Below are 143272 nucleotides of genomic sequence, written 5' to 3' on the forward strand. Positions count from 1 at the left end.
TGGATTCTAAGAAGAAATTGAGCATCTTTGGAGTTATTCCAATTGTGGTGAGACAGCAACTAGGCAGAATTGCCTCTTTCCATCTACAGACAAATTACTGTCCAGAAAAGGACACACTTGCAGAATAGTTGTCTGATTATATCTGCCAAGACAGAGTGATCAGCCCTTAATAATTCTGCATCACTAGGTCTGTCAGATGATCCTGAACCAGAAGGCTGAAGATCGGATGCTCCAACGTTTTGTAGTATAGGGACTGTCCAGGTGTTCAGGGGTCTCTCTAAATTGGCTAAGTTTTAGAAGCTATGCTTTGTGCTTCCCATAATTTCAGTTAACTCAGTCATTCTGGATTTCTGACGGGGTTGAAAACTTATAGTCTCATAGCCAATCCCAGCTATTTACTTTGAGAGAAAAGACTTGAGAGGATGGTTTTCAGCTGACATTCATTCTAAAGCCAAGAAAAAAAGCCAGGTTCAGAACTAAGTCTCTTAGTTAGGAGAGATGACAGAGGTTCTGCTTAGTCAACAAAATGATGGTCTGGGTAATAGTTCTATCTTGCATCTTACTGACACAAATTGGTATAGTTATGCTCTAATGGTATTTTGAGAGAAAAGTTTTATTTTAACAGGAAGGGTGATATGTAGGAGGAGCTAAGGTGGAAGGAGTACAGAGAGGAAGAGGAAGAGGAGAAGAAGAGGAGGATCTAGGTGATGAGAAAGAGAAAAGGTGAGGGGACATAGAGGCAGATGTTCACATGTCTCTGCCAGTCAAAGATAGTTGATATATCTAGGTTGGGTATTGGGTTACACTTTTGATTGATATTGAGCATTACCAAACTTATAAAGCCTTTGGTTAACATTTAAAAAAAAATTGTATAAAAGCAAAAAGGGAAAGGGGGCATGAGATAGGGGTTTTCTAGGGAGGGGAAATGGGGAAAGGGGATGGCATCTGAAATGTAAATAAAATATCCAATAAAAAACAATAATTTAAAAATAAAAAAAGAAGTATGACCTCTGGCTCTCTTTGGGGTGTCCAGACTCAAGGTGGGGGTATTGCTCCATGATGCTTTGGTCTGCCTGTGTCACATTCACTGGTCAGAAAAGATCCAGTATTCTAGCAGGGCATCTGGCTAAGCATCCCCTTTACTGGCCTTTGCAGTGAACATGACTGTCTAATCCAGCTAGTGAAAGGAAACAATCACTTTACCAGTGGCAGCCAGAGATACCCCAGGAGGGCTTTCAAGGGGGCAGGGGTATGCTCAGGGAACAGGAAGAAGCCAAAAAGTGCCCCCCTCTAGTGCTGCCACATGCCCCCATAGAGGGGAGAACTGTGCACGGTGATTTCTCTGACAGGTGTGGAAGGTTTTTGGCATCTTCTCAAAGGCAGGGCAGGGAGGCAGATGTGTTGAAGGGAACTGACTTACCTTTCACTGTTTCTCCTGTAACCTGAAGCTAACAATCCCTGCACTGTTTTTCTTGTCTGATGGCGTGATTGTCTGCAGAGGGTGCAGCCAAACCATCGATGGACGAGTGCTCTCTAATCCTGCCTACCTTCATTTCTTAGGAAATGGCAAAATGCACGACCCAAACACCTTGAGCATTCCAGAGTTTCAGCAGCACCTTGTGGTTAGTTCCCAGCTGAGGTTTTCAGGGTGACTGACTGCATGCCAAGTTCACCATCTCCTAGACAACTTCCCAGTGAGTTCTGTTGGAATTTCCAAAAGCTGGCTAAGCATGATCTGCTTGACCTTGACCTCAGTGAGCTTTAGAACATCCAACGACTCTCAGGCTCATGTGCGTACATATGTGTGTGTGTGTATGCAAGTGTGGTGAGTGTGTGTGTGGATATGTGTGCATGTGCTTGACCTCAGTGAGCTTTAGAACATCCAACGACTCTCAGGCTCATGTGCGTACATATGTGTGTGTGTGTATGCAAGTGTGGTGAGTGTGTGTGTGGATATGTGTGCATGTGCAGTGTGTGTGTGTGATTTGCATGGAAACCAGAGAATGATGTCCAGTGTCCTACTCACTCTCCACCATTGAGTTGGAAAATCTTACTAAACCTGAAATTCATGGCTTTCAGCTAGACTGGCTGGCCAGTGATATACAGAGACTCACATCCCCCACCTCTCCAGTGCTAGAATTACAGAATGCACCCCCCAGCCTTTACAGAGGTGCTGGGAACCCAAAGCCTGGCCTTCGTGCTTGTTACCACCGCTGTGCCCCAGTCATCACCTTTCCTCACTTTTCTAAATTGTTGTAAAGTTTTATAATGTGGATGCTAGAGTGTCTGCATGTGTGTATGTGTACTAGTGTCTGCATGTGTGTGTGTGTGTACTAGAGTGTCTGCATGTGTGTATGTGTACTAGTGTCTGCATGTGTGTGTGTGTGTACTAGAGTGTCTGCATGTGTGTATGTGTACTAGTGTCTGCATGTGTGTGTGTGTGTACTAGAGTGTCTGCATGTGTGTGTGTGTACTAGTGTCTGCATGTGTGTGTGTGTACTAGAGTGTCTGCATGTGTGTGTGTGTACTAGAGTGTCTGCATGTGTGTGTGTGTACTAGTGTCTGCATGTGTGTGTGTGTACTAGTGTCTGCATGTGTGTGTGTGTACTAGTGTCTGCATGTGTGTGTGTGTACTAGAGTGTCTGCACGCATGTATGTATGTATGTGTACCTCTGGAACTGGAGTTGTAGGTGGTTTTAAGCCTCCATGTGAGTAGTGGGAACCAAACCTGGATCCTCTGCAAGAACAGGAAGTGCTCTTAATCCCTCAGCCATCTCTCCAGACCCGATCTTCTTCATTTCTTGTATTCTTCAACCTCCTGTTACTAATGCTTCTTTGTCTTAGAATTCCTTCCTCCGCTGTTGGAATCACTGCGTGGGTTCCTCTGATGCTCACACTCTCACACACGCAGGCTTCCAGGATGCTTCAGACAGCTCTTCGCCTCCACCTCCATGTGCCTTCCTCCACAAATTCTCAGAGCATCTTTAGTCATTTCCTCTCTTGAATATCCTTGTATCAGCAGGGTTGGGTTTAAAAAGCAGAATTCACTCCAAGTGTTTCAAGTTAGAAGAGATTTAACACAGGGATATTCATGCTGAAGTCCTGGCTTCTCCGTAGCTGTGTAGCTATGGCCAGGCCACTGAGCCCCTCCGTAACAGTTTCTAACTCTACAGACAATGATAGTGCCTAACTTATAGGCTGTTCTGAGACTTCAGTGCAGTGCACCATGAGAAATCTCCAGCACATAGTTTAGTGCCCACTAACCACAAGCTATCGCTATGGTTACCATTACAACCCTCTAAACCTCTCCAGCATGGCAGAGCTAGGTACCTCAAAGTCACTGAGTCCATAGCTGAGGCAAAGAGGAGAGTGGGGCCTGGGGGTGCTGCTTCAACAGGAAGATGTCATCTCTGACTGAAGGACAGACCTTGAATGATATGCAGGTCCCACAGGACGACATGCTTCTAAGATGGCAGCCTGTCCTTCAGGTCAGGCATCCTAACCTCCTCACCTGCACCAAGCAGATCTTTCTCCTCTGAGCGCACTTTGAAATTTTAATTAAAATATAACACAGGCACATGTTTTAAAAGTCAGAATACAAATGGCATAGTTAATAAGAAAATAAGTCCTCCTACCATCCCCAAGTCTGGTCCCTCAGCTCTTTCACCTCAGAGCCATCATGAAGCAGTTGCTCTGGGGTTTTTTTCAGACATGTTCTAGACATGTGTGACGAACTCAATGGATTTTCATATTTCACGGCATATAGATAGGTAGCTGTTTTTGCTTTTCTGAATCATCCTTCTTTGAAAACAGCTATTTGTTTAAATGCAGCTGCCTTCTTTTCTTACATGCCATTCTTTAGAATACTGCTTTGTTCTGTTTTGTTATGCTTGAGAGAGTATCTTATTATGTAGCTTTTCTTATTATGTGGTCCTGAATTCTCAGTGGTCCTGCCACATCCTCCAAACTGCCAAGATGGCAGGCCTGCACCCCAGAACAGGGCTCTGGTTAGCAGCTTTGGTACGGATGCAACACAGGCTATTTAATCAGAGCTGTCTGATTCTTGCTGTTACAAATAAGGTTATAAGAATCCTCTATGATACACCAGTTTTTTTTTTCTTTTATGATGCAGAAAGCATTGTCTTGGAATTGGAGTCTCCAAAGACCACCTTTATGTCTTATAGCAAAAACAGAGGTGAGGAATAAAAACCTGCATTCCAACCCAGACTCAAATTGCCCCTCTGCTCTGCATGCCCAGCTTCCCTGCATAGTAGGCAGTGGTGATCACACCTACTTTGCATTGCCTTGCAGGGCATCCTGGGAATTGGATGGTCATGAAATCTCAAGAGTTCTGTCTTCAAACGTTGAATTCTGAACCAAACCGGCAATTGCCACATGTTTTCTGATGTGTCCTCCGCCATCAATATGCTGCTTGCCCTGTCCCTTCAAAGAGCCACCAGCCCACCTGTAGGTCACGCTGCTTGGCAACTAAGGCTGCTATGCTCTGCACGCCCTTCAGGTTTCACACCACAGATGGGATAGGGAGGGGCCCAGTGACCACAATGACTGGGTCTGCATTTGTACCGACAAGCCAGGTCCTTCTGACTCTCATCCTTGGAATGAGGCAAATCACAAGTGACCAAGGACGAACAAAAAGGCAGAATAGCCATATGGACCATGAAAGACAGCTAGAGGTTGATATTACAAGTAAAGCTAAATTCAGGAAGGAGAAGAAAGCTGCACATCCCAAGGCTGTGACAGAGGTGGGGGGGGAGAGAGAGAGAGAGAGAGAGAGAGAGAGAGAGAGAGAGAGAGAATGAAAATGGCCAAGCCAAGCCGTATTGGCTCACGCCTTTAATCCCAGCATTCTGGAGGCAGAGGCAGGTGGATTTCTGAGTCTGAGGCCAGCCTGGTCTACAGAGTGAGTTCTAGGACAGCCAGGGTTACACAGAGAAACCCGGTCTCAAACAATAAATATGAAGCAATATTGGGATGAGAAGATTACATAGGAGAAATCCCCTCAAATCAGCCAGGTCTTAGCAACAGTGAAGCACAGCAGGGGTCTTGGCATGAAGAAAGCCAGCCCCTGGGCCTGTGTCCCAGAACTGCCTTGAGTCCAGAGCTACCCCTGTGAAACCAGGCCATCCCAAGTCCCTGCTGTTGGGCCCCTATGTGGTGTTGACTCTTTTCTTGTGTGGCCTTACTGAGAGCCCCCTCCCACCCCACACCCACCCCCTGGTCCTTCTGGACTCAGAGGAAGAGACAAGAGTGACTCCCATGGCGCCGTGACTCTCAAAACTACCCACAGTTTATGAGACCCATTTCTCCACCTTCAGGACAGTCCGTAAAGGGCAGGCGGTGGCAGATGTGTCCTGTTTAATGAGTTAATGCAACTCTACAGAGGGCAATCTTCTTGAGCAAGAACAGACGGGCAGGGAGAGAAAATGGACGATTATCCAGTGGGTGTTTCCCCAGATTCATCCCTTGCTCTTATTCAAATCCCATACACCTGACATCAGTCTTCCATGAAGCCAAATCCAGCTCCTCTGATTACACCCTCACTCCCCACTGACCCCTCCAATATAGTTGCCTGCCCCCAGATTCAAGCCCTGCATTCCTACCTTCCATCCCTTCTTTGAAGTTCTGCCAACTAACAATGTAGTTCCCCACCCTTGAACCTGGCTTCAGCCAACAGTGTAAGACGGAAGTCATGGGGTCCACATTCTAAAAGCCCCTTGTGTTCCTTTCATTGCCACGCAGAATTTTCCCAGGCTAGCCCACAGATCTCAAGAAGGATGGAGACACACATGATATGAAGCTGAGTCACGTCCTCAGAAGAGTCAGGTAGCCTCTAGATATCTCAACAGTTCAGCACAGAGAATTATAGATATTTGATATATGGCTGATAACAGCCACCAGCACTTCTGTATGTTTCTGTGTGGTGGTTTATGAAGATTATTTGGCCATGTGATTGTTTATTTGGGCAGGCTCTCCTACTTAAGACTTCTAGAGTTAACAAATAGTACAGGGTATTTGGGGTCATTCAAAGACTAAACCACTAACCAAAGAGCATACAGAGGCTGGACCTAGCCACCAGCCCACACAAATATGTAGCAGATGTGCAGCTCAGTCTTCATGTGGGTCCCCCAACAACTGGAACGGGGGCTATGCCTAAAGCTGTTGCCTGTCTGTGGAATACATTCCCCTAACTGGGCTGCCTTGTCTGGCCTCAGTGGGAGAGGATGCACCTAGCCTTGTAAAGACTTGGTTTGCCATGGGAGGGATATGCCCAAGGGGGCCTCCACATAGGAGAAGGAGAGGGGCAGGGGCAGCAATCAGGATATAAACACACACGTCACACTTTACACATATGCATACACAAAAAGGAAATTATTTACAGACTTTAATTTATGCACCATGTGTCTGTGGGTTTGCTGGTGTTCACGGAGGCCAGAAGAAGGCATCAGAATCTTAGAAACTGAAGTTTCAGGCAGGTATGAGCTGCCTGACAAGAGTGCTGGGGACTAAGTTCAGGTCCTCTGAACTTGCATAAGCAGCAAACAGTCAAACAGTCTTAACAAGAGGGCAACCTCTCCAGCTCCAAAAGAGTAGATCTTAATTCTATTTCACTCCATAGCAAAGCACCATCATCAACACCACCACCACCACCATCATCAACACCACCACCACCACCACCATCATCAACACCACCACCACCATCATCACCACCACCACCATCATCACCATCATCACCACCACCATCATCATCACCATCATCATCATCACCATCATCATCATTACACTAAGCACGGTGGCAATCATTTGCTTAGTCCCATAGGGAATACACCATTTCCTTTTGCTGTTGGTACTGTACTGTAGCAAGGTGTCTGTCCCACTTTTCCCATCCATAAATGAGAGCACTAAGCATCAGATTCATAGAACTGATAATAACCAAGCTGGGATTCAAATACAGCACTTTCTCCTTCCACAGTGTGACCCTGACTCCATTTATTGAAAGTATCTGGTTAAAGTTTTTCTAAAACCAAAGATGACACAGTATGCTTCCGGCTTCCCAGCATCTCGATCTCCTCCACTGCCCATTCCCACTGGGATGGGTGGGTCAGGTCAGACTCCCACCCTGGTGACAGGGTTTCATGGATTGGGTGGTCAAACAACTGATGTTTATATTCAGTGTTCTGAAGACTAGACAATAGGATCAAAGCATTACAGGCTCAGTTGTTTAAAACACAAAGACAGAGGCTCTGATCCAGCCTGTGGTCATTCACTGTGCACTCAGAGTGACTGGGCCAACCCTAGAATGCCTCATCAGCTGGTTGGGGGTCATTTATAGGTGTGTTTCTGAGGGTGTTTTTAGAAGACATTAACCTTGAAGGAAATGGAATAAGAAAAGCAGACTGACAGCCCAGTGTGAGTGGACCTCATGCAATCCACCCAAGTCCTCAATAAACCAAGATGGAAGGGAGAATGTCGATTGCTACAGTAGTGGGCTCCTGGGTCTCAGCCCTGGGGCGAGGGCTGACATCATTGTTCTAGGACTGACCAGTAGTTACAGCACCAGCTCCTGGGTTTTCAGCGTGCAGACAGGAGACTGTGAGTTTTTCCACCTCTATAATCTCTTGAGCTGGTCCTCACGTTTCTTTCCGATGCCACCTGCTGGTCTGTTTCTCCAGGGAACCAGCCCAATGTTTCTGTCTTGCTCTGTGTCTGCACTGTCTTCCCTCTGGTCTCATCACTGTCCTCTGCTAGAGAGGTTAGTCACACTGGATTCGGATGCTGTAGTGACATTTCAAGTCAGTAATTTCCATGGAGATCCCACCTCCAAATAAAGTCACATTCTGAGGCACTGGGGTTAGGACTCCATCTTAGACAAACTCCCCCCAACATAAACTCTTTTTAAAGGAGAACCCAAGGGAACGAATTCATCCCACTGTCTTCCGGCACCTTGAGGAGGCATTCCGGTTTTCACACTAGCCCTATGGGTAAGAAAGCCCCAACCTCCACTGAGGGTTTTTTTTTCTATTATTATTATTACGTATATTTATTTAGGTTTTTTTTTTTTTTTTTTTTTTTTTTTTTTTTTTTTTTTTTTTTTTTTTGAGACAGGGTTTCTCTGAGTAGCCCTGGCTGTCCTGGAACTCACTCTGTAGACCAGGCTGGTCTCGAACTCAGAAATCCGCCTGCCTCTGCCTCCCAAGTGCTGGGATTAAAGGCATGTGCCACCACCGCCCGGCTATTTATTTGGGTGTACGTGGTGTAACACATACACCACAGCACACATGTGGGGAATTGGTTCTCTTTGTCTACCATGTAGGTCTCAGGGGTGAAATTTGTGTTATCAGACTTGCCAGCAGACAACCATACTGCCTGAACTGTGTTGCTGTCCTCCTCCTTCTGTCCTCACCAAGACTCCTCAAAGGTGTCACAGCCTCTACCAAAAGTGCCCTGGCAACTGGAATGTGGCTATTATGAGGGTAGGGGATTATGATGGTGGTCAGAACCTGGTGAAGCCAAATGGTATTGTTTCAAAAGATGTCCTGTGGCCCTGGTTGGCAGCAGTGTGGCTATCTGGATGGCAGCAGAGGACAGGGAGGTGATGGAAGCCCGAGGGGCAGGAGAAAGCTGCCCTGCCCTCTCCAAGGTGGCACCTGCTGACGGCATGCCCGAGGGGAAACCAAAGGCTTCTTTGGTAAGAGGACCCCTCTCATGATTTGCCCTAGCCATCCTATTCGGAAAGCGGGGGTGGACGGTTCTAAGCCTTAGAGCCTACGGGCATGTGCTAGGGCATTCAGTTGCCAAGAAGAACAGTGTCCGGTCCCCATAACTGGTCCCTAGCTGCCACAAGGAACACAAGCAGCAACTCTTTACAGGATTGTAAGGTTGCATGAAACTTTGTCTCTCTATTTGAGGCCCTTTCTTCCCTCTGTGAGTAGGGCATACACACATACACGTGTTGGTTGGTTCTTTCAACACAGACCCTGGGCTTGTTCCTCACTCTGGAACCCCTGAAAGACTTGTTGTCTGACAGTTAGGTGAAACGTGAGGAACGGGAAAATGACCTCCACCGTGATAAAGAGCCATTACCTGAGAAAACACCTACCTCACCTTCCAGTGCCTCACGACCTTAGGGCATCTGCCTTTCGTGGCCGATTGCCTTCTGTTATACAATCTCTGTGTGCACTTCTAGAAGACACCTCATCTAGGTAGTCTTTGCAATGCACCCCAGGCTCCTGAAGCTCGGAGCCGAGGGCGCGCAGTTGTAGGGAGTCCAATACTGACCCCCACCATTACCCACTCCTTCTTCCCTATCCCAGGATGCAGAACCCCCCAAACTAGAACTGCCTACCCTGGAAGAGAATGGAATCTGTGAGGACAGAGATTGCCCAGGGCCCCCTAAGTCACTGTCTCCGAAGTCTGCCCCAACCACCAAGGGTCAGGCTGGTGATGGACCTGGACTGGAACCCACAGAGGTGCCCCTGCCCCTGGAGACAGAACACCACAACGCGATGGAGCTGGAGAAGGTGCGCATGGAGTTTGAACTGACACGCCTCAAGTACCTGCACCAGGAGAACGAGCGGCAGCGGCAGCACGAGGAAGTGATGGAGCAACTGCAGCAGCAGCAGCAGCAGCAGGCTTTGCCTCGCCAGGTAGCGGAGTGGGGCTCTGGGCTGCGGCTATACCGGCGTGGCTATGCACCTGATCTGCTGGTCCCAGGTCTGGCTGAGAGGTGGTGAGCATCATGTAGCTGCCTCTACCCGCTGGTGCTTAGGTCGGTTTGCAGGATGGCCTGAGACCACTGCTCATGTGATTAGCTCCCCTGTTGTGTTAGATTCAAGCCTCTAAAGAGAATTGAGAGTAGGAGATATCCTGAAACCACATCTTCTACCCAGAATCCCTTTTGATGGTCTCTTCGTGTTCAATACTCATACCACGTCAGGTTTTCCACCACTTTTTTTCTTATTTTAAGATTTGTTTATTACGTATACAGTGTTCTGCCTGCATGTATGTCCACATGCCAGAAGAGGGCATCAGATCTCATTGTAGACGGTTAGAGCCACCATGTGGTTGCTGGGAATTGAACTGACCTGTGGAAGGTCAGCCAGCCGCTCTTAACCTTTGAGCCATCTCTCCAGCCTCTTCCCAGTACTTCTATTTCTCATAAGATGTGCTAGCAGTCCCTGTCACCTGACTGACAATGACAACAGAAATGTCACCTTCCTTTCAGGACTGAGTTTTCTCTGTTGAACACACTGCCTTATAACCAACCAAAGCAACGTTCTTTTCACAAGAAATATGTACCCACCCCCTACCTTGCTAAGTGAGGACAAGAGTGTTCGTCTGAGGGGTGGAATGCAGCTCAGTTGGCAGAGAACTTGACCAGCATGCATGAATCCCTGGGTTCCGTCTCCAGCACCAAATAAACGATGCATGGAGGCAGAATGATCAGTTCAAGGTGACATACTTAAGTTTGAGGTTAACCTGGGCTATGTGAGGGAGACATTGTTTCAAAAGAAAAATTGAGATGGAATGCCACCTGAGGTACTTAACATTCTGGTCAGACCATTCTAAACACACTGTGATGAAAGATGTCACCACTTCAAAGTAGTGCCTCCTGGTCTCTGAAATCACAGGTTCTAGGTAAAAACTCAGGTTCTACGTTTTTGTTTTTAAACCAGTTAACCTTGAACACATTACTAATCTCCCTTGAGCTTTGGTTTGTTCATCACTAAAGTAGAGCCCGTCTCAGGGGTCATCGTAAAGAGTGAGTGAGAGAGAGCATGGGCTCTGCTTTGCAGTGGACCAGCACATTAGGTAAGTGCTCAGTAACTGTTAGCTATTACCGTTTTTTCTGAACTCATACAGTTCACTCTTGACCCGAACGCAGTAAGTTCCATTCATCACTTCTCGGGTGTGATGGATCAGCTCCACTTCCCAGCTGAGTCATCCTTGATTCTGAGAAGCTTGTCATGATCTAAGCTAAGAATGGGACCTAAAGTAAATCCCATTGCAAGACCTCACTGCAGGTTACCCAAGGCTCCACTCATCAATGCCACGCTGATACATTGTCCTGCTCACAGTTCTGCAGCTTGCCCAAGAAACCTGTCCTGTGTCAGGAAGCTTCCCAGAATAAGGCATTGCTTACCTGAATCATTGTCTCATTGGCTGGTCAATTCTTCAAAGAGAAGATAGGTTTGTTTGACAGGACTTGTCCTCAGTGAACACATGCTGGCTTACTAATTATTTTTTTTCATAAGAAAAATTAGTTTTTCATAAGAAAAGCACAGATACCTGCTTACTATGCATTAAGGAATATTACTGAGCTAAGCCAAGCTTATTGGATTGGGACATCTGACATACATTTTCCCTCTTCTAATATCTAGAAAATATTCGACTTTCTCTAGAACACTCCCACATTCCCTGATAATTTTCAATTCTTGTAAGTTCCTAGGTTTTTCTCAGCGTCCAAGGATCAAAATCTGCTACAGAATTTGAGCCATAAACTATTTAAGTCAGGTATGGTGTTTGCATTAGTTTGGTTGCTGCAACAGAGTCCCTGACACACACGGCTTAAGGAAGAGTCTGTTTGGCTCTTGTCTCATGGCTCCAGGGAACAGTTATCACAATGGCAGGAGCTGCAGGTAGTGGGTCACACTGCTTCAGTCACAGGTGCTCAGATAATTCAGTCCAGAACCCCACCAACCCATGGTGCCCACCCACAGTTAGGGGTGTCTGTCTATCTCAGGTAACCTAACCTAACCTAACCTAGACAACCTCATAGGCACGCCTAGAGGATTGTCCCCTAAGTGACTCTAGGTCCTGTCAGGTTGACAGGGAAAATTAGTGATCACAGCATTGTAAGGTTCACATCTCCCAACATCTCTTCTTAATTTGAAAAATAGTTCTCTTTGCTGGATGAGAGGAAAATCCCTAGCATTAAATCCTCTGCCTTTTTAAAGATAGACTATGAGAACTGTTTTGAAAAAGTCTACAAACCTATTTGTGTGTGTGTGTTCATATAATACACACACACTCACATACACACGTGCACACACACACCACACACACTACACACATGCCACACACACCACACACATAACACACACACACCACACACACACATAACACACCACACCACACACACACACACACATAACACACCACACCACACACACACACATAACACACACACACACACACACACACACACACACACACACACACACTGTGATGGCCTCCCTTCCGAATTCAGGCTAACAGCATGCAGGCTGCAGAGTGTGGCGGAAGTCAACACAGAGCCCTGGTCACAGCGTGCTGCCCTATGTAGAGGAGTCTCCCTCCAGTCTTCCACTGGGTGTCTTCCTTGCTGTCACCCTAGAGGCCACATAGCTGGAATCACGTTCCCCCTTTAGCTTGACTTCTTGACATAGTTGCCTTCTTATTTTCTGTATCCCTTTTCAGCAATGATGCGTCCAAGGCCTGCACCCTTGGGAAGAGTTTACAAAAGTGTTTTATGTGCAGCTCATTTACTAAAAAGGGGGTGAAACTGGGGATGTGGCTTGACTATTGAGCCTTCCATGTATCTTGTTTTCTTAGTGGTTGGAGGGGAAGGGGAGGTAAAGGAGGGATGAATGGATGAATAGATTTAACTATACTGAATAGACCTAAACTAGTATTTCTCACTAGTTTGGGCATCTCAGTCCTTGACATTTAGCTGCTAAAAATATGACATTCTTAAAAAAAATATTGTAAAGCAGAAACCATACCAAATTCTTTAGTCCAGACCAAAATGTTTATATCGGCTTTTGCCTCACACACTGATAACAGTTTAAATAGAGCCAGTCTGAGCTCAGCTATTGACTTCAGAAAAGAGCAACTCACATTCAGACCTGTCTGTAAACACAATGCCCTATGAGGTCAGGGAGTCTATAACTCTCACCTCCTGCCCCAGAAAACAGCCTCCACCCAGGGGTGAGGGCTATGGACTAACCATGTGACATATGCCAGGACAAAGGGAGTCTGAGACTTATGCTCAAGGCATGCTCTTTCCTAGTGCCACTGTCAAGAAAACCAGCCTATCAGGAAACATTATCCGAAGAAGACCCAGAGTCCTGGGAACCTTGGCGTCCTTGAGAACTTGCTCACAGGGGTAATCCCCAGGGCAAGACAAAGCAGAGAAAGGACTGCAGTGGCCTAATGCCTGGGGTCACCAGGGAGAATCCTTCTGTGTACCAGTGTGGTCTCACTAGAAATATTTCCCTTTATTTTCTCCTTCCTCACGGTCTTGGAAAGGACTACACAGTGCCTTCTGAGAGGTCACCTCCAGAGTCAGGGCGGGACTGAGTCTATTTGTGGTGTTGCCAGCTCTGCCCTCTTCTTTCCTGCAGTTCTCAGGAGGCCTCCAGGACCTCTTGCTCCCCCAGAACCAATTCGCCATGTTCCTCTACTGCTTCATCTTCATCCACATCATCTACGTTGCCAAGGAGATGGTCTTCTTTCTCTTCTCCAAGCATTACCTGTTCTGCCTTGCGGCCATCTTGCTGTGCTTGATTAAAACCTTGTGGTCCTACTTCCAAGTGCCGTTGCTTCTTCCATTGCTGACAATGCCATTTGTGCGTCGTCATCAAATTCCTCCCCTTCCATCACAACCTGGCTTGATGGCACAGTTGCCAGCTGCGGATACCTGAGCATGGAGATGCACAGCCAGGCCCCTGCCCTGAGAATGTATAACCATGCCTCCTCCCCACAGGGGAACTTCAGAACTTAGCAGGTTTGGGGGAGGTAGATATTCAAGGAGGGTCTAGAAAACCTTTCTAGAATCAGAGTCACATCTGTGACCAAGCTGGCTTGGATCCCAACACATCTCATGTTCACACCATTTTTTCTTTTTTTTTTTAAATTGCAAGGTTGACATCAGCCCCTCCCCCAACAAAATAACTTTGTCCCAATCCCCAGAATCCTGAAAATGTTGCTTTATATGACAAAAGAAACTGTTATTAAAGCTGCCAGTTGAAAGCCTGCGTCCTGGAAGCCTTAACAAACTGGGTTCGACCACCTGTCCTCTTCAGGCCACGTAGACAATAGTGAAAAGCAGAGGGTGGAGCTGTGTTCAGTGTGGCTGCACCAGAAAGAGGGACAATTCTGGGATCCTAACACTAAGGGTAGAGTCCCATCGAGAGCCAGGGCAACACAACAAGGCAGTCTGGGCGCGGCCCTGCCTGTCATCACTGGCTTAGCTAGTCTCTCCTGCAAGGTCTGAAAACTGTATAAAATTCCTCTCCTGAGCTGGGCCCAGGCTTCAGCTCTCCTCTCCCGATCTGAGACTCTTAGGGAAATCCCAACTTCTCGTGTTGTTTCAGGAGTCTGATGGCCTCTAAGTTTAGAATATCTTCATTCCTGCCACTGCAGTTACAGCTCCGAGACGTGGAAAGGGAGGCTGGGTTATCCAGGCATGAGGAGCAATCCCCAGGGTGAGAGCGCTGCAGGCCTCAAGTCAGGGCAGCCAGAGCTTCCTTGGCAAGGCAAGCAGAAAATATAGCCACACCTTCAAGACAGAGAGGAGGAGGGTCCTCAATGTGGCTGAGACCTCAAGTAACTGAGCCTGAAGGAAGTCACTGCTACTTTACTGGAAAAAAATGGGTGGAAGAAAAAAAAAATACCAGACACACACAGCTCAGCACAACACACACACACACACACACACACACACACACACACACACACACTATTTTATTAGCCAAGCACACAAGACTATTATAAATGCAGATACAAGCTAGGCAATGGTGACAACAGCCTTTAGTCCCAGCACTCGGAAGGCAGAGCAGTTGGGTCTCTGAGGTTTGGAGGCCAGCCTGTCTAAAGGGCCAAGGATGGATAGGCAAAGAAACCTCCTCTCAGAGGAGGAGAGGAGGGTGGGTGGAGGGGAGTGGAAGAGAGGTTAGAGAGTGGGATAAAGGGTGGAGAGAGAGGTATATACAAACACACAGACTTACAAAGATCATAGGAAACGATTTCCTGCAGAGGGACAGTCACCAGCCAGCAAGTAAACAAAGGAGGCTCAACCCAGAAGGGAAATTTGCAAGAGTTACACAAAAAAGAAAAGGAGTTTTCAGCTTCTCCAGCAACTCCCCCTTGCTGGCCCCACCCTTCCTCCAACACCTCTCTGTACAGACTGTCAACTGCTCTGTTTCCATCAGCCCGAGCAGCTTTGCCAGCCAGTGCTGGCACTGAGAGTCACACAAAGGGGTAAAGCTCTGAGTGAGCCCACACCGACCTTCCTCTCCCCTGTCACGGGGCTTGGCTGGGTTCTGTGACACTCAGTGAAACAGAGGAGACCATCTTGGGATCACACTGTCAGGACATATTAGCCTGCCATTTAATTCCACAGTGATTTCCCATCTTCTACCCAGTTCAGTGCATCCATCCACACTTAAAGCTGTATGTGATAGGCACTTATAGCTTGCAAATGGTAACGCTGGCATTTCTCATTCAACTTTCAGCGATGGGAATGCTTGCCATGGCTCAAGTCGCAAGATTGTTTATTTGATTCAGGTTTCTGGCATGAGACTGAGACAAAGAAGATTAGGAGAGCAGATTGTTACAGCCCACCTAGTCTCCTGTCACAGACAGAGGTGGGCACCAGGTAAAAACAAAATGTCAAGGCTAGCCTGTCACTCTTGTTGTCTGGTAACGCTGGACCTAAATGTTTTCCTAAGGGGAAGATGAACTCTCTGAAGTCACTGAATTAGCATAGCGCACCCTGGGTGATAGACACAAACTCTCTTTCCCTTTGCCCAGATCTAGTGTCTAAAGACTAATGCCAGGTGTTAGGACCCGAATCTAAGTTGAGAATCTTAGGAAGATCCAGCTCTGCATGATCACCTTCCAACTTAGGACAAGTCTCCTTGTTGAAATGCGAAGCAGAAAATCCGGAAAGACACAGCCACAAAGGACAGGAAAGAGGCACAGCTAAGTGGTAACCAACCTAGCAACAAGTCAACACATTAGCGGCTCCTAAGTGCCTCCGATGCCAAGTGTCCAGTTCAATGCTTAAGGAGCCAGCTTGCCAAGGGAGGCAAAGCATGTATTAAAACCTTCTTGCAGAGAACTTCAGGGTCCAGAGGAGTCGAAGCACACTCTTCCCAGGGTCTCACAATCCTGCCTGGTGAGGCAGCTTTCACACACAAGAACACAAGATAAGTTACATCATCGAGACCTTGGGTATGAAGAGGAGTTGACTGGAGCCAGTGAAGGCTTCTTGCAAGAATAGCCCCTGGAGGATTAGAAAACCTGGGCAGGTAAGAGAGGAGGAGGAGGACTCACACAGGGATCACCATGGGGGTAGAAGACATGGAGAGTTCTTGCTCAGAGGAGTACTGTAAAAGCTAGCAGGCTGGACAACTGGCTCAGCCCAGTTTCATATTCTTGAATGCTGGTCTCAGGAACATGAACTTGATCCTTTGGGAAACTGGGAGCCCTAAAGCTTGTAAAGAAGTCTAATGATGCAAAAGTGGCAAGAGAGAAGCTTCTCCTCCCCCACCCCTCCCAAAAGACTGGAAACCATGCTCACCTTGACCCCCCTCTTCCCATTTCTAGTCTAGATACATTGTTTTAGAGGTTCAGTGTATTACAGTCTGCTGGGTTTTTTTTTTTTTTTTTTTTTTTAAAGCAAAAACAAAAAAAATCTCAGTACTTTTGAAGCCTTAAGCAGAATTGGAATTCTGATAGGTCAAGGGCAAGGGCTAGTAACTGGATACGAACTCGTTGCCCTCCATTCCTGAGTCAGAGCCTTGGCTGGTTGAGACAGGCAGGTGGAACATGGCTGCAGCCAGTGTAGGCGTAGCCCCAGGCTACGTCCACCTGAGGAAGAGTATGTCCACAACCACATACAGTACTGAAAGCTCACAGTTTCATCTGGGTCCACGCATGCCTAGAACTGACCTGACACTGTCTGGGCACTTAGAAGGGTACACAGAGCAGTGTCAAACCTCTTCCAAAACTGGGAGGTGTGTTCAAGGCTAGAGTCTCTCTCCTTCCCCATCACAGATCCCACAGGACACAGCCCACTGTCAGCCAGGGGAGCTATGCCATGGTCCTACACCCAACTGCTAAAGATTACCTCACAAAAGGAACTCATTACCAAGGTCCACTCTGCTTTAGCCCCAATAAACAAAGCCCTAATAGCATTTCAAGTGGCATAAGAGGGGAAAGACACCAGTTTGTCTCCCTCTAAATAGAATATCATAGATTTCCAACCCAAGTCTGAGGATAAGCTAGAGCTAAGAGACTGCTGTCATTTATTGGAGGAAAAGGGCAGCAGGCATAGTTCCCCCATCTTTTTCTGTTGTCACCCCTGTTGAACAGGTGACTACAAGTCCTTTAATCTTCTTGGGTATCATCAAAGTAACATGGAGATTACCTAAAAACTCAGTGAGAAAAAGAAAGTCTTATTAACTAATATAATTAATTAATTAATATATCATCTGGTTTAGTTGACCTGAGATTGTATCTAGAGGTGACTTACAGCATCAGTGGAGCTGGGGGAGCACCATGCAGATGAGGCTTCCTGGGCCCCATCCCAAGCCCAGAGTCAGGAACATTGTGACAGGTAGCACCCCAGCTAGAAACCCACAGCCCAGGCTGAGGCTACATCCTTTTCTCTGACTGTAAGGCCCTGTTGTTGACCTGGAGAATTTTCCAAAGGGACAAAAGGACAAAGATAGAAAATGAGGTGGGAAGAGGGCCTGAGTGTGGGTCCCAGATGTGCTGTGGGGCCTCCATCTACACATGGCATGGGCAAACACCAGCCAGAGTGGTAGCATGACCATAGGACACCACCGTCTGTCCCTCCTCTCTCTGCTCTTTTACCAGTCCTTGCTGTAGGTTTCTGAGGACCCAATCAATTTCAACCAGCACCCCAGGAACCACCAGAAAGTTCTGGAATCCCTCCAGGCCTGTGTCTCCCTCTCCTGTCTTTTATGTCTCCTGTGTGTGGCTTTGGGGGACTCTTGCTCAGATCCACCCATTTATTATTTAAAGCTTGCTGCTGTTCCTTCAGGAAGGTCAAGCATGATTAAAAGATGGGAGTGTTCCATGGGGCCCAGGAAAACAGCAAGGACTCCCACATTTTGAGGCTGTTCTTGGCCAAGCCCTGTTACATAATTTAAAGTCTGTGGCTTATTTACAACTAATTAGCCAAAGGGGCACAGCTGTAAGTTCATTATCAATATTTCCTAAATTTGTGGGATCTAAGACTAAAGCAGGAGTCTTCAGTCTTGCATTGGCTCTGACTTGCAAGTTTCTCACACACTGTGTGTGTGTGTGTGTGTGTGTGTGTGTGTGTGTGTGTGTGTGTGTGTAGGAAAGCATTTTTGTTCCTCAGAAAGCAAAATGGTGGCATCAAAGGCCTCATTGTCCCCATAATGAGATGGCAGCCTCCCTGGTGGACTGTGATTCATTCAATCAGGAGCGGAACTGAGCAGGTAAAAGGTATCAGCCTGAATTTAAGAGCCGAAAGCAGTGGGGAGGATAGGGTTCCAGAATTTGTGAGCTAGGTGTGAAAGGACTGTTGGGCCCATTTTGGCCCTGGTTTGGGCCTTGAGGATAAACTTGAGCCTGGCTTGAGCTTCTGCAGCCTTGTGGGAGACCCTAAGCCTGGCTTGAGTTTCACCGGGGTGTCTCAGCAAGACCTGTTTGGTCCTGCCTCTGCCCTACTGTTGCCGATGTAAAGCTTTGCCATTGGCCCTGTCAGTCACCCCATACACTCTGTCACCCTTCCCCACCTTCTACGGCATCTCACCCCACCAAAGCACCTCTTTTCTATGCTCTGAGTTTATATAAGCAAGAGGCTGATGCAATAAAGTTGAGTTCCTGCTTCAACAAGACTCCCAGCTTGTGTTTCTTTTGGGCCATCAACACTGGCCATCCTGCTCAGCACCGGAGACAGACCCAGGGGGACCGGGACCTCTCTCTTCTTGCCTGGACCTGCTGGCAAGGAGCCAACAAAGGACAACACACAGGGTCTCTTGTTCAAAACCAATGCCAAGGACTTCAGAGAGAGGTCAGTTGGTAAACTGAGTTAACATCTTAGAATTTATGTAAAGAAGCAAGGCTCTCTTGGGGTAGGAATGAATGGGGGAGGCGAGTGCCTCTCTGGTCAGCCAGCTACAGAGAGACTCTGTCTCAAAAAAAAAAAAAACAAAAAAAAAACAGACAAGAGAATGAGAGAGAGAGAGAGAGAGAGAGAGAGGAAGGAGACAAGAAAAACCACAAAGTGGGCAGCACCTGAAGGCTGATGTCTCTGACACCCATGCCCCTACCACACCATGCTCATGTCCACAACAATTAGGACTTCCTGGTACTGACAGAAGAGTACAGGCTCTTCCAATTGTGGCCTGTGGCATGCCCACAAAGCCAGCCCTGGCAGTGAATGAAGATGTCTCTCGGGTCTCTCAGATCCCACCCCAGAGAGGTCATCCTTAGCTTCCTCCTGCAGCAGGGAGGAAGCTGGTTCTGTGCACTGGAGTATACCCAGCTTGGAGGTTCTGAGTCTGGTGCCCAAGGCAAGCCATTATATGCAGGTTCCAGCACTAGGGGCAGACTGGGCATGCAGGAAGCATCTTTTAGTGAGCATGTCATCTTACAGGCCCACGCCATTCATCATCATACTGACAACTCAAGGTCTCCAACTTGGGCACACCTCTCCTCTCCCTCCTGACTTCTGCCTCCTCCTCACCTTATTCCTTCTCTGGGTTAGAAAGCCCCAACTTCACTTTTTATCCTCCTGAGCCTCAGATGACAGACGGTCACTTAGACTTACACTTTTCATCAAAGGGGCCTTTGTTCGGTCCTGGGACAGAAGGAAAGCTTTGGACAGCAGCCACCAGGAAGCCCAGCTGAAAATGCTGAGCCGGGGACCTGGCAGAAGTCATAGGGAGGAGTGTGGGAGCTTTCTCCACCCCCAAACCCTCCCCCACCCTGGATGCCTCCTCTCTGAGCAAGTCTGCCTTGGATCCTGGAGTTACCAGAACCATGAATAGTGAGGCTGCTCATCCCACCCAATGGCTGGGCCCAGCAGCAATTCCGGGGGAAGGAACAAGAGAGAGCAAGGGGAGTCTGGGAACCAGCCTGGGAGCTCACAGACAGTGTGATGGCAGCTTGCGAGGGGGCCTCTTGTCCAAATTCTTCCAGTACATTTGCTCTGTCCAGTGCACTCCTTGAGCAGGTCACCCCATGGCTGCCTAGTCTTAAGCTGTTCAGATGGCCACAACAGGCACAGAAGAAAGCTTAAACACCAGGCATTTCATTCAGTTCTAAAGGTTGGAAGCCTCAAACCAAGGTACTCTTCTCCTTGGCTTACAGATAGCTTTCCTCTATGCAGACACAATCCAGGTATCCAACATATCTTTGTTGTATGGCTTTTTTAAGGAAAGTGTAGAGATTTCTGACCATCCCAAATACTGGAGACCAAAAGAAGAATTCCACTGAAGTTCAGCCTGGTGAATTAGTAAATTTATTAGGATGGTTTGAAGAAGCGAAGTCACAGATGCAGCCCTCAGAAGATCCCTGGGTGATTTATGGGAAGGTAAACCCTTGAGACATCCCACCTCAGTCAAAGTTTCAATTCTTAGATAATCTTAGGGAGGAGCGGAGCCTCCTGAAGGTCTCCCAAAGGTCTCGTGAGCCTCCTGCCTTCCTGCACAGAGTGTGCTCGTAGGTCTGACGTCATGGAGGGCTTGAGTATGTCCTCATAAATGCAGTGCCTTGCTGATGAGGGCCGTGGCTGACTTGGAGGGAATCGCTGTAAGGGCGCCATTCACACAACACCGAGGCCTCGTCTTAATTACATCTTTAAAAGCCCTGACTCCAGGGGCCAGAGATATAGTTTAGTCAGTATAAAATACTTGCCTTACAAGTGCAAGGACCTGAGTTCAGTCCCCAAAACACAGTAACAAAAAGCCAGACATGGTGACACATAATCACAGCGATGGGGAGCCAAAAACATGTCACATACATACATTCCTCAGCACACACACCCAGAACACACTACACACGCCATATGTATAGACATACCACACACACATCAAACATACAGGCATATGCTGCACATACACACACACACACACACATACACACACACACCACCCAAACATACAGACATACATCACACGTACATTCTACTCAATACATGTACCCCACACATGCATACATAACACACAGAATTATACAGACCACACACTATTGTGTGCTACCATACACACATAGACATATCATACATATACCACACAAACATTTCACACACACACTACACATATGCCCCTTATACCACACAGGCATACTATACACACATATCCCATACATGTACACATCATATACACACCTCAATATACTATGAGTTTTACATACTACACATACTACACATGCCATACTACCTTACATATACACTACATATAACATACATATACCACACACTACTACATACTAATGTATACATATAGAACATACATATCACCGTATATATTACACACTTCTCAAGCATACACTATACACACTTACACATATACCACCCACATACTACCACACATGCTTCCTCAATTACACATACCACACAAGTGTTATATAAGCCATATGTATACACAAAACACCACAGCATACATATAACACATATATTCCTCACATATATCACACATTCCACACACTACTATACATAAACCACATATATACTACACAGGCCACACACACATATCACCCATATCACACAGTACCATACACATGTGTACCACCAAACACAACAGATATACATCACACACACATATAACACATGAATACCTCAAATATACCATACATATCAAACACTCACTATTCATATACCACACACTGCTACATACTATTACACACCACACATACACACATCACAGAACCACACACCTCACAAATATGCCATACAAACACACCACACACATATATCACAGAAACACAACACACCGCGCATGTGCATGCACACATGTGCACACACACATGTGCACACGCACACCAGAACAGTTAGGGTAAGCACTCAGACATGTGGATGCCAGGGAACCCAGGTGTGCTGGTGTAGCCAGCAGGAAACCAAGCATGGGAAAGGCAGGCAGCCCTGCTCATCTCCTAGCTGCCCTTTCACTGTGTGGAGATGCACACACCGTGCCCAGCCCAGGGCATCCAGAGCTAACTTTCATCTGAGAACCTGCTGGCTTTCAAATGCTGGTTCAATTTTCTTTGGTCACTCTGTGTCCCTGACAAAAGTCTGTGGGGCCAACAGCTCAGAATCCCTAAACTTGAGACACTTTCTTTTAGGGTAGCCTCTGTCAGAGACAAGGAGGGATTCCTTCAAACAGAAGCACCCTGGTACAGAAATAGGATGTGATTCACCCCTAACAATGTTTAAGCTCAGAGCAGCAGTTACCTCAGCTTGAGGTGTTCCAAGAGGCAGATCTCCTAATGCATTTCAAATCAGGTTAGAGTGGCAAAAATCTAATTTTCATACAACATCCTATAGATGGGAATTTAACTAAAGCCTAGATCAAGATTAAGGAAGGCTCAATTTGGAGGCCTGGGAGAAGGGAGTGAGGTGGAGAAGGTGTTAGAGGCGGGTAAAGAGCAGAGAAGCGGGGGACCCAGGCTGGGACTGGGAGAGGCTGGCAACTGCTCTTTTAAGTTTGTAAGACAAAGACAGGTGGGGCCTGGGGACCAGAGAGAGCCAGAGAGGAGGAGCATCACTAGTTGCCATGGTAATGAAGGAAGCAAGGAAAGGGGAAGGAGAGGTGGGGTGTCTGGAGGAAGAGCTGGTTTGCTACTGCCTACGACGCTCCTCCCTTTGTCTAAGACTCCGTGGCCCTCTGGATTTGCTCGTCTGCAGCACAAAAAGCTGCCTGTGAAATTCAGTCAAAAACACATTAAACACGAACGAGTGGGCACGTGCTTAGTGAATCTTAGTGAATCTCTGAGCCTCCAAAAGACCACTCGGATTCAAAGTGCTCACTTGTGCAGCCACGAAGCCCGGGAGTCCACTATGAAATTCCTGAGACTTCGCTCCAGCTCAAATATAAATCTTCATTAGAAAGCTTAGCATCTCGCTAATCCATCTCTAGGCTCTTGGAAGAAGGTGATCACTGTGTACAAGGACCTCGGCTTAGCATCTCGCTAATCCATCTCTAGGCTCTTGGAAGAAGGTGATCACTGTGTACAAGGACCTCGGTGTCATTTTGGGAATGTCTACATCAGGATTCTGAGTGTGTAAGACACTAGTGGGTGGACTCCAGGCAAGAGTATTGCCTAAAGTGGCACCAGTGACAGCCACTGTCTTACTTGGGGTTTCCATTGCTGTGAAGAGACACCATGACCGAGGCAACTCTTATAAAGGACAGTATTTAATTGGGGCTGGCTTACAGGTTCAGAGGTTCAGTCCATTATCATCAAGGCTGGAACATGGCAGCATCCAGGCAGACATGGAGCTGGAGAAGGAACTGAGAGTTCTGCATCTTGATCCAAAGGCAGACAGGAAAGACTGTCTCCCACATGGCTAGGAGGAGCTCTCAAAGCCCACCCCCACAGTGACACACTTCCTCCAAGGCCACACCTCCTAGTAGTGCCACTCCCTGGGCCATACATATACAAATCATCACAATCCCTAGATGTTCATTCACATTTATTCCCTCTGACTTTCCTTGGACGGACTCCTTCCTCCGTGAAGTCCAGGTGAGCTGACTTGTTAATTACCTTTCTTGTGTCTGTAACCAAGGGACAGGAGTCACCTAAGGGAAAATGTCTTTCAGCTTACATTTCAAAAGATATGGTCTGTCTTGGCAGAGAAAGTATGGTGACTGGAATGGTTTGGAGATAATTACTAATCTTCACTATCAACAGGACTGTTTGACTACCCAGGAGACACACCTCTAGGTGTGTCTTTGAGGGCATTTCCAGATAGGCTTAAATGAGGAGGAACCCCCGATGTGTAGGTAGCATTGTTCATGAGCTGGGGTCACAGACTGAATTAAAACAAAAAAAAAAAGAGGAAACCAAAAAGGGCTGCTGGGCAGCGACCGCAGTCCTCTCTCACTTTCTGACTGGGTACTAAGCTGGGGGAAGAAATGTGCAGAATGCCTGGTAGCTGTCTTGTTTTGCCTTAGGAAAGCTGCCAGATAATGAAATCAATATAAAAAAAGAAAAGAAAAGAAAAAAAAAGCAAAACCTGGAGATAAGAAGATAGAGGGAGAGGAAATGGGAGAGGGGGGAGAGAAAATGTGAGTCCTTGATGGAATAGTTGAGGTCTAGATCCACCAGAAGTAAGCAACATCCCTGAGAGCTCCACTTTCCCAGGTTTCGGTTGGAACTTCATTTTTGTCCCTTGTAATGAAGAACTCTAAGTCATTCAATGGCAGATGCTCTCTCTACGTTACGTGGTATCGCCCGGGCTCTGCAATAACACTGGACATCTCTTCCCAGCCTCCTCTATGCAGAAAGAGGTGGAGATGAACCCAAACAAGGAAGTTTCCAGGTCACAAGGAGAACTCTCAGGGTACCCAGGAGATCATGTGCCCATCTGCAAGGAATAGCCCTGTCTGCTCCATCCTTGGGTTTAAACAGCCTCTGCACTGGCAAGGTAAGGTAGAGAGGGCATTGATCATGGTGCCAAGAGAATCACAGCAGGACCTGGCTGGGAAGACAAGCCCAGTGTGCAATTCAGGGGACTGATGCTGCCGGTGTACAGTGCAACCTAAATGGCCATCATGTGGTAGGTGGGTAGCAAAATGTGGGTCATCCGTATACGATTCCACAAACGTGGGTCATCCGTATACGATTCCACAAACGTGGGTCATCCGTATACGATTCCACAAACGTGGGTCATCCGTATACGATTCCACAAACGTGGGTCATCCGTATACGATTCCACAAACGTGGGTCATCCGTATACGATTCCACAAACGTGGGTCATCCGTATACGATTCCACAAACGTGGGTCATCCGTATACGATTCCACAAACGTGGGTCATCCGTATACGATTCCACAAACGTGGGTCATCCGTATACGATTCCACAAACGTGGGTCATCCGTATACGATTCCACAAACGTGGGTCATCCGTATACGATTCCACAAACGTGGGTCATCCGTATACGATTCCACAAACGTGGGTCATCCGTATACGATTCCACAAACGTGGGTCATCCGTATACGATTCCACAAACGTGGGTCATCCGTATACGATTCCACAATGATGAGAAATAAAGTACTTAATCCTGCTACAGCCTGGATCGGTCCTGAAAACATTTATGGCAAGACAAACCCTGACACAAAAGATTGTATTTGGTCTAAGTCTGTTTATGTGAAATAATCAGAGTAGGAGACTCTAGAGATGGGAAATGCATTTGTAGTTGCCTAAGATTATAGAAACAGGGAAATTATGGGGTGACAGCTAGAGAGTACAGGGTTTCCCTTGGGGTCTTGAAATGTTCTGAAACTGATTATGGTGGTAATTGGCTATGCAGGTCTACAAGTATACCAAATGCATTTGAATTGTACGCTTGTCAAATGTTATGTGAATAAGTCTCTTAAGAAAGCTGTTCCCAAATGAAGAAAAGCAAGTTGAGGTTCCCAGTCTCTGTGTGGCAGGGTGGGGACAGGAAGTAGCCTCAGAAAGCCCTAGGATACATTATGTAGCTGCCACCACTGTAGACTGACTTAGTCACAAGCAACAGAGACATTATTCTAGGCTGGCACACTAACAAACCACTCCAGCCTCAGTTTTTCTTATGGGATGTACCTCACCCAGGCGACAAATCCAACCATACTTTCTTTTTCTGGACCATTCCCTGGGATACATAAGACCGTGGAATTCCCCACTTCAAAGGCCTAGAACCTGTTTCTAAGATCTGCAGGTGCTTCCCCGGGCCCGTCCTCCATGTGGGCAGAATGTAACCAGCTCTCAAAGCTTGAGGCAGAGCTGGTGTTGAGAGAAGAGCCACCTATGGGCAGTGAGTGCAGCTGAGGAGAATTGAGCCCTGAGCCCGGGCTGGGGTCAGCTCACACAGCTAACACTCCCATGGAGCCATCTGAGGAGTACGCAGATTGTAAATTTAACCTTAACCTGTCAGGTCATTATGAGTATGACTTACCAGAATAAGAGGCTAGAACACTGGGCCATGTGTCTGTCCACTTTGTATCCGCATTAATATTAAAAAGCCTGTTTTTGTGGCATTCCATTTGCAAGCTTCTGCTGGCTGTCTATAAAAGTAAGGAACTGAGATCTTTAAAAAGTGTTACACTTGAGAGAGGAATCTCTCCCAGTTTGTCTTCCCAGTGAATCAGGGTGCATGGTTTCCCATGCTATGATTACAGATTTTGAAAACATGGTTCATAGATTCCTTGCTCCAGGCGAAACAGAAAGCTGCCACACAGCCACCTGAAACCTTGAAGTTTCTCTCAACTGGATCTCAGCTGAGCCCATAGAGTTGGGAACGCAACGCACAGACTGAGAGGGGTCTATGAGCTGAGCTAAGGAATCCTTGTCAGTTTAGCTTTCTTGACTTTGCCTTTTAAAGATAAAACAACAGTGTCAAACTGACAGAAACTCAATGGGAACCTTTAAGAGCAAGGCTCTACACACTACTCAGTGCCTTCTGGAGACCTCCCTTAACCTACCCATGCCAACCCACCCTCACCCCTACCCATGCCAACCCACCCTCACCCCTCACCCCTACCCATGCCAACTCACCCTTACCCCTCACCCCTACCCATGCCAACCCACCCTCACCCCTCACCCCTACCCATGCCAACTCACCCTTACCCCTCACCCCTACCCATGCCAACCCACCCTCACCCCTCACCCCTACCCATGCCAACTCACCCTTACCCCTCATCCCTACCCATGCCAACCCACCCTAACTTCTCACCTCTGCCCATACCAAACCACTCTCACCCCTACCCATGACAACCCAACCTTGCCCCTACCCATGCCAAAACCCACCCTCACCTCTCACTCCTGCCCATGCCAACCCACTCTCACCCCACCAATGCCAACCCACCCTCACTCCTCACCCCTGCCCATGCCAACCTACCCTCACCCGTCACCCCTATCAATGCCAACCCACATTTACCCCTACCCATGAGAGGCTAATGGTATATAAAGTTGTCAGAAATGATTTTTAAAATGACAAAAAGAGTGCACAGTCACAAGAAATGTGTTAAACAAACTCATTTCATATGAATGCAGGTACAAAACCAGCCATGCTGGAGTGAGTGAGGCTGTGACAAGATCCGGGAGACTTCCATTCATAAAAGTGTGGGCTAAACCGGGAAGTGGAGTGGAAATGTGTGGCAACAGAGAGAGATGAAATGGCTCCAACGTCTTCATGTATTTTTAAAAGGGATGGTGGTGGGTAGCCAAGCACTGTGGCATTGCATTTAGAAACATCTTTCAGAGTACTGTAACCATTTTATTTTAAAATGTCAATATTTGCAATATACTAGAAAGTGTATTCCATGTAACGATTTAAACTGAGGAGAAATACTTGAATGTTTAAGCCTAAAAATGTACAAGGAGCTGCATGGATTTGTTTCTTTTCTTTCTTTCTTTTTTTTTTTTTTTTTTTTTTTTTTTTTTTTTTGGTTTTGGTTTGTCGAGACAGGGTTTCTCTGTGTAGCCCTGGCTGTCCTGGAACTCACGCTGTAGACCAGGCTGGCCTCGAACTCAGAAATCCACCTGCCTCTGCCTCCTAAGTGCTGGGATTAAAGGCGTGCGCCACCACCGCATGGATTTGTTTCTTAAGAAGTCTAAGAAAATTGTGTGTGTGTGTGTGCATGTGCATTTGTATGTGCTTGTGTGTCTGTGTGGATGTGTGTGCCCGTGTGTGTATATGTATGTATGTATGTGTGTGTGCATGCTGCACGCACGTGTGTGAGTGTGTCTGTGTGTGTATTTATTTATGTATGTGTGTACACAGGCACCCAGGGGTTGGAGCATTTGAAGGCATGATTGCCTGCGATGGAATTGGCATTTGCGTGCAATAGGAAGCTGTCTAGAACGCATGCAAAACCTAGGGCTGTAAATGTTCCCTGGGTCTTTGCCAATCTGTCGCAGGCATTCTAGAGGGAAGTGGAACTGTCATAGACTGGTTAGGTGGCAAGGGCGCGCTCCTTAACTCTATGAATACTCTCCTCTCCTCTCGTGGTCTGTTTATGTGGACGTGGACGACGGTTCTCTCAAAAATGCCCTCTCTGCCTTACAGACCCAGTTCTGTCTGCTGTTCTGCCCTGTCCCATCTTGCCCCTCTCCTTTCTTTCAGAAAGTTCCCGCACCCCAGGAGTCCCAGCCTCAAAGGCCAGGGTGTGGATGGGGGTGCCTAAAGCTGCCTGTCTTGTCCTCACTTCTTGGCTGGAACCTAAAGTTTTCTCATTCTGTTTCCAAGCCTACTTCCAGACAATAAGATGTGGATAATCAGAGTGCAAGGAGAGGAAATGGGCAGATCGTCTGGCACAGACGACTGGCCTGCAGTCGGAGCTGGGCATCCAGCTGCAAGCAGCAAATAGTTGCTAACGAAGCAGCGAAATATCCTTTCCAATCCATCAGAAAAATCGGAGCATCTCCTTCCTCTGCACTCCGGGGACCAAGAAGAGTTCCCAGGGCCTCAAGTCTCCTTTAAGTAACTTGCCAACTTGGGGTGATGCAGCCAACCTTCCCTCCCCTCCTCCCACAGCTCCTGGGCTTTGGCACAGGCCGGGGAGCTATGAGGTCATGCTCATGCCACGTGACCGCTGCTGCATCTGTCAACCGTGATACAATTACCAAGACAGTCAGACAGGGCGTTTATGACATTCAAACCTGCTCTTGCCTCCTCCTTCTCTTCTTCTTCCTCCTCCTCCTCCCCCTTCCACATGCTGGGCCCTTTCACAACCAAGGGACCGTCTCAAAAGTTCAGGAAATCTTAAGTGTATGCCTTCCAGAGGGACAACTTTAAAAAGGGAGGTAGGAGAAGGATGAAAACATCCAAGATTGTAGTTCTGGCTGCTGCAGTTTGAAAAGCACCCTTGAGCCCTGATCTTAAAATCTCTTCTGTTGAAGCAATTTAGCATATGCTTAAGCAGTTTCTTAAAAAATTATGATACTCTTTAATTCCAATAACACAAGTGTAGGGTGGAAATACTTAAAACTGGGACAGAACTTTAGGTACGCAAAAAATCACTGCCTTATTAAGATAAACAGAATATACATTTTATTTAATAAATTAAGGTATATAAAACAACACAGTACTAGGAAGTCACTTTAAATGATGATCTTGGGACTGGAATAATGGCTCCAAAGTTAAGAGCATTGGCTGCTCTTCCAGAGGACCCTGATTTGATTCTCAGCACCTGCGTGGTGACTGACCACTGTCTGAGCAGTTCCAGAGGATCTGACACTCTCTTGTGACCTCTGGGAGTACCAGACACCACCCACATATATGGATTACCATATACATACATGTATATAAATACATAAGACAAAAATTAAGAAAACAATAAAAAAATTCTCTCCAAGAATGCTCCTTGACATGGAACATGCATTTAAGAAAAATAAAAGTGGCTGGTATTTACGGAGGACTTACTGTATGCCAGTTCTGATGAAGCTTTCTATGGAATGACTTACACCTTGACAAGACAAGTACTATAATTATCCTTCTAAAGTGTGACTGGGAGAAGAAAGTTGCCCAAGGTTAAGTAGCTGACTAATGGATGCACACTGAGACTCAGAGTTTAGTCAAAGGATGAAGTGACAGGGTCTGGACTTTGACCTCCTAACCCTCATGCACTTACTGCTGACCACAACAGCAGTGAGTAAAGTAAGTAAATGAATAAGACCATTTTAAGTCACAGTATAACACTGCATATGCACCATTATGCAATGATATGTATGTACATATGTACAAAGGAGCCCCATACACAAAACACTTAGGAAGGGTGCGAGGTGTGGTGGCCCATGCTTGTATTCCCAACATCTGGAAGGCAGAGTCAGGAGCATTAGGATTTGAAGGTCAGCTTTGATTACACAGTGAGTTTGAGACCCACCAATGCTACCAGAATATTCCCGCATCTTTCTCAAAAAGCAGATCTCCATATTTTTTACAATGGTATCTCTCAGTAGCACAGTTCGACATTATACTACGTACAGATCTGTTTTACTTTTTAAAAATGTGTTACAGCATTATTTACAGAAATGAAACTTTGAAAGTAGCTCAGCTGTCAATTTCTGCTGGCATTAAATTATGAAGCATGTTGTTTGCAATAGTTTATGGACAATTGAAATGAACATTACAGCCGGGCAGTGGTGGCACACGCCTTTAATCTCAGCACTCAGAAGGCAGAGGCAAGCAGATCTCTATGAGTTCAAGGCCAGCCTGGTCTACAGAGGAAATTTTGGGACAGCTAGGGCTACACAGAGAAAACTTGTCTTGAAACAAATAAGCAAAGAAAATGAAAATTACAAAGACTCATGATTTCATGTGAAAAACCTGGGTATAAAGTGATAAGTATAATAAATACATTGTGCATAACTAATTGTGCATAACTATTTAAAGATATCATTTTTTTCCCAGCGGGGAAAGTGAACATATGGTAACTTTAAAAGGATAGCCAAATTATAAATTTCAAATACTAAACTTTCAAAGTTTTAAGGCTTTTTAACTGTTCTGGATTTCCATAATGTTTTCTTATTTCTTGTATAATGCAGCCAGAAAAATAATTCCACTGAGTTAAGGTTTGGTATCAAAATTAGCATGGAACATATAGATCTCTCTTTGAATTTTTTCGAGAGCTTTCTATTTTGTTTCATTTCACTCTCAAAACACCCCAATGAGAAGCAGCATTCCTCTCCCATCATACCAAAGGAAAGTTAGGACAGAAAGTGAGTTACTAGGTTACTCCAACAAATGGCTAGCAACTCTGCAAGAAGAACCTCCGTCAGCGATCTCCCACCCAGTGCCCAGCCTCTAATATACTGATTTCTTTATAGCAAGGGCTGCTGGAGAATACAGGCCGCTATTATGAAGACCCCCAAGCTCTAAGATCCTAGTGTGGTGAGCGTTTCCAGTGGGTGAGCCTGCAAGCAGGAAGCATGCCTTAGTCATACTGTCTTGGGACACCTAAGGTCTGAAGCATTTTCCGCCTATTTTCTAACCCCTTAGATACATTGTAACCCTTGTATCCTAAAGCTGGCTTCCTAGGAATATGCCCTGCCCTTTCATAGGAATATGTAGGGAGAAGCTTAGGTACCATCCCCAGCACCACAAAACAACACAAAGTAAAACAAATTACAGCTTGGGGGCCAGTGTTTAGATCATAATTCGGAGTACACTTTTGTGAATGGGATTAGAGAGCCTGAGGGAGTTTGCTGACTGACTGCTCTACCATAGGGAATCTTATAAAAAGCACCATCTGTGATGAGCATCCACCCCTTGACTTTCCAGCTTCCAGACTGTGAACAACAAATTTCTGATGCTTAAAAATGATCGTATCAAGGGCATTCTGATAGCTAAGGCATTCAGACCAAGATAAGAGTGGTCACTTCAGAGCCCCCTCTGCTGAGAACACTTGCTCAACCCCGCCCCCATTCTCTCTGCTCATCTAATATGGCTCCTTTAGCCCCCCATCCCCCCACCCCAGATGCAGGGGACAGTTAGGAGGGCAGTGCCTGAGCTGGGGTTATGGAGAACTTCTTGAACTATAACTCCTTAATACTTTCTCAGACCAACGTCAACCTTTCCAGGTCCATCGATTGGCTACTCTGTTAGCGCCCTGGCTGTTCCTCGTATCCATGCCCTTACTGGCTATATCAGAAGGTTCCTCAAGGCTGGGGCCTTAATTGTCCTGTTCTGTGCACAGGGCACTTAGTAAGGGTGCAATAAATATTTTCAAAATGTGTGAGTAAGATGTCTGTTACTATTCCGTTTCCATTAAGTGAAAAGCCAGGACTCAGATGAAAAAAAAAAAAAGACAAAGACAAAAAATATCTTCAAATATCTCCCACTGCTTTCCTCCTGGCCAATTAAGCCCTCTCCCCATCCTGCTTCCACTCTTCCCTTCTCTCCCTTCCCCATCTCACTCCCTCCCCTCCCATCCATCCCTTCCTCTTCTCCCACCCCTCCTCTCCTGCATGTCTATATTTCTTTTCCTACTCTCCCTGTCTTCCTTTCTTCTTTTTCAGATTCAGTACCCACCTTGGGCCAGGTGCCATGGGTGGAGCGCACCTTCCTGCCCGCTCCGTTCCTTTGGGCACTCAGTCCTTCCCTGGCGCCCTCCACTCTTGTACAAGTACTGCTGGTCTATGGCTCCTCATTGTGACTGACCTGAGCTCAGACACCTTGAGAGTGAAAAAATGGAGGTTTCCCTGCGGTCCATCTATGGCAATGGATACGGTCATATCTGATCCACTGGCCACCAAGGCTCCCAATTCCTACACAGTGTGTTTTATAAAAATGAATGGCAACGTTAGCCTTTTCAGACTTGTTCTCTATCCCAGGAGCCATATCAGCAGGTTATGACCCTGGCAAAACTGCTTGCTTACTCCCTTAGGAACTTCAGGTTCAAGCAGACGTTAGGCTTGCTGGGTGTCCTGGACCTTGGAGCCTCCAGTAACCTCCAGGACAAGTCTGCAAGGGGTTGGGGGCCTCCAGGATGAACCCAGAATCACCGCCCATAGGCTCATTGTCCAATGAAAAAAGGTTCACATTCATCTCTCTCAGGAGATGGCAAAGGATGTGGGCCGGGAGTTAGAAGGCTTGCATCTTAGAGCCTGGGGGGCCCTTTAGCTGTGTCTTCAGGCAGAAGTACCCCATCTTCCCATAAAAGAGGGCCACCCTGCAGGACAAGCCCCATGAGCTATGAGTTTGCTCAAGAAGCTGGGGGTTTCTTTTGCTTTACGACAAAAGCTAGGGGCGGTGATGGGGGAGGGGAAGCTGAGCTGTCTTTCTCCACGCTGTCAGAAGTGAGGGTAACTTCAGAGGAGGGGTCTGAGGTGGAAGGAGTAAAGTATACTGTGGAAAGCATGGGAAAGGTCAAGAGCAATGTCCCCAAGCTGTCAAGCAAGGTGCCACAGTTGCTCTTCAGAGGTACCAGTAGCGCTGTGGTTGAGTCTAGAATAATCTGGCGACCCATTTCTAAGGTCCCTTTGACTTTAGGGTCCAGGCCAGAGCCCTACCTACTGCATCTGCATTGATGCATGTCTGGTCTCCCAGCTTTCTCTGGGACTGGCCTCACATCCATCTATCTCTGTCTGCTGCTCTCAAGGAAGCAGAGCTGAATGTGTTTTCCTCCTCTGCCTCCTGACAGAACTAACTCTTGAAGCACACATCTGTGTGGTGGTGGAGCTGCTGGTCACGGCTGACACTCCCCAGCTCCCTTCCGTGGGAGGAGTCTCCACAGTCTCCATGCCACTCTGCCTCACTGCCAACAGCTTGCCTCACACCTCAGGAGGAGGCGCTAATGAGAGAACATGGGGGAGAGCTGTGCCTGACTGGGTTCTCACAAGAACACACCTTCTTTGGGACAGGATGCGATTGCATGAGCACTTCTGAAGCAAAGACCCTGTGGTAGGGCACAGAGCTGGGAGCTTCATGGTAAAGCAGTCTACCACCACTGTAGAGTTAGTACAGAGGCCATGCAGATTCAAAGGCTAGAATATGCATTCCCCACTGCACTTGTGGAGGACACTGGTCAGGCACAGGCCCTTCAGACAGCCTCAGTCTGTGCACACAGGTGCAAAGCAAGGCTGTGCCCATGGAAGAAAGATGAGCAGAACCCCCCACCCTCAGATGCATCCAAGTGACAAGCAGAGCAGGAGACACGGTCTTCCTTAAGTTCAGCTGCTCTGTTACAGCCCTTCCTTACAGGAACAGTGGTGAAAGTGTTTTGTTTTGTTTTGTTTTGTTTTGTCACGCTCTAATTCTGAAATACCACAGAGATGCCTTTCCCCAGACCCTTGCATCATAGCCCCTTTCTTTCTTATAAGCCAGAACAGGAGATACCCTGGAGTCCCTCATCCAGAATGTTCATGAATCACCCAGAGCCTCCTCTGTCACCCAACGCCAGATGCAAAAGTCACAAGTAGCAGGACAACAGAGAACGAAGAGCATCCCTGCCTGGAAGGCAGTGTGTGGGAGAAGAGACTGGTGGGAAAGGGGTGCCAGCACATAAAGACCATCTTGTGCTGGCCCTTCAAGGAGACACTGCCCTTGTGGCTGGGAAATGGGGAAATGTCAGGGCTTGATTAAACATCCTCCTTTTTGTATTGCTGAGACAACTTGAAGGATTATACTGGAACCTAGGAAAAGGAGGAAGAAGAGAGGGCGGAAGAGGGAGAGGAGGAGGAAGAGGAGAAGGAGCAAGGAGTAATAATGCATAGCATGCGACTCTGTGAGAAAGAGAATTTGCCAAAACATAGAGACACGGAGACACAGAGACAAGGAGACGGGACTAGAAGATAAGAGAGTCAAGTGGCTTCTGAGCCTTAATTCCAGGCCTTTCCAGAGGCCCCATGAGATTTCTGCCTCTGGGTCCTGTGAAGCACCCCAGCTTACTAATAACCTGATCCAGATTGGTGTTTGAGTCTCACAGGGCTTCTATTCAGTACATAGTTCTAACTAGACAGGGCATAAGCATTCACTCTGGAAAGTTGTTTGGGGTTTCTAGTGTTCCAAACCTTTTAATCAATGGCACACACTCACATTCAACCTGAAAGAATGCACACCCACACAGAACTAAATATGGAATTTGTGGGATCCACTGTGAAGTAAGAGTCAAGGATCCTTTGTTTAAAGGCCAGAGAAGAAAGCATGATGCCGTAGGAAGTGCGTTCTTTCCTTACTTTTTCTGCTTTTCATTTACTATTTAAAGTCTTCCCAAATAAAACAAAACCAGCACAGATTTTGCTATTCATTTATGAGTGTTTGCCTTATGTATGTGTGTGCACCACATGTGTGCCTAGTGCCTGCAAAGGCCATAATGAACTGGATCCCCTGGAACTAGAGTTAGAACTAGAGTTAGAAATGGGCAGTTATAAGCCACCATGTGGGTCCTGGGAACTGTACTTGGGTCTTCTGAAAAAAAGCAACAAGTGCTCTTAACCACTGGGCTATCTCTATCTCCAGCCTCACTATTCATTTTACACTACGTAATGTCCACATGTAAACAAACAAACAAACAAAAATGACCACGATCTGTGCTTCTTGGTTTCTCCCAGAAAGTACTTCAAGCTGTTGGGAGAGAGAGCCCAAATCCCACAGGCATCCAACTATCCCAGGGAGTGCTCCAAGCAGGAGTGGGGATTCTTCGCAAGCCACAGGCACATAGCCTCAAACATTCCTTAGGATCAATTCTTGATGCTTGATACTTCGAACTTCTGGCTTCTCTTTCCCATCAGCCTCAAGAACTACACACTGAGCCTGAGCTGAGATCAGTCTACCACTGTAGCCTCTGAATGCCATAGATCATGCACACCTTCCTCTGACCCAGCATGCATATATAGGGTCAGAGAGGTGGCAATGTTAGCTGGTAATGTAGAAGACTGGGCTTCAGAGCACCAGAGAGATCAGAGAGACAGGCCAAGAACAAATTTCAGCTGTATAGGCCGGCTTCTGGAATCAGTAGTGTGCATAAAGGTGGCCTTAAATCCATGGTACATATCCAGTGTCCCATACCCAGTGTACATGACATACCCTATGTCATGTAGCCTCCCCTACATGACATAGCTCCAAAGATATCAACAGGAATCTCAAGGTGGTGGCTATGGGGACATTAAACTGCAGGTGCAGTTTCTGCTTGCCTGGGGCTTTTCTGAGCATGAGCCTGGGGAAGGTATATCAGACATACCCATGATGCTGACCCTCCTTAAATACTATGTCCCAAGTTACCACACATGAAACAAGAGGAAGAAATACACTTCATATTTGAATAAGCTTAGAGCTTCAGACGCCTAAGTCAAAGGTACAAGTCACATCTCACTAAAGGCAAAGCTGACAGACACATCTTCATCCCAGACTTCGAAATGTCCCAGAAACTGTCAAGACAGATGAACTACAATTTGACTTTTGAGCATAATTTGGGATTTATTCCAAAGTTAACAATGTATAATGCTATTCAAAGCTAGGAAATGACTACAGAGGAGAGCAGAGAGGAAGATGACCCCCCCCCGCCCAGTTCCCTTTGTCTGAATGACTTAGACTTTTAAGACTCTGAGTTCAAACCAGGCTTCCCTTCCCAGAGCCTCATGTAAAGAACTTTCTGTTGACATTATCCCCAAACAACATTCTTCGAATCTCTGGCATCTTTTGCATGGCTGCGAGATTCAGTCGACTTTCCAGGGTATTAGAAACCTTTATTTTCTGATCGCTGCTATAGACCTCCACCCCACCAGCAGCATTGGAAGCCAAGAATTCAGTTTGATCAACCTGGACCTCCAAATGCTTCTGGCAGAGCATCATGTACAGAGGGATGGCTCTTAGCACCGCACACTCCACCAGGTGGAGGTCCTGTGGCCTGCAGCGAACAATCATCACAGGCTCCAGCAGCCGGAGCAAGGCTTGGAGCACGAGTTTATCCAGCAGATCCTGGTAGATTTCTTCATCTGACACAATTCTGCTGAGTCTCATCTTCGCGTCTCGAAGCAATTCCAAGATGAGATTGTCCCGGGCTCTGAGGACTGTGATCCGAGCCTGGTTTCTCATGGTGGACAGCTGGATTTTTTTCTGCTGCTCTATCTGTTTCTCCTTCTTCTCAAAATAATCCATGATCTTCAGCCGCTGGGTCTGCACCAGGCGGCCTTTCTCGATGTTGAACTCTTCCTCTGCCTTGGCGTCTATCTCCTCGGCCTTCTCATTGGCTTCCTGCTCAATGAATGCCATCATGTGCTTGATCTGCTTCTGCACATCTATGTCAGTCAGGGCCATGGTTACTCTCAGAAATAGGGACAGTCTTCAGTGCAGAACAAAGTTTCCAGAGTATCACTGATGTCTGCACCCTCCCTGTGCAGAACATAAAGGGGAAATCAGAGTCTGAAGGAAGGAGACCAGAGACTGGCTTGATAGCTCTCTCAGTTTGAAGAAAAGTTAACCGGCGTCCAGAGACCGAAAGTGATTTATAGGAAGCCTGTCCCAAGGAACCCAAGTGGACCTGTGCTGTCCTATCCCTGTTCACTCATTGCCACCCAATAGCAGCAAGTCAGGGCCATTCTAGTCCAGAGATCTCTAGGCAGAGATGACCTAAGACTTAGATACAAAGTCAGATTTGGAGTGGAAACACCAAATCAATACCTAAGCACAAAGAATGTCTCAGCATGGGGCTGGAGAGAAGGCTCAGCCATCAAGACCTGAGTTCAATTCCCAGCATTCACATGGAAGCTCACAACTACCTGTAATTCTAATCCTAGGGGATCTGACACCTTCTTATGATCTCGGCAGGCACTGCACATATGTGGTACACAGACACATACACAAACAAATCCCTCATACATACAAAATTAAAAAAAACAAAGATTAAAAACTATAAATGGACACATTATGGACGGGAAGGACTGAGGAGAATCATGAGAACCTGGTAATGCAGGATTCAACTCAGGAAGGCTGCTCAGAGGCAGAAGGCTTCACAGAACCTGCTATGACATAAAGTATGGCTAAGTGGATACAAGCACTCTGGGGAGAGGTGTGGGGTTGAAGAGACTGGAGGCAGTCTTTCACCAGGAATGGTGTCCAGGCTTTGTTAATATTTCAGTTGCCTGGAAGACCTTTAAGAAGTCCTCATCATACGCACACCCTCCTCCAATGATAACAATGAGGAAGAGGAAGAGGAAGAGGAAGAGGAAGAGGAAGAGGAGGAGGGGAGAAGGAGGAGAAGGAGCAGGAGGAGCAAGAGGAAGAGCAGGAGGAGGAGGAGCAGGAGAAAGAGGGAAGGAGGAAGAGAAAAATCCTCAGACTGGGGTATGATTCAGCGGTAGAACATTTGCCTAACATGCACTTGATCCCGGCTTTCATCCTTGCACGCCAGAAAAATACAAAACAAAACAACAAAAAACAAAGATGAAAACACAAGAAGTAAAAAGATCTTTCGTACTCGGGCCATAAAACGCTGTCCCATGGGCATGACGTGGCTGTGACACTGGAGAGCGTACAACGGCTGAAGTTGTCTGCACACAGCTCACCTAAGACAGAGGAAGGTCAGTGGGGTCTCGCACACCCAGGAAAGCTAATGGAAGCCCTGAACTGCCACTGGTCAGAAAGTCATTTTCTTAGTGACACAGCCTCCCATGAGTGACTCATGCTACAGTACATCACTCCACCTACGCTCACATGAGTGACCTGGTTAAATCCAGTGGTTACAAAGCAAAAAAACAAAACAAAATCAACAAAACAAGAAGTCAAGAAAATGTGATGGAGATTTGGCGAGAGGACAGGAGGTGTGGTGGGGATGTGGGGGAGGGTAAGGAGGGTGAAGGGATGCCTGTGAGAAGAATGTATTACAGACACATATAAAATTATCAAAAAAATTGATTAAAAAAACTTAAAAAGAATCACATCAGGCTCAAGAAAATAGCTAAACAAAATGAGAATACTTAAAATAGAAAAAGAACTAAATAAATTTTAAACCTAAAGAAATAATTGAATTAAAAAGATATTCAAGGCATAAACAGGACTATTAAGATGACTCAGTGGTGGGTAAGTGGATAACAGCACTTGCCACCAAACCTGAAGACCTGAGTTCGATCCCAGGGATGCACATGATAGAAGGAAAGTCCCCAATTCCAGTCAGTTTTCCTTTGAACTTCACGAATGTGCCCTGATACACATTCATGTAATTTTAAATTCTCAAAAAGGCCAGGCGTGGTGGTGCATGCCTCTGATCCCAGCTCTTGGGAGGCAGAGGTAGGCAGAACTCTGTGAATCTGATGCCAGCCTGGTCTATGTAGCAAGTTTCTAAAGAAAATGATTTTTTATCTGAAAAGCATATTGTTCATCTCATGTTATTTGGAAGTATGCTTTTGGAAACTAAGCTTATTTGTCAGCAGAGCAAAAACACTCTCTGCTCCTACACAAGACATGTCAATTATATCAGTTTTAAAAGACTCCCCAAATGACTCTGATGGTCACCAGTTTTTGTAGCCACCATGGATGACAGGGTAAGGGGTGTGAAACGTAGGATACCCTGGGCATGTGTGTGGAGGAACAAACACATCAGGCAAGTCCTTACCGGTACCCTGCCAGGAGCCGCCTTTGGTCTGGCGCCGGGAGTCAACACAGAATGTGGAACTTGGAACGCTCACTGGAACCTGGCACTGCCATATCCTTCTGTACAGATAATTCCAGCCGTCTGACCTGGCAGCTCGAATTCACAGAGCCAGTCTACCCTTTAGGAGGGCTGGCCAATTCTGCCAAGAAGAGTCCAGGAGAGGGTTCTTTGGCACCTGGGCTGTGGCCAGGGTTTGTCCTTGCACACTCAGAATCTCAATTAAGTAGGCACAGAGTTGGCCCCACTCTGGGGTGGGCTTCCCTTAACAGACATGTGTATGGATCCAGGCAGCCAGTTTATTAATTTACTAATGAAAAATACAGCTGCCATGCTGGTGGGTCATGGCCTCTCTTATTGAAGGCAAGTTGCCTGTGGAGCCAAATCTGAAGGCCGTTTAATGAGAAAGCAGTCTAAGGGCAATTCACCAGATGGTCTTTAAGAGAGCCACTCCTACCACAGGGCTGCTGGGCTGCTTTTCATGATGAAGGCACCTTTCCATGCCCAGACAGGGATGGCTTCCACTGTGCAGGCTCCCCAGTAAGGCTGCCCGAATGTCCCGCTCTTCACTGACCATGCACATGATTTGTCTGAAGCAGCTTCGATCCCCTCCCCAGCCGCCTCTGGAGCATAATGGAATGTGACAGTATTAATTTCCACAGACAACCCTGCTTGGATCTGGGTGTGGCTCCTCATCCCAGCCCCTGTTTGAATGTAAAGGACCCAGATCAGATTTGACTCTCACTAGCTTGGTCTCCTTATTAAACTTAGTAGCCCTGTCTGGAGTTTGTGAAGTCTTCCAACATGTCTCTGTGCCCTCATCCCCAGTTCAGACACAGCCAGACCCTCAGAGATAGTGGGTAAAGTTCTGATTCTAAGGCCCTGGTCTTGGGGGGTGAGGGTGGATCATTATATAGCTCATTGCAAGCCCCCTGCCAGATGTTGCAGGCCACAGGTCTTGTGGCTCTCTCTTTGTGCACCAGAGTTCATTGGTACTGGACTTGGAAGCCGTCGTGGGGTGGGCTGGGATGAAATTCAGGGCTGGATGGGCTGGAGCTGGAGCCAATGTGTCTGTAGGAACTTGGTATCCATGTCACGAGTCTGGGCAGATGTAACTTTCCGCCTGTCTGGGATAGAGATTATGAGCTCACAGGGGCCTGTGGTTTAAGCAAAACAGCAAACCAAACTGAGAAAACCTCATGATTGCTTTAGCACAAGGACTTGGATGTGGCATTTGCCCATGTTTGGGGCCGGGGCAGCAGGTCAGGCCTCTAAGGCAGACAGACATACCTCCCAGCATCTACCCGACACAGAGTAGCAGGATATCTTTGCTGCTTCAGACCCCAAACACAAAAGCCCAGGTCTACTTAGCAAAGCTTGTTCACACTGTTCCCTCAAGTAAAATGTCCACTTGGCTAAATCCCACCTTTACTTTCAGACTTTGAGTCACACTGCTTCTTTGGCCTCCGGGCTCCTCCTCAAAATGACACCCACAAATACAAAATCATAAATTCTGAAGTGTGCCCTCCACAGTCACCGTAGGGTTGACTGCAGAACTGGCCTCAACATTCCTTGTTTTTGTTTTTTTTTTATTAACTTATTTTGTGTGGAAGTGTTTGTGTCTCAGGGATTGGGACAATGACAATTCAGAGCTGGGCCCAGGGCCCCGGGACTCCATGGATGCAAATGCATATGGATGCTTCTTCACTGTGATTGGACTTGGTGTCAGGGAAAATGTTCTTTCTCTTTTGTCTTCTTTTTTTTTTTTTTAAAGAATTATTTATTTTATGTGTATGAGTACACTGTAGCTGTCTTCAGACACCCCAGAAGAATGTATGGGATCCCATTACAGATGGTGTGAGCCACCATGTGGTTGCTGGGAATTGAACTCAGGACCTTTGGAAGAGCAATCAGTGCTCTTAACCACTAAGCCATCTCTCCAGCCCCCTCTCTTTTGTCTTCTTACATTGCAAAATACAACATACATTCAGAAGAAGTACACAGAATGCAAATGTGCAGTCTAATGATTTATTACCAGGCAAATACTTGGTAACTATTGCCAGGTAAAGAAAAGAATTGTCAAGGACCTCCAAGATATCTCAGTAGGTAAAGGTGCTTGCCAGCAAACCTGATGACCTGAGTCCAGTCCCTAAGATGCACATGATGGAAGCAGGGAACAGACTCCCACAAGTTGTCCCCTGACCTCAGAAATGTGCGTGGCATGTTCACACCAATATACAAACACTTCCACATAAAAGAAATTAATTTTTAGCAAGGAATGTTGACAGCCCTGCAGATGGCCCTACTGTGACCATGGAGGGGACACTTCAGAACTCATGATTTTGTATTTGTGAGTGTGGGAAAAGTCCTAGGAGGAAGTCTGAGCTTGGAAGTCCCTGTTTCTTCAGGCCTTCACCCATGTGAAGCCGTGTCCATCCTAGAAAAGTGAGGAACTCTACACCCAAGAGGAAGCCAGGAACCTCGCCCAAGTCCTAAAGCAACCGTCCCTCCACTTCAGTTGTGCCAGTAAGCATGCCTGAGGTCAGATGCACGTGGCATGGTCTCTCTACCCTGTCAAAAGGGAAGCAGGACCAGACTACAGCCTCTAGACACTTAGACATTGTCATGTATTAAGAGGAAGGGGGTTTCCAGGGCTTGACACATGGGGTAACATGTAGGGCCCAGGAAGTATGTGAAGAAATTTAGGAAATCTTTTGGGGGTTTTCAGAATTAAATACATGGGAGGGGGCATCCCCTTCTCTGTCTTTCAGCAGTACTGGCTGAGCAGCGTGTGAGGCGCTGTGCAGGTATAAGCAACAGAACATACGAGAACGAAGATGCCAGCTCTGGCTCCAAAGCCTTGGTGTGATGGGAGACTCGAAATGCGTAAACTGGAAATCACAGGCCAGAGGGTTAGGCATCAGCAGTGTCAGTAGAGCTCCATGAATGAAGGGCTCCAGCCTCAGTCCCTTCCCAAGTCCGCCACAGGCTTGGTTACACTGTGCTGCCCAGCAGGCAGACCGCTCAGTCTTGCAAGCACGTGGTTTCAAATGCCTGGATGTTGGCAGTAAGATACAAATGGAGGAGCAATAGGATGAGGGTAAATGGAAGGCTACTCGCAGACATTTAGAGAGGCTCAGACTCTCCCCCAAATGTGGTTTCAGAGGGATCCAGTACAGTGCCTTAATTTAGAGAAGCCACCTGGAAAAGACAGGAGGACATGGGTAGAATTCACAATTGTGAATGTATCCAAACTGGTAGGAATGGTCAAGACTTCATAGAGATCCAATTCTCTCTCTCTCTCTCTCTCTCTCTCTCTCTCTCTCTCTCTCTCTCTCTCTCTCTCTCTCTGTGTGTGTGTGTCTCTCTCTCTGTCTCTCTGTCTCTCTCTCTCTTTCTTGCTCTCTCCCTCTCTCTCCCTCTTTCTCTCTCCCTCCCACCTTCCCCTCCTCTCTCTCTCTCTCTCTCTCTCTCTCTCTCTCTCTCTCTCTTTCTTTCTCTCAGCTTTTTATTGATTCTTAGTGACTTTTACATCATACACCTCAATCCTACTCATCTCTCTGTCCCTCCATATCTGGCCTCCCCTCCCCCCAAAAAAACCACAACGAAATATAAATAATAAAACAACAACAACAAATCTTGTGTGGAAGCTGTGGTGTGCCCCACAGTACATCCTTTTGCTTCACTGCAAATGTTCATTGTAATGAGTCTTTGGTCTGGTTCAAGGCCTCTGCTTTCTGCTGTGCTTCAATGCTGCATCCTCACCGGGACTCCTCTTGGATGTTCTGTTGTTGCCCTGTGTCATGAAGATCCTGAAGCTTTGGATCTGTAGGACCAGTGCTTGCACTTGCTCCAGCAGTTCAAAGATGAGGTAGGTGCTGGGGTGGGCCAACTCAAAGCCCTGGATCTGAATCTGGGTGGTAGCTGAGTTGGTCAGCCCATCAACTCTCTGGCACCCATGGCACCAGGGCCAGCTCTTTTGCACTGCTTAGACATGGGGTAGGGTCAGCTCTGTGAGTCCTGGGACATCAACATGGCCCAGGCAGCAGTTCAGACCAGGGATGTCCACATGGCCTTTAGTGGTGGGTGAAGGGCCACAGACACTGACCCAGACTCTCGCTGCACCTGCAGGGCCACTGATCCAAATATAACCCTAGGCAGCAGCGTGGGTTCGAATGCCACAGCTTCAGGTGACAGCGCAAGCTACTCACATCAGGCTATTCCTCACCACCCTCTTGGAAAACCCAGTTTTTGGGAGTGACCTGAACTGCCAGAAAGGCCTCTGGCTAAGATGTATGGAGAAGTACCTGCCACTCAAGTGAGAAAGGAGAAAGGGAAAGGTGAAGCACAGATGACATAGCTATAGGTTTCAGTTAAGTGACACACCCTGTGGCTTCCAAACAGGTTTGTAATTTACTCAAATACTGGTCTAGGAAGATTCACCAGGTAGTGGCAGAAGGTGGTGAAGCAGTTAGGCCCGGCATGAGAAACAAGCTGTCAGTAATGAAAGGGGAAGCGAGATACAAACTATCAGATTTGACACTTGGATGCCGCCCTCACGGGCCAGTGCAGCTGAGTTGGTGAGACTGCGGGACAGCAGGAACCATATGCCATGGTGTTCTCCCTCAGGAGCAAGCTGGAAAAAGGGAAAGCAGGAAAGACCATTTATTACATCCAGAAGTAAAAGCCCACTCCTGGAGAGAAAAGTGTCTGAAAAGCATAGTTCTTCAGTGCGGACAGTGAGGACAACATACAGTCTGAGAGACTCCATCCCAGTGGCTAAGCAAGTTCTGGCCCAGGCTGCAGGAAGTGGAATGCCTGTAGGGGTCAGGCAGAAAAAGGAAGAGTGAGCCAGCCAAGGACAGGAAACATTTCTTCTAAAGTAATTTGCATTAAGAATCCACAACTGAGCTTCTAAAAACATCTGCAGATCAGGCATTTCAAAGCAGCACTCGCCAGGGGCGGGTAATCCCAGCACTTGGGAGGCAGAGGCAGGCGGATTTCTGAGTTTGAGGCCAGCCTGGTCTACAGAGTGAGTTCCAGGACAGCCAGGGCTACACAGAGAAACCCTGTCTTCAAAACAAAACACTCAAAGCAGCACGCAAAAGAGTCTGGGTTCTCCCCAAGAACAAATTCTTACATCAGGGTGACATAACACAAACCACTTGGAAAAACTAGGGCATCTCCAAGATGCTGGGCTCCCCACTACACCTATGGCTGCACCTTCACCAGTGGCCTTGCCTGGCATCTTCAGGGGACTGTGCTACGTGATAATAAACCTTGGCTTCTCTTCCTAACCCTCCAATCTTGAGGTTCTCACCTCAGCTGAAGCTGCCCCTCTACCTTTCTTGACACCCCAGAATACCATGCCTCAGCCTTGCCCTCATGACCCCTTTAGTCCTGAAACTTTCATGCCAACAATACCAATACTACATGGGATACTTTTACAAGTTCATTTGCCAGCTCAAAACACAGCCTTGGACCCTCTGGACCGCAGCTCTGTGTCCTGATCCTGAGGAAATGCTTCCCAGGTTTCACCTCAGTGATGCTGGTCTCTTCTTAGTCAGTCATAAATTTCCTGGCACTAGCCAACCAGCAATGATTTTCCCAGTAAAGCAAAAAGTTCATTTTCTGGGTGCCTGTCTCTTTTTAATCACACCTGATTCTTCAGTCTAAGTTGACCAAGACCCACAGATTATCAATTCAAAATATCAACAGCCCTAATAGTCTTTGCTTCCCTCTGACAGTTCACAAGCCAGGCTTCCAGCATCTTCTCAGCATTATCTTCTATGCCCCCACAGGCAAGCTCTGAGCACTCGACAATGGCACTTCCAGACAAAACTTACAAATGCTTCAAGAATCCTCCCTTAAACAACGCGGCCTAGTCTGTCACCCTAACAACCCATTCTCTAATACCAGCTTCTAATACCAACTTATTTCCTGTTGATAAGATAAAGCACTGACCAAAAACAGCTTGGGAAGGTTTACTTCCTCCTACAGCTCATAGTCCAGCATGAGGGAAGTCAAGGCAGGAACCTGAAGGCAGGAGCTAAAGCAGAAGACACAGAGAAATTCTGCTCCATGGCTTGTTCAACCTCCTTCCTTATACAACCCTGGACCACCTGTCCTGGGATGGCACCACCCACAGTGGGCTGGGCCCTCCCACTTAACTATTAAACAAGAAATGGTCAATAAGCCAGGCAGTGGTGGTGCATACCTTTAATCCTAGCAGTTATAAGACAGAGGCAGGAAAATCTCTGAGTTCAAGGCCAGCCTGGTCTACAGAGAGAGTTCCAGGACATCCAGGGTTACACAGAGAAACCCTGTTTTGAAAAACAAACAAACAAACAAACAAACAAACACAAACAAACAACAAAAGAAAAAAGAAAGGGTGAGGGAGGAAAGAAAATTAGTTCAACAGATGTGCCCTTAGGCCATCTGCAGATTTGTCATTGAGACTGCCTCTTTCTAGGTGACTCTAGCTTGTGTTGTGGTGACAGCACAGAGTCAGATGGCTTTGACACAGAGAAGTCCCATCTGTAAAAGGAGAGACTCTGATGAGTAGTCTGCCATCCTCACAATAGAACTGAAAAGAACAACAAAGCAAAGGTTGAACAAGCTTTGGAAAGTGCTGGGTGAGTTTGACATTGCAAAGCATAGCTTCCCTGGCCTCAGCTCCAAGGTCTCTCATCTGATCGTCAAAGAACCAGACTCCTCTAACCGCCTGTGGGGAAGTCTCCAGGGCATGTCCGAGCTTCTAGCCTGTCAGCTGAAGAATACAAATGCTCAGACTCAAAGACACGTGACAGTCATGCCTGTTATTAGGCCACAGCTTTCAGTGACATGCCTAGAGCAAGCACTGCTCTGTCACCAAATTCACTCTCCTCATGTGTCTCTTCAAAGACACAGCTCAACCCCTGGCACAGGGAAAGTTCTGGTTTGCAAGGAAGAGAATATAAATGTCTATCCCACATTGTCCCAAGCATGTCCGGGGTCTCCAGGTAGTTCTTTGGGAAGAGAGCTATTTCCCCCTTTCTCTTTGTTTCTTTGTTTCTTCCTTCCTTCCTTTCCTTCTTTCTTTTATTCTTTCTGTCGTTCTTTCCTTCTCTCTTTCTTCCTTTCCTTCTTTCTCTCTGAGATTTATCTATTTATTTTATATATGTACATACACTGTCATTGTCTTCAGACACACCAGAAGAGGGCATCAGATCCCATTACAGATGGTTGTGAGCCACCATGTGCTTGCTGGGAATTGAACTCAGGACCTCTGGAAGAGAAGCCAGTCTTCTTAACCACTGAGCCATCTCTCCAGCCCCCTCCCCTTTTCTTTACTCATCTCTTTGCTTCTCCTGGGGGCCAGCATGATGCAGCAATCTCATCATGGCTACTCACTAAGTCCACACATAAATTACTGGCTGGTGAAGACATAATGCCCCCTCTAAATTGCCAACAACCATGGGGGTTTTCAGCCCTTTGTCAGAATGAGAGAGGACCAAACGCACTATGGAGGTGTTGGGGAGGGGGGACACAGTAGCCTGCCCAAGCGGGGCTCCTCTTACACAGCCTAGGTTGCTGGAGCACAGAGCTCCAAGAGAATTTGTAGCGTATGAGGGAGTTATATGGAGCTGTGTGGAGGCCTAAGACTGTTCTACTCAAAGTGGTAACTGTCATGATTCTAACCTATACTCAAGGATAAGACTAACCAGAGTGGTCCTGCTGGAAATGTGTCCCAAAGCCCCCTGCATAAGACCGCCAGATACTGAATCAGGAGGTCAGAGGGAGCCAAGGACAGGCTTGGGATAACTTCCCTAAGGGAGCTCAAGGTGGAGAGGTTTTACCAAGCAAAGAAAACTTATTTTAGTACTTTTATAACTTGTTTAGTCAGGAAATATGGGATGCTATAAGCCAAAATTTAGCTGTGGATCTATGCAAACTTCTGGAAGTCCCCACACTTAGTTAAAGGGCTGTACTGTAGGACAAAAGTGTTTTGCTTCCCATACTATGTATGTAGCCTAATACCAGCAATACCCATCACCCTCTGACCTGTGGGACCAGGACACCTGGACGTGTGAGAGACAGGATGGTGGAAGGGAAGCAGACAGGACTGAACAGAAGCTGATAGTGTGCTCAGGATGCCCTGCAGGATGTTGCACTGGACATGTTCCTAGTCAGGCATTTGTTTAATTATGTCTTAGGAACCCAGAATCCACTTCCCCCGTTCACCAACCCTCATTCGTTAGGTCCTGAAACACAAAGGTTCTCATGTCCACATCCCCACTCTGTGGACGATAGGCCAGTCATCTTGAATTATCCCTTGTTGTTCTTAGGTGTGACGTGCTATGACATGATTTTGAAGGGTAAAGAACATGCAGCAGGAAGGTCTGTGGGTTCATATACACCCGATTTTTTCCATTCTCTTTTTGCCCTTCTGTTCCCCCAGAGTAGATGCAGTAACACCATTTTGGTAGCAGAGACTGGCCCTTTCCAGATGTAGTAAAGTCTGCCATGTTTTGATCCCGAGCTTCCCAAGATATCCATATGAGTAGTATATGTCTGCTAAGTATAAGTCAGCCAATCTAGCGCCTTTTATTTAAAGATCAGGAATAAAATGTTGGAGACAACACTCAAATCACACTGTACCATCTCAGTTACTTGTCCATTGATGTGATAAAACACTATGACACGGGCAGCTTATAGACAAGAGTGTATATTGGGTTTATGGTACCAGAGGGTTAGGATTCATAGATGGCAGAGTGGAGGAGCAGAAGCTAGAGATGAGCTGAGTAGAAAACAGATTGTTCACTGTGCGTGAAGTCACTGTGGATGAACTCACTGAGTGTGAAGTCACTGCGGTGGAGCAGAGGTTCTTGAAGCCTCAAAGCCCACCCAGGTTACATACCACCTCCAACAAGGCCACACCTCCTAATCCTTCTCAAACAACTCTACCAACTGGGGACCACATATTCAAACATATGAGCCAATGGGGGCCATTCTCATTTAAACTGCCATAATATTACTTAAGGTATGATATCGAATATTTTACAAAAATGTACTTGTTTCTGTTTTTCTGGTAATATGTTATTTTTATTATAATTTTATTTCTGTAGATGTTATAAACCATGCAAAATCTTTTATTTTTGCTTTAGATGGTCAATTATCTTCTAAAATTGTTTTAATGGCATAGAAAAGTGTCATATATTTGTCTAAATATTTTACTGCCTTTGGGCTCTTAATTTCACTGTATTGATCTGACTTTTCATCTGGTATCAATAACTGAAGAATTTTCTTAACATTTCTTGGAGTGGAGATCTTTTTTTTAATTGGATATTTTATTTATTTACATTTCAGATGTGATCCCCTTTCCCCATTTCCCCTCACTAGAACCCCTTATCCCATTCCCCCTCCTTCTTTTTGCTTTTATATCATTTTAGTTACATGCATGTATTAAGGTCAGTTCTAGGTGAGGATCTTATGGTTAAAAAAATTCTTTAAGAGCCCAGAGATACGACTTCGGAGTTTAGACATTGGCTGCCCTTCCAGAGGACCCAGGTTCAATTCCCAGTCCCAGGAGATCTGATGCCTGCTTCTGGCCTCCTTGGGTACCAGATATGAAAGTGGTACACAGACATACATATAGGCAGAACACTCATACACATAAAAAGAAATAAAATAACAAAATTTTAATTAGAAATATTTAAGCCTTTGATATCTGAAAAAACAAGTTACTTTTGCCTTTCATTTTGGAAGATAGTTTTTGCCGACTATAGAATCTAAATTATGATGCTCTCATTTCTTTCTTTTCAACACCATGAAGATTATCTTACAATAAATTCAGATTTGCATTATTCCAGGTACATAATCTCTTTTTTTCTTTTTTGCTCTCACAATTTTTTTCTTTTTGTTACCGATTTTTTCTTTTAATCACCAATTTTTAGTGATTTCATTATGAAGTGCTTTTATGATGTGGTTTACTTTGTGGTTTCCCTTACTTCGCGTACATAGAAATTCTTGATTAATAATTTTCATAAAACTAGAATGACTTGAAATCATTACCTTCCCAGTCCTTTTTAGACTCCAAATTTATGTGCACATAAAATCATTAATGTTGTCATGTGTGAGGTGTTTGTGTACGTGTGTGTGCACATGTGTGCATGCATGTGTGTATACATGCATTTGTAGGTGGGTTTTTTTTTTCTAAAGCTGCATTTGTAGGTGGTTTTTTGTTTTGTTTTGGAGGTTTTTTTTTTTTTTTTTGCCTAGTTTCTCTCTCTGCCTTTTTCCTCTCTGAAGCACCACTGCTGTGCCTGAGGCCTCCTGGACACCTGTTGCTGCTAACACATGTCCTCACTAGAGACTGATACTCTCCTGGAGAGATGCTAGGCTGAAACCCCAAACTCCACCACAAAACCACAAAAGTCCAGTTCTCCAAAAGACCCTGACCAGGGCGTGAGGCTATAAGTTTTCCAGGAACGTGGCTCTGGACTACACACAATTTGGTATTTGGAAAACAGCAGTTTTATGCAATTGGTGCCACTTTCAAATTACTTTCATTAGGAAGAACAGTCCCGTGCTGTTGCTTGCTGTGGTGGAAGTGAACAAGGCTACACAAAGTGCATTTAGTGTACTTCTGCTTGTCCACCCCTTCTCAGGAGGTTGATTGCAAGCCGCAGAACCCATGGCTGATTAAACAGAGAAGGCATGGAGACTCCTGAGAGAGTCAGGGAGAGCATACAGGGCTGCAGAGGGGCTGGAGGAACTGTTGAAGATCAGCATGATGTGCTGCACACACCTCAGAGCTTTTCTGGCCAGAAAACCACTTCCAGCACCATTGCTGTCCCCCAGCTGTCCACAGTCCGTGCCCACACCTGTCACTTTGAACCAGGAACATAATCATACCACACCTACAACCACTGCCTGCTCTGAGGTGCCACTTCCTGTGTCAGGAACTGACTTACCCACCACTAAAGCTGAACTTCCAGAGGGAAGGTGGCTTATAGTTAACTCAAGTTTCACTGACTCATGAATTTGGCAAGGATGGAACGTCTGTAGTGTCTACCTTTACTTTAAGGTTAGCTCTTCTCTTCCCACTGAGACTGAGACTCACATACTAGGCCAGTGGTTCTCAACCTTCCAAATGCTGTGACCCTTTCACACAGCGCCTCATGTTGTGGTGTTTTTGCTATTGTTATGAATCATAATATAAATATCTGATATGCAGGATATCTGAAATTTGACTCCCAAAGGTGTTGCAACCCACCGGTTGAGATCCACTGACCTAGAAGATGCTTAATACTCAAAATGTGTTTCTGATGTTCACTGACCACAATATCCACTGTGTCAGAATAGGGACAAATGAGTTTGGTTGTTGGGTGTCATTGCCACCTCCTATATCTAAACACCTCAAGTATCTGACACTTCTGAGCCAGGAACTCAGTTACAACACTCTCAGTACTGAAGCATGGGATACAATACTGATTTCACTTCTCAGGGAAATCTGTGACCCATCCTTCTTTGAAGTTTATGGAAGGAGACAATTTCCAAATTGTATTTCCAGTGATCTCCAAGGAAGTGGCCACTCGGACAGTTGAGCAGTGGGTGGCTGATAACACGGGTCACAAAGACGGCATATCAGAAGGCAGAAGACTGCAAACTGTCACTGAGGACAAGTGAGCTTGAATCCTCGTGTATGGGGTGTAACCTGAATTTCTGGGAGGTGCCGAACTGGAAAGGGGGATCTAGTTACATTCATTTGGAAGTGAAAGCCAAGTGAGGTAATTTTATTAGACTTGCTTATTAAGGTCCAGTGACTTTTAGGAACTTACCACCGTGTTTAAGACATTAGTGCCTCCATTCAAATTACAGTGCAATATGTTACCAAAAAAAGAGATGCAGACAGGAAGGGTGTGTAGGAAGGGGAAGCATAGGTCTGATACATGGCCAGATGCCACGAAGTCAGTAGAGTCCGGGTGGCAGGAGACTCCTCGGCAGTTATGTGGCTCCATCTGAGGACAGGGACGATGTGTAAGGAGAAGGGGACAATCATTTTATTTCCTTATTGATAATGAGAACGATATTGAGAATGAGTTTCAGAGAGGGAGGGGAGACACACTGAGACTTGGAGTGAGCATGGCTCCTGTATGGACAAAGCAACGTAGTGGAATCAGCAACCAACCGTGGAATTGAGACGGATCCCTCTCACTTTCCTCCCCACCGTGTCACACCCTTCACATCTCCCATTAAACTGTCATTTCCACTGTAACTTTGGGAGACCTGGGAACCCAAGATGCCACAGATGTCCCTGGCTGCCTCTCTGGCAGAGATTCTCCCACATAATTGCTGCCTATCACCTCAGGAGCACAGAATCTAGTCAGAATGAAGCTTGTGCCTTGGTAGTAAGGGCTGGAGAAATCAAATGGTCCCAACCCCTTCTCACAGTGATGGTTTATGGATGGACTGTAGTCCAGGTGTCAGGCAAAAGCCACCTAGCGTTTCACTGGCTATCCTGACTGGCTTAAGGATAAAGTGAGTGTAGATAATTTAAGGAGGAAATCTAAGGCTTTAGTGTAATTAGTCAGTCAAGGAAAACCTGCTGGTCAGAGTGACAAACAGAAGATACCAACCATCCCCAGGCTGTTACCAAACCCCATGGATCCTGTCATGAGCCCCACTCTCTTCTTCATAGTCATGGCGTACATCATCCAATCTTACACAACCCCCTCCTCTGTCTGGCCTTATCTCTATTCTCCAAACCCGAATCCTAGTTTCAGAGTGGTCTCAAATGGCAGGCCTGGATTTGTCATTTTCTTTATCTGCCATCTTTGATGTTTTGCCAGGGAACACACAGCAAGTAGCACGATCTTGGAGGACCACATTTCAAACCCTAGCTCTGCTACTTGACTGTGAGACTGAGCAAGGTTCTCAGCATATTTGTTTATTTCTTACCTCGCCTATAATGTGAACACTGTAAAGTCAGAATTCCTTTGGTTATCAGAGGCTAAAAACTAACTTCAACTCATTAGGCAAAAAGGGGGGCTGAATTAGTTCAATTTGCCTGTCTGAAGGAGCCAGTAAGGCCTTAGAAACAGCAGAGTAATGAACTTAAAATTATTTATATGCACTTTGCACGTATGCATGCTTGTACCTTGAGGGCAGGCAGCGCCTCTCAGCTTCCCTCTCTGGTTTCATTCTCTTGCACTGGCTAGTTCCTGGGTGACCAACAGTTTTCAGACCCACACAGCAAAAGAGCAGAAAATCCTGCTGTGAACCTGAAATTCAAAAATTCCAGAAAGAGTTTTGCTTGTCTTTCTTGCCTTGGATTCAGTACCTGAGGCAGGGGTTGCTGGGTCAGGGCTCAGGCAGGATGTGTAAGATGAAAGCTTCCAGTCAAACCACCTGATGACAGACTTGAAGCCAATGGTGTTGACCTAGGCAGACTAATAGCTGCTGTCTACAAGTCTTATCTTGCACAGTCACTTGAGAGATAAAATAAGATGACCTACATCACTGACCACCGAGTACTCAGAGCCACACAGGTACTGCACACAGCAGGACGCTGCCAGTCTCTCCCTCGTTCACCATGCCCGTTGGCACCTTTGTCTCTTGCTTCGGAGATAAAGATATGCCTCTCTGAATGACGCACCCCAGTGGGAATAAGGTTTGACAAACAACCGTCCACCTCAGATGATTGCGGTTCCCAAGAAGCTCTGTGCTGCTCTCCTTGGCCAGTGTGTGCTGTCTGCCTTTCCCGGGCCTTTTCTTATTGGCTTCAGAGCCCCGGGCCAATAATACCACTTTGCAAATCCTTCCCCATCACACCCTCAGCTATGCACTGCTGCCTTCCCGGTTCTTTATTCCCTCCCACAGTACTGATTACATTATATAGATAGCAGCTATCTGTTTGCCCATCAGTTCCTTTCCGCTCCCCCTCTAGTGACTGTGGTGTGCCAGCTCCAAGTCCCCTGCCCAGGAAGAAAGCCTGGCTTCTAGTCGACCTCAATTCATGCTTGTTAAGTGGGATACTGAACGAGGAGGAGGAAGGAAGGAGGAGAGGAAAAAGAGAAGGCCGCCTAGACGAGTTCGCTGTTCTCACACAGACCTGTGTCTGTTTCAGTGCTCGCAGTTCAAACAAAGGGAAAAGAGCAGAGGCCTCTGGGATGCCTAGAAACAAAGTTGTTTCCTGTACCCCAGTCCTTGACATTTGAGAACTGGTTTTGTTCTGTTTTGCTTGGTTTTGGTTGTGGGTTTTTTTTTCCCCCATGGGAAAGTGAGGGTCTTGCAGAGGTCTAACTATTCCAGCTGAAGGGTGCACGGACTGTCAAGACAGTGTTCTGGATAGCCGTTCTGTCCCCACCCCCCACATCCACCAGGTGTGACTGTCCCCAGAGCTCTAATATTCTTGGCAGTCTGTCTGGCATTACTGTGGGCCAAGGGAATGAGGTCACTGTCGCCAATGAAGTCACCACTGCATGATTCATCCCACTTCAGCCCCCAACTTGGAGTGTGCTCTGAGATCCTCAGAACTTCCCACAAGCCATCCAGAACCTGGGGTCCCTGTGAGATGAGCTCACATTTTTTTTTTTAAAGCAAAAAACCGAGGCCTAGAGAAAGGCAGCCAGCCACACTGCTAACTTGTGGTGCTTGGACCAAATTCAGCTTTCCGGCAGAGCTGGTTCCCACAGCTCTTTAGCCTTTTCCACAGTTCCTCCTTTCAGAAGACTAGTCTTTGCAAACACAGTCGGAGCTAATGGTCATGCAAGCAGCAAACCTTCCTCTCTTCCCCTCCACGGGAGAGTGTCAAGACCTGACTTCAAGACAGTGTGCTGCCTTTCTTAACCTTTCAGAATCTACGAAGTAACTCTCAGATGAGTACCTCCATTCAAATGCAATGAATGGGCAGGGTCTGGAGAGAAGCTTCCCCACGTTCACAAGGAACTTTAAATAATACTCGAAATCTTCCTGGTAGAATTGGAATCAGGACTATGATTTGAAACTTGGCGCCCGGAATTCGCGAAAAGAGAAATGAGGACATCATAGTAAGCATCTCCCCAGGTGGCCCTTAAGTCCTTGAACCCCGGGAGTAACAGGGAGCCTTTTGGTAACCACTTCCCAGGTCCCAGTTTCCCCACCTAAATCCCCGGGGCGAGGGTATGAACGACCCATGCACCTCTCCACGCAGCATTTTCTATCACTATAAACTGGTGAGAGGAAGCGATTTCCTTGTCAGCAAGCTGGGGGTAGGGTGCAGTGTGGGGTCAGCACGGAGTGAGCCTTTGCTCCAGGACCCTACGTTAAAAGCGGCACTAGGCCACACAACTGGCCCTGGCCAGGCAAGTGTTTCCGGACTTGCCAGAGAGAGGCGCAGGGTTGGTCCTGGATCACTGGCCAAATCTCAGAGCATGAGGATACATCATATCTCAAGGATCACAACTGAATACTTTGGGAGAGACACTTGGAAGCAAAAGGAAGCCTCGGACGATGTCGCCTCCAGGGGGAGCACAAATAACATTTGCGGTCTCCTGACAAGGGCTCGCCCCTTTGTGGCTGGTTGGGGGTGCAATATGCTGCATCTCTTAGTCACCAATTTCATAGAAAATGACTCAAGCTCGTGCTGCGAAAGGCGTGGGGTGGCGATGCTGAAGAGGAAGCAATAAGCCAGGAGTCCCAGCTTTCCAGCGCAGAGACCCACCACCCTCCCAGCCTCCGCGCGCCTTTCTAATTATTGTTATTAATTATTTTTATAACCCTCTTGGCCGCTGTTCCTGATTTCTAGTTGCGTGGAGCACTTGCAGGCCGATGCACTTCCAGGCAGAATTTAAATATATACATCTGTATAATTTTGCACAATTGCGTCACCGTTGAAGTCGTCGTGGTTCCCCGAAAGGCCTCCACGTCTCCTCCCAGCACCCGGGCCTGCGGACGCTTCCGGGCTCTGGCCGCACTTTCGCGAGGAGCCCTGGGCTCCTTCCGAGCGGCCGCCCGAGAGCCCCTCCCCCAGCCCCCGTCCTCCCGGCTCCCGGGCGCCTCCTCCTCTGCCTCCGCGCCCGCCTCGCGGGGAGTCAAGCTAGGGTGAGCGGCAGGAGCGCACGGCGGGCGCGGGCGCGGGGCGCGCGGCACCAGGGAGCCGCCGGGACCGCCCTCCCTCCCGCCCCCTCCACGGCCCAGGAGGGCGGGGGCCGGAGCGGCGCGGGGCGGGCAGAGCCGCCTGGCCCCTCCCCTCCGCCGCCCTCCCCAAAGTTGCCGACTCCCCTGGGGCCGGACGGTCTTATGATCCGGCGGATCCTCCTGGGGAGGCCGGGCCGGGGAGCGAGTTCGGGCGCCGAGCGGCGGGGCCAGCAGGCGGGCGCGGCGAGCAGGGCCAGGGCGGGGAGCGGGGCAGCGATCGAAGCGGCGGCGGCTGCGCCCCGGGCCCGCCGCACCTTCCCCCTCCGGTCAGGGGAGCCGCTGCATGGGGCCGGGGGGGCGGCCCTGCTGCGCCGAGCGGCGGCGACGGCGGACCCCCCAGGCGGGCTGGGGCTGAGCCCGGGGCCAGGGCGGGGGCTCCGGGGGGACCATGCCCCGAGGCCGGCCGGCCGCAGCATGGCTCACGGGCCCGGCGCGCTGATGCTCAAGTGCGTGGTGGTCGGTGACGGGGCGGTGGGCAAGACGTGCCTGCTCATGAGCTATGCCAACGACGCCTTCCCCGAGGAGTACGTGCCCACTGTCTTCGACCACTACGCAGGTAAGCCTCTGTCCTGCTGACTAAGGGGCTGATCCCGGGCTGGGAACTTTGGAGCAACTTTGGCTGAGCCCCCTGACTTGCCTCCCCTGAGCGTGCACCCCTCCCCCGCCGTGCCCTCTGTCTGGCGGCTCCACCCCCCCACGGGCTCTGCCTCTGGTCACCCCTCGCAGCAACTCCCACCCATTCCTGTCTTCCCCTTCGCCCCTTTCCCCACACTTCTCAGTCCCCTGAGCGCCCTTCTTGACCTTCCCGCGGTCTCTTCTCTTACTGCCCGAAACCCCTGTAGGGGAAACATCTGGGAACATTAGAGTAGACGTGGCTACAGGGTTTGGGAGGGGGGGGGGTGGATGACAGGGGGCCACATTCCACCTATATCTCATGCCACTTGGCAGTCAACTGGACTCAAAGAAAAAGGGGGATGCTCTCTGCTAGGGAGCACCCACATGCTTCCCAGTGATTTGGGAAAGGAGGGTACTGTGGGGAGCGAAATTGCTAGACCTCAGGTCATTGTGAGCTTCTCTCCCCACCCCCACTTCTGTCCTTGCAGTCAGCGTCACCGTGGGGGGCAAGCAGTACCTCTTGGGACTCTATGACACAGCTGGACAGGTGAGTGTTTTGGCCTTTGGCCGGTTTCCTTAGCCCCCCATCTCTCGCCAATTCTGTGTGGCTGTGGAGGGCCTTTGGAAACTGAGGTATCTAGGTGGGAGGGTGTGTCTTCCAGGGGCTGCCTCAGGATCAGGTTTTTTTCTTAAGTCAGCAAATTGAGGAAACAAACCCAAAAGAAAACGCAGACCAGCGTGAACCCCGCGATGTGAAAGTTTTTGACTGTATGGGTCGTTATGTATGTTGCCTGCTGAGTGGGTCCCAACTCCTGTTGCAAAGTGGCAGCGGCCAATGGTAAAGCGTTCTTATTTTTAGTTGCTGATGACCAGGTTTCCCCCTCACAGCCTCTGTCTGGTCCCTCATTGGTGAGTGGTCTGCCTGCCCGAGGAACCTGATTGGTGGGAAATGGCATCATCTAAGATGATGGGAAGGCATTTGGTCCTGGTTATGTTTATTACAACATCATTGCACTCTGGGACTCCAGTCCCTGAAAACGTAATTTGTGGTGTTAGCCGAGGAGCACAGGGAAAAAGAAAAGAAACAACAACCATCAGCCACTCCCTGGGGTTCGGGGCGGGTAGGGTTAAGAGTTCAGCGGGAGTCTTGGAGGAAGAGCTTTCTTCCCCTTGGAGGGCCAGGTGACTTTGTGTTTTCTTTGGAGAGATTATGTGCAGAAGGGAAAGGAACCCTTTTCTCTGCAACCTCCGGCTAGTGTTTGCAAATCATGGGGGTCAGGTTGTTCTCCTGTAGGGCTAAGGAGTTTTCTGGGTTTCTGTCTCTCTATCCAGCTGGCCTCGCCAGACCCACTTTCTTTCTTCTGGGGCTAAGGTGGTAAAGTTTGGGGGAATTCAGCTCGGCAGTTTGCTCTGAAGTCTCTGGAAGAAGTTTCTGTGTGTTATGCAGACTTGAGAACCCTGAGGATGCCTGAGCCATTCAACGAGTGAGAGGGACTCCAATCATTGAGCTTCTTTATTTGAGAAAAGGGGGATAAATGGGAGTGAAGTGCGGGGGCAGGGGGAGAGAAATACCACCACAGATACTATATGTTAGATATGTGTTTGATTAGATTTGCCTTTTACATCGTGGGCTCCCAGATTCTGTACTGAAGTCTAGAAATATTTTGTGGGTTTTCGGGGATGGGGAGGGGCTCGATTTGGCTGTGATTTCTAAACTGCTAGAGCAGTGGTTCTCAGCCTGTGGGGAAAGGATCACATATCAGCTAGCCTGCACATCAGATATTTACATAAAAATTACAGTTATGAAATAGCAACAAAGTAACTTTATGGTTGGGGGTCAGCAACAGAAGGAATTGTGTTAAAGGGGAACAGAGTGGGAAGGTTGAGGAGCACTGAGTCAGAGGAACATCTGAGGACGAGACCTGCTGGCAGTGCAAAGGGCCAGAGGACACCCCCTTCACTGAAGCTGCCCAGACCAGTGCTGCCGGGGCTGATTCTCGGCTTCTGGGGCCTGTTTTGGTTATTCTTTGGCCCCACCAACACCCCTTTCATCAGTTTTGGAGGGCAAGAAGTAGACTGCAGCCAAGTACTTCCAACTTTCAAGTGGTGCTGTTGGTAGATAGGGAGTTGCCAATAATTGAAAACAGAGATTTTGGAGAAGAAAGTTCCCAATTTTAATTTCTTATCCTACCTCATCTTATTGTTGCAATGGTCGTCTTTTAAGCATGTACTTTATTCAGCGAGCCCAATTAATATTTGCCTTCTGCATAGCAGAGACCAGGGCAACCATGTGCACGTTTGTATACATCTAAGGTCACATGTTTACCAAAGCTTGCTGCTGAGATAAAGGACCCCGTACCACTCCATTGGGGTCCTGGGAAGTCCCGAGGTGTCCCCTGGTTGGTCACATAGTTTGTGTGCAGGTAGTACTTAAAGTTTACAGCCATTCTCCTGGTGGCAGTAATCTGGCTGAGGGTGGGGAGGGCGTGACCGGGGTACCACCGACTAATGCTTAAAATTTGGGGCTAAAGTTATTGATAATTAATTTCATTTGCAATAGCAGACTTAGCCATTATCAGACAAAGTGGTAGGGCTGCTGTCTCGTGCTAAGGAAACATCTGGGGTGTGCAAAAGAAAACATTGAAGTTATGGGGTCACCACTGCCGGTGGGAGTGTATGTAAGAGTCTAGATCAAATAATTGCTTGTGTGTCTTATGCAGGCTTCTATGCTGATTGTTAAGACCCTATTTCCCTATAAGTAGATACCAGATTCCTTTTGTGACAATAACATTGGTAAATGAGTCCATATGCATACGTGCACATGCTCAGATGTCAGGGACTTTTAGGCAGATAGACAAAAGAGGGATGTCTATGGGCTTCGGGACTAAAACATCTTGGGGTCATATCTCCCTATGCTAGGCATGTAATTCTAACTGAATTTACTTACTTTCTCTGTAATAGTAAAATGTAGATGATCAGGGTCTACACTGCAGAGATGTAGGCTGCCGTAAATTCATTAACCTTTGCAAAAACAGTTGGCAGGAACAGTTCTTTGTGTATAGTAGGCGTGCAAATGATAGCACAAGAAATTACTGTGTTCTGCTATGGATGGGGTAATTTTGGGGGTTGTGGGGGGAGGGGCTGGTCGTAAGTGGAGGAAGACGACGTGTCATGCCTCAAGCTGATAGACTCCGCTACCATGCCAGATCCTAGAATTGTTAGCAGAGGTGTGGAGCCAAAGAAATAGTTTCAGGTTCCGTGTAGAAGTTGAGAAGCAAGGGGCATATGTAGGTTTCAGTTGGTTCTTTTTCCAGAGACGGTGGGATGAGGAGGAGGAGGACTGCAGCGCTGGGAAGCACTGGCCTTCTCTCCAAACTGTTTGCTCGTGTGTGTGGGTGCTTGACATGCCTACTCAAGTAAATGCAGCCAAGCCTCTCTCGGGTCAGCACCTCGAGTCCACGTTTTACTCTTGGCCATCTTGATGTCTCCAGGCAAGTCCATAGCCACGAGCGTCACTTGCCCAGTTGACCTGTTCGGAATCTACCCGTCAAGGGAGGATGGTTAGGAGGTAACCTTTGGCCTTCCTGAGCCCCTCCTCATGTCTATATGACCTTTGCTGCTATCAGCAGAGAGACAGAGAGAATGGGGTACAAGAGTGTGTTGGACAGCAGTCCCCGTCATGTGCCTTGTCTAGGGACATCTCTCGATGTTCCACTCACAAGCATTGCTGCTGAAGGCAACCCCCCTCCCCTTTTTGGCTGGACCCTAGATTGGTCCAAGGACAGCGTGCCATTTTCTGCCAAGCGTTTTGGAGTGGAAGTCAACACAGGCACCTTTCTCTACTCTGGGAGTTTTGTTGCAGGGAGGTCTGGCTTTCCGCCTAGGTCTCTGTGGAACTTCTCCTTTTGTGCCTGGCTCTGGGCCTTCAGTGTAGGCTCTGCACTGCCCTCTGCCTGCTCTGGGAGGGGATTAGAAAGGTGGGATTGTCCCTGCCTCTACTCTTGGGAATGAAAGGAAATGGGGCGAACATTCCCTGTGCCCAAACAAGCCAGCAGGAATCTGCTTGGCAGGCTGCTCTCTGCCTGCAGGCTCCAGGCCTGATCTCTTAATCCTTGGCAGGAAGGCAGAACCTGATACTCTGAAGAGGGAAGCACCAAAGTCTAATGTATCCCAGGTCTCAGAATACCAACACTCAGGAGGGTGTGTGGTGGAGTGAGTTTGGGATCCCTAAAGTTCTAGATTTAGCCACTGTCTCTGCGTCCAGGTTCACATGTCTGCTTTAGGCACGTTGTTGCTATATTTGGCAACTTAAGTGTCCCCATCCATGAGAGCTATAAATATGCTTGCTCCGTATCCCCTGGGGTAGCTTTTCAATGGCAAATGAGATTTACTTCACACTTGCCATAGTCCAGCAGCTGTAGCTGCTCCCTTCCCCCCACAACTCTCTGGGTACCCAGGAAGGTACTTCCTCCAACAAATGGAATCTCAACTGGAGGTAGCAGACAGGAGGTTCCTCCCCTCTTCTACATTCTACATTTCATGGAACAGCACCCAAGAACCTAGCATAGTGTGTGTGTGTGTGTGTGTGTGTGTGTGTCTGTCTGTCGGGGGTGGAGGGGGTGGGGGGGCAACAGTACTGCCACCTCATCAAATACCTTTTATCTTTAGGTAGGGTTTGTTCATAACACCTTTCTAACACCTTTCTAGGTAGACTGTTCCCAGAGAGGAAACAGCAAGTGAGTGAGCTGGTGGGAAAGAGCCGGTGAGTGAGTGAGAAAAACGGTTTTCTACTTCAGTGTAGGTGTGCAGTACACAGACATAGGTTGTAGGGCATGGCCACTGGCATCCTACAGGCTTCAGGTGCCCTTAGCCTCTCATTCCATCCTTGAGGGCACCGAGTGTGAGAGGAACCCTGAGCCTCTTTCAGAGGTGAGCTGCAACAGGTGAGGTGTGGTCCTGAGCCTTTGGTCTCCCTTGGTAACACACAGTAGATTTCTTGTCTGAATTTGCTAACCTCTGTAGAATCTATTTACACCCCGGGCTGCACTGTATCACACAGGCATGCTGGGCTTCCTCCTCTGGGTTGAGAAGGTGCGTGGCTTGTCCATTCATAAGCTGTTGCTCTTTAAAATACACTGTGTTTTCCTGGGTGGGACTCTGGTGGTCTGTTTCAGGTCAGGCAGGAACCTTAAGGTGTGTGGAGTGTCTGATTGAGCCTTGTGTGTGTCAACCTTTCTGAGCACTCTGATCAGCTTCTAACATGATTTTCCTGAGGTCTCATAACCTTTCTAGTCCTTAAACTAATGCTTCCTGACTGGTATGCCAAGGATGAATGCTGCAGACATAACAAGGGCTGGTGAGGGCTGGTGAGGGCTGGTGAGGGCTGGTGAGGGCTGGTGAGGGCTGGTGAGGGCTGGTGAGGGCTGGTGAGGGCTGGTGAGGGCTGGTGAGGGCTGGTGGGGGGGGGGCCTGGGGAGCTGAGCATGTATTGCTGTGTATGTGCCATGATATGGCCACAGGGTTTTTTTTTTGGATTTATATGTGAGTACACTGTCGCTCAGACACACCAGAAGAGGGATCCCATTACAGATGGTTGTGAGCTACCATGTGGGTGCTGGGAATTGAACTCAGGACCTCTGGAAGAGCAGTCAGTGCTCTTAACCACTGAACTATCTCTCCAGCACCCCTCTCCTTTTTAAATACTGGGGTTTGAACTTGTAGCCCCAGTCGGCCCCCAACACACGCCCTGGTCAGGGTCTTTTGGATAACTGGACTTTTGTGGTTTTGTGGTGGAGTTTGGGGTTTCAGCCTAGCATCTCTCCAGGAGAGTATCAGTCTCTAGTGAGGACATGTGTTAGCAGCAACAGGTGTCCAGGAGGCCTCAGGCACAGCAGTGGTGCTTCAGAGAGGAAAAAGGCAGAGAGAGAAACTAGGCAAAAACAAAAAAAAAAAAACAAAAAACAAAAAACAAAACAAACAAAAAAAAACCAAAACCAAACAAACAAACAAACAAAAAAACAAAACAAACTCCAAAACAAAACAAAAAACCACCTACAAATGCAGCTTTAGAAAAAAAAACCCACCTACAAATGCAGCTTTAGAAAAAAAAACTGAACTATTTCAGACAGTGACGGGCTGGATTTCCTTTCCCACCCCAGGGGGTTGATTTTGCCCTAATTTGGCCCCTTTGGGTCGGGGAGTGGCTTTCTTTGCCCTCAGCACTTTGCTGTTCCTCTTTCAGTGCCTGTCACAGTTGCTCTGCACCGGGGAAGCCTGCAGGTGGCAGGTGGCCAGCTGCCCCAGCCCTTCATGTGCCCCAGTGAGTGGTGTGGGACCACTGCCTGCCATTGTCTCTGTGGACGCTCTGAGCCTTTGATGAACTCCAGGATGGCAGGGCACTACTCATCCTTCTCCACCGCATCCTAGAGCCTAGCCCAGGCCCTCATGATGCTAGGCACAGATATCTTAAAATGAATTTTTTTTTTCATTTGGCTCTCTACTTGCTCACCTAAAAGCTAACCAGTGGCTAAGAGAACCAGATACAGCCTGTTCTCTGGTGATTCAGCTGTCATCTATAAGAGAACTGTGAAACAAGCATGTGGCTGGCGCATCAAACTACCAATTTTGTCTCTGACCTGGCTCTCTAGGCTTGCCGGTTACCAGGCTCTGGCTTTAGCATCTTCAAAGTCTCCTGACCACAAGGGTAGTTTGGCAGTGGGATGGTGGATTTTGGATTCTGCTGGTGAACACCAAACCTTGTCTGTATTTTTGTGTGGCTAAGATCAGTTCACCAGCCGGCTCCTCCCACAGCCTCTTTCCATTCATATGTGAAGGGAGACAGTGTCTGCCTGCAGATTGGCTGCAAGGGTTGGGAAATACATACAGAATTGCCTCACCTAAGGAGTGCTGTACCTCCTGGGTTCTGGTGATGTTGATTTGGTGCCTACTCTGTGTTCCAGCCTTCTGTGGGGGAAACAAGGTGATGAGACCCTGGGAAGTGCATTGCACAACTGGGAGGCTGAAGGAGAGCAGGCTGCCGGACCCCCTGCGGGTGAGAGTTGCTGCTTTGGAGGATACAGGGAAAAGCAGTAGGCGGAAGAGCACTGTCAGCCATCTCATTGGGCGATGGAGTCCTGGACAGGCCCTGCTGCTTCCCACCAAGAAGCTTCACCTCTCCCAAACTGATGTCCACATTCATATAATGAGGTTATGATTGTACTTTCTGGTTCAGTTGTGGGGCCAAGTCAGAGCTTCCTGTCTCCCAACAGAAGAATTTTTTCTCCTCCTAGGGTGGCCAGGAGGGGCTTGGAACATCCTGGTATTCAGCTTTCCCTTCCAGTTGGTCCTTCGTGCTCCCTTCCAGGTGCTCACCCGTGCTCTCTGGCCCCACCTAGCTTGTGCTGGGCACAGCAGCTCCTTTCCCTCTGTGCCACCAAGTGCAAGTCTGAGAAGCATGGTACTAAAAGAGACAATTCAGCAGAGAGCATGAGAAAACTCACACCCTGGCAGGGGTGCTGGGAAGCAGTGTGGAGAGGCCAGGCACAGGAGGGAGGCAGCCCACGTGTGTCTTTGTGGACCTAGGGTCCCTGCTCTTTCTGCCAGCTTGAGGTGTAGGCTTGATAACTAAATTACAGATTTCCCCCCTTTGATTGACAACTTGGTAATTAGAGAGATATTAATCGGCTGCCTTGTTGCTACTTGCTTTTAGCAGACAAGTAAGTGGAGGAGGTCTTTATTGTTGCTATTTCTTTTGTGGTGACTGGCCAGAGAGGTGAGCCAACCTCCCTTCCAGGTCCCCAGATATATGGAGCCTCAGGGTAGGTTTGGGGGCTCAGCTGTGAATGGTGACTTCCCACAGTGCTGAGCTTGTCACCCTCTTTACTTTCTCATCTCTGTGAGTCATAGAGGCTAAGTGGCATTTGCCTTATTTTGCAGAGTCAGGAAGGTTAAGGGATTTGCTCCAGGCCATGTAGTTGGTGAAAGTTAAAAGATGTATTTCTAGGATAGGACTTGGAATTACAAGTCCTGGATCTTTGTGTTAGCTGACACCAAATCAGCTCTGCCTGTAAGCAAATGCCTTGTTCCCTGACACAAGCTCCAGTGTCGACTATTTCATGTAAAAAAAAAAAAAAAAAAAAAAAAAAAACGCAATCACTTTTCTAGACAGAAGAGTTGGTGGAGTGGTTTCTGGAGGATGTCAGGGTCTGGGGCTGGAACTGTCCCGGCAGATGTTCCTGTGACCCTGAGACAGCTTCATCTTGCTGCCATACATCACTGTACTTCCTTAAAGGGGGCATTCCTGGGGTGCTTGGGCCACACTGCTGATGGGTAAGTGGATGAAGCTGTGTGTCATTTGCCTCATGTCCTGTGTTGAACTGTTATTGAACACCCCTCAAGTCTAAGGGATAATATCCCTCAACGCCCCTTTCTGCTTCTGTGTCTCGTTGTGCTCGCCTGACCTGCTGTTGGTCTGCTGCTTGGAGACTTCCCCACCGTGACCACTTAGGCACTTCTTTTATCCCTCTCGGAGTTTTCTTATTTAGGGGAAGTTGCCTCATCACAAATGTGTATGTCTGGGACGTGGGGTATACACTGTGGTAAAGAACTCGCCTGCTATGTACACCGAAAAGAAAAGAAACTGTCTCTTTCACCGAGATGCATCTTCCCGTGTCTCCATCTGCCACTTGCTGCCTGTATAGTTTACCTGCTTGAGCCATCTGCATGGCCACCGCCATCCGTGGGCTTCCAGATCCTCAAGCTTCCAGCTTTCTGTGGTAGCTGTCTAGATGAGAGCATCCCACTAGTTTCCCCCTCTAGCCAGCCAGTAAGCAGTTCCAGAGAACCACGTCTGGGCCGGGGCCTGCGATGGAAGCACAGCGGGTCTGTTTCTGGGGTGCTTAGGAGGCCAGGGCCTGCCCTTCTGTAATGAATTCCTAGCTAAGTAAGAGCAGGGCTTCCTAGGTGGACAGAGCCAGACTGGATCCCTACATATACTGGCTTCTCAGAATGCACTCCTCAATGCCACAGCCTGCTTGGGAACTTGTTAGGCATCTTGAATCTTAGGATCTACCCTGTCTCCTAAATCACAAGCTTTGGCAGATCACTGTTGGTCCAGACTGGACCAAATAGTCAGAGTTGCACACACACTGTTTGTGAGACCTGGTTTCTCCTCTCAGCAAGCTGCCTTTGTCACCCACGTTACACATTAACATGTCTGGGGAACATGACTGAACTTCATGCTTAATCTTCTCTCCTAAACATTCTTGTGGCCTCCTTCCTCATTTTGAACATGTGTTGGGACTCTCCACACTTGCATAATGAATGGGCCCCTCCCAGCCCGCCTGTGGACACAGGAGAAAAATGGAGGTGAGACGCCATGTGCAAACCTTGGTTCCATGAGTGTGATGTCTGTCCTAACGATGTGGAAATAGTAGACTCCAAGGGTATTTCTTGATAAGGTCTACATGCCAAGCTATGTTCTCTCCTGCCCATTAAGTAGCTCGGCAGATATGGTCTCTTTGGCTGAGGTTCGTTCATGGTATCCAACCCCGTGTCCAGCCAGGATGGTGACTTGGTTTTATGTTATCTTAGTTCCAGAGTAGTAGATGGGCAGTGCCCCAGGCAGGTCACAGTGGCTGGAGGCAGAGGAAGTACTGTGTTGCTCAACGCCCACCTTGGCAGTGATCGCTCTTTCCATGGCTGACCTCAGTGTTCTGTGGAGTGGCCTCTCTCTCCACTCCTCTGCTCCTTTCCTTTCAAATGTTATCTTTTTGTTTCCCTGATTTTTTTGTTCCGGTCCAGAAGCACCATCCTTTGAATAGTGTGATGGTCAGTACTGCAGTGAGCTGGCTCTGTGCCACTTGAGAGTTCAGAGAGTTAAAACACACTCTCCAGCTCCAGCTAGCACAGTGCAAGCTACCCTAGACCTGGCTGCAGGCAACGCTCATCGGAGACCCGCATTTGGATTCCTGTGTGCATTTGAGTTGTTACTGAGGATTTCTGGATCTCTAACCTGGGAAGTTTGAGTGTGTAGAAAGGAGTTTCTTTTATTGATGCGGCAAACTCCTGAGTTGCAGATTTGAGAAGTGAATTTAGTTCAGCGTTGTCAAACTGATGAGGTTCTGATTAGGCCAGAAGGGGTGAGTACAGAAGTCTGTCTGGAGCTAACTGGAAGATGTCTCAAGCTCAGCATGGCCAACACTGACCTCTAGTTTCCTCCCTAATGGTTTGCTCAGTCAAGTGTTCCTCTGCTCTGTAAACCCAACCAGCCACCTTTCTAGAAGTGCTACTGAGAATCCATGTCTAACCTATCTCCCAACCTAAGGTGCCTTTTGACTGGATTGAGAAGCCACCAGTTCTCTGGGCCCCAGCCATTTCTGCTTGATCCAGGCCACCGTCTTTGCCCTCCAGCATCCAGTAACGACCATCTTGGGTCCCTGTTCACCTCCGGGTTTTAGAAAAGTCCAATTCTGTGATCCCCCTGCCTTTAGTGATTCAAGCTGCCTGCCTAGCTCTCTGTGCCCATGGCCTTTCCGGAGGCATCTGTGACCATCAGGCCTTGGGGCTGGCCTCTAACCTCAGACCTCAGGCTGTCCTTGTCAGAATCCATCTTTCCTTTTAAACCCTTTCCTAGTTCCTGGGCCTTTCCCTTCCCAGCACTGACCCCAGTCTGTGCTTTGCATCATTCTTGGGACAACTTCTCTCAACAACAAGCTTCATCAGACTCAGCTCCCCATTCCCATTTTTAACAAATGCTTCTCTTCTATTTATGCTTAAGTGAAGTCCATAGGTGATAGATGCTCTCTAGGGTCATGATGAAGGAGGGCTATGGGAAAGCAATCCACCGCAAAGTTATTTATTTTAGTACTAAATTCCTAGGCTCCCAGGGTGGGACTATCCCTGAAATCATAATTTCATTATCAGGTACCTGTAATTACCATAAATGCAACAACAGTCACTGAAGTGACTGACATAATCGTGTTTTTATTGGCCATTTGGATGTTAAGAGCAATATTGCAAGCAGCCTGTGACCTTGGGCAATGGCAGATCAGCCTGTGATGTTTCAATGCTTTGAACAAAATTCAGTTTGCACTGAGATTACTTTTCCTAGAAATTTTTATTTAAATGGTGCTTTAAAAAGTGAATCATTTATGCATATATATTAAATCATGGCAGGTCCTAGAGTTGTGTAATTACTGAGTTGTTTTCGTATTTCCGAATGCTGATACTCAAGCAGTTGTATGGATCCCGGAGAGCGACTTTAAACTGCCTCTAGAGACCCCGTTTTCACTTTGACAATCCAAAGCAACTCCCAGGTTCCAGAGTATTCTCCAGACAGAGTTGCACTGCCTACACAAAAGCCCCTTGCTAAGTCCCTCATTTTCTGCAGAAGAGCAGGAAGGCAGGATTCGAACCTGCTTCTCACTCATGTGTACACCACACTTAACACCTTGTTACCAGGCATATATATGTTGCAGTGCGTGATCCTGACAACATGAAGTTCCTGCCGGCAAGTCGGGCAAGACAAACACCCTGGAGAGTGAGCTGGCATTTAACTGTTCCTGGTGCTGGAGGCCAGCTGACCTCTGTTTTAGTAAAAGCGTCTTGTAATTATAGCTCCTGACAGTGTAGAATTTCAGTTCCAAGACCTCTGCAGGCAGGGGAGTCACCTCACCCTGCACAGAAGAGAGCGCCGGCCACAAGCGAGGCTGTGGCCTATCTTTTTTTGGAAAGTTGGGCTGATCTGCAAGAAGAGCACAGAGCACTTACCCGGCCCTCTTCTCTCAACACGTGTATGCCAAATTTACTGTCTCTCCACCGAGGGGGAATGAAGCTTGCTGGACTGAGGGCCATATTGGCTGAGTCTTGATCCTTGAGCCTTGTGGGGTTGGCTTAGATAAAACCGAACCCTGAGACTTGAGCTTTATCTAAGAATAAGTCTTTTCCAAGGGCTACTCACAGAGTGAAAGGCAGAGATTCAGGGACCTGATGGCTCGTTCAGTCCCCTCTTTTTAGAGAGAGAGAAAGTACTGTTCCGTGAGGGTCCTAGCTGGTTGTCGTTCTGCTCCACCTCATCATGTGCATTTCCTGTCCTTTTGAGCGAACTGAAAGTGACCACAAAGAAGGTATTGATGGAAGAGCCCACAACTTGGGCCTATAGCTCCAAAATAATTGTTCAATTAATGGGAGAGACTGACTTGTTAACACACATATACCCTACACACAGCACACACACACACACACACACACACACACACACACACACACACACACACAAAGATGAAACACAAGTCAGAATTCAAGCCTTCAAGTTCAATAATTCTTTGCCTAGAGCTAATCAGGCCCATGACTTATAAATACTATTTCATACCTAAAGTGAAGATGGAAAAAAAGTAGGAAGAGAAAAGCCCAAATATGGAAAATGGTTTTGAAATAGTAATTTGAAACAGTAATTTCTTAGGAACTTATAGCACTCTAAATAATTTATTTCTTGCCCCCAAATCTCCTTTAGTCTACAGTAGAGAGAGGTAGTAGGACGTAAGTAGGACGTAAGTAGGACGTAAGTAGGTGAGCTCAGAAGCTCTTCACTGGTGAGCTCTGAACCATATTGACAAATATAGTCTTCAAGGGGGGAGGGGGACTCAACCCAGGTTCTCTGAAAAAAACAAGGTGTTGTTTACAGTGATGGGGATTGCACCTGATTGCACACACTCTAAGGGAGCACTCCATCACGGAGCTACATATCCAGTCCCAAAGTTACCTTTTTTTTTTTTTTAATTTAAAAAAATGAAGTTTTATTTTTAGTGATGTGTGTGCAGTACGGGGTGGTGTGGTGTACACGTGAGTACAGGTGCCTGCTGGGGGCATAAGCCTCATACCAACCTGGAGCCGGTGTAAGCTGACTCATACTGGTTCTGGGAACCGAACTCTGGTCCTCGGGAAGAGCAGTGTGTATGTATCTGTAGTGCATGCAGTTCATTTGTTTGTTTATGGTAATGGAGAATCGAACCTAGTACCACATTGTTCATGCCAAGCAAGTGCTTCACCCTAATTAAGGTGAAAAAAAAAATGTTACTTTCGTTTGACAAGATTCAATAGGACACAAACTCAAATGTGACAAATTGACAACATAAAGGAAAGAAAGTTTCAGATGCTATTATGCTTGGCCGCTGCAGGGCACCCTTTGAGGGCTGGATGTTTCCACAGGGCTGGGTGCCTATTTTGGGCTTCTCATCCGAAACAGATGTTTCAGAAAGGGATGGCTACTGTGCTCACTGGAAGTAACAGTTGTTTTCCGTGTATAGCTGAGTCACAGTTGTCAGGGCATTTGTGGTTGTTCGACAGCTTTTCTAGCTCCAAGAATAATCAGCAGCTGTTGAGGACTTAGAAGGCTGGGGCTTGGCTGAATTAGGCCTCTGTGGCACCACTCTCTCTCATTCAAGGGTGTCACAGAGGGAAGCTTGTAGACTTTGGTACTGGGCTATATTCCGGGTGACTGGGGAGTAGAGTTTATCGCAACAACATTCTCTGGCCTTCGAAGCATTTGTCACTGACAACTTCCCACTTCTCTAAGGGCCCCAAAAGTAAGAGGCTTGACCAAGGCCACACCCCCTGTATGTGTGCAGCTGTAGGGTCTGATTCACATGCATGGTCTGAGAAGTTTCTTACTGGTATCTCCTAATCACCACTTGGGCATATACAGCATTCTGACTTGTAATGTTCACACACGACTTGTCTGCCTTGCCATGCACGCTCTAAGAGCTACGGCTATTTGACAATGGAGTGTCACCTCCCACCCATGCAGTCTACCTTGGGGCTGACCTTATGTGTGTTTGTCAGCAGCCTGTAGTTTCATCCCTTCTGGGCTGTGGCTTTCCGGTTTTCAAAGCCCTCGTGAGCTGCAAGGTGTTTCATGGACGCTATTCATTTAACATCATTGCCTGAGTTTCAAACATACATCTTTCATGAGAGAACGTTGTGAACGTTTCTAACGTATTTGGTACGTTGGGTTTTGAGTCTTGTTTATAGAGTAATCCCAGCACTTTGGGGCTGTTGAATGGTGTACTTGGAGTAACCATTCATCTGTTTACCAGATCTGGCCTCTACTGTCTGTCCTGTTGCTGTTTATGGTCATCCTTTTCTATTTATGTCTTGATTGTCCAACTAAATCATAAACTCCAGAAGGTACAGTTAAATCCTTTACTTGTGTGTGTATATCCTTAGGGCATCTTCATGCAGTTTAATCTGAACAAGTATTTTTCTGTTGGTTTTGGAGTAGCCAGGGTAATGGGGATATTCACTGTTGATACACAGCAGAGGCAGGTTGCCCAGTATCATGAGGAATTTGTACTTTGGATGTATATTTTAAACAGATATTTCAAAGACCAGCCATGTGGGAGGGAATACGTGCAGGCACTAAGGGTAATGCTGAGGAGTGAAGGCTCTGGCCCTGCAGGCTGGGCCCTGCGTGCAGGAGTGAAGGCTCTGGCCCTGCAGGCTGGGCCCTGTGTGCAGGAGTGAAGGCTCTGGCCCTGCAGGCTGGGCCCTGTGTGCAGGAGTGAAGGCTCTGGCCCTGCAGGCTGGGCCCTGTGTGCAGGAGTGAAGGCTCTGGCCCTGCAGGCTGGGCCCTGTGTGCAGGAGTGAAGGCTCTGGCCCTGTTGGCTGGACCCTGCGTGCAGGAGTCTCAGACAAGGCACCTGCTTTAGTTCACTGTCACTTCTGATGATCTTTGTTTTCTCTTGGAACACATTTCTTCTCTTGTTTGGGATTCTTGTCATGTGCTAAGTGTATGATAGTTTTTATCAGTTCTAGTTTTCAATAATGCAAAACCCACTCAGTAAGCTATCAGAACATGGGCTTTTAAAAACCTCTGTGATACATAGGCAGCTGGTAGGAAGTTAAAGAATCCCCTTGGCAGCCCAAAAGTCCTGTTGACGAAATTCAGTATTTTGATGTTGGATAGTTACCTTTTAATACACTTAGCCATGCTCCTTAGAATGTTCTAGTTAAATGTTTAAGTAACTATTTTAAAAAGTAGAACTAAGATATATAATTGGTTTGCTAATTAAGAGGACACAGAAGGCTGGGTTGAGAGTTCTGACTTGGGCACATGCCACTTAAAAGTAAGGGCTCCTACACACAACTCTCACGTGTTTCTGTTTACGGTATCTAGCCTGAGATGAGGCTCTGCAACTCTGTGCCGGTACTCGAAGACCCACCAGCTCACATTACGTTCTTGTAAGCATGGTGCCATGGGAAGAACCAGTTTTATGTGATGTGATACAGTATGCACGGGGGATAATTTATTTTTTAATTTGTTCTCTATTATTAGCCTTTTAATTACTCAGATTGGATGAAAGCAGAAGAGATCTCATTCTCAAAATAACCACCAATTATTTAGCCTGTGATGGCAGACAAAAGCAGTTCATTTTAGGTGGTCCAGGTTGAAGAAGCATTGTTTACGCCAATAAGTTCTGTACAAGCATTGAGTTTTGATCTGTTTTTATGGCCCTAGCTCCCCGTATTTGTTCTAGTAAAAATGCAATTCCAGAGATCCCTAGAAAGAATTGATCTGATTGCCCTCCTATATGTCCACAACTGTCACTGGGGAAAATCAGACCTGATTAACCATGGTTATGAAACAATCAGTATCTGGATTAATGTGACTAAGCATTTCTAGGGAATTTTGAATTCAACTATTCTTTTCTTTTCACAGCCTCCCTCCGCCCCCCAAAGAAAGAGTACATAGTTCTGTTTCCCTGTTGAAGTAAACTTGGCTAAACGGAAATACGTAACTCGGCATTCTTAAAAACTACAGATATTTCTTTGATGTTTTCAATTGTCTTAAGCTGGTTGTGTTCCATCCAAAGTGCTCAATTAGTTTAGTGATAACAAATTGTTCTGTCAGTCAGAAAAGCCTTTGCCCTCGAGGCTCTCTGGTTTGGGTGTTTTGATGAGAGTGTAGGACATTTTATTTCTCAGTAAAGAAATTTCTCTGTAGCTGCTGGGAGATAAAGCTAGGGGCCTGGGGTTTGGGGAGCTTTGGAGGACCGCTGGGGAACTGAGGAGTTCTGTTGGAGCTCGGAGGAGTCCTCCATGCTCTAGAGAGGTGCTGGGTGCTTCAGTGGCACTGCCTTACTTCCACTTTGTCATGCTAGGGATAATACCCATAGTTTTTGTGTCTGTGAGCATTGGAAATCTAAATGTGGGTCAAGAGTGATTGGTAATGAGAACACCTCACCCTCCAGACCAAGCTAAGTACAGGTTTGGCCAGAAGCTTCGAGTTGCAGGTTGGGTGCTGAAAGTGTGGGCTTCCTTCCTATCTTCCTCTGTGCTGGCTGCTCTAACGAGGCTGCTGACTGTGGACTGACTCAGTGTACACTACTTAGCATTCAAGCTGGTCTTTCAGAACAGGTTTTTGGAATTTGTTTTAGATTTATTCTGTGTATGAATATTTTGCCTGCATATATGTTTGTGTACCACATGTGTGCCTAGTACCCTCAGAGGTCAAGAGGGTGGACAATCCCTGGGACTGGAGTTGCCGATGGCTCGGAACTGCCGTGTGGGTGCTGGGAATGGAATTTGGGTCCTCTGCAAGAGCAACAAGTGCTTTTACCCCCTGAGCCAACTCTGCAGCCCTCACGTGCGTTGTACTTTAAAATCATGTTTTGTTGTGACATTTCCATTCATATTTATATTTATTTATATTTTGGTCGTTTCTACCCTCCCAACTCTCATCCTTTACCCTCCTTTTTCCCCTTGGTCTCTTTCTCTTCCCTCGTACTTCCTCACTACTTTCCACAAATGAAAGAAAACGTGTTGTCTTTCTCTGTCTGGCTTATTTTGCTTAACTGATAATTTCCAGTTCTATCTGATGTCTTGCAAATGACATGATTTTGTTGGATGAAAGTCCATTGCATATGTGTGTGTACATGTATATCTCTATTGCATACTGACTTTGATTCTTTCAAGTGTGTACTCAGGCGCAGTATAGCTGGCTCATGTGGCAGTTCTATCCTTAGAGGTTTTGTATGGGTGACTTAGGACTTAATGTTTTTCTTAGTGGCTGTACTAATTTCCATTCCCACCAACCAAGTATAAAGGCTGTCTCCTCTGTATCCTTGGCAGTGTGGCTCCTTTTGTTTTCTTGATGCTAGCCATTCTCACTGGGGTGAGGTGGACTCAGTGTCATTTTGACCTCCTTTCCTTGGCTGTAGAAGACGTTTGAACATTTGCCAGGTATTTATTGGCCATATGTTTGGCTTCTTTTTAGATCAAGTGTATGATTAGATTATTTGTTCTTGTTACAGTTTCGACTATTTTTTTTCCAAGCTGGCCCAGGTATAACGTGCTTCAAACCTACTCTACCTGTTTTCTCACTACCAACACCCTACCCTTTCTTTTTCACCCTTTTTGACCAGAATAGGAAAAGTCGTTCATTGCAAAGAACAACAAATTGGGCAGTAACCACACTACTTACTGCCTATGGCCTGATTTCTAAACCCAGGGCACAGAATTAGTTAAATGCGAGTAGCAACTTCCACATTGAAAGTAAAGGCTTGGCCTGGAGAGATGGCTCGGGGGGGGGGGGGGGTGAAGAGCAATAGCTGTTCTTGTAGAGCACCTGCATGCTGGCTCAAAAGCATGTGCAACTCCAGTTCCAGGGCATCTGACACCTCTTCTGGCTTTGTGGGTACCAGGTATATACAGGCAAAATACCCATGCACATGGAAAAAAAAAAAGAAACAAGGAAGGAAGGGAGAAAGGGAGGAAGGGAGGGGGGAGGGAAGGAGGGAGAAAGAAGGAAGAAGGAGAAACATAAAGATTGTGGAGGTGGGGGATAGCATTTTCATATTGTCCTGTTTTATCAAAAAATTTCACTGCCTATGGCTATAGAGTTATATGTCCATTGATGAGCCAGCAACATGAATAAAGCTGCTTAGAGTATATTGTCATTTGAAAGACAAAAGTAGAAGAGAAACTTCGTAGACAAGATAGTGATATACACACTATATAACAAGCTCTACTTTACACAGTCAGCCCTTTGTGTCTACAGATTTCATAGCCAACTATGAAATTTAACCAACTATGGATTGAAAATATTTAGGGAAAATATACATAACAGGTGCATATCTTTATTCCTGTTATTTCCTAAGTGTCTTACTTAGGGTTTCCATGCTGCGATGAAACACTGTGACCAAAAGGCACGCTGAGGAGGAAAGGCTTTATCTGGCTCACACTTCCTCACTGCTGCTCATCACTGAAGCAAGCCAGGACAGGAACTCAAACATGGTAGGAACCTGGAGGCAGGAGCTGATGCAGAGGCCATGGAGGATGCTGCTTACTGGCTTGCTCCTCATGCTTGCTCAGCCTTCTTTCTTACAGAACCCAGGACCACCAGCCCAGAGACTGCCCCATCAATCACTAATTAAGAAGATGTCCTACAGCATGATCTTATGGAGGCATTTTCTCAATTGAGGCTCCCTCCCCTCTAGTGACTGTAGCTTGGTGAAGGTGACATAAAACTAGCCAGGACACTAAGAAATATAAGATAACTCTTTTGTGTTTCATTAGCAACTATATATCAGTGAATTAAGATGTACACAAGGGTGTATAGGCTACATATAAATAATGGCACCATTTTATAGAAGGGGCTTGGAGCTTCTGCAGATTTTGGTGTGGGGATTTTGGAACTGATCACTCACAAGTAAGGGGAGAGTTGCTGGAATTGAAAATTATACTGAGAAAAGTGTCAGATGACATGAAAGAAACGTACTTTACTAGGAAAATAATAAGGCAGAAACTAAATGGAGTATGTCTTAAAATCCTCTCTTAGCTCCATGTTTATACCATTCTAGGAGTGAAGTGCGTCATATAAGAAGGTAGTCTACACCAGAACCAGTTTCCATGAAACCAGATGAGTTCAGCCATGGCAGAAACGGGCCCCTGATTCCATTCTCTTGCTAGAATATAAGTGGAATTTTGTGTCATGTAAAATAGTCCATGCAAAATGAGTTAGTCACTGCATTTTGTGGCAGAGACTAAAGCATCTGTCAGGAAGAGAGCCAGGAAGCAGCAGTTTAACCCATACAATAGTCCAGTGTATTTTGGTTTGGAGAGATTGCCAAGACAGACTGAACCAGGTAGTCACAGAACAGAATACATCGTTGATCACATGTGTAGCTGTGGGAATGTTTGCAGTTCTGGGTGTATACATGCAAAAAAAAAAAAAAAATCCTCTCAAAACAAAAATAACAAAAACCAAACCCAACCGAAACCACCACCACCACCACCAAAAAAAAAAAAAAAAAAAAAAAAAAAAAAAAAAAAAAAAAAAAACAAACAAACAAAAAAAAAAAACCCTGGCAAATACAGAATAAAACATTTGGAAAAGGAACAGGAAATACGAAGGGTTGTGATTTATACATTTCTGTCCTTAAATATCCACACTTCATATACACAAAAGGGGTGTGGTGTGTGTGTATGTGTGTGAGAGAGAGAGAGAACAAGAAAAGCAAAAATAAGGATTTGCAGTGAAAGCTGGTAGAGCGCTAAGCACACTGCCCCCCACCCCAGCCCCCAGTTTGAAGCCCAGCATCTTTACTGTGATCATCCATCCTTACAGGGTCTTTGCCTTCCATGCCTGTATGTGAATCATCCAATTCTAAGGATGAAGTCCATGAGACCATGTTGGTCAAGACCTGTACTACTGTAATACTTGTGGTACATTTCAGTGTGTGTTATTGTGCATAGAGCCCACCTCAGTTCTCTGTACAAACTTGGCAGTGAGAGATATAGGAATCACAATGTATTGTCCCCTGCCCTCGTGTGTGTGTGTGTGTGTGCTTCCTTGTATTTCTGAGATGGATCTCAGGCTATGTAGCCCAGGCTGACTAGAATTCCCCATCTCCCATAGCCTCTGGAATACTGGCATTACAGCAGTGTGCACCACAGCCCGTTTTCTTTGTTTTTATTTGATTTGTTAATTGTACATTTTTTCCTCCTTAACTAAAAAAAGGAGAAGACCAAAGCCAAGTGGAATCACCTTATTTTTCAGAGAGATACATTCCTGGTTGTTCTTCTTGACCTTGTGATCTAATGTAGTTATCGCTATTAGTCTGTAGACATGTAAGTGTAAATAATGTCTCTCCCTCTTTTATTTTTCCATAGGAAGACTATGATCGTCTGAGGCCTTTATCTTACCCCATGACTGACGTCTTCCTCATATGCTTCTCTGTGGTAAATCCAGCCTCATTTCAAAATGTAAAGGAGGAATGGGTACCAGAACTAAAGGAATATGCACCAAATGTCCCTTTCTTATTAATAGGAACTCAGGTGTGTCTGCTTTGATTTTATCCATTTAAGAATTAGCTCTGTAGTTAGCTTTGGGGGACTGCTCTCAAACAAGACCCTGTGATTAGCAAATGATGTGTTAAGTAAGTTTCAAATTGGCAATTCCTCTCATATATCTACATTAAAATAATTCCCCCAAATTGTATTCATATCTTTAAAATCTTATTTTGTGTATTTTTTAATATGTAGAGATTTGGAACTATATGCATTGGTTTCTTTTAAAATACGGATTATAGGACATTATCAATTTTTCTTAATTAGATTGATCTCCGAGATGACCCCAAAACTTTAGCAAGACTGAATGACATGAAAGAAAAACCTGTGTGTGTGGAACAAGGACAGAAACTAGCAAAAGAGGTAACGAATCCCTGCTGGGCTTAACAACATGTGAAGATGCAGGCTAGCCTAGACCATGGTGCTGTGCTTCCTGTCCAGCCCTGCATGGTGCTGTGCTTCCTGTCCAGCCCTGCTGGGGGTTTCTCTTTCATTATCTCCATCATCTCTGCACTGACACAGTGAGGAAGGTCTGTTTCCCTGGTTGTAGACAAGAAGGAATGGGGCCCTTTAAATAACAGGAGCCTGAGATTTTTCAGTAAAAAATGGCAGAGCTGGGCTTCCAGCTCGAATGCTCACCCACCTGTACTAGGCTGACAACTCTGACTTTAAAGGCACCTGCAAGACATAGCAGAAGCAGAGGCGGAGACTTCACACCCTTCTTAATTATTTAAACATATGTACTGTGCCAAATTAGGCTCTGCTTTCAGCTTACAGCAAGTGCAGTTGAAGTGACATTAAGTGACAATTTAAATCTGTGGTTATAGAGAAAATTATGGGTAGATTTCTACAAAATATTTAGATTCATATCATACCTTTTAATTTACATTATTTCTTACCCCAAAGCTAGATTTTTTTTTTCTCCTCCATATGACTGTAAGATTATTAAGTTCTTCTAATTCTTTTTTTTTTTCTTTTCTGTTTTGGCTTTAGTAGGATTTTTGTGTAAGTACAATAAGGTCTTTTTAAATGTGTTATTAGGAGACAGGAAGAAGCAAGAGAACTTTCTGGAGGATAGCTTTCCCAAAGGAAAAGATCACTTCAGAAATTTCTTGCATTGATTTTATAATCTTGGAGAGAGAAGGAATTTCTAAATGTGTAAAATTAAAAGTTATAAATGCAAGTTATCTGAGTACATAAATAACGTGCTCACACTGGATGCCAGAAATAAATCAGATTGCTGTGTAGGGCATTAATATCTTTAGTATACAGGAACCCCTTGCATAAAATGATTTAATTAGAAGAGGGCATAGACCCCAGCAAAAAAGTGAACTAAGAACATCCATCCAAAGTCACCAAGTTTGAGGAAGTGATCATGAGCTTCCACTCCAAGGAGAATGAAAAGAAACTGCATTCTAGCTGGGCATAGGGGCACAAGCCTTCAATTTTAGCACTCAGGGGGCAGAGGAAGGTGGATCTCTGTGAGTTCACAGCCAGCTCTACAGAGTAAGTTTGAGGATAGCCAGGGCTACACAGGGAAACTCTGTCTCAAAGTCAAAACAAGCAAACAAACAATAAGGGAAATTGTGTATTCTTACTTGGCAGGTCTGACAACACAGTAGAATACGTTCAGTCCCTACCCTGCTTTCGGGAGACTTTTTTTCTGAGGAAGAGAAACCAATCCTAAGGGAGTGAGCATAGAGCTAGGGTGCCAGAAGGTAATGTGTAGTTTGAAGAAGAAAGGGAGATAAAGTAAGGGATGGAGCAGCTGCACAACACTGAGAAACTGACAGTCGAGAGAATGACTAAGGTCTACACAGGGAAGAGTGTGTTCTCTCCCACCTGGCTTCGTTACTGTGTGTTAGATTTGGCAAGCATCTCCCACATTAGCCTCGGGCTTGGGCTCCTCAGTATTACCATCCTCCCGTTTCCCTCTGCTCTGTCCCAGCAATCACCAGTGTCCGCTCTGTATCCCTTTTCTTGCCACGCAGCAGGACACTTTGGTCACTGACATGTCCCCAGCACCTAAGCAGTTGCTTAATGTATAGCGATTATCTATTATCTGAAGAATGAGTTTTCCATAGAGAAATCTGAAAGGTCATACACTAGTATTTTAACAACTGTCTTCCTCTGGGTATTGTGAATATGCACAATGAGGTTCTTTTTATATTGCTATATTTTATAACTTCCTTTTTAATGTGTTGATACTGAGTTGTATAAAACTTTTATGTAACTGTGGTTTTTTTCTCCTCCCCAGATAGGCGCATGCTGCTATGTGGAATGTTCAGCTTTAACCCAGAAGGGTTTGAAGACTGTGTTTGATGAGGCTATCATAGCCATTTTAACTCCAAAGAAACACACAGTCAAAAAAAGAATAGGATCAAGATGTATAAACTGCTGTTTGATTACGTGAGAAACACCTTTAGTGGCCAAGGAAACTGTCCATTTCTCAGAAAGCATTTGAAGTGCTACAGTGATGTCCTGACCTCTTACAATGAAGCAGTGTAACTTGAGGGAGAAGGAACCTGTCCTCAGCATTCTACAGAGTTCATTGAGAATGTTTCATAAAGGTCTATGCGGCAGCAAACAGCATCTGAAGTCACAATCTACTATAAATACTTTATTTCAACTAGAAGGTACAATCTCTCAGGGGTTTCATAGTTACAATCACATCATGTTGAAATGACATTTAGAAAACAACAGTGCTGTAAACGGACTGCTTGGCTTGACCATGTCACTTCTGCACAGCCCTTATGGAATCTGCACAGAGAAATAACTCTCTCCTCTCTCCTCTTAATTGTTCTTGTATGTAAGTTGCTTTCTATTCCAGTAGATCCAGAGTGGCGAGATAACCAGGCCAGCCACATAGCCAAAGGTCGCTCCGAGTGTACAGGAGATGGGCCACACCTGAGGAAAGAATTGAGATTTAAACCAACTGATGCTTTATTATACTTGAGCACAAATGAAGTGTAACACAAACATTTCTATAGTGAAGCTTAACGTGCTTTCTTAAAGAATGCCAAGTTTAATAGACCATGACTGCATTGATCATGAACACTAAAAATGTACACATTTTAGTTAATGTGCAGTAAACAGTAACAAGGCTTCTGGCAATTGTAGATTTAGTTTGATGTTATCCAAATTGCATGAAATACATGCTAAAGTAACATTTAAAATTGGGTCATAGTTTGCCATAATCCTAAACTCAGTTTAGCTCTCTTGACTTAGTTGGCCATTTTTCTAATTCCCAGATTGGCTGTGTACATCAAATGAAATAAGTGTACAGGCTGACCAAACCTTAGAAACTTTCAGTTGTGTCAGAGATAAGACCTGGAATCGAAGCATGCTATGTGCAATTTGTGGGTATCTGCTTCCACAGTAAAACTGATGTTCACTTGGAGCCGCAGATAGTATGTCCACAGCAGAGGGTACAATCACAGCTTATGGACACATCCAGAGCGAGGCAGGCAGAGCACTGCTGCTTCCCAAGACTGTCTCCAGCCATGCTACATTTCACTGATTCAGAAATAAATAATGGCTTTTTTTTTTTTTTTTTTTTTTTTTATGCCATAGACAGGGTATGTGAAAAATCTTGGAAACAAACTTTCATGTTCCTTTGTAAACCTTATTTGCTGTACTGCAGCCATTTCTAACCCTTCTCTGGGGAACAGGCCATCAAAGTGTACTGGAGGCAAACCATCTTACTAACTGGCTGGTACCTCATTTGGCTTTCTTCTTCGGTCTGCTATGGATCTGCCTTATTCTAAATGCCATGCACCAGACAGTAGTGTAGGCAAAGCTTCCATGTGAACCACCTCTTGCAGTTGAGGGAAGCAAAATCTAATCCATATGTTGTTACCAGCCTTCCTTAGGTTCAAATTTGCTGTTGCCTAAACTACGACTTCTTTGTCTTTAGCAAGCTTCTGTTATCTTCCATGGTTTGTGCTTAAGCTTTGTCTATTGCACAGATTGGGTAATGGAACAGTAAACATTTATACTTGAAAATGACAGCCTTAAATGTTCATACCAGTCACAAATCTAGATGTACTGTCTTGCATGTGAGCTTTGTAGGAGTTTTTAAAATATAAGCACCACACTCCCCACTCGGTAGTGGACAGTCTGCTAGACAAGAGCTGTCTCTTGGAAGTGGACGTAGTATGTCTTCAGGCAGTGGTGGTTCACATTAAGTATATCATGGCCTTATGTATGCTCCAATGGGACTTCTGTAATATTCCCATTTAGTTTTGGTCTGTTTTTAGATAGAATTGAAAGAAATTGTATGTTGGTTTAACATATTAGCTAAGTTGTCAAACCTATGGTACAAAGGAATCGAGACAGTAAAGTATTATTCATTTCCAAGTTGCCTTTGGAGATTTGATGGTTTGTTTATTTTCTTCAAATCTACATCTGTGAAACCCTTGATGCTTGGTATGTTAGCAATGAGTTTAAGTCAAGGACTTTCCTGCTCCAAGAGAAATGGATTAAGAATCTGAACGTGCACTGGTGTCACCTCAGTCTCCTCACGTGTGACCATGGGGACAACCTCATGTCCCAGTCATTCATGAGGTCTTATCACTCTCTGATTGACAGCAGTCATAGTTGGATTTCACCTTCTCCAGATGGTAAGAATCATGTATATAGACTATTTGAACTCTAAGCAGACGATTGTATCATCTGAACCTGAGGTGCCTTAGGTATTCTATTTACCTTGATGGGGTTTGGAGTTTCCCATTGCTTGGTAAGAGCTCTTTGTGTTTGTTTAGTATTTCTTTTTGCAAAATTTTATCTGCCACTTTAGCCAGAAAACCAAAGATTTGTTTTCTATTCATGAGCAGATTATAGAGAAACTGCCTTATTTTCAAACGCATATCTTCATTAATGGCTTAGGTTGCAGCAGAAATTCAGACTACTCTCTGGAATAACTCTTTCAAACTAGTGAAATATCTGGGAAAGAAAATACTTTTCAAAAATATTTTATTAACATGAACTGTGTTAGTGAGCACACTGCTTCAAGTAAGGTCATGTGTGAAAGAACATACAACAAATTATAATTGGTTAGTGTTTGTATAGAAAATTTGTTCTGAAAGCCCTTTACAATTTTTAGGGGAATCTTGAAATCTTATAGCACTTACTTTGCTAATGTATGCTTACTCTGTCCTTACAGGTACATTAAAGCTTACTTGTGATGAATTATCATATTTCCAATACATAGAGCTTGAATTCACTCTATTTGTTATGAATTACCTTAGTTACTTTAGACACTGCTTCCATTTGATTTTTAATTATTGGTTTTAAATACCAAATTAAATGCTGGTTTGTTGGTTGTTGTTTTTAAATGATTGTTACTTCAATAGCATCCCCTCCTGACGTATGGGGGTCATAATAAAATGAGATGCATAGTTTACTGTTTTATGTAAAGCACTGAACTTCTTACCTCAGGAGTTTTTATTTAATCTCCTTTCCTCTACGGTGCGATTGCTCACCCCTGGCAATGTGTGAGCTCTTGCACCCCCTGAAAAGCTGTCAGTCAGGGTGTGGGGAAAATAACAATCCTTATGGGTCCCAGCCACATTGTGATTTGGGGTACCATGTTCTGTTTGAATTATTCTGTGACTTCAGTGTGGTTCACTGTTCTCAAACACACACATAGATATTCATACACACTTGCCATACTTCACGTCCAAAGAATGTGAAAAATGAAGCAAATGTTGTTTTCAATGTTTTCCTCCTATCAGGAGGTAAGGCTTGGACCACTCAGCAATCCACTGTTATATAAAACTCAGAAACCCATGGCATCACAAAATAAAATGTTGTAACTTTTCAAACGATTCCCTAGTGATGCCCCAGGCTTTGGTGCTGCTGTGAACCTCCTGCAATACAATACTCAAGCCCTTAACTGTTGACGGTCCTTTCTTCCTACTGGCCTTCTTAGGATTTCTGTAAAATGGTTAAAACCACACCGCAGAACAGAATTCATGCAGACTTATTCAGTCAGTCTAATTAATTATATTTTAATAACAAGATCTTAAGTTTTCCACTCAAAAGTTTCCTTGTTTCACAGATCTATTTTTATTTTCTTTATGCCACAGTATTTTTTTTTAAAAATCTGTAGTACCTATTAGCTAGTTCAGCTGCAGAGATGTAAGTATTTCTCTAAATTATGATAATCTGAAATAGCTACATATAATTATTGTTTTATGTAAGGAAAATAGGAAATTGAAAACATAAACATTCATATTAAGAAAACCATTCACAGGGTTTGCCACCAAAGTGACAATCATTTTATCTAGTTGCTTTAGCTTCAAATGTTTCTTAAAAATGACTCAATGGAAGAAACATCTCATGTTACATAACAATATAACAGTGCAGTGCTGCTTAGTGGATAAACTTAGTAAGGGTACCAAAGGAAAAACCTATTTTAAAAGATGAGTGGCTACATCAAGTGAGAAGCCAGCTAGTTATGCATAATGCATACACCTCTCGGGCCAGCAATCAGGAGGCTGAGGAAGAGAATGATGGGTAATTTGAAGTCAACCATGATGTTGTTTTAGAATTACTATGCTGTAATGAAACACAGGATCCAAAAGCAACTTGGGGAAGAAAGGGTTTACTTGGCTTACATGTCCAGATCACTGTCTGCTATCCATCTAAGGCAGTCTGGGCAAACAGCACAGGGACCTGGAGGCAGGAGCCAACGCACAGGTCCCGGAGGGTGCTGCTTACTGGCTTGATTCTCATGGCTTGCTCAGCCTGGTTTTTTATAGAATTAGAGACCCAGGGGTGGCACCACCCACAATGGGCTGGACTCTCCCTAACTGATTACTAAATAAGTAAATGCACTCCAGGTCTGTCTTTCGGGGAATCTAATGGAAGCATTTTCTGAGGTGCCCTCCTCACAGATGAAATCAGTACAGCTGCAAAGCAAGACTTTATCTCACAAAACCCACCCTGCTGCAGTCCTGTGACCTTGTACTTCAGAGGCTGGCAGGGTAACCCACAAAGGAGGATCACCATGAGTCTGAGGCCAGCCTGGGCTACAGGGCAAGATATTATTTTTAAAAACAAGACACCAAAAAGAAAAAAAATCCGATTCGATCCCCAATTCCCCCCTCCCCCCTCCACAAAACAAAACAAAAAAACCAACCAACAAACAAAACAAAACCCAAAGAAGCCTTGCTTTGAGGGCACCATTATGGCCCTTCATATAAATACAGTAACTGTGGATTTACTTATCACTTGAACCAAGAAAGGCCAGTTTTCTCAAGATAATGAAAATTAATGAATATTTTATATTACCTAGCATAGAATTTGGGCAAATGAAACCTGTAATAGAGTTTGTTTTTTGTTTTTTTTTTTTTAAGAAACAAAATATCTTCATGAGCCAAAAAGCACTTTTAGATATACAAACTGTGAATGTGTGTGTGTGTGTGTGTGTGTGTGTGTGTGTGTGTGTGTGTATGTGTGTGTGTGTTTCTGTCAAATGAAAATGTTTGAAAGGAACAATATGGTCCAGGGAGATGCATTACAACAGTTAAGAGCACTGGCTGCTCTTCCAGAGGACCTGAGTATGATTTCCAGCGCAACATGGTGGCTCACAACCATCTGTGACTTCAGTCTTGATCTAGCACCCCTTTTTTGTCCTCTGTGGACATGCTGCATGCATGTTAGACATAGACATGCATGCAGACAAAGCATGTAAAATAAGTACTTTAACAAAAGAGAATTTTTGAAAATGCAACAATACAAAAATGTCCACTTTGGCTTTAGGAAGAATCTCTCCTTTTGTCTTAGGAAAAGAAACATTTAACACAGCTGTACAGGGTTTAATAGTTTTCGACTGTGCTTTACTAATGTAGAACAGTGAGGAAGAACACTGATTTGGGTATTAGGCAGACTGGACTTGAATCTTGGCTTTGTGGTTGAATTGGTTACTGCAAAATGCCAGAGTAAAAGGCAAAACAGGTCACGGGTCTGACTGAATGAAGACCTGTGTGATGTTAGGTTAATTGGTATTTCCCTTACCAAAGGGATTATGCTGTATTAAACTAAAATGCTAATATATAATTTACATGGTTCAAGACTGGAAAAAACTAATATTTAACAGAAGATGGTTTGGATTAAAGATATGCTCATGTCAGCTAATTCTGCTGACAGGACTATTTGGCAGGACTTTCCTGAGAGACTTTACTGGCCAGGCTAACTTACGTGTGTGCATGCATGTGTTCAGAAGCATTTATTGTTACTTTTGACAGGAGTCCTGCCCAGGAATTCACTGCTCCATAAGTAAGAGGTTCCTAACTAAGTGTTCCTTGGAGGAGAGAGGTCAGAGTAAATGCAGGTCAGTGTTCATTTACAGTTAGCCAACGAGAGCCAGAAGAGCAGATGTTGTCACCTGTGTGTGTACTCCTACAGAGGACTGCAGTGCTTATGCCAGGAGTACCCAGACCGCAGTATTTATGTTAGGAGTACCTAGCAAAGCACTCAAGACCAAACTGAAAGGAAATGTGAGCAATCACTTTAGGGCAGCAGTTTTGATAGATGGGTTCTAACAGTCATGCAGCTGAAAATTTGTTCAGCACAATAAACAAACCACTGAGTAGTCTATGAGAGACATAGGACTGGCTAGCCTGGGCTTACCTTCCTTTGTATTTGAAAAGAGAGTAACTCATCCGTTTCTCCTATTTACTCTGATGGCACCCACATCTGAAGGCTCACACACCCCACCCCTGCCGCTCCAGCTAAGGAACCCAATAGCACTTTTGGAGATATGCGCACAGATACCCACAAACAAACAAATAAGGAAGTTTTAGAAACAAGTAGAATAAGTCAGAAGATGATAGACCACAGTACCTATCATCTTCCTATGGCCACATGCTATACACGTGTGCTCACACAGAAGAAAAGGCATGTTTTTCAGACAAAGATTATAAATTAGCTTTAAATATGCTCCTACAAATGTATTAAGATTTTGGTCTAAAAATACAGACATCACCAGAGAGATTATGACATTTAGAAGAAACAGCATGAGGAAGGAAAGCAGTTTAATATTTAAGCTATTCTAAAGAGAACAAAGGCTCTGGCTGTAAATAAAGAAACACAGAGTTTCAGTCTCCTGCAGAGAAAAGAATCATGGTGTAGGCCTTGTTTGAATCTCAAGTCTTCCTCTTGCCAATCAAATAACAGTGAACATGATGTGTCTCCTCCCTCCCACACTTTGCCTTTGTGGTGGTAACAACAGGAATAAGATCTGCCTTGCTCTACAGTCGGTGTCGTGATTACATTACCTCTGGCACAGTACCAGACTCATACCTGGTGCAGAGACCTATAAATGATACTGTGTTCTATTATTATCTGAAATGTCAGACAGAATTGAACATGATATCAAATTTTTGTAACTCAATAAACTCGTTTAACAAAATTCGAAAGGAACAAAAGAAAACTCACAAAAGGGGCGCTAGCAGACAGAATAAAGACAGAGAACTCAGCGTACACAATGAAGCTGGCATTTGTGTGTGAAGGTATTCTCAGAAACCACTTCATAGAACACAGCGGCATGGAAGCTGACTTCCTACCCTGCTTTCTGTGACCAACCTTTGCTGCCTTCTATACAGAGAGGTCTTCCTTCATGTATGCAGACCTTTCACCATCTACCAATAACTACTAAAATCACTGAATGCTCATTAAGTTAAAAATAAGTTTTCAATGACATTAACTTTCAGTGGGTCGCCTCTGTTACTTGATGAAGAATCCATCTGAAAACCACACACACACACACACACACACACACACACACACACACTTGAGATTTGTCATTATGGAACACAGTTGATGCCTGGCCACAGGAACATCACACAAAATCAAATTTGAATTCAGAGTAGAGAAAATGGCATCAAAACATGATGATAAAACATGAGACAGGGCCGGTGGTGGCGCACGCCTTTAATCCCAGCACTTGGGAGGCAGAGGCAGGCGGATTTCTGAGTTCGAGGCCAGCCTGGTCTATAGAGTGAGTTCCAGGACAGCCAGGGTTACACAGAGAAACCCTGTCTCACAAAACCAAAACAAACAAACAAACAAACAAACAAAAAAAAAAACCACGAGACAGGTTTTGGGCCTATGTGATCATGCATGTGTATTTTTAAAGAAACCAGATGTTCCTGTTTCTCTAAAATATAACAAACATAACTCAGAGATGCTTGCTTAAACATGATTTAAAAATCTCAGATGTGCTTCAGGCTGCAGGGAACAAAGAACTAAAAGCTCTTTGTAACAGCATGCTGTACTTAGACAGGAGAGTTTACACAGTGTATCTTCTCATGAAGTTCTGCTCTAGCAAATCCTCCATATGTATGAAATGCCTACCCTCTTATCTGGTTTACTGCCTTTCTGGCAGATTCTGTCAATATGGTTAACCACAGCTGAGGTCTTGTTCTGCATAGTTTGAACTATTGGAAAATAACAGTAGTCCCACAAAACCTTGTTTGCTGAAAGTAAAAAACAAAACAGCCTCACTTATTAGAAAACAACCAAAAAAAAGCTGAATAAAATCTGAGAAATGTCAACTTTATTTTTCCACCATATGTACATACTTGACTTTAAAAGGATTATAGTGAGTAAGCCAACCATTAACTTAAAATACCCAAAAACATCAACAAAATTAAATAGCCAGTGTATTCCAGATAAATGAAATCTTTTAAATATTTTAACCATCTGTAATAATTTCAAATTATCTTACTAGAAAATCTTTTTAAAAGTTTATAATTGAGGAGCTTATGGCTCATTGGGTAAGATGCTTGTCATAGAAGTGTGCTAAAATGACATCTGGTCCCTAGAACTCACATAAAGCTACTCACAAGTTGCCCAACCTAGGATGTGGAGGTGGAGAAGGAGACCCCTGGAAGCTAGGAGAGCAGGCTAGCTGGAGTGTGTAGTGGTAGCGAGGCCTTGTCAGTGGACTTCTCCATGTGCAGTAGCACGCATGCTTACGCACACTCAAAGATAAAGTCAGTTCCATCAGGCATGATGGCCATGCCTGCAATCCCAGGACATGGGATGTGCTGAAAGCCGGATCAAGTGTTTGAGGCCAGCCTTGGCTACATACAGAATTGCAGGCATGCCTGGACTACAAAGTGAGCCTGTGTCAAAGCCACACCTTCTCCCAATGTCATAGGTCAAAGGAAAACGACAATATTTTAAAAATTTGCTCTTAATTTGAATCTAGTTTACTCTTTATTGTAAGTAAGTACCAAAGGAGAAAAATTAATAGTAAAAAGCCTAAATAAGCTAAAAATGGACAAGTGAACTGTAATTAATCTCTTCTAAGCAAACTTAAAATACATGCTTTAATCAGTACATCTGCTTTCCACAATTCAGTTTCTACTTCTGTAATCTTGCAGGGAAGTTCTAAACATGTAAGATCAAACTTTTATACAATAAAATAGGCACTATATAAACTGACATTTTACCAACTCATTAAAGTTTATTCTATATTTAGATTTAATACTAACTGAAAGGCATGAGTCTAGTAGTCCGAAACAATTCCTGTGCCCCTTTCAGTAATTTTGCCCTCCAACTTAGGCGCAGTCAAATGAAGTCAAGTATGACTGCACGGAGATGCCGCTAGATCACCAAGTTGGGGTAGGGCTTGCTTCATTCACTAAAATCTCCACAAAGACATGAGAGCCACCACAGTCCCCACACCTCCTGAGACCTGCACATGACAATCAGAACAGGGCTCGAAGTAGACATACTCAGAGTGTAAGGAAAGTCCAGCTGTGTGGGAGACACAGCATCTAAGTGAGGACATAAATGCACCTAAAACCAGGCAGTCTGCTCACCTGAAAACTCAGGTTCTATCAATGAGCTTATGAAAGATTCAGCCCCACCCATTTGTTACCTAGGAATTTACGATTTCAGCAAACATGCGAATATATGCTTAAGTATGACAATAAAATTGATGCTACTACCAGTGGGAACCGAACTAATCTAAGTGCCCATTCATTAAAAATGATATTATTCTAAAGAAAATTGAATATTCCAGTTATGTAATTCTGCATTAATACACAATAACACCATAATATAAAATTGAAAGGAGAACACATTAAAAACATGCACATGATGAACACACGGATGGAGAGTGAGCTGCAAAAGTTAGCATTAGAACAGAAATGATGGTGTTCTCCCAGTGGATTATAAAAAAGCTAATTTTAACTTTCTGTAATAATAATACAGCTTAAATTTAAAAGGCAAATATATCTTCTCTTTGACGCAAGAAAAAAATTCTCTTCATATTGGGAAAAAAGTACATTCATTTTTAATAGCATTGTTCTTATTGGGAGAAATTATCAGGAAAAATTCATGATGCTATAGATTCAAGTTTTTATCAGTATATAATAGTAAAATACTGGCAATAAGCTAAATGATCAGTAGTGAAAATTATTATATTATTAAACAACTATATAGTAAAGAAGCACAGTCTAAAACAATTAGAAATTAGTGAAACAGGATTTTGGGGACAAAAAAGGGCAAGGTTATGGTATCTCAGTGATGTGTTTGTGTGTCAAGTCATCTAAGAAGAAAAGCCTCAACTGAGGGATTTCTCAGTTTAGACTGGCCTATGGGCCTATCATGGGGGCTACCTTGATTGTTAATCAATGCAGGAGGGCCCATCCACCATGGGTGGCACAATCCCATACACTAGCTAAGCATGAATCTGGAAACAGGACATCGAGCAGTGTTCCTTCAAGGTTTTGCTTCAAGTTCTTGTCTTGAGCTTCCTCTTGACCTTTCTCAAAATGATGGATAACCTAGAGTGTGGGCCAAATAAAGCTTATCCTATGTTGCTTTTGGTCAGTGGTTTATCACAACAACGGAAAATACTAAAATATGGTGACACATACCTGTAATCCCCAATACTAAGGAAGGGAAAGTATGAGGACCAGGAATTTTTTTTTTTTTTTTTTTTTTTTAAAAGAATGATGCTATTTTTATTTTTCTCTTTTTTTAAGATTTATTTATTTTTATGTATATGAGTACACTGTAGCTGTCTTCAGACACACCAAAGAAGGGCATCAGATCTCATTATAGATGGTTGTGAGCCACCATGTGGTTGCTGGGAATCGAACTCAGGACCTCTGGAAGAGCAGTCAGTGCTCTTAACCACTGAGCCATCTCACCAGCCCAAGGACCAGGAATTCAAGGCAATCCTCAAATACAAAATGAATCCAAGGCCAGCCTGGGCTGCATAAGATCCTGTCTCAAAACAACCATATTTAAAAGCTGAGATAATGATGCTGGGTGGTGACGCGTGACTACAGTCCTACTAATCACAAAGCAGGAGTAAGGGATCATAAGTTTCAGGCCAGCTTGGATGACAGAACAAGCTCAAGGTTGTCGTAAGCTAAGCCAGAGATCGTGCCTCAAAGCACCGAAGGTGGGGGTGTGGCTCAATGTTAGTGTACTGTCAGGTGGGGGTGTGGCTCAGTGTTAGGGTACTGTCAGGTGGGGGTGTGGCTCAGTGTTAGTGTACTGTCAGGTGGGGGTGTGGCTCAGTGTTAGTGTACTGTCAGGTGGGGGTGTGGCTCAGTGTTAGGGTACTGTCAGGTGGGGGTGTGGCTCAGTGTTAGTGTACTGTCAGGTGGGGGTGTGGCTCAGTGTTAGGGTACTGTCAGGTGGGGGTGTGGCTCAGTGTTAGTGTACTGTCAGGTGGGGGTGTGGCTCAGTGTTAGTGTACTGTCAGGTGGGGGTGTGGCTCAGTGTTAGTGTACTGTCAGGTGGGGGTGTGGCTCAGTGTTAGTGTACTGTCAGGTGGGGGTGTGGCTCAGTGTTAGGGTACTGTCAGGCTTCCTCTCAAATCACTTGCCTTTATTTTTAAAATTATGTTGGGGCTGGCAGGACAGCTCAGTAGGTAAAGGAACCTACTGCTAAACCCGATAACCTTTTTGCTAGGTTGTAGAACACACTTGGTGGAAGGCAAGAGACTATTCTGACATCCACTCTTGCACCCTAGCATGCATGCACCCACAGACATGCACACACATAAAATAAATAAAAACATGGCAAAGCTTTTTTAAAAAATTACTTTGCTATATGCTTTTTAATATATTTCAAGGTGGCCATCAATCTAGTTAAGAATATATAATCTAAGATCAGAAATATAATAACTTTAAAAAAAAGAAGAAAAAAGCATCCTGTATGTATTGGCAAAATAAACTTTTATAAGTTTAAGAATGGAGGCTAGGGTGTGACTGCACTGCAAGATGAGGTCCTAAGTTGGGATCACCAGCACCCATGTGAAAAGCCATGGTGACAACATATTTGTAATCTCGGTGCAAGAAGATGAAGACAGGAGGATCCCAGAGATATGATGGCAAGACAGCCTAGCTACCTCGTAACCTCCAGGCTCAATGAGAGACTGTCTCCAAAAATGAGGTGAGCCACAGAAGACACTGGATGTCAACCTCTGACCTTCACACAATAAATGCATAAGCACACATATCTGCACACACATAAGCACATATGTGCATATAACACACACACACACACACACACACATATACACACACTTAAGAAACATTCACCTATGCATACAGAAAAAACAGCTGGATGGTAGATCCCAGCCAGCATGGATGCCTGACTATGGCACTGGGTCAGGCCCAGTGAGCAGCTACCTAGACTGCTCTGCCTTCCGTCCTTTAATGAACAATGAATACCTTGCATCACGTACCAGCTTTCCTATTGCTGGGCCAACACATATTTGTTAAAGTCTTTGAAACCAACCTGCCACGGTCTTTCCCAATCCAGTGGAATAGGAAATGCTCCAAGCCATGCTCCTATGAAACTAGAAATTGTAGTGATCTGAAGGCTATTCTCCCAAATAGATGTAACTCTGCAAGACACAATATGTAAGTCATTGGCAGATTACGTTGTAATAGCTAGAAATCACACAAGCATTTGAACGAATTGATGCTACACATATATTTTTCAGCCATTTAACATAATCAACTCAAAATGACATAGAACCATGAAGATACAAATGTCTTTCCATTGGACAGGTACCACATGTGCACTGTGAGAGACAAACAGTACAAAAGGGCACGGCAGCAACAAACAAGTCGTCTAATCACTGCTCCTGAGTCCTTTTCCCACAGGTAAGTTACCATACCTCTCCAGAGTGCACACTATTTTATCTTATGCATAATTCCATAAATGAAATGTGTGTATGTATGTATTTTTCTAATTAAGACTTAAACACATCATGCTATAAGCCTGATGTAGCTGTGTTTTCTGCATGAACAGCTATAATAATCCATGGATGGATGGAGAATGGTTTCTCAACTTGTCTTCTTCATACTATCTTTCATTCCCCGACTTGACTTCATCTGTTTGACAAATTGGGGCCAAAGAACAAGAACTTCCAAAGCTCCCCTGATAGTGGGCGTGGTACCACAGCTGTAAACCCAGCACTCAGCACTCCCTGAATCTAATTTCTTTCCTTTTATTTCTTCTTTGACCATGACTATTAACAAGCCGCAAATAACCTCCCTCAATGAACATTAACCACTCTCCCCACCTTTTGGAGTCCTAGCATTTATGTACCCTCTGTTAAGTTCCCAGAATCCCAAATGTCACACAATTGTAGAGACTATGTACAGCTTGAAAAACCATGCTTCTGCTAGAGCACAAGGCAAATCACAGTCAGCTGCAGCACAGTTTGAAGCAGCCCTACATACCCACACCTGGGATTAAGCAAAAGCACAATATTATAATTTACTGTGGTTTTTTTTAAAGATGCCAAAATTCCAGAATTCGGTATTAGTCTCATAATGTGAACGCTTCAGTTATGTGGAACAGTGTCTAGTAAAGACCCTCAACCATGCAGTGGGTGAGGCCAAAGACTCACCAGCTCACAATACATGGTGGGGTTAAGTGAGTCAATGAAAAGCAGCATCTTCTAGCAGCAAAAGGACAATTATTTGATTAGATAAGTTTTCATTAGAAACTCCCCAATTACTGCACACAAAATATACAGTGAATTACAGACATCCAAGTGAAAGTCAGGCCCTGACAGCCCTGTCCATTGACATCCCACACCCAAGAGATTCTTGCTTGTTTTAAAACTCTGGGCTTGGAGGAAGTAGTAGACAATCACCATCTATCCACATTTGTATTAAGTACTGGACCTTACTGCTCTGCATTTAAGGTACTATCTGTAAATGCTAGCCAGTTTCAACCAGCACCCAGCAGGAACAGGGAAAACTATTCCTGTACTGAAGAGGAAATACACTGATTTAAATATAAAGAGACTGGTACTATCCAGGGAATGTAAAAGATTCTCAAAGGTAAGTTTTGACTAGGCTTGTGGTGACAAATGACATTAACACACAGCTCATCCAGTAACAATGTGCCCAGAGCCAGGACGTGTGGGAGAGGCGCAGTGCTGGAAAAACTTGTGTGTATACAGACAAGGAAAAACATCAAGACTTGAAGGAATGAGCAGTGTGGGACCGGAAGCTAGAAAATGCACTACAGCTGAGAGGCCAAGTGCAAGACCGGAGAGGATGAAAAATAAGTTTGTAAAACAACCTCAAGCTGCCTGTAATTCCAGCACTCAGGAGGCTGAGTCACGAGGAATACTGAAAAAAAAAAAAAAAAAAAAAAAAAAAAAAAAAAAAAAAGTAAAATAACAACTTTATTGAGTACAGAAACAAAAAAAACCAAAAAAATAATGATAACAAAAATAACCCCTAGGAAATTCTGTTTGAGCCATTTAACTTACTTAGCTAAAGGTTATAACAAAATCTGTTTTAGGACAGTCAGTGTTACATGATCATCACCAGCCATGTTTAGAATACTTTAATCACTAAAAAAGAGAGTATTCACCTATTGGCAGTAAGCCTCCATTTCTCTTTCCCATAGCGCTAAGCAACCAAATTATTTTATGTCTATGGACTTGCCTGCTATAAGTATTTCATGTAAGTGGGCTCTTCCGACATGAATTTTCTTACTGATTTTCTTTCCCTTAGAATACTCTTTCCAAGATTCATCTATGGTGTGGCGTGTGCCAACATTTCAGTCACCCCAGTGGGTCACACACCGTTGTATAGATACTGCAGATTTCATTTCTTCATGCAACAGTTGAGCATCTGAGCTGTGACTGCCCTTTGGTGTTACATATAATGCTGCTAGGAACATCTGTGTGAAAGCCTCTGTAGGGACATGTGCTCTCATCTCTCTTGAGATTATACCTAGAGAGAAACAGCTGGGTCACCTGCTGGTTAATCATTTGAGGAACTGACAGTTTCCTAAAGCAGCCAAAACATTTGATTTCCTCACAAGTCATGTGTGAAGGTTCCAATTTTTCTACATTTTCCTAATTATCTGTGTATTACAGTCATTGTAGCCAGTGTGAAATGCTACCTCAATGCAGTAGACTTATGGTTAAGACTGCACTAAAGTCATGCTATAGAAACCACTGAAGGATTTTAGTCAAGCTAACGATGTGATCACAGCCACTGGTGGCAAGAACAATTCCCTTCATAGTCTTTTCATTATTCCTGCACATTTGTAACTGACTTCTGTTTATTAAAATAAAAAGTGCAAACATCCAAGAGGTTGATTTCAATTTTGATTGTTTGGCATATCCATGAGTGTTTGTGATCCTATATATAATAAATGTTAAGAAAAGAAACAAGGCCTATAAAACTATAAAAATTCTGTAACCTGTATTTCTAAGAAAACATATTTATCAAAAATAACTTATATCACTTTAAAATCAGGATTAAGTCTCCTCCTCTGATTTAACACCATATATATATATTCATTACAACACACACATATGTATGTATTATATTTCAAGATTTTCTTTTTTTCTGCATTTTATAACTGCTGGAGAAGACAGCTCCTTTTGGGAAGCTTGTGGGTAAAAGGGAACACCTGAAGGAGCCGGACAACTCAACATTAGAGTCAGTTGAAACAGCTGAGGCTATTAGGAGTGTAATTATATTTTCCCCACTCCTCCTCTTCCATAGTTTTTTTCTCCTCATCCCTAATTCATCCTAGTATTTTCTTGACATAATGAGCCAGTTTCATACAAAAACTGACTACCTCTTTCAGTCAGGAGAACTATCTTTAAATCTTTGCACTACAGGAGCACAGTGATGACTCTCCTTTGTCTCTTCTCTGGATCTATCATGTTCTGTAAGTGCTTTATGCTCCCCAACTCCTTTCGTATTGCTTATTCGTTCCAATTAGCTCAAACCTTTCCTTCGTGCTAAAATTTGATTTTCTAACTTGTTTTATACTTCTTGATATTTCTTTTCTTGTTTTTGAGCCAGGGTCTTTCTACCTAGCCCTGTCTGTTCTGGAAGTCACTCTTGAACTCAAGAGATCTCCTGCCTCTGCCTCCTGAGTACTGGGATTAAATGTGTATACCACTCAGCTGCTTCTGGATATTTCTTTTTTTATTGTATATTTTATTTACATTTCAGATGCCATCCCCTTTTCCCATTTCCCCTCCCTAGAAAACCCCTATCCCATGCCCCCTTCTCCTTTTTGCTTTTATACAAGTTTTTTAAAAATGTTAATCAAAGGTTTTATAAGTTTGGTAATGCGCAATCAGAAGTGTAACCCAATACTCAACTAGATATATATATGTATCAACTATCTTTGACTGGTGGAGACACGTGAACATCTGCCTCCATGCCCCACTCTCTCTGTCTCTCTCTCATCACCTAGCTTCTCCTCTCCTTCTTCTCCTCCTCTCCTTACTCCTTCCCCCTTAGCTCCTCCTACACATCACCCTTCCTGTTAAAATAAAACTTTTCTCTCAAAATACAATTAGAGCATAATTATGCCTATTTGTACCAGTGAGGTACAAGATAGTCCTAATACCCAGTCCATCATTTTGTTGATTAACCAGAACCTCTGTCATCTCTCCTAACTAAAACACTTAGTTTTGAACCTGGGTTTTTCCTTGGCTTTAGAGTGAATGTCAGCTGAAATCCATCCACTCAGATCTTTTCTCTCAAAGTAAATAGCCAGGATTGGCTATGAGACTATAGGTTTTCAACCCCGTCAGAAATCCAGAATGACTGAGTTAACTGAAATTATGGGAAGCACTAAGCATCGCTTCTAAAACTTAGCCAATTTATAGACAGCTGAATACCTGGACAGTCCCTATACTAGAGAATGTTGGAGTACTTCTGGATATTTCTAATGTGTGTTTTATACATGTCATTTAGGTTCTGAATTTATGGCATTGATTCTGAAATCTGGTCTTCATTTTGGATGATTTTTTTTTCATCTTTGCTGTTTTTATTAAATTAGTCTGCATAATAACATGTTTTGTGGTAAACTGTGTGAGATTTGCTTGGTTTGGTCCAGGGCTCTTTCCTCCCACATCACGTTACTCATCTTCCTGTGCATGTGTCTCTCGCTCCTCTGCATCCCCATCTTCCCTTCCTGGCTGCTGTACCATTTCTGTTTCTCTTGCTCATCCTTCCCATGGGCAAGCAGTCTTAGCTACTGTTTGCTCAGATACAACAAATGAATTCACTTTGGTGCTGTCTTCCCATCTTAACTGGCTCTATTTTTTCCTGTTATGAATCTGGATTTTGAACCTTGGATGTTATTTTATGCCTTTTTTTTTTTTTAAATCATAAGTCAGAGGGAAAGAATGGAGAAGAACAAGGTAGATACTCTCTCTGTGACTCAATATTAATACTCAGCTGAAATACAGTAAATGGTGGATCCATGATTCAAACTTTAAAAAAATCCTGGCCAGGGTTTATACATCCTTTTAGAAACCAGATGAAGCTATTATGGTACCGTCTGTGCCCTTGGCAGAGGCCCAGTAGAAAGCAGCCCTGTAGATTCATAAAAAGCAAGGAGACCTGACAGTGTGTCAGGGAATGGCTGTTGTGTTGGTGAGAAAAACCTATGTAGTGGTATACACATTCTTCATGTTAGATTCTTAGTTTGACAGTGTCAATCAGCTGTCTATGTTCCCTGAGTTCTACTCCAGAAATTTAGTTCACAGAAACTCTTGCTTAAGTTTTGCTGAAAGATGTACCTCACATTAGTTACGATTAATTGTTAAAAGCAAGCAAGCAAGCAAGCAAGCAAGCAAGCAAGCAAGCAAACAAACAAACAAGAAACTCCTTGAACAAGTTTGATGAAACAAAGATGTACGTCACCTTACTTACAATTGTGAAAATGTAGTAACAGCATTCAATAGTAAATTAATCACAGAATATTAATGATATGATGATTAGACTAATTTGATCACAGTGACTTAGTTTCCTTCTTAGTAATCAGGGTAGGAAGGCACAAGGAAAGGAAGCTACTGTCTTCTCCCGCCTCCAACAAGGACAAGGACCACAAGAATCTCTAAGAGGCACAGCCACGCCCTATCTGTATCCAGAAGCACCCGTTGTCTCTACTACAGCATAACCATGCTCCGTTATGGTCAAAACATCACAGCCTGAGGTTTCATTTCACTTAAAGCTAGATAATTGTGCTTCGCAAATGTGCTATTCAAAAAGTGGTACATCACACACATATGCACAGACAGCAATATTGGTTCATAACATCAGAGGAATAAAGTAAATTATAAGATAAAATTATAATTTTGTTTCAAAATTGCATATTCTATGAAGAAACAAAATTAGAGTTCATATACTGTTATTGCCCCTTCAATAGTATGATTAGGCTCTCTAGACTTTTATGTTTAATTATTTGAGCTTTTAACATGATCTACATTTAATACTATATACTTTTACTACAAAATTTATACATTTTGCTAGAGTAAAAAGTATATACAAACATGCATTCTTTTGTAACAAAGAATTGAGGAAAAATTTGAAACAGGCACATTCCTACTAACTAATTTTTGCAGGACCAACACTGGCTTCTCATTTCACAGGTTTCCATAATAAACTGTCTGAAGTGTATGATTACTACTAACACTTCATAATTATAGAACATTTGTACATAAACCATAGGGCTGAGAACAGACTAAATGGCCTATTATTCTCTGAATAAACTTTTAAGGTAACTAAAGAAATGTTATAGATCACTCTTCATGACAAAGGCCTAAGTACCCGTCCATATTATTTGACTTCACTGAAATTCCTTATGTCAAATGTCAACTGTAATATGCCCCTTTGAGTGCCTTTTGTATGCCAATGTGTCAGCCACTTGAATGTAATTAACAGTAAACACATGTGGTTTAGACAGGTTCTCATCAAAACATGTTTAAAGATTTGGAAGAAAGGGGAGTGCAACTCCTCCTGGTAACAAAGTGTGGGGAGCCGACAGAAGGCGGCTATCATCCTTGCAGCCATCTTGAGCCATAGACCCTGACAAGAGACTTGATTACAATAGCCTACAACAGCTGAGCACACTCTGATAACATCCTGTTATCATCTGATAACATCTTACCCAGGATTTTCCCTTCGGTGTGTGAGACTTAAAGGTGTGACTTAGAGATAAGACCTAAGGGCATGACTTAAAAGCATGACTTAAAGCTGTGGCTTAGAAGTGAGACATATAAAAGGCGAGAGGCAGACAGAGAAATTATTAGACATTAGGCACTTAACACTTGGAAGAAGTAACTTGGAACTGGAAACTTGGAACTTGGAGGCACTATTGACCAGGAACTAGAAACTCAAGACTTGGGGCTTGGACTAGGAAGAGAGACTGAAGAATAAGATTGAATCACACTGTCTGGTCTCCATTCTTCACGACCGTCCTCACTTTCTCTCTTGCTGAACCCCTACCTTCGAGGACTGGAGCAGTTTGGGGGCAGTGCAGGCTCTAACAACTTAGCCCCCAAGGCTTTTGGCAGTGCAGGTTCCAACATTGACAGAGCGCTCCAAACATTTTTGGCCCCCAAGCCTAGGACAGCTTGGGCCTCAACAACTAAGAACATTTTACACAATTGAGTATAGGCTTTCCCCAATGAATGAATATTAAATTCATTAACTCTTTGCTACTAATTTTTTTGGCCACATTTGGACTAAGTGTGTAGTAGAATTTATTTTCTGTGCCTGGTCCTTTAAAAGACTATATGCCCCTCAGTGTCAGTTGTCTCTTGGAATTCTGGGAACAGGAGAGGCTATAAAAAGCCAGCAGAGGGTGAGCCAGGAGAGTAGGATTCAAGGGTAGCAAAGAGGCAGTTCCAGGAGACAAAAGAGTAGGTTCAGAGAGCAGAGTGAGAAGAGAAGACAGTTGGTGACAATCAAGACAGGAGAGGCTGAGTTGAGCCAGAGAAGACATTGCTAGGAGATACAGAAGAATCCAAAAGTAAAGTACTGAATATAAAGAAAAAAATAAAGCTACATAAGGTACCTATTTTTATATGTGTAAATTTTTGGCCATTTACTCCCCGTTCACTCTTTATATCTGTGGTGGTTTTCTCAATAAACAAATCTGTATCAATATAAAGATGACAAAAGCAGACCTGGCTTTCACCTTGGCAAGACCGCTGACCATCTTATCCAGGAACGTTTTTTAGCTCAAGTGACCAAACTCAGACACTTAAAAAAACAGCAGAAAGGAACTGACAAATCAAAGAGCAAGCTTCAATACAAAACATAGGTCTATGATAGGTAACTGCTATGCTCCTTTATAACAAAGTCCACATGCTGGAGAGATGGATCAGTGGTTAAGAGTGCTGGCTGCTCTTTCAGAGGTCCTGAGTTCAATTCCCAGTAACTATACGGTGGTCATCCATCTGATATAGGGGGATCTGATGCCCTCTTCTGGCATGCAGGTATATGTGCATACAGACCATTCACACATTAAAAAGGAACACACACACACACACACACACACACTCCACAGATGAAAGAAGCACACTTTGTGAGAATGAACAAGGCAACAAACTGAAACTTACAAATGGAGCACATCTAATATTATGAATACCAATAAGAAGAAACAAAATTACGTTTTATCTTCAGTTTTTTTCCCAAAACATTCTCTTGGAGTTGGCTTCATTTACTTTTCTGGAATGACTTTAAGGTTAACTGTTAAGATAATGAAATTAAGTGTCTAAATCTCAAAAGCATCAGAATTGATCCTTTACTCTCAGGATACAATTCTCCATCTTCAAGGTCAAAAGTATAGTTTTCAGTCTACACAAGATTATCCTCTGCTCAGCATTGAATGTACATGAATATGCAAATCAATGAATTAAACCCAGAGGTATGAGAGGACTCACTGGCTAAGAGTACCTGATGCTCTTTCAGGACCCAGGTTTGACTCCCAGCACCCACATGTCAGCTCACAAGTATCTGCAACTCCAGTCCCAGGGGACCTGACACCTCTGGCCTCTAGGCACCAGGGATGCATGTGGTACAGACATATATGAAAGCATAACACTTATATACATAAAAATGAATAAACAAATAAAAGTAAGTGAAACCTTAGTCATCTCAGTTAAAATAGTTTATATAAACAGTTTATATAAAACTGTTTATATTGATTTGAGGTTGGGTGGGATGTCATGTCAGTTCAAAGTAGGCCTGCTCACCCTCAACACCTCAGGCTCATTTCATCTCGTGTGCCTACACTAGCGAATGAGGAGCCATAATGCTTTCTGCTCCCCTCCTGCCCACGCCCATGTTCACATCGCCTGGAATTAACTCTTCTCTGAGTTATGGATAGCACTTGCTGGTCTGTTCCAACAATCATCTCTTACTGCTTCTCAACAATTGACCAGGAACACATCTCAAGTCTTTTCCTGGAAAAAAATATTATTTAATGTAATGTTTATATGTTTTTTTGAACCACTTCAGTATAAAACTGTGCTACCATTTTATTAAGTTCTTAGCTTCTCTTTCTGTGTCATTAATAAAGTCACCAAGCAGATGTCCTGAATTCCATCCTTTATCTCTGTGGTCTTTGTTGACTCATTTTTGCAAAGTACAGTAGGCTTTACAACATATAGGTCAATGGACAGAACAATCATCTGTAAAGCCATATGACAATGTGTCCAGCAAATATGTAACTTAGAAACAAAATTCAAAGCTGACTAAATCAACAATCTAAATAAACCATTAAAGTTTCAGCCAGTTTCCATATTTAAAAATTTCAAATTAAATAAATGAATTCCATTGGAGATTCCATGGTAATAATGTAGGGGAGGGAAATTCAGTTGTTATGCTTTTGATTCTAGAAACTTTATGATTAGTCAACAGTTCCAGGAAATAAATAAAACACAGCAAGGCCAAAGCTACACACACATATATAAAATAACTAATATTCACTCCCAAAGAAAAATGTAATTTATAGAGACAGGCTACAAAGAACCCATCCTGTGTGCTCCTTGTGCAGCTGAATTCCAAAGTACACAAACAATATCAAGCTTACTTCAGCTTTTCTGCTCCCTCAACAGCCTGCAGTATCTTTCCCATTTTAGGTTTCATCAAATCTTCTATTTCTGACACCACCCACCACAGGTCAGTCGGTGCCCTCGAAGCTCCGTTCTCGACTACCCCCTGTTCCTCCAGCACTAGTTGTGGAATTTATATGCTTTCAGTCGCTTTCTGTCAGCTCATATCACTCTTTGCTCTTTAACAGACAAGGTTCTGGGGTCGTCTGAGCATTCTGGAATCCACACAGAGCTAGGTAATGGGAAACACACAGTAAATGCTCACAAGGTTTGGCTGTTGAGTCACAAATAGGGCAAACCCGTGAGAACTAACTCAGCTGGTTTCCTTAGTTAAAAATTAACCATTTTTAGTATGTATTATTCCAAGGGCTTTAAGGAAGCTAAACGTTCATCTTAGCTATGCTGAAAATATAGATGGTAGCTACAGATTTGAAATCTGGCAAAGCCTGCTCTTTCATATCTTACCATTAAAAAAACCAAAGAAGAGATTGTTAGTCTAAACACTTGTAGATTATGAACTTCATTTCCACACCATGAAATGCCAGAAACAATTATACTTGTAGTACTTTATCTTGCTAATGTGGAGGGAGGAGCCGTGCTATCGCTGTGTGGGGTTCTTTCTTTTTCCAGCCTCTGTTCTCCAACTGCACTGGCCCTTTCTGACGTCCCTGAGAGCCAGGCACGGCTTAAAAACACTCAGGATGAGCATATCGACATGAATAGAAAATATTTCTCTAAGTCCTTTCAATTACTAATGTCATGAAAGTGCAAACTTTAAACTTACCCATTTCTACTGAAAACTCTCAGCCATGCTTTGAGGTTTGGTCCTAACAAACATAGACAAGGTACCGTAGTAAAAGTAGACAAAACAACTGCAAATAAAAACGTCTCCAGTACCAACCTAGGAGAAAAAAACCACTGTTACCTTTCAAAAGTCTTAGTGGCACATGTATATCCAGCATACCTAAATACCGTGGGAAGTGCACTCACTACTCCAGTACCTCCAAAACTACCTGAGCCCTGATAACTAAGGACTCAATTACTCTACAAGCCAAATTACCTGGTTTTAATCAAAGATTTCAAAACGTTAAAAATCTGAAGATTCATTTTTTTGCCTTCTTGCAAAAAAGAAAGAAAAAGACATCTCAATTTTAGATAACTAGCTTTCTTTCTCATCAGTTTCCAGACCGCTCAAAGTTGAACTGCCTTTTTTTCCAACATGAAGAGGCTAAAGATCAGCAAGTTTTACCTCAAGACTTTATGACTAAGATCTAATAATGTACATTTAGATTAAACCTGTAACTATGGAACACATTGTCCATTCATTGATTCTTTCATGATGGATAGACAGAAACCATTTTTCATGACAAGAGTTTCCTGCTCTGCCTGAAATAGAACAATCTGTTAGTTTAATGTGCATGTACAACTGTGTGCATGCCTGTGTGTGTGTGTGTGTGTGTCTGTAGCTACATGTATATGTGAAATCACTCCTTTCACCATTATTGTTAATCACTGCTAAACTGAAATGTCTCATATAAGAAATATTTATGAATTTAGCTTCCACTAATTTGAAATTGGTCCAGTTTTAAAAACTATGAAATTTTAATATAAACATTAGTATTTGATAAAGGAATCTGGAATCACATTTATGAATCACTGACATGCTATGTATAACCAATTTGCATACATTGCATGAGTTGCCTGCAGAATCCAGGTATGCTGGCCTGGAGCCTTGGCTGGCGACAGCTCTCAATAGCTCCCACATCATAACCCATTTAGAGCATTGGCAGATTTGTTTTTTTTTTTTTTTTTTTTTTTTTTTGTAATGCGATTCCAGGGTTGTTAAATACAATTTTGTAGATGACCACGTTGTCTATGCCCATAGGCTGAGCATCTAGAGGTTGTTAACAACCACACATTTATTACTATAGTAAACAGTAATGGTGCTAACCTGCCCTGCTTACAATGTACAGTTGGGTACCAGAAAGCTAACAGCTGAAATGTGTGAGGCTTTAGTTGTCGTGATGTTTTTATACGACAGTACTGAAAACAGGACGATGACAACTGTCCCCTACCTTGATCCATGAACCAACCCCACTATGGTTCTAGTCTAGCTGCTAAGAGTTAGCATATTATTTAGAAATTCATACAGTAAGACATAAACTTAAAGTAAATATTCAAAACTCACTCTATTAGTGGTGCTCCATATAGAACAAAAATGATATGAAGGAAAAAACAGGACATAAGAAAGTAGACGCAGCATTTCAAAATTCGGGTTACCTAAAAGAGAAATGAAGACTCTGAAGACTCAAGAAAATACCTAAAAAGCCATACATTCTCCCATTTTACATACAAATACAACTTGTTTCCATGATGTCTAAAACAGCTGAATATTCTGTTGTAACTTCAAACTGGAGCACATGTCTTACCACATACACAGCCCTCAAAACGGACTATAAAAAACCTTAAAAGCTGGGGCCAGTAAGTAACAGAGGTAAAGGCACTCCCCTGGTGGGCCTGACCACCTGAGTTCAATCACTGGGACCCACGTGATACAGACCTAGCCTCTGACCTCAATATGAGAGCTGTGTTGTATATACAGTTTAAAATGTTAACATGTGTTTTATAAATACATTGTCTGACGTTTCAGATCATGTTCCAGGCATGGGCCTATTAGTAGATGTTCTAGTGGTTTTTTTTTTTAATATTGTTTATATTATAATATGAATATGATTTGGGAAATTGTTTAGTGTTTTGCTTTTTAGATGTAATTTATCCAGTTTTGTTTTAAAATGAAAAAAAAAGCATAGCATTCATTATTGTTTATAGGTAATTCATGTGTCTCTATATAATAAGGTCGCTGTGGTTTTTTTGTATCTCAACACTCTGTTAACAATATTTCTTAAGTATTAATAATATCACAATCACACCACATAAATAGAAATCAATTTTGGTTCTTATGCTGGTATAGTGGGTAGTGTATATTTGTGTAGTATTTGTCTTTTAAATGAAAAAGGATTATATATTGTGTGTGTGTGTGCGCGCACATGTGTGTTTAAAATGTTCTAACAGGGAATTATACATAGTATTGAGTAGTCAGTGAGGATTTTAATTTAACATAATTGTCCAGTGTCATAGCATAGTGACTATTCCAGAAAAAAATAATTCTAATACCTGAAAACATTTAACTGTTTAGTCAAGGAAGGCCACGTATGAAATAACAGTTGCTATGACTTCATTTGAAATGAATTCTAGAAAACTCACTTATTTAAAGAGCACAAAAATATGGGTCTGGACTTGACCCCTAGCTGAGGGAGCTACTGACAGCTGATGGCTACTAAGGCAAAATAAGTCAGTTTTCTTTGGGAGTGTGGTCCCTGGTAGGCTGACCAAGCTCCAGTGGATAGCTCCATATACATTCAGATATAAGGTTCTTAAAGTTATAACAACAACAAAAGGTTATGAAGTTGGCCAAGGGGTAGGAATAGAGTAGGAGATGAATGCATGTGATCAAAATACACTGTGTGCATGTATGAAATTATCAAACAATAAAAAATTATATTTCAATATACATGGCCTAGGGGACAGCTCAGTCAGTAAGCAACAAGGACCTGAATCAATTCCTGGAACCATGGTAAAATAGGGCATGCTTGTAATCCCAGCACTGGGGAGAGACAGAGGATCTCCAGTCTAGCCTAACTGGTGAGCTTCAGGCCACTGAACGTCCTGTACAGAGCAGGTGGACAGTGTTTCTAAAGGTAACACTTCAAGTTGTCCTCCAGCCTCCAAATGCATTTGCATGTGATGCAACCCCTCCCTCCACGCACACTCCTAAAAAACATACAAAAAAAAAAAAAATGAAAATGAAACTGCAGTGTCAGTTATCTTCAGTAGTAAGCTATCTTCAGTGATGACATAAAACCATGCTTATACAGGCCATTTACATTGTGATGCATCGAAGGAGTCATCCACAATTAATGCACAACACGATCTATCAAACACTGTAGGAAAGTAACAGGCTACTGCTTTGGGAGGTGGGGTGGGACCTGGTTCCCTTTACATTGTAAATAACTCAATAAGGACATAGCAATACTTCATTCTTAGACACTATAACCGCCACCTAACAACTGGTTATGCAGAAGTAACCCTTACCTTATGTGATAATGAACTTCTTTTAGAGGACACATTCGGTTTCACTACTAAGTATAACAGGAGATTGACAGCGGTCACAAAAGCAGAGCAAGTGCACAACCAGGTCAAGTGAGTTTCCAATATTGAGAAGTTGTCCAAGAAGAAGGATGGAATACAAATGCTTAGGAAAATTGAAAATATGCACAAAAGATTGGTATACAGAAGTCTCTTGATGTCAGTATCTTTCATGGTGTTTTCTTGGGTAGCTATCTAGTAGAAAACAAGAAAAAGATGTAATAATGATTTTTTTCCATGTCCCAAACACTTCGACATGCTAAATATAAACTATGTACTAATAATTTTCTATAAGCAACATATTTGTTTCAAAACACAGAACATGCATGTGTAGATTTTAATCATTCCTTTAGGTATCTCTAATATGATACAAATATCTTTCAGAGCCTCAAAAAGAAAAACTTAGTAAAAAATTAAATATTTGTGACTGGTTTCTTCAAAGGGGGCATGGATCAGACACAAGCAACTAATTTTACTTTTTTGGCCAAAATCGGGAAGATGAAATCACAGCAGTTCCCAAATGACAACCAAGTATACACTTAGATATGCAAATGGTGAAGAACCATAGTAAGATGGTCATTATGCTAACTAAGGGCTCACTGTTAGAGATGCTAAATTCTAGTAAAAGCAGAACGAGAGTGGGAGGAGAAACAAAGGTTACGGTCTCTAAATACACATATTTGACCCAAAGAACAGTTTTTATGTTATATTGACTAAAATTAAGAACTTAAAGTAACAAATGTTACTGTGTGGTAAAAATCCGGCCCAAAAAAGAACATCCACACAGCAGGGAAGAGGAACCAGCGGGGGAAGGTAAAAGCGCAAGTCTGGGCATTGTCCAATTAGCCATCATTTAATTCTCACTATCGTTTTCGAAAGCAAAATATGATACTGATTAAGCAAACTGGATAAACAAGTTAGCAGATACAGTCAAGGTTACACACACTAAAGCCATTTCAAGCACCGCCTCTTTAACATGAAGATATCCTCCAGGGTCGGGACAAGACTGGATAGCAATGAAAAGACTTGGGGAAAGTTTTTCAGATTCTCCGCTCCACTGCGGGGTCAGGCAGGTAGGGGGATCAGAAATCCCTCCTCTGAGCAGAGCGCGTCTCTGGGCCACCTGTAAATCCCCATCTAATAGGGCGAGCGGTACCCAAAGGCAAAGGCTAGTTGAATGGAGCCCATCCTCGGACACTGGCGGGCGAGTTCCCCCAGCACGCCACACCTGAGAAGCCGCCCTCCGGAGTCGGGATCCCACCAGAGGCGGGTCGGAAGACAGGGCTGCTCCCGAGCTCTCCTTAGCAGCCTTTGCCCAGGTGTGGACCACAGCTCAACCCCACCCAGGTGGGTCTGTCCCAACCTCGGATGGCGCGAGTGTGGGCAACTGAGGAGCGTCATCAGAGAGAGTCCGTGCGGCCGACCCGGTGACCTGAGAGACGGTGACAGAGAGTCGGTCCCGCGGACAGATGCGGGGATCTCAGAGGGTCGGTCGCGCAGGGCATCCTCTGGTCCGCAGGAAGCGTGGCGCCCTGGAAGCCACCGCAGCAGTCCGCGGAGCGACCTGCACCCGTCCCGGGCGAGCGTGAGAAGCTTCCTGCCCGCTTACCTAATTCTCCCGCCCGCCGAAGGGAAGGGGACGCCACCGCCTCCCACCCTCAGGTGCGATTAGCGATCATGGTCCTTCGCGCAGGCGCAGGCCAGAAGGCGGGGGACTTACAAGCACACAGCCAATCGTTGAAGAGGAGAGGCGGGCCTATAAAAGAAGCCACGCCCATCACCTCGCGTTTATCCCTCCCGCGACTTTCTAGGTGCTGGATAGGCCGGAGCAGGAGGGCAGAGACTACGGAAGCAAGCTGACGTAGCCGGAAGAGGAAGTCGTCTCAGCTGTGTTGTTGATGTATTTTGGCAGCTGCTGCTGCTTCTCCTTCACGGGTTGACGGGGGATCGGGACACCCGGTGGAAGAATGGTGTGTGAAAAGTGTAAGTTAAGGCGCTGCTTCTGTGGGAGGTGGAGGCTGGAGGAACCTGATGAAATTCTCTTGGGGTTTCGGCCTTTGTTTTTTCCTTCCTCTGTGATATAACCTTTGTCTTCCTCTCCTGCTCTGTCCTTCTTGCCTGTCCCGGGACCATATAGCTCTTATGCTTTGTGTTCAGAATGGCCTCAGTTCTGCTCCGCTATGTTTGTTTCTGTTGTCCTCCTCGCGCCCTTCCTGGATCTCTTCAACTACAACTTCTTGATTGGCTCCCAGAGGCTTAAAATGGATCTTCAAATTCTTTCTGGTAGCATCTAGAGTTGCCAGATGTAACCAGTATAAATTCCAGGCTCTCGGTTACAGTTTTTAGATTATAAGCAATGATTAATTTTTAGTATTTTAGTATGTCCCGTATAATACTTAAATCTTGACCTTTTTGTTGTTCCTTACTACAAAACATGCCGCATTTAATACAGATCTTACTTTAAAAATTACTTCAGTAGTTGTCTGAAGTTAAGTTTAATTGGGTACTTTGTACCATCCCGTCAATTCATTAATGCTCACAGCATTGGGTCAGGTGAAGGAGAGAGTCTCACCATCACCGAAGAAATCTATGTAGTCACCCCTAGCTTTTTGAAAGGTCTTTTTAACCCTTTTAGTTACCATTCAGTAATTCCAATGAAACCCTTGAAATTTGTTGAAAATATTTTATTTTTTTTTTAACTGCAAAAGCTGATGATTTGTTTAAAGACAACTTTCTTCTCTTGGTCTCTTTCTTGAGCTAGACAGCCTTCTCTGACAAAATTTCAACTCGCATCAGTTACTGTCTAATATACACGGCCCATTTTAATGATCTCCTCAGTAGGTAGAACTCTGGACACAGACACACCCACATAGCTGTGCCATCGGACTCAGCCGCCATTCTTAAACAGTTTTTTTTTTTCTTTTTGAAAGTGGGGAGAATGTTTTACTAAGTGTGGCTTAAATGTATTTAGATTGTGAAGCTGCCCTTTGTGCTAAACTATAAAAAGTCATTTCTATTATTACTTACTTCTCTTCTGAAAAATCTTACCTTTTATGATTTGTAACCTCCTCGTCTGTTTGCTCATTGCACTCACCCTGTAAGTAAACTGAGATCTTGCTCATACAGAAGCTGCAATGTCAGGCAGCCACCTTAGGTCTGTCTTTCCTTGTGTTATAAATTGTTCAAAAAAGTTATTTTGTCTCCAAATGTTTAGAGTTACTTCTTAGAACTTGACAAGTACAGGCTGCTTTCCATACTAAATGAACGTTCTAATGTTCTCTGGTCAATGTTTTCCATTTACTGAGTTCCAGAGAGTTTGGTTTGGGTCTGCTTTATTTCTCTTGCTCCGTTAGATCTTTGGGGAATGTTTGGCCTCAGATAGCACATCCATACCAGTGTGTATCCAATTCAGTTCTCCATCCTGACCTTTTCTCTACTTAAACAGTAAGAAGTAACTGTCCATTTGGAGCTCGATGTTCAAGGCCCTCCTTAGACAAAGACCTAGCTTATCCTTCCAACCTCGTTTCACCCCTTCCACACTTGACTTAGCCAGATTCCTCTGTGTACTGCCTTGCCCCCTGAACTTCCCAGGCCTGTCCTCAGGACGTGTACTTTATCTACTGTTTAACTTCATCTTCCTCATTTTCTTTGCCAGATGTTTAAACTCTGTCTCATTAGTTCACAAGTATTATACCTTATTTTCCAGCTTATATTTTTACTGAAGGCTTCTTCACTTTTTAAAAAGTCTCTAATCACTTTGAAAATCTAATGAATGCTGTAGAGTCTTAACAATAAAAGCTTATAAACACACATACTAGGTTTCTGTTCAGTTCTGCCTGGCTCATTTCTTTCCTACGATCTGCCTACAAGCTCTTAAGGAATTAGAGAACTTGGGTATGAGCCCCTGAATCTAGATTCGTGGCTTTGTTTTCATCAGTACCTCTCATAGTGCTTTGTTCATCCTAGGTGATGAGAAAATGTGGGAGGAATGAATAAGTTTGTCAGAATTGTTTAAAGTGTAATCAGTGAAGCCTGTTGTTAGAGCATCTTACTGTCCTTTAGTTTCATTTAAAACCAACATCTGTTGCCCACAGTTACTCTCTTAAGTCTTCATTCATTGGTTTCTACCCTGGCATTAGTAGGCTCCTACTGTAATCTGACTTTTCATATCATTATGTACTTCAGGCATGATACAGTATATTTATTATTTTAAATTATTGTAAAGGTAGCAAAGAAATGAGTTTCTTTATTTTATTTCCACACAGTTTGCTTATTAGATGACAGTTGTACTCTTTTGCTGTCTTGCTACCACAGGTGAAAAGAAACTTGGCAGAGTTATCACTCCAGACACATGGAAAGATGGTGCCCGGAATACCACAGGTACTGTTTGCTGTTAGGAGATAGGAGCTGGGTCAAGCACATGTGGACACTGCTGTAGTGCTTCACTGTTTGCAGAGGGCAGTGGTGGGTGCTGAGTATCTCACCCATTAAACATAAGGAGGACTGGCTTCTCCTGTGAATTCATATCTTTTCATCATCTGAGTTACGTTTATGGACTCCTCAGATAGTCAAGAAGTAGTAATTATTATTTAAATGTATATCTATTTGAGCTTAATAAGGTCTGTATTTAAATTTCCTTCCTACATCTAAGTTTTACGTTCTCAAACAAACTTAGACTGCTTTCACTTTTTTATTAAAGCCATACAGCAAGGCCCGGTGTGGTGATGCACACCTTTCATCCCAGCACTCAGCAGGCGGAGCTCTTGAGTTCAAAGCCTGCCTGGTCTACAGTTGAGTTCCAGAACAGCTAGGGTCTACACAGAGAAACCCTGTCCCCAAAACAAAACATAGTATATCTTCAATGGGGGGGTGGGGGGGACCCAGCGTTGTTCTATTTTCATTCTCTGATAGACAAGTAGACAGATGTTACACATACAAGAGAGTGTAGGAATTGTTAAAGCACTGCTTTCAATCAATTATCCTTTATACGATGTTCATTAAGAACTGAGCTATTACATGAGGATTTTTTAAAAGTTAGAATAAGGGTCGTTTATTGATAGAAAGTCAAAGAGTGAACTTGGGTATTACTTGTTATATGTTAAATGCACAAAAGTAAATTGACCAATATGCATGCACTTTTTCCTTTTTAATATATAGAAAGTGGTGGAAGGAAGCTGAACGAAAATAAAGCTCTGACTTCAAAAAAAGCAAGGTAAGTGAGAACACCCTGGGGCAGTCATGAAGTTCACTTTTTAAGTGGCAAGCCTAGTGGAGTGAACTCTTGCCTGGTCCCATTGTGGTCGAATTAGGTCATATTTGCATACAAAGGCAGACTGTTTGCTATAGGCTGCTTCTCCACCGTATACCAGCATATATAGGTATTAGTGCTACTTTCTACTATCTTAACAAAACACGTGATTTTTATTTTATCTACTTGTTAATTCACCTACAAATCAAAGGCACCAAGGAAATGTGGAAAAATCATAAGCTTTGGAGTTGGACCTGAGTTTGAATCTGACTCTGTCTCTCTAGTCACATGATCTGAAGTTTCTTACCCTTTCTGAAATGTACCTTTTCATCTGAGAATGAGAACAAAATCTCCCCAGTTTTCACATGGTGCTTCATTATATTAAATTTAAACTTTTGCATGACTCATTCCCACTGCTATCCCATTTCTTTGCTTCCTTTCACCACAGTGATGGGTTATTAGCCAGAATGGTCATGTAGAAAGGTCACATAATTCCTTTGCTTAAAGCCTTCCATTGGTTTTCCTTTTCTGGTAGGATAGAATCTGAGCTCTCTACTGTGTTCTTACAAGTCTTCCATGGTACGACAGCTTCCTTTCTGAGACCCTGCTGTCACCTAAGGACGAGTATGTTTGCTACTCTGGGATCCCTCCTGACTTCTTGTTACTTGAAACTTGGCTGAGATTTGGTCTCAGAGAGGTCCTCAACCAGCATTTATCCCTTCTCCACCACAGCTTACAGCTGGGATTGTCTTTGTAACACTTAGTTTGGTGAGGGCAGGGAATTTGTGATGCTCATGTTTGGTATTTGGAAATAGTAAGTAGTCAGTAGGTATTGGCTAAATGAGTGAGTAGCCATTGTATGGCACCGTCCTAGGAATTAAAAGAAACGAAAGTGAAGCTCTTACTTTATAAAGTGGCTGGCACGTAGCACCATACTATATATTGTTGCTTGACGATGCTTTCCAAAACCAGTTTTTACTAGTTACTTATATAAATTGTGTAACTTCATATATATTCAATTCCTTTATGCTCTTAAATTTTTCTGATATTTCTAAAGTATAGCTATTATTTTCAAGTACTCTAGCTAGCTTGGTTTAGAAAGAATACTGTATTACATTAAATTTTCAGTATCATTATTTATAAGGAGCAAGAAACTCTGGGAGGCTGGAGAAATGGCTCAGTGGTTAAGAGCACACACTGCTTTTGCAGAGGATCTGAGTTCAGTTTGGACATCAAGGGCTCACAAACTGCCTGTAGCTCCAATTTCAGGGGATCCAGCACTGTTTTCTGGCCTTAGTAGCACAACCCCCCACACAAACACACATATAAACATAATTTTAAAAATAATAGAGTCTTTAGAAAAAGAACAAAAACCCTGCCAATTAGTGGTAAGAGTTTATTTGGAGGTTAAAATGTCATTTTAGAACAATAAAAATATTGTTTCAGAAAAGGACTCTAAACATTCAAATCTAAACAAATTTTACTTAACTCTTGTGAGAGTAAAATGATTCAGTTTAGAAGAGTTAACTTCTAAAAATGCCTGTTATCTAGCCATCATGGTACATGTGGGAAGCTGGGCCAGAAGATAGTAAATGTCACGACAGTATGGGTTACGGAGCCAAAGTCTGTCTTAGACAACAGAGGAACAAACAAGTAACAGGTGTCTGCTTGTTTAATATAGAAAATAATGGGGCTGGAGAGATGGCACAGGGGTTAAGAGCACTGGCTGCTCCTCCAGAGGACCTGGGTCTAATTCCCAGCACCTGTATGGTGGCTCACAACTGTCCCTAACTCTGGTCCCAGGAGATCCAGTGCCCTTCTCTGGCTCCCACAGGCACAACCGACATGATACACAGACATATATGCAGGCAGGATACCTATACACATAAAATTAAAATACATAAAGGTAAAAAAAATTTTTTTAAAGAAAAAAATATCCCATGCTGTAACCTAAACAAGATACCAGGACTATGATGTTTCATAAAGAAAATATAAATAGCTATTTTGGAGGAAGGCAAACAGTTTTGGAAGAATTATTTCTTATAAAGTTATTTGCCTTGTGTTTCCTATAGGATACCATGTTTATATAGTAAAAAAGCCTTATCCAAAGGGATTAGTCTAGTAACTTGAAAATGCTTGTTAAAGTGAGTAGTCATTAGGAGATGTACCTGTTTTATTTTAAAACAAACTGTAGATATATTCATCTATTGTTGGGTATTGAGAGTAAGTCTTATTTACTTAAGTTTTACAGTCTGGTCTACTGACAAGAGTTTTATATTATCACATAAACCATCACCAGAATATATATTTTGTACCTTCAGAGTGGAGCAAACACTAAGCCAGGTGTGATAGTGCATGCCTATGATCCCAGTGCTTGTGTGATGGTGACAGAAACATCAGGAGGTCAAGGTCATCCAGCCTGGGTTCACCAAAAATGGGGAGGGGTGAGAGAGAGAGAGAGAGAGAGAGAGAGAGAGAGAGAGAGAGAGAGAGAGAACACATATTGAATCCTTCCTCCTAGCTTCAGTAGTTGTCTTACCCATATCTAGTCCTAGCACTCGGGAGACAGGACAGAGGCAGGTGAATCTTGGTGAGTTTGAAGCCAGCCTGGTCTACAGAGTAAGTATCAGGACAGCAAGAGCCATACAGAGAAACCCTCAAACCCCCCACACACACACACACACGTTTCTATTGTAGTATAAATATTTATCTTTTTTTAATTCTCTAGGTTTGATCCATATGGAAAAAATAAGTTCTCCACTTGCAGAATTTGTAAAAGTTCTGTACACCAGCCAGGTTCTCATTACTGTCAAGGCTGTGCCTACAAAAAGGGTATGTGTCTTTAACTTAACTTTTTGACTTATATTAAATTTGTCTCATTAGCTATTGGTTTAAATAACAGAAAGGAGTAACTTTTCATAAGTTGCTAGTCAAATACTCCTTTTTACTAAAATAAAATAGAATTTAAAATAAATTTGTAGTCAAAAGGATAGTCCTTTTTCTCTTTTATGATGTTTTGAAGTTCTTACAGATTCTGTGTATCCTATCTGTGTGTCTGTGTCTGAGTGAGTATGTGTGTACATGTGTGTGCATGTGTGCACCTAGGCATTAGGCAGAAGCCAAAAGAAGGTGGCGTGTATCTTTCTCTGTTCCTGCACCTTTTGAGGCAGGGTCTCTCCCTGAACCTGAGGCTCCTTTTTCTCAGCTGGGCTAGAAGCCGGCAAACCCCAAGGATCCTCCTGTCTGCACCCCCCTTGCATCTGAAGTTATGGGCATTGTGAGCATATGTGAATGAACTCCATACTTAACTAGTTTACATGATTACAGAGCAAGTGCTCTTAACCAGTGAGCCATCTCTCCAGTCCCACTAAGTGAACTTTTAAGCTTTAGATTAACATAAATAAACCAAGCAATTGTACTGCTTGTTTGCTCACGTGTTTTCTTTTGTTTCAGGCATCTGTGCAATGTGTGGCAAAAAGGTTTTGGATACCAAAAATTACAAGCAGACTTCTGTGTAGATATGTTGATGAAGATTCTGACTTTATGATTGTACTTTGTGCTTCAACTTTCAAGGCATAACATGGATGTCCATCTTACAAAATAACCTATTTGAAAATGAATGATTCAGTCTGAAGCAGGGAAGTTGATCAGTATTGATTTGTCTGCTCTCACGAAATTCTGAACAGCAGTGATATAACCAGTGTTCTGCCTTAAGTAGTTATTTTCCTTGCGAGCATTTTACTGAACTAGATAAGTGACAGAATTAATGGTCCTGACTTCCGTACGCACTGTCTACTCAAAATATCTATATAATTAATGAATAAGGTGTTTCCAGCTTCTGTACGCACTGTCTACTCAAAATATCTGGATAATTAATGAATAAGGTGTTCCCAGCATCCGTATGCACTGTCTACTACAACATTGTCCATAGAATTCTTAACTGATCCATGCATTTTATTTATAGATATTGCAAATGTGAAATTACTGATCCTTTGCTTGGAATGTGACATCCAGACTTCAGATTTCTGTCTTATTCACAAACATCACAGTTCTTAGAATGAGCAGCACCTTAGTTAAGTGCATTTTCATGAGCTGTAAATGTTTGAGACCGTTATTGCAGAGTAGTGACCAGTCCTGTTGCAAGTCTAAGACAAGTTGCATTTTCTATTTAAATTTGCTGTTGACGCTAAAGTGCAGTTCCTTTCGAGTGTGACTGAGAACCATGGGGCCTGACTGTCCAGGCATGCACTGAAGTTCAGAGACGTGCATTCTCAGCATTATCTTACATTCAAATGAGGATAGATTTCTTCTGTTTTGGAATGTTCTTTGAAGCAGGAAACAAAACTTTCGTTAACATCCCCCAACCCCTCTGCCACTCCCTCAGAAATAAAGCAAGCATCCTGGCCTTTCTGTGTCTTCAATGATGTTACTGTAGACTGCTAGGAGACTGTTTTGAGGTTTCAAATGAAGGTTTTCCTTGTTGCCTTCTTAAGATCGTGTGTTCCTCCTTTAACACCCTCTGCCTCTCAGAGACCAACAGCATATTTTCTGTTTTCATCTGCAGGATTTTTTTTTTTTTTTTTTTTTAAAGATTTTATTTATTTTATGTAGGTGAGTACACTAGTACACTATAGCTGTCTTCAGACACACCAGAAGAGGGCATCAGATCCCATTATAGATGGTTGTGAGCCACCATGTGGTTGCTGGGAATTGAACTCAGACCTTTGGAAGAGCAGTCAGTGCTCTTAACCACTGAGCCATCTCTCCAGCCCCCCATCTGCAGGATCTTAAAGACACAGCACTGTGTAATATGGGACCTGCTATAAACAATGAAAAATAGACATTGATTATGGTTTTAAAATTACTTTGAAGAAAAAGTCTTAATTTTATCTACTAGATTTTTTTCAGTGTTTTTCTAGGGTGCTTTGTTAATTTGTGTTTATCAGAAAAATTACAGAAATAATACAGAATACAAATAATACCTCTCAGCTGGGCAGTGGTGGCACACACTTTTAATCACGGCACGCAGGAGGCAGTGGCAGAAGGATCTCTGAGTTCAGGACCAGCCTAGTCTACACAGTGAGTTCCAGGACAGCCAGAGCTACATAGAGCAACCTTGTCTGGAAAAACAAAATACAAAAACAAATAGTATCTCTCAGTATAAGAAATATCCTCCTGTGTTTAATTAACTTGGGATTTTTTAGGGATTGGGTTTTAGTTTTTTTGAGACAAGGTCTTCCTACATAGCCTTGGCTCTCCTGTAGACCAAGGTGACCCCTCGAAGTGTTGGGATTTTTAAACCAAAATCTTAACCCAGAGAAGTCATGAAGGCCCAAGGGGCGCAGATCTGTTGGCGGCTGTACTCCTAGCAGTTCTTTACCTGCAGCACAGGATGGTCTGTTTTGATCGTGGGCTCTGTTACTTTTGTCCTCCCACCCTTAGCCCTGAAGTGAGTTGTTTGTCCAGATGTCACTGGTTCAAGTTGTAAAATGTCTGGGCAAACCCACAAAATAGTTAACATGTAATTATCATTTATTAGTCTGTTCACACTGGGCAGAGCCTGACAATTTGTATGTTTTTGCTCCTCTCCCAGGTAACTTAGTGAATGAAGCTGAGTGCTTTTAAAGTTCAACCAGTGTTTATTGGATTTCTGTTTTATTATTCCAAAATGTTTGTACATAAAGTAGAAGCTGGGCCTGTTTCAAAGCAATGATTTTAGCCCAATAAAGTTGGAAGCTAAGCTAAGCTAGTGGGGAGTAAATGGAAACAAAGATACAGGTTTGACCTTCCTGTGAGAGACTGGCTAGACTGACTGAACTGAGTGGAGAGGCTGCTGTCAAAATGGGCCTTTTCCATGTGGTAATAGTAGGCCTTTCCACCAGGGGGCAACGATGCTCTTCCTGGTTTTAATTTGCAACCACAATAAAATATTTGCAGTTAAAGCAACCCAAAGATCAAACATGTAGGCTTAAATTTCAGATAATATTGTGATAAGATAGCCAGAGAAATTTATCATAAAACATTTAAAATGTGGAAATGAGGGCAGTGGATAGGGCACTTGCCTGAGTGCACAAAGCCCTGGGTTTGAGTCCCAGTACTATATACACTAGGTGTGCTGATCAGCACTTGGGACGCAGAGGCAGGAGAAAGGTGGCCCTTGACTGTATAACAAGTTTAAGGCCGTGAACTATATATAAGTAGCCTGAGAACTAAGCTATATAATGTTTAACATTCCTTAGCTGCATGGGACTATATTTTTTAAAGTGGGGATGGGCAGGGGTAGAGGGCTAAGGGTTAAGAGTGTATACCGTTCTTTTTTTTTTTAATTTATTTTTATTGGATATTTTATTTACATTTCAGATGCCATCCCCTTTCCCCATTTCCCCTCCCTAGAAAACCCCTATCCCATGCCCCCTTCTCCTTTTTGCTTTTATACATTTTATTTAATGTTAACCAAAGGCTTTATAACTTTGGTAATGCTTGGTATCAATCAGAAGTGTAACCCAATACCCAACCTAGATATATCAACTATCTTTGACTGGTGGAGACATGTGAACATCTGCCTCCATGTCTGTCCCCCCTCTCTTTCTCTCTCTCCTCACCTAGCTCCTCCTCTCCTTCTCCTCCTGTTCTTACTCCTCCTCTTTCTCTCGGTACTCCTCCCACCTTAGCTCCTCCTACATATCACCCTTCCTGTTAAAATAAAACTTTTCTCTCAAAATACAATTAGAGCATAACTATACCAATTTATGTCAGTAAGGTACAAGATAGACCTAATACCCACTCCATCATTTTGTTGGCTAAACAGAACCTCTGTCATCTCTCCTAGCTAAAAGACTTAGTTCTGAACCTGGCTTACTTTTTTTCTTGGCTTTAGAATGAATGTCAGCTGAAAACCATCCTCTCAAATCTTTTCTCTCAAAGTAAATAGCAAGGATTGGCTATGAGACTATTAAATTTTCAACACCGTCAGAAATCCAGAATGACTGAGTTAACTGAAATTATGGGAAGCACAAAGCATAGCTTCTAAAACTTAGCCAATTTATAGAGACTGCTGAACACCTGGACAGTCCCTATACTACAGAACGTTAAAGCATCTAATCTTCAACCTTCTGGCCCAGGATCATCTGACAGACCTAGTGATGCAGAATTATTAAGGGCTGATTACTCTGTCTTGGCAGATATAATCAGTCAACTATTCTGCAAGTGTGTCCTTTTCTGGACAGTAATTTGTCTGTAGATGGAAAGAGGCAATTCTTGCCTAGTGGCTGTCTCACCACAATTGGAATAACTCTAAAGATGCTCAATTTCTTCTTAGAATCCAAGACAGGAAGCTGTCAGGAGCAGACAGGTCTCTAATCAAGATGAACATTAATACAGAAATGTTTGTAACGTCAATTCTGTGGACTTCTGATGTTTTGAAAGCCAACTATCATGTAAGGCTATCTGGACTGTTGTCTGTTAACTCCTCTCAGCTGTTTCTAATTAAAATACAGAAAATATCCTAACAATAAACCCAAAGCTATGAACTTGCTATAGGCCCTTAACTCACAGTCTAACCATCTCAAATCAGTTTTAAAAAAGTTAAAGAAGGACTGGGTCTAAGCCTTGTATTCCTAAATGTGTTATACAGGCACAATGCCTATGAGAGTAACAATATTCATCTCACTTTTATATCAATAAGAAGCTCATACAAATGAAAACCTTAAATTTGAAATCAAAGTAAGTTTTGTACCATTTAAGAAATCATAACTTCATCTTAATAACAATTATACATATTTCTACCAGTAAGTTATGGCTATGCAATAAATCCTAGCTAATCCTCCCTGTTCCAACAAAACCACTACTTTTCCCTAGAAAGACAGCCCAATATTAACCACTTCAGTCCCCAAGCCCAGGGAATAGGGGAGCCGACTCTTTATTAATTTCTTCAAGCTGATTATGAGCATTGAGATACTAGAAGAGGGTTGGGGAGAAGAGTAAATTGATAAGCCTCTGACACTGTGTCTTCACAGCTGGAATTCCAGGACATCAGAGGTTGGAGCAGGTCTGCTCAGCTTGCTTGATGAGTAGATACACCAAGGCTGTGTATTCTGCAATATACAATTCTCAAAACAAATTTTAGTATCAAGATAATTTTTTGTTTGAATTCTGGAATCTAGTCTTTTGGTGGCCTGCCTCTGTCATGTCTAATCCATATAATTCTGGGAGTTTCTATGAGGGTGTGCTCCCACCATCCTCCCATTTTTGCCTTCCTGCTCTCAAATTTCCCAACATTAGGGAATCCAAATTTCCAGGCACCAAGGCCCTCCACTTCCACTGATGCCTAACTCCTTACCCCACGCCCCCAGCTCCAATTACTATGAAGGTGTGCTCCCACCATCCTCTCATTCCTGCCTCCCTGCTCTTGCAATTTCCCAACACTAGGGAATCCAAACTTTCAGGTACCAAGGTTGTCCACTTCCACTGATGCCTGGCAAGGCCACCCTCAACTACCTATACAGGTGGAGCCATGAGTTCCCCCGCCCCCTTTGTGTTCTCAGGCTGGAGATTTTAGAATGGCAACTCCAGCTTGTTTCTTAGGACCATTTGCTTGAAAAATTGTTTTCCAGCCTTTTACTCTAAGGTAGAGTCTGTCTTTGTAACTGAGGTGGGTTTCCTGTATGCAGCAAAAAGCTGGGTCCTGTTTATGTATCCAGTCCATTAGCCTATGTCTTTTAATTGGGGAATTGAGTCCACTGATGTTAAGAGATATTAAGGAACAGTGAGTGTTGCTTCCTGTTATTTTTGTTTTTAGAGGTGAAATTACCTTTGTGTGGCTATCTTCTTTTGGATTTGTTGGAAGAGGATTACTTTCTTGCTCTTTCTAGGGTATAATTTCCCTCCTTGTATTGGAGCTTTCCTGCTATTATCCTTTGTAATGCTGGGTTTGTGGAAAGATATTGTGTAAATTTGTTTTTTTCATGGAATAGCTTGCTTTCTTCATCTATGGTTATTGAGAGTTTTGCTGGGTATAGTAGCCTGGGCTGGCATTTGTGTTCTCTTAGGGTCTGTATGACATCTGTCCAGCATCTTCTGGCTTTTATAGTATCTGGTGAGAGGTCTGGTGTAATTCTGATAGGTCTGCCTTTATATGTTACTTGGCCTTTTTCCCTTACTGCATTTAATATTCTTTCTTTGTTTTGGGCACTTGATGTTGTGATTATTATGTAATGGGAGTTATTTATTTTCTGGTCTAATCTATTTGGCGTTCTATAGGCTTCTTGTATGTTTATGGGCATCTCGTTCTTTAAATTAGGAAAGTTTTCTTCTATAATTTTGTTGAAGATATTTATTGGCCCTTTAAGTTGGGAATCTTCACTCTCATCTATACCTATTATCCTTAGGTTTGGTCTCCTCATTGTGTCCTGGATTTCCTGGATATTTTGTGTTAAGAACTTTTTGCATTTTGCGTTTTCTCTGACAATTGTGTCAATATTTTCTATGGTATCTTCTGCTCCTGAGATTCTCTCTTCTATCTCTTGTATTTTGTTGGTGATACTTGTGTCTATGACTCCTGATTTCTTTCCTAGGTTTTCTATCTCCAGGGTAGTCTTTCTTTGTAATTTCTTGATTGTCTCTACTTCCATTTTTATGTCCTGGATGGTTTTGTTCAATTCCTTCACCTGTTTGTGTTCTCTTGTAATTCTTTAAGGGATTTTTGTGTTTCCACTTTAAGGGCTTCTACCTGTTTACCTGTGTTCTCCTCAAATTCTTTGAGAGTGTTATTTATGTCCTTCTTGAAGTCTTCTATCATCATCATTAGAAGGGATTTTAAATCTGAATCTTGCTTTGCTGGTGATTTGGGGAATTCAGGACTTTCTTGTGTGGGAGAACTAGGTTCTAATGATGCCAAGTACCCTGGGTTGCTGAAGCTTATGTTCTTGTGCTTGCCTTTTGCCATCTGGATCTCCTTAGTGCTACCTGCCCTGTCTCTGACTGGAGCCTGTCTTTCCTATTATTTTGGTTATATCAGAACTGTGTGGGGTGGGTTTTACTACTGGGGTAAGAGCTGGGGCCCAAAATCTGCTCAGTGCTCAGGCACAGACAGGATACTGCCCAGGTTAGAGCACCTGGGAGACCCACTTCCTCTGGGTTCTTAGAGATTGGGGGCAGAGCTGCCACCCAAGATCTGCTCAGTGCTGGGGCCCAGACCAGAAGGAACCAGTGCTCCAGGCCAGGAGTGACTTCCTGGGTCCTTGTGGGTCCCAGTTACTCCCTGTTTGGGGTGGGTGTTGCTGTCTGCTTACCTAAGATACTGCTCAGGTTAGAGCTCCTGGGAGCCCTGCTTCCTCTGGGTTCTATGCGATTGGGGGCAGCCCCGGGGCCCAGACAGGAAGGAACAGGTGTATACAGTTCCTACCAGGACCTTGTTTGATTCTAAGCATCTATCTACATGGTAGTTCACAGCCTCACGTCTGGCTTCCATAGTCTTCTGCACATACATGCAGGCTCACACATACAAATAAAAATAAATCTTTAACCCTGGAAAATATGTTTAAAATGTTGTTAAAAGGGCAATCTTCAGAACAAAGATGGGAAATATTAGAAAATGGATCCAACAACATAAGACAATGTTTTGTGACCAGTGTTGGCTTATTCTAGGAATTCAAAGTTGGCTGACATTTTTAAAAACCCATTAAAGGTACCCACATAGAAAATTAAAGAAAGCTGCATGACTGTCTCAGTGTAGAAAAGATTATTTGATAAAGTTCAGTGATCAGGGCTGGAGAGATCACCCAGTAACAAATCACAGTTGCCTCTCTCTCTCTCTCTCTCTCTCTCTCTCTCTCTCTCTCTCTCTCTCTCTCTCTCTCTCTCATCTATCTATCTATCTATCTATCTATCTATCTATCTATCTATCTATCTATTCTCCCCACTTCCCCAACTTTATGGGCTTGCACACTAGATATAGTCACCCTCATATGTGACAAAGATACATGAGGATGCCAATGGAGGATTTCTGGAACTTCCGTGGTGCTGTTGCCTTTCTAGGACTTTGAACTGCCCACAGTGTCTTAACTCTAGCCTTGGTCCTTACTCGATAAGGTGAATAGGATCTGTTTCTGTATGGACCTGACTCCCTCTCAGGAGTTGCAGCCCTGTGCTGCCTATTTTCCAATATCCAAAACTGGTTTTCACAATTTTTCCTCGTCTTTAAGAATTGATTAAAGCAGGAAGGTAAATAGGGCCCTTGGTATTTTGTCATAGTCACCCATGACCATTGCCGATGGACTAAGATGTTTTGATAAAGTCCCCATCCCAGTAAACCCATTGTAGGCTGAAAATGTTACAAACACACCCAGCAACTGAACATCACAGCTTACAGCATAGTTCACTGGAGTGTCAGTTGTCATCTCCTACCCACCTCCTCCCACTACATGCTGCTGCCAGCATCTTGAAAAAGCATTGTACTACCTCTCACTAGCCTGGGGAAAGCTCAACATTCCAATCCAGATCCAAGTACATTTCTTCTAAATGTATCATGCTTCCTCACTATCCTAAATTCAGATCTGATGTCAAGCTATCATAAGTAGAGGACTGTCTGTGGGTTTATTGGGGTTGGGGGTGGAGGGAGGAGTATCACTGTGTAGCCTCGGCTGGCCTAGAATTCTTGATTCAGCCTTAGCCTCCCAAATGCTGGCATGAACAAGGTGTGCGCTCCAATGTCTGTCTGGTCTTGTACAGTTTCTCCCTCCCCCCCCCCCAAACAGACTCTGCCCCCTTCAAGTTGCTTTTCTCATTTCTGCCTCCCTATTTCTAAGGACAGCTTTCTCTGACCTTTTTGGCCATTTGTCCCATGCAGACCCAACAGTGGAGAGACTATTAGATTGTTCAGCAACTCTGCTTACATGGATTAGTAGGCCAGCTTCCCCAACAGTGACTAAATGATACCTCTGACTGGGACGAGAGTAACTAGCACTCTTAATTTCTCTTGTCTAGAGGTTAACATGGAGGGAAAGAGCCTAAGTAGTCAGTGTTCAGTCACTGCCTCTTCCTGCTCTAAGATCTGGTGCCCACCATCAGCTGTGCATGGTAAAAATCTGTTTCCCCATCTTTGGCACTTCTAAATTTTGGCCATGGTATGGAAGGGGCAATACTCCTCCACCAGTAGCAGGCATAGGGGTTGTGCTGCAGGGTCAGGAAGTCACATGACTCTCGTTTGTCCTTCATTCAGCCAGTATTCTTTAAGTCAGCTTTCCAGCCCACTTCCAGAGGTGTCATAAGGTTATGAGCCAGTTAGCACTCAAGTGTATGTCAAATTTGTTTCCATATTTACTTACTGTCATTGCAGTTTGGCTTTTCCAGAAGTGACAGGTCTATTTCCACTTGTTTTTCTCCACCCACTCAAAGTTGTGTCCTTTGATAACTTCCTTCACTATCTTTGGGGTTCACACCATTTCCTTCCAAAATATTGGTAATGTAGTTTTAGAGGGGAAGTTAAGGATCAAAATTAGATATTTTATTTGTTGACACTTCCCATAAATTTCAGTTTCATATATTTTATAGTTTTATCATCTTCTTAATGTTCACCAGACATTCATACTCACACCTGTCTTGCTATCTATGTATCTATCTTCCCTGTCTTCCATCTGTTTATCTTCCATCTAACTATTATCTATCTATCTATCTATCTATCTATCTATCTATCTATCTATCTATCTATCTTCCATATATCCTCCATTCATCTTTCCTCTATCTATCTATCTATCTATCTATCTATCTATCTATCTATCTATCTAGTTTGTGGTACCAGGGATTGAACCCAGGCCCTCACAAATGTTAGACAAGTTCTCTACTACTGAGATAGGCCACGAACCCAATAATTAGATTTTTGACCCACAAATGTAATCCTGTAACAGGAGAAATAATGGGGACATAACAAAGGCAAAATTGGAGTGAAGAGAAAGACAGACAGACAGACAGACAGACAGAGGCGGAGACATGTTAATGGGGATGTAAGAGATTAACCCTGCTGAAGTTAAATGTGTAAGAATATGCTTGCTCTACTTATTCCTTTCACGTACGTGTTTTATAGTTCAGATGAACAGTTCACCCGGACCCCAGGACCAAGTCTGCCTCTTGATCAGGCATCTGGCTTCTGACAAAAGCACCCAGGCTTCTTCATGCAACATTTATAAATATTAAAGTACACTGTCTATTTGTCAGTGACTAATACGCCCTCAAAAATACACTTTCACAAAAGTCTGCTGTGAACCTTCAAAGAGCTAATTTTTCTCAAAGAATTTATAATCATTCTGCATTGATGTAGTTGTTCAGTGTCAGGCATGAGGATGTTATAAACCACGGGCAAGTTAACTATTTGACAGATAAAGCTGTACGAAACAGTCATAAACATTTACTGACTGCTTTTTTGTAAGTGGACAGGATTACAAAGCCTAAAACATTTACTACTTGTTCCTTAAAATAAGTTTGCTGTTCTGATTTTTATCCTAGTTAGAACTGACCAATACATTTGAGAAACTGAGTTGATACGAAGGTTAATGGCTGCCCAGCATGGGTTTATTCTTATTGGTTTTTTAATTCCTTAATAACCTTATGAATTAATGTTAGGGCAAGAAGTCTCTCAGGCATCTCTGAAGATTATCTTACTGGCATAAGTGAAAGCACATATTATTGTACATTGATGAACTAAACTATCAGGAATTTGATCCACATGACCGTTTGCAGCTTAGCACAAATGTACTTTTCCAGTTATTTACTCAAGGGTCATAATTCCTTGCTACATTCACTCAATACTAGTCGTATGTAACCATTTCCTGTGTTATCTGGACTTTAGGAACTCCTCTGATTGGCTTCCATGATGTGAACTTGGTCTTTGGGTGATGTGCGGAGTTCCCCAGGCAGGTTTACTTTTCCTTTTTCACAGCTGCGGAAACACAATTCTTTCTCCTGATTCAGTGGGCCAGAGAGCTGACTACAACTCAGCCAGTCCCAATTTTAAAATGAATTCTAACTCAGATTCTCTGTGGATTATTTGCAACCAACCCGTGTTTTAAGGAGTTTACCCCACACTCAGATAAGCATTCAGCTTAGGCAGCCCATTCTGGCAAAGTTACCCAAAGATTTAATGATAAAAATACATTCCTTGAAAAAGGTCTATTCCAGCACTCTAATGCCTCACACATACTTAAAGCTCCTTTGCCTGAAATATAAACCCTGTAAGACATTGCTTCCTCCTCCCCAGGAACAAGGGAGAAGAGAACTATGGTTTTGCAGTTAGAAGACCCCTCCACAAGCTCTTGATTCCCTCAGCACATGTTGATAATTGGGGTGGGAGTAGAGTCTTCTTGCCTAGGCATGCAGCAGCTCCCTCTTTTGATGAAAGAAAAGGTGTGTTCATGACGACCAATGCTGAAACATGTGTCCCATCGCAGCTCTAGAAACATGAGTCAGAGGCGTACCAGTGGCTTCGTGTTCCTCTCCTACTGAAGAAGCAGTCTACCTACAGCTGGCCTGTTAGAACTTGCCCTGCACCCAGAGCCTTGTGGCTCCTCTCTTAAGTTTCCCCCGTTCAACCTTCTTTGCCTACTCACAAAGCCTTCTTTGATACCCAAAGGCCTTGCTATGTATCCTGTCTTATCTGTGCCCTACAGCCCACATTTCCCCCCCTCACAATATTAAGATTACTCCATTCGCATTTACACAAGGTCTTCCATCCCCGCAACTAAACTGTAACACTGATACATCCAAATATAGCATATTTGTTGTTCAACAGGCCCCTTAAAGTCGCCAAGATGAAGACAGACCACTTCATAGCTCACCACAGAAAGTCAGTAGCTTTTAAATGAAGTTTCAAATAAATTAATGATTTAAGATATTTTGGTTCTTGTTAGGGTACAAGTGACTCAAATCAGAGGCAGCTGCATTTCCAAGAGTCTGAGGGTTAGGGAATTTCCAAAGAGAGGGTGGGAGTGGGCGGAGGGGAGGGAGAGGGAGAGAGTCTCAAGGGGGAAGCCACAGCAGAGTAACTGCTGTTTCTTCCCCTATTTCCTGCTAAGACTGGCTGAGGGGCTGCCACAAACAACAGCTTCCATCTTTCACAAGTCCTGAGAAAATATTCTTATTTTACTGTTGTGTCCAAAAGCCCAGGCACAGGCACTCAGTTCTGAAAGCCCACTCCCCTTTAAAAAAATAAAAATCAAAAATTTGAAGACAACGTGTCTGATGCTGGGGGAAGAGGGTTCTATTTTAATTATAGTCAAAATTTTCACGTTTTGTTTAGTATCTAACTTCATCTGAGGCTGCTTGAGCGAGGCTCCTGCAAACCCTGGATGCAGGCAATTCTGCTTATCTGCATACGTGCTCCTTCGTTCACGTCCCTCCCTGGTTGTTATTCTCCTGGGATAGCCTAGTTTGTTCTCTGAGCCCAGAGGAAGCATAACAGCAAGAAACAGAGAAACAAGCAAACAAAAGGCTTTGGTTTTAGCAGCTCCCTGGGGATGGGAAAAAACCAAAGTAGGGGCACAGACAATGTTTGGAAGAAAGGAGTAGCACAGAAGTGGGGTAAGTCCTCTGGGAGGGCAGGGTGGGATGTGTGCTCAGGAGCTCTGCCCCATTACTCACCTTCACCTGGAAGACAAGCAGTCTCAGCTCTTTGTAGGACTTGGAAACTGAGAGAGCGCATGTTCCCTGTGACCTCAGAGGAGTCCTCCCCAAAGTGGGAGAACCTCAGGAAAGAAATAATGTGCTCCTCTGTGTGTGTGTCTGTCTGTCTGCGAGCATGAGGGGACACACATATGCACACACTTGCTAATAATAGGGGATATGCGCGTGCGCGCGCACACACACACACAGAGGCATGCACACACGCACACTAATTTTCCTCTCCATTGCTGTGATTTAATACTGACCAAAACCGACTTGCAGGTTATAGTTTATCACTGAGGTAAACCGTGGAGGGAAACACGGCTTATTGGCTTACTCCCATGACTTGTTCAGCTTGCATTCCTATAAAACCCACCTGCCTATGGGCAGCCTCACCTTCAATATCTGGCCCCTCCCACATCAAATATTAATCAAAAAATGCCCACAGACATTCCTACAGTCCCTCTACCCAGGTGACTCTAAATTTGTGTCATATTTACAAAACATAACCAGCACAATATTCAACAGAAATATCTGCAGAAATTGTTGTTTCGGGATTCCAGTTCATGGACTCTAACAGAAGCACTGTCCTGACATGTGACACACCATCTGTCTTTGTTAGGATTTTCATTGCTCTAAAAAGATACCATGGCCAAGACAACTCTTTTAAGGGATAACATTTAATTGGGGCTGGCTTACAGGTTCAGAGGTTCAGTCTGTTATCATCAAAGCAGGCATGGTGCTGGAGGTGAGAGTTCTACATCTTCATCTAAAGGAAGCCAGGAGCAGGCTAACTTCTACACAACTAGGAGGAAGGTCTTTCAAAGCCCATCCCCACAATGACACATTTCTTCCAACAAGGCCACGCCTTCTAACAGTGCCATTCCCTGGGCCAGACATGTTCAAAGCACCACACCATCTTTTCTGTCATCTGAAGCTGCGCAGCTTTTTATATCCCATTGGAACTTCAGCATATCCTGTGGCCCAAGAGAATGACAGAGAAGAGGAAGGCAGCCCTGAACCAATGAAGAATGCCCCAATACACAGTGGCATGGAAGGATGTACTTAAGGACCAGATCCCTCAGGCCCTATTCCCCCAACCCCACTCTCACTCACTGAACTCCTGGCATCTCATAACCCCTCCCTTTCTCTAGACAAGGCCTCAGAGAAAAAAAACAAGGTTGAAAGGCATAATTTCGCTGAGGTTCCATTTTGACAATGCAAAGCTAAGGAGGTCTGAAACTAAGTAGCTATGTTTCTGTTGGTGAACTGGCCTGCCTCCATCTTAGGCTTGAATATCATCTTACAGTAAAGACAAACTAGGTTCATTCCTGGTTATGATTAAACCTCTTGTTTCTCTAGGATTGGGCTATGTCTCACCTGTAGCCTTAACTACAAATGGTTCTGTACTACCTATTCCAGGAAATAACAACCATGTCTTTGTTTCAAGAAGTTGTTATGACCACCTTGCAAGCCTAACTTTGTTCTAAAAGGTTATTATAAGCACTTGTTCTTATGACTATCTTGTTCTAACCATTTTGTTACGTTCTCTGCCTGTAATGCCACCTAGTTGTCTGCCATATCTTACCCCTGAGCTATTAAAACCTTGGCTTCCTCACACCCAAGTCTGATCTCTTGAACCCTGTCATGGGGAGGCAGCCCTATATAGCACATGCACACAAATAAAAAAAAAGTACTTCCTTTAATTAATTTGCCCATGATGATTTGGGCCAGTGGTATTTTTATCTTGAATCTTTGGAATTAACACTGTTTAGGGGTCTTGATTGGGCTCATTTTTCTCTGCCAGTTAAAGAATGTAAGAGACAGGAAAAATCTCAAGTAAGAAAGGTAGCAGCAGAGAAATGATTGAACAAGCAAATACAATAAACAGAATTAGCTTTAATTAAGAAAGAGGAAACACACATAGAAAAAAAAGACCACGGGGGCGGGGGTGGGGGGGGGGGACTCAGGAAGCCTAAGCCAGCTTCTCCTTGAGGTTTTGTTTTAAGTCTTTATAGGGTCTTCTTTCCCCAATTTAGGTGGTCAGTTTGAAGAAAGACAAGATGGCCGATTGGCCCACAAGTGTTATATAACATGTCCTGAATGGTCCTCGAACTTGCTGAGCCAGTCCATCAGTAGGGTGCTTGACTGCAGGAGAAAAGGTCTATAAGGCCTTTGTTTTAAACAGAGATTTTGTTTTGGGATCAGGAGGAAGAAGCCAGACATCTTGGAAGTTCACAGTCTTGATTACCTAATCATGGCCCTCCTCCCTCTCTGTCTGCCTCTGGGGAGTGTAATTCTTAGTTCTATGGTTAGATTTGTCATAAAATGTGTGAACTAGGAATTATATCCATCATTCATAGGTTATATTCAGGTATGACATTTCCCATGGAGAAAAGGTGCTCAATTGGCCAAAGACGTTAAAACCAGGGTAAAGGAACTCTCAGGACCTACGGCATGCAAAGGAAGCCAGTAACTGAGGAAAAGCCCCTCCTAACAGTAAGCTGCCCCTGTCATCAGCCCTCAGAATCAAAATGTGATCTGAAAAATGAGGCTGCTTCAGCAGCCAACTCCACCCAAAATAACCTCTTTCCTTAAGCTCAAGAATGACTTGGCCCTGCTTTTGTGATCAATTGATTAAAAATACAACTAAGACATAGTAACATTGCAAATTAATTAATTTTAATTTATGCATATTGGACATTGTCATACACATACACATTTGAAAACTTACTCGTATAAATGAGCACGTTTTACTCCCTCTACAGAAAGAACACAGGGGTTTTGCAGACTCCTTTTGGATAACTACAGAGCTCCCAAGGGCCCAGGATCCATTGGGTGAGACCTACTTGATCAAATAATTTTACATAGGTCTTGTGTTTAAAATCTAGTATGCACACTCACAGTGTCTGGCAGGAAGCACTCCTCAGACATTCTGCTCTGTGAACTCACAGAGGTAAAACTCAGCCTCACAACACATCACCCTTGTGTGTTTGCAAAGTCTTCACACTGGCTGAATCACAGCTTGCTTTTCACTCCTCGTAACACCTTTCAACATCACAAAATATTTGCTGGAGTCTGTGAAGGGTGGCTGCAGATTAAGTAAACCAGAGTGAGGCCTTCTGACGATCCCACCCGCTCAGCACCTTCTGTTCCAGAGCCCGAAAGGCAGCTTGAGGACTCGGATTGCTTCTCCAGATTATGACAATTCTTGTCATCATAGCCCAGGGCAAGAAGGGAAGTAGAGGAAATATTATGGAGCTTTGCAGGTGCTGGTACATAATATTGTCACTTTACAGAATTGGATTTCTAAATGACTCCATGAAGGTGAGTTGCCATGGTAACCAGCATTCTCAACTTTTATATCTGGGGGTGAGGATAGTGTGGGCCATTTCTATTTGGGAATATATATTCTGGGTTTAATGAATAACATTCCATGCTCCTACTTCTAGGTAACCAGGCACATGTAATACTAGACCAGGGAAGGGTCCTTAGCAACCATCTAAATCCACCAAGTTAGACACAGGGATCTGAATCTCAGAGAAGTGATGCTGTACAGGGACCTGTCGGCTCAGGGATCATGTTCCTCTGCTTAGAAGATTTTAGTGCTTTTAACATTTAGACCACACTGACTATCCAAATGGGCTCATACAACGTGGGCTCGCACAACGTTCATGAGTAGATGAGCAGACATGAGTCACAGGTAAGGACATAAGGACAGTGCCACCTTCACTAAGGTACTAAATCGGATGTGCTTGTTTCCTAGGAGATCTCTCTCCATCACAGTACACATGGACTCCATGTTTCAATTTTCATAAATTCAGAATGATGAATAAGGACAGCCTAGGAGCTAAGGAGTGACAGGAGGAGTCCCGATGTATGTAACATGTATAAATTATTGATCTCCAAATAATTACAATATGCCACAATTAAAATGAATATGTTAAAGTCTCTTTAGTGAAGTTAATCCTTTGGAGTTTTTTTTTCAAGGCTTACCTAGTTTCCTGAAACTTTTTCAAATAAATATATATAAAAAAAAATACTTCTGCGTAAGAGCTTTCTTCTAGGTAATAATTTACCAGCCTATAGAAATTTTAGCCATTAGAAGTAACTATGAGGTTTCTTTAAGAGCAGGAGTCCAGAGTATACAGTACAACTCCTTCATGAGCAAGACAAAAGTCCAAAATTAAAATTAAAAATTAAATTAAACTACTAGTATATTTTAGAATATTGTGGTCCTTGGGAGCCTTTAAACATGTGCAGATCTCTTAGAGAGCTCATTAAGATGCAGACTCTTATTCAGGAGGTCTGGGGCAGCAGTCCACAGTGCTCCTGCTTTCTCAGCTGGGACCAGTGCCTCTGACTTTTGGTTTGCACCTTGAGTAAAAAGGGCATCCTTTCTTTGCTGTCTTCTGGATGTGTTTTCTACTCACCTCTGACTTTCGGACCTGTGACTTTCACAGGACTCTTCCTGGCTTCCAGACTCATGCTGCTCTTGTGATTAATAGCATCTGTGTGGCACTGAAGTAGCATTGTGTGTACATATGTCTTACCTGCACACATTTCATATCACTGACCATGTTGTAAACCCATCCGTTTGCTCAACCCTGTGTGTGAGCCTGTTACTGAATTTGGGGGTTGTGCCTTGTGCCCCAAGTCGGGTCCTCAATGAGCCAATTAAAACAGCGCAATTATTAAGTGCAAAGCAGAAAAAGAAGAAACATTCCATGTCGCCACATTGGATAAAAAGATCCAGTGAACCCTTTAAGTCTGTCTCTAGGGGCCTGAAGTAAGGTTGCATATGCAGTTTAAATAGGGGGCCAAGGACATGCACGTCTGAGCAGTCTCAGTCAGGATGTGGTCCTGCCCACCACCGAGTCATCATCAACGTCATCTCTTACTGTGTCTCTTCAAAGAGAAAAGTTCCCCTTCTGGTAGCTGCTCTTCCTTCTCCCAGCATGAGATTCCTAGGCAAGTTCCCATTTCTTTGGGATCTGTTGTTTCAGTGGTCTGATAGATTGAGAGACACAAGTATCTCTTTAGATCGTCTTCATTTCTGCCAGACCAGTTACCAACTTAGTTGCTGAATTAATGAACTTAGTAGCTAGCTATTCATGAATGAACTTAAAGGTATTCATGAATTAACTTAGTAGCTATTCATGATTGGTTAACACACACAGGGTTGTTTTCTCCTTTCACCAACTATGCTTGGATCACTCACTAACGAGCTCAAGACTAAAGGTCTGACCCAAGAGATACTGAGTCTATTCTGACTAGTTTTCCCCTCTTCTCTAAGTTGACTTTAGAAACCAATGGCCAGTCAAAGACTTCTTATTGAGTCTGTGATAAAACACCAATCACTTGTGAGGATTGTTTTAATAGAAGGAAGTACACTATTGGCTTATGAGCCACTGTAATAGAAGCACTAAAATATGCTAGAAAGAACTCAGATATGGAGGCCAACAGATTCAGGTTCAGAGTGTTATTTTCCTCCTGTGGGTTGTGTATCTTAAGAAAAGTTACTTCAAGGTGCTTGAATACTTTCCTCTCTTGTAAAGCAGGCTACCTTCTCCTGTGTCAGCTGTAAGAGCTACTGTACACATTGTAAATTGCCTAGCATGGCACTCAGTAAAGACAGATGTTCTACAGAATCCCTTCCAAGTAGAATTGGAAATTGGACCTTCGCCACCCATCCCTCAGGTCTGAGAAAGCCTGCGGGAGTTTGCGTGAGAGGCATTTGCGCCATCTAGTGGCTGACTTCAGCGGCGACTTATGTTGTCTTCCCCATGTACCTATGAATGGTCATTTGATTAGTGTGTTTTGTTCAACAGCATTTGATAATGGCTGCGGGGTACCAGTCCCTCGTTTAGTCACTGAAGCTACAAGAGTGAACAAGATAGACCTGGCCTTGCCTTTAGAAAGTTTGTCATCAAGTAGGGAAGTCTGAATATAAACAAGTGACAAAATTAAATTCATTGTATAGAAAGAAACAGACATAAAGAGCACAGGGTCCCATGAGTCTAAGGTAAGCTTGCCTGGGGAAGTGACATTGAAAGAAGAGCAGAATGTGGTCACCTTAGACACGTAGCAGCCTCTCAGCAGCATCTCCCTGGAAAGACAGACATAGCAACCCCATCTGAGCTCATGGCAGGGACTGGGTACCCCAGCCTTGAGCTGGGTCTCTTGTATTTATCATTTAATGCTGACTGCACCCTGTCCATGCGAGTCAAGTCCCATAAAGCATCGAGTTCGTCGTTTAATGCCAACTACACCCTCTCTGCTCAAGCAGAGTCCCATGAAGCATTGCTGATTTTTAATAGTATTATAATCTTGCAGACACACTCGCCCACAGTTATAAAATGACCTGTGAGAGACAAGACTCAACTCCAGATCTTTCTCCTCACAAAGGCCTTGCTCTTTCCTCTATACATGCCCCCCCCCCCCATCAACCATGGCCAAACCCAGCTCTCTTTATTCTGTACAATGCTGCAGAAAGTAGAACTTCAAAGGTGCTTGGGGAGAATGAAGATGCGAAGGGGGAAATCATATGTGGGCCACATGGAAGCGGGAAGAGCTGCTGACTAGCTAGCTGTTCAACTCTGCATGACTGTAGAGAGTAAGCCCCAGGGATCTGTCCCACCCCGAGGACAGAGAGCACATGCTGCTCCCTATGCCCTGGTGATTGGAGATGTGGTATAGATGCTTCCAAATAGATGTGTTGTAGATACAGGGACCATTTGGAGAAAAGATGCGCTTTCTCTGGAAATCCATAGGCAAATGCAAATTTCACTGAGCAGCGATCACCAAAGCATCTCTGTGAAGAATGCAGGGTTGAGGCATTTCCTGTTAACACAGGACTTTCAAGTGATTGGTCCCAGATGATCTAGACAACTGGTCAGCCTAGCAACAGGTCAGACTAGGCATATTTGATGTACCCATTGAAGTCAAGCCAAGGCAGATACTGAGATCTGGGGTCCATTAGAAGGTTTAGTCATAGACCACCGCAAAACAGGTGGAACAAAGTTGGCACAGATTTCTCAGTAAGAGTATGTCTGCCTTCAGTGTCTGCATTCTTTAAGTAGTTTTCTAAGTTAGCATACCAGTTCCCACTCTGGGCATCGTGGGCAGAACTGGCTGGTCCCAGCCCTCAGAGGGCTCAGCTGGAGCATAACCAGCACTGTCAGGCTTCTCTGTGCCTGATTGTCCTCGTCTACAGAGCGGATGGACACTCCCAATCCATAAGACAGATGGACAGGCCCTATCTGTAAGACAGATGGACACTCCCAATCCCTAAGACAACATGCAGCTTTATTAACACAGGGAGAGTAGCCTGCAGGATGGAGGAAGTGTCACCATGGCATTCTCAAGAAGAAGAATGAATGTGTGGCTCTCTCTGGACTGTGACTTCTGGAGGTCCATCTCCCCATCTGTAAGGATCCCTGCCAAAAGATATCAGAAGGAAAAAAGCAGAAAAGTCAACAAGAGAGAACTGGAAAACAAGGCTTTATTCTCAGGAATCAAACCACCTGGCTATATTGAGCTCAACCATGAAGATTTCCATCATTTATATACTTACCTCATTTCAGTAAGTGCTTAGGGGCCAGGCCCCGCGCCGAGTGCCTTCCACTCATCAGCTCACTTACTCCTCCGTACTCTTAAGAAGCAGCTGTTGTTAGCTGTTCCATTTTATAGATGAAAAGTTACAACGTTGTCATCTTCTACAAGATCTTAAGAAAGTTTGTTGAAGCTTCTGTTCTCTTCAACAAAATAGGGATGATACATTATGGCGTCTGCCCCATAAGGTTGCTATGAACATTAGATAAACTAGTCTACGCAGTGTACTTAGGAACGTGCTTAAAATGAAGTAAACTTCGTATTAAATCCAAAGTAACCCACTGCACAACTGGAATGATAAGACACGCATTCAAAACAACCAACAGTACAGAGCCAGGCGCAGTGGGGCCGAGTAACCTCAGTATTTGGGAGACTGACATGAGAGGGTCGTAAGGGGTCATAAGTTCAAAGCCATCCTGGGCTGAGGTAAAACCCTGTCTCAGAACAAGAGGGGTGTGTGTGGACTAACGAGATGCTCTTGCTGCACAGTCATGAAGACCTGCACTTAGATCCCTGAGGTCACGTAAAGAGCCAGGCCAAGGGGGCCATGAATGCAACTTCCTGGTACAGAAAGTTTGAGTTAGGTCCATGTTTCCACTATGATAACTCTCCCTTCCCCTGCCGGCAGAAACACCATTATCCCCAGGCTTTGTCTATGTAGACATGCCTTGGCCTGCCAACCTCAGCCTCTTCACATCTGACTGTACCCCTCCAATCAAGACATTCCATTCACCTTAAGCTAAGGCACCTCCCCAATGAAGACAATTGACCAGAGATAGGAGCTGCAAGGCTACAGGATTTTCCCTTGAGACGTGGTAAAGCTATTCTCTAATAGCCCTGGGGTCCTGGCAAAGTCACCCCACATTCTTCATGGTGGGGGTGGGTGCTGGACTGTATTTTGGAAAGCACCAGTAGGTCTTGGAGCTACCAAGAGGAAGCAAGAGCCTCCTCCCTTTCAGAGCAGGAATGACTTTCAGAACAGAAACCCTTCTCTGGGGCCAGAGCAGTTCTACACCACTGTCCAGCCAACCTGCAGCCACTTCCCTCTCTGGGGATGGAGCTGTGCTCTCAGCTTCAGGGAATTCACCTCATTGGCACTGTTTGCGGTCAAATGGATTCTCCATCCTCTTACTCTTCTGAGTCAGTCAGCTCCTTAGGCAGTCTTCTTTTTAATTCATGTGTATTTCACCCCTCTCTGCTTTCTTCTGTAAATCCCTAGCATCCAGTATTTGACAATCCAGTATTTCTTCCCATCTGGGTATTACTTCCTGCTTTGGCCTAAGCCTGGCAACCCCTGGTCTGTGTAGAGAACAGGGAAGATGGTTGAATCAGCCTGGGTACCTTGCATTTCAGCCCTGGGTTCTTGGCTCTCAGGGTTACAGATGGATGACTGCAGTAGAGCTGAACAACCAGAAGGTTCACCACAGGGGTGAGGGAATAGATTGTATTGTGCTCTGGAATGGTTTGTATATACAGGGAGTGGCACTATTAGAGAGTGTAGCCCTGTTGGGGTAGGTGTGGCCTTGTTGAAGTAGGTGTGTCACTGTGGGTGTGGGTTTTAAGACCCTTGTCTTAGCTGCCTGGAAGCCAGTATTCTCCTAGAAGCCTTCAGATGAAGATATAGAACATTCAGCTCCTCCTGCGCCATACCTGCCTGGATGCTGCCATGCTCCCACCTTGATGATACTGGACTGAACCTCTGAACCTATAAATCAGCCCCAATTAAATGTTGTCCTTTATAAGACTTGCATTGGCCGTGGTGTCTGTTCACAGCAGTAAAACCCTAACTAAGACATCCTCCAAATGTAATCTGGATTACCTCTCCAGGACAGTGTGGCCTCTGGCCCAGTGAGAGCCAGGGAACCTCACTATGTGATCTCTGGGTTCTACTAGGGGAGCCTGAAGACAATGAGCTCTGGAACTGAGCCTGAGTCTGTTCCATTAGCATTACAATTGAGAGCTGTGTTTCTACTCCAGTTTGCCTCAGCCCAATCTCATGCACACTCCTTTCAACTAAACTTTGACTTTGTTCTATAGTAACTATGGGCCAGCGATAGTCATGAGACCTTCCTACTGCCCATCACTGCTGGTTGCACCAGACTGAATGTCTGTGTGTGCTGTGTGTGGATGTGTGCACATGTCTGTGGGGGTGCACGTGCCTCTGCTCCCTGTGTGGAGACTAGAGGAGGATTTTTGTGGAGTCCTGCTCTCACCCTTTGCCTTATCCTCTTGAGACAGGTCCTCTCATTAAACCTGGAAGCTTGCCACTTTTTGACTAGACTAAATGGCTGCCAAGCCTTAGCAAACCTCCTGTTTCTATCCACCAGAGCTGGGGCTATGGGTATTCAGGGTCATACCTGGCTCTATATGGGTGCTGAGGGTCAGGGCATAGGCTGCCATGTTTGTGCAGCAGTCTTAATCTGAGAGCCATCTCCCCTGTTCCCAGGCTGAAACTTTTATGAAATTTACTGTCTCTTGATGTACTCTGTGTGGGAACGAAAGCAATGCAAATCAAGAGGGCCTCTGTGCATGCAAGCACCTTTGGCACAGGGACTATAACCAGAAGGGCAGTGCACCCAGAACAGTTTTAAGTCACTTCTTTGGTGGCTGGTACTAACCTCCCTCTTCTCATGGGGCTTCAGGAACTCTGGTGCACCCTTACTTTGTGTGACTGCAGAGCAGCAGGCTGTCTCCTCAGACACCTACCAGTACAGCTTTCTGAGATGACATGCTTGCTGTGCACAGCTGCAGCCGCTCGCCCCATTTGTCTTCCAGAGTCTTTGGGCTGCTGGGAAGCCACCAGTCTCTGGTGTCTATGCCTACTAAGACTCCCTGCTGCACTCCCGGAAGCTGCTGTCTGCAGTCACAGTCAACCCTCTGTCTCTGTAGGTTTCTCCTTCAGCACTGTTTTTAAAGCTGGGAATAACCTCTTTAGCTTCCCTCTCTAGCTTCCCCTTGGAGGGCTTTTCTTTCCCATCAGCTCACGTCCCTCCCAGCCTTGAGCCGCCCACACATGGCCCTTGTGAGATGCCCTCAGCTGCCTAGGACACTTCCATTTCCGTTGCTTAGCAATGTAGATCTGAACTTTGCCTGCCCGTGGAATGGAAATTTTCTTCAGTTTGTTATGGCCTTGAAGAGGCAGGAAGGAGGACATAAGGACCAAGTGGGTGTTTGTTTTGGTTTTATTTTGGGGAGGAGAGCTGTGTGTGTCATACACATACCTCACAGTGATCCCAGAAAAGTATTATTCACCCTATTTTACAGATTAGAAAACAGAGATCAACTAACTTGAACAAAATCTCTAAACTAGATGACAGAGATGCAAGATGCTAATATCCGCTTAGTGTAAAAGTTAATGAGAAAAATTTAACATTTCAGTTCTTAAAAAGAAAAAAAGAAAAGAGAACGCTACACAGAGCACCCTGCAATGAGCAGAATGACTTGGGGGAAGTCAGGAGCCTCTTTGGGCTACACTTCAAATATCTTCGAATCAGGAAAGTATTCTAGAGAGTCCTACCAATTCTGTTCTGTGCCAGGTTAGAGAAAAAAAGACTTAAAACAAAAAGACAAGCATACCTGCCTTCTGCCCAATCCAAACATCTTCAGAACCCAAATTATACAACCAGGCAATAAATGGGGAGGTGCAGAGAGGAACCACTGAGAGTGACATTCCTTTTTCTGTTGGGCAGCAGCTCTCCTGACCAGGCAAAGGAGGGCCGGCCTGACTGCACTCCCGTGTAGCTCCCGTACTCCCCGGGGCTGCCAGTGCTCCAGCAAGAGCCTGTGCTTAGTATGTGTTGTCCCAGCTCCGGCTCTGCCAAGCAGGCTGGACTTGCATGGCCTCCCTTACATGCTAGATCTGTGTAGGGAAAATAAGATATTTATGGAAAGTAAGACAATCTGTACAACAATAAGAAATTATAGGGACCATAAACTGGGAGGCCACTGCCTAACGTCAATTCCTGTGCAATTTGTGCTTAGACAGTCAAAGATCTCTGAACACTTGCATACATATGTGTATACTTATATAACACACACACACACACACACACACACACACACACACACACACATGCATGTATGTAATCCTAGGGATTTGTAAAGTTTTTCACCAGCCCTAGGAAATTACATTCACAAGTTCTAATTCCAAGAGCACTCCCAGCATCGTAGGGCCAGGCTAGATTTGTAAATAGCTGTGAACTAGGTTCTGACCTCCTAACACAGACCAGATGAAGAAGACTCCAGAGAAGCTGGGTAATGAGGGCTGCTAAAGCCTGCTTTCTTCACCATCAGAGGTCCCCTCCCTTACTGAGGGACCCCATCCTAGACACCAAAAAAGGGCAAGTGAAGTTGAAAGCTTTTATGTCTGAAGCCATGCCCAGTTCCTCATCTTCAGATCAAGAACCACTGTGGACTGGTTACAGCTCAGGTCAAGTTTTCTTTGGCACCCTGCATCCTACCACTTACCCTCTGTTCCCATTCCAAACCTCCTCCTCCGGCAGCCAGCCAAGCAGCTCTGTTCAACTCAACAAAACTTAGAGGGCACTGTGCAGCGTGGCACTGTACTCAGAGAGACAGTCATCCTGGTAACATGTCTGTTGCAAGCTCTCTGACCTTGGGCTTCCAGAGGGACTGTGTTCTTGCTCCATTTTATAGAAATAGTGCAAGAAAATGATGATGGGGCTATCTTGCACGGCTGAAATGATGCTAGGACAGTCAAGGACCCGCATGTCTGTCCAACTCAGGTTGTTTATTTATTTGTTATTATTTAAGACAGGGATGTCCTGTGCAGCCTAGGCTGGTCTGTTGGTGCTCCTGCCTCAACTTTCTGAGTTCTGGGGTTATAGGAAAGTATCGCCACAGCCTGTATTTTTAAAGGCAGGTGTCTTCTGGGGCTGTGGGCATGCATTGCACAGCCTGCAGTTTTGAAGGCAGGCATGCTTCATTTTACTTTGTACTTTACTTTCTGAGATGGGGAGGGGGCCTTCAGCAGTGATCACAGTTCTAGGTGACTTTTTCAGTCACACAAGCTCTCTCTGTCTACGGCTTTGGTTCCTACACTTGAGTTACTAACTATCAGCTGTAATCTGAAAATGCTAAAGGACAAATTTCAGAAGTAAATATTTTTAACTTGTATTATAGTATAATCGTGTTATTTTATTTCTATGTATTGCTATTAATAGTTTATTGTATCTAATTGATAGATTAAGCTTTACCATAGACATGTATATGTTGGAAAAAGCAGTATTTACAGGTCTTAGTATTATCTGGCCGTTGGCATCTTCTAGGGATCCTAGACAAGATAGGGCTAGTGCAGTCCCAATTGTATCTGATGATAGTAACTTAATTTCTATTTTTGTTAACATCTAGTTTGTAAGGGACTGTGGAGATATTGGGGGCTGAGCATTCTGGAAGCTCTTGGCTGAGCCAGGCAGCTGGACTTGTGGAAGGACACAGGCCCATGTCTTTATGTAGGACTCAGTCCGTTAGAGTTAGAGCCAGGGACACCAAGGAGGTCAGGAACACAAGAACTCGTAAAGGCATAAACCACAAGGCACAGAATTAAATGGGTAAGATAAGGAAAGGAGAAAATATTTGCTAGGCCTTGGTTGGTGGAACACCTCACTCCACAGACTATGTACACTTTATTTAATCATAACAACCCGGAGAACTGGACATTGTTACCTCAATGTTCAGATGAGCAGAAGGTGTCAAAATGCAGCCTATGCAGCAGAGCCTGGCCAAAGGTGAGGCACCAGCCATGGCTCCTCCCAGCCCATCCTCCCAACCCATCCTCCCTCCCAGCCAATCCTCTAGTCCATCCTCCCAGTCCATCCTCCCAGCCAATCCTCCAGACCATCCTCCAGACCATCCTCCCAGACCATCCTCCAGACCATCTTCCCAGACCATCCTCCTATTCCATCCTCCCAGCCCATCCTCCAGCCCATCCTCCAGCCTATCCTCCAGCCCATCCTCCCAGCCCATCCTCCCAGCCCAACCTCCCAGCGTTGGTCTCCAGGCCAGTAAGCACTCTTTTTCTTTTACCTCAGCTTTCCAGTTACTACCTTGACAATTAAAAAAAAAAAAAAAAAAACCCAACAACTCTTATGAAATGGATTATATCTGCACATGAGTATACACTTACCATGCATATTACTGAAAGAAATAAATACCTTTGGACCGATCTTCCACCAGCTGAAGGGACAGAATGCTTTAACTGAAGCCCCTGGCTACCTCCCTTGTCTCAATCTTCACCTTTTCTACCCTCAGAGGTAACTATAGTGTTGAAATGTGTGCCCTGGATACTTTACCCTTGAATGTCTGTTGTCTTTGAATAAGAAAGGTCCCCACAGACTCACATATTTGAATGCTTAGTCATCAGGGACTGGACCTGTTTGAAAGGATTACAAGGATTAGGAGGTGTGGCCTTGCTGGAGGAAGTGTGTCACTGGGGGTGGGCTTTGAGGTTTCAAAAGCCCATGCCAGGCCCAGGCCCAGTCTCTCTCTGCTTGCAGATCAGGATGTAGCTCTCAGCTCCAGTGCTGAGTGAGCCACCATACTCTCTGTCATGATGACAGTGGACTAATCCTCTGAAACTGTAGGCCAGCCCCAGTTAAGTGCGTTACTTTATAAAAGCTGCTGTGGTCATGGTGTCTCTTCACAGCAATAGAACAGTGTCTAAGACACCTGTGAGGAATGGCCTCAGTCATGCCGTACCCTCAGCTCTCCAACCTTTTAATGTTTCTCAGACTTCCCCGTAATTATTTCACTGACATTTTAATCCCATGAGTTTTTGTACCATACCTATCTCTGTGCTTTATATATGAGAATAAAATTGTTTTATCCTTCCAGAACTGGGGTTTTTTTGTGGTTTGTGGATACTACTGCTGTTATTATGAGTGGATAATATAGTCCAACTTATTTTATAGGACCCACTTAGTAAACATTTCTCATGGGCAGGTGAAGGTTCTTGTCACCAATCTGACAACATGAGAAACCAATGACTTCCTCAAATTGTCCTTTCAGCTCTGTATACATGCCACACCACACACCCTGGACAACAAAGAAACAAACAAACAAACAAGCATAGGTTCAAAATTGTTTGGAATTTGCCACATCACCTCTCTCTCTCTCTGTCTCTACATCTATATCTATATCATTTATGCTTCTTTGTCCTCTTTCTTCTTTGTAGAGATCCATTTTATTTTTCTATGTTTAAGAAAACTAGATTTCCAGGACCACTCCTTGAAACCCTACTAACTCCTATAAGCCACTATCTCCTACAGCCACCACCCCTAAAGCCACCACTGCCTATAGCCACCACCCCTTATAGCCACCACCCCCTAAAGCCACCACCCCCTATAGTCACCTCTAGTGCCTCCTCTGCCATGTGTGTACAGGGGTGCTCTGTTCTGCCTTCTCCCTTCTGTTCTATTGTGTGCTACTTCATCCCTGCACTAATAACAAAGTTATCATTTCTATTGCTAAATGCATTTCTTTCTTTGTGGTAGTATTCCTTCTTTTATCTACCAAAACACAGACAGAACAATGAATCCTGGGTTACAAAAGAGTATTTGTTTAGCACCTGCCTTTTAAGTCTTTGTCCACCAGCTCAACAACAACAAAAACCACCCAGATGCTACTAGTAATGAGTCTTGATACTTGGTAAGCTAAGCCTCTTCTTTAGAACCATCGTGTCTATCTTCTGCTCTTGGCTGTTTCCTGACAGTTTTTGTCATGGTTAGTCAGATTCCAAAAGAGAACATCATGTGTAAGCAGCAAGGGCAGGGGAAGGCAGCGGCCGACAGAGCGGTGATAGGGAGGCTACGTGTGGCAGAGCATGTGGCAGAAACCCTGCATGGCTGAAGACCAAAGATCAAGGGCTGGGGGGCCAGAATATGGCAGCTGTTTAGAGAGACATTCACCCAGTGTCTAAGCATGAGGCTGTCTCCATGTGTCAGTGACTCTGGATGTCACTGAACCTCTGGTTGGGAGATTTGTTAAAAACTAGAACCTCTCACTCTGAAAGAGCTGGAGCCAAATAACTTAACTGTTGAACTTAGCTCTGGGCTAAGAAGATGAGTGAAAAAGGAAAAACAAGACCAGAATTTGGGGTTCAGAGTCATTGTGATCAATTATCCCTGCAAAGGGACAAACCTAGTTGGATCAATAACTTTCTAAGAGGCTCTAGTATCAACCCATGCCACTGGTATATATTTTGTTTATTTAAGCGAATGGTTATTGAGCATTTACTATGAAGCTGCCTCTCTCCTAAGCATGTTTCAGATATAACTGACTTAGGGACCCCTCAAAATCCAAATTGACTCCAAGTATGAGTTCAATCAATGACTGAGAAGTTGGCATTTTCCTCTGAGGAAGAGGTGGCTGAGAAAAGGGAGAGAATTCCCTTTACGTACAGAGGTCTGACAATCAGTCCTCAAACTGGGTTTTGGAACTTTTTCCTAATGGATCTTACTTATTTAACCCAAATGGAAAAGATGCAAACCAGGGGTTATCAGATTGTACCATGGAAAACAAGGGCAAACAAGATGCTGACTATATCCTCTGTGAACACAGGCAAAAAGGAGGAGCAGGAAGACGGGTATCTACCCTCCACACCTAGGGTACCCATTATGTGCTCTGCCGAGGCCGCATGAACAAAGGTTTAGCCCCCTGCTCTGGACCAGGAAGTCCTTGGTGTCAGACGCCAAGTATTGGCATCAGGATTTTCCAACAAGGAAAGCAGACGCCTGAAATCCTTTGTGGAGCAAGACAGGTTATAAATAGGCCTATAAATTTTTGTAAGCAGAAGGCAACAGGCTCAGCAGAGCTGCTCTCCCCCTGTGCTTCTCCCTGCGCGTCTTGCCTATCACATCTCTGCTGCCAGGCAGAGCCATCTGCCTACTAGCCAATCCGCTGCTCCAGGGAGCAGCCAGGGTGGAAACTGGCTTCTATGACAACCTCGGGTTGTGACCTTGCTTGTGGAGAAGAGTATATCTCCCTAACTTACCTCTGGCTAATTGGGCAGGAAGTAAATAGACAGAATGCAGTGTATCCTCTCTAACTGGCTGGCTACAGAATGAATCCATCCCTTGCAAAGGCAGCCTTGGCTTAGCAACAGACTAGGGAGAAAGGCTGTATGCTGAGACCTGCTTGGGGGTGTCTGTATGTTCAGGAGCAGGGGTGGGGCCTTTCGTCTCTTCTAGCAGATGCAGAGGCGTCTGGGCCTACAGATGTAGAATTATTTAGGACATTGAATCGCAGATTTTGCTGGGCTCAGACCCACCTGGAAGCTCATTAAAGCACAGGTTTCCAAAGGTCACTCCCAGTGTTTCTGATCTGCTAGAACTAAGGTAGAGCCTAAGGACTTACATTTCCCGTAAGCCCCCGGAAACACTGGGCTTGCCAGTTTGAGGTTGCTTTGAAAACCTTTAGTTTGGCTCAACTTCATGATTCTCATAAACAAGGAAAACAAACCCCCAACAGTTAATAAAAAGACTTGTCTAGAAATCTCAAACTGGTGACTGGCTTCAGCCAGAGCAGCCCAGAGATCTCTGGACTCTCGGTTTGGTATTTCCTCTACCACCTCAGGCTGGCAGAAGACCAGAATTAAAATAGCGAGATGCTACTTTAGTTGTAAATATATTGCCCTTTATGACCAAGGATGGCCAGCCTCATACACTGGCTCTTCTTCCTCACAGGCTCTATGGGCTCAGCACACAAATAGCCCACTCTGGTTCATCATCC

General features: G+C 44.3%; 5 protein-coding genes, 1 long non-coding RNA gene and 1 pseudogene across 14 annotated transcripts; 4 read left to right on the plus strand and 3 right to left on the minus strand.

Moving 5' to 3' along the window:
• Window positions 1–8540: 8540 nt before the first annotated feature.
• Tmem247 (transmembrane protein 247) lies at window positions 8541–15329 on the plus strand. The gene is made up of 4 exons (XM_034513941.3): window positions 8541–8707; window positions 9333–9665; window positions 13404–13592; window positions 15213–15329. The coding sequence occupies exons 1-4, from the start codon at window positions 8591–8593 to the stop codon at window positions 15327–15329; spliced, it is 756 nt and encodes a 251-aa protein (XP_034369832.2). The 5' UTR covers window positions 8541–8590.
• Window positions 15330–22893: 7564 nt separating this feature from the next.
• LOC143443934 (uncharacterized) lies at window positions 22894–29513 on the plus strand. 2 transcript variants are annotated; one of them, XR_013113385.1, is made up of 3 exons: window positions 22894–23748; window positions 24496–24652; window positions 27262–29513. It is a non-coding gene; the product is annotated as an uncharacterized LOC143443934 (long non-coding RNA). The 2 variants fall into 2 exon arrangements; XR_013113386.1 differs by having other exon boundaries at window positions 28457–29513.
• A 6770-nt stretch (window positions 29514–36283) lies between these two features.
• Window positions 36284–36964, minus strand: Atp6v1e2 (ATPase H+ transporting V1 subunit E2). Its single transcript, XM_034514632.2, has one exon. The coding sequence runs from the start codon at window positions 36962–36964 to the stop codon at window positions 36284–36286; it is 681 nt and encodes a 226-aa protein (XP_034370523.1).
• Window positions 36965–55527: 18563 nt separating this feature from the next.
• Rhoq (ras homolog family member Q) lies at window positions 55528–81819 on the plus strand. Its single transcript, XM_034514614.2, has 5 exons — window positions 55528–56010; window positions 56558–56616; window positions 76239–76403; window positions 76683–76778; window positions 78673–81819. Exons 1-5 carry the CDS (start codon window positions 55557–55559, stop codon window positions 78826–78828), a joined length of 930 nt encoding a protein of 309 aa, XP_034370505.1. The 5' UTR covers window positions 55528–55556; the 3' UTR covers window positions 78829–81819.
• On the minus strand, window positions 79023–106718 carry Pigf (phosphatidylinositol glycan anchor biosynthesis class F). Of its 8 annotated transcripts, none has more exons than XM_034514615.2 (6): window positions 106625–106718; window positions 104962–105210; window positions 102998–103089; window positions 101594–101710; window positions 91194–91302; window positions 79023–79322 (listed from the first exon to the last, which is right to left on the minus strand). In XM_034514615.2, exons 2-6 carry the CDS (start codon window positions 105187–105189, stop codon window positions 79209–79211), a joined length of 660 nt encoding a protein of 219 aa, XP_034370506.1. In that variant the 5' UTR covers window positions 105190–105210; window positions 106625–106718; the 3' UTR covers window positions 79023–79208. The 8 variants fall into 8 exon arrangements, with proteins under 8 accessions (XP_034370506.1, XP_034370509.1, XP_076798527.1 ...); XM_034514618.2 differs by lacking the exon at window positions 106625–106718 and adding an exon at window positions 106244–106618 and having other exon boundaries at window positions 104962–105206; XM_076942412.1 differs by lacking the exon at window positions 79023–79322 and adding an exon at window positions 86515–89221 and having other exon boundaries at window positions 104962–105206; window positions 106625–106711.
• A 113-nt stretch (window positions 106719–106831) lies between these two features.
• Cript (CXXC repeat containing interactor of PDZ3 domain) lies at window positions 106832–114668 on the plus strand. Its single transcript, XM_034514620.2, has 5 exons — window positions 106832–106998; window positions 109330–109395; window positions 110173–110227; window positions 112992–113095; window positions 113717–114668. Exons 1-5 carry the CDS (start codon window positions 106983–106985, stop codon window positions 113779–113781), a joined length of 306 nt encoding a protein of 101 aa, XP_034370511.1. The 5' UTR covers window positions 106832–106982; the 3' UTR covers window positions 113782–114668.
• A 26366-nt stretch (window positions 114669–141034) lies between these two features.
• LOC117717428 (small nucleolar RNA SNORA40) lies at window positions 141035–141166 on the minus strand (annotated as a pseudogene).
• Window positions 141167–143272: the final 2106 nt, after the last annotated feature.

Source organism: Arvicanthis niloticus, chromosome 11, assembly GCF_011762505.2.
Source record: "Arvicanthis niloticus isolate mArvNil1 chromosome 11, mArvNil1.pat.X, whole genome shotgun sequence".
Taxonomy (NCBI): Eukaryota; Metazoa; Chordata; class Mammalia; order Rodentia; family Muridae; genus Arvicanthis; species Arvicanthis niloticus.

What these genes read in the sequence shown, in the direction of transcription:
- Tmem247 (XM_034513941.3), top strand. Translation starts at nt 8,591, where the DNA reads ATGGCAGCAGAGGACAGGGAGGTGATGGAAGCCCGAGGGGCAGGAGAA. An exon ending in GGAAACCAAAGGCTTCTTTG is followed by an intron (nt 8,708 to 9,332) that starts GTAAGAGGACCC and finishes TCCCTATCCCAG; the next exon opens with GATGCAGAACCCCCCAAACT. An exon ending in AGCAGGCTTTGCCTCGCCAG is followed by an intron (nt 9,666 to 13,403) that starts GTAGCGGAGTGG and finishes TCTTTCCTGCAG; the next exon opens with TTCTCAGGAGGCCTCCAGGA.
- Pigf (XM_076942412.1), bottom strand. Translation starts at nt 105,189, where the DNA reads ATGAAAGATACTGACATCAAGAGACTTCTGTATACCAATCTTTTGTGC. An exon ending in GAAGTTCATTATCACATAAG is followed by an intron (nt 103,090 to 104,961) that starts GTAAGGGTTACT and finishes TTTCTCTTTTAG; the next exon opens with GTAACCCGAATTTTGAAATG. An exon ending in AGAGTTTTCAGTAGAAATGG is followed by an intron (nt 91,303 to 101,593) that starts GTAAGTTTAAAG and finishes TGTGTCTTGCAG; the next exon opens with AGTTACATCTATTTGGGAGA.
- Cript (XM_034514620.2), top strand. An exon ending in TGGTGCCCGGAATACCACAG is followed by an intron (nt 109,396 to 110,172) that starts GTACTGTTTGCT and finishes TTTAATATATAG; the next exon opens with AAAGTGGTGGAAGGAAGCTG. An exon ending in AGGCTGTGCCTACAAAAAGG is followed by an intron (nt 113,096 to 113,716) that starts GTATGTGTCTTT and finishes CTTTTGTTTCAG; the next exon opens with GCATCTGTGCAATGTGTGGC.
- Atp6v1e2 (XM_034514632.2), bottom strand. Translation starts at nt 36,964, where the DNA reads ATGGCCCTGACTGACATAGATGTGCAGAAGCAGATCAAGCACATGATG.
- Rhoq (XM_034514614.2), top strand. Translation starts at nt 55,557, where the DNA reads ATGATCCGGCGGATCCTCCTGGGGAGGCCGGGCCGGGGAGCGAGTTCG. An exon ending in TGTCTTCGACCACTACGCAG is followed by an intron (nt 56,011 to 56,557) that starts GTAAGCCTCTGT and finishes CTGTCCTTGCAG; the next exon opens with TCAGCGTCACCGTGGGGGGC. An exon ending in GACAGAAACTAGCAAAAGAG is followed by an intron (nt 76,779 to 78,672) that starts GTAACGAATCCC and finishes TCTCCTCCCCAG; the next exon opens with ATAGGCGCATGCTGCTATGT.